Here is a 144179-nt window from a genome sequence, read left to right as displayed (position 1 = left end):
AGCTCTTCATAAGTAGTCCATTTACCGCATGCTTCTGACAGATGAGGTATATTGGTATAAAATATATTTTGCTTTAATAAAGGGAATTAAAATTGTCATATTGCACATGTAAGGAAAATTATTATAGATATTAACCGTATTTGTTGGAAAGTCAATTAGAGAATCTATTTTTCAATAAATGATTTCGAATTCAAAGATGATAATTCCACGTAGAAAACAATCTTTATTTACAATGGATGGGATAGTAAATGCAAATTATGTATAAAGATCAAAGACAGAATATCTAAATTTTCAAATTCAAATTTCGAATTTGTTTTATTCATTTTCACAAATAAAATGGTCGTAAATAATTGAAATGACATTTGCAAATGAAACTTATGCAAACAATATAAATTGAGGGAGGTATATTATGATATGTATGATCTTTTTCCATAAGTAAAACAGTTATTACATAAAAGCAATTTATCATGCACATTGTACAGATCTGAGTAAAATAATGGAGGGATCCACTAAAAAAGCACATGCTTGTAATGTGTGGACCCATCTACAGGTAAAGAGTACACTTCGCGGTTGACACTTTCTTGGGTAGCAAAAGGGTTTTCAGACAAGCCTAACACAAGTACCAATTTACTTTTGTCAATTCAACAATATCATATAATTTCCAATTCCCTATTCATAGTCTCAAAATTAAGAACACTTACAACATGTTACCGACGAAATAGTTTCCAATCGTTGAACGCTATGGCACAGCATTCCCTCGAAGGGTATTTCACATTCTTGTAAGGTCGGTGTATTGTATTGTTCTGTATCAGGTAAATATTTACCTTACTCCGACGCTATCAAACATTCGGTGGTCGAAAGGTTTGAGCTTTCTTGGAATTCTCTGTGAGTAAAATATGACGCCAGACATTATATTCGAAGCATAATACAATAGAAGTAGTATATAGGCATATAACTCTTGATGGGGGGCAGAGGTGTACGACGCATTCCATTTTTTTAGTGATTGTAATAAAAGAGACGACAAAATGGAGGAAAAGGGAGAGAAAGGATTGGATAGGAAGCGTAAAGGTGCAGACACATAATTATGATTCAAGTAGTTTCATGATAATGGTCGTAGTTTTCAAGGTCATTTCGACCCTCACTCTAAAAACAAATCAGTCAACAATGACTAGTTAATAGGGTCAGCTGGGTGCAACTGTTATTTTAGTCATATTTGACTATTTTCTAGTCATATTTTACTAGAACAGAGTTATTTCTGACTAGAATATAAGTCAGAAATGTGAATATCAGTGATTGCCATATCAGTTGCTCCCAGCTGACAACTGGTCTAGTCAATTTGACTGATTTGTTTTAAGAGTGTATATGGCGTCGCCTGTGCTTTTTGGGATTAAAAAAAGTTAAAATGGCTTAATCATGCAACAAAGCAAGGGCGCCGGAAGCGGGGGGGCAATTGCCCCCAAAATTAAAATTTTGGGGGGGGGGGGCAAAAGGAGATTTTGCCCCCCCCAATGTGCCCCCCTGAAAGTAGAAAAATGATAAATTATTTAAGGACAAAAGCAAACGAAGGCACTTTTCTGACTGAAAATTGTCATTTCCATTGTCAAAAATGAAAATTTTTTCATACATTATCATAGTAAGCCTCTCGTCTTTCGACGAACAGTACCTCTGTGAAACATACCTTTGATAAGCCCCTTTTTCATCTTATTACAGTGTGATAACGTTTAACCTTTCAATGAATAAATTTCAGACTAAAAGCGAATGGCAAATTGATAGTGGTCCACCAATGATTAGGTTTATAACTCTATGATGCTGGCTGTGTCGTCTGACAAACGCGCGGTCGCCCAGAAACGCTCAGACCGGACCCGATATCACAAACGCGCGTGAACACTACTCGAGCAACATATGGAATCTATGTCATAGCTGTCAAGCCCAGAAACCATAACATCTCGAGAAACTTGTTTCAATTATTTCATTTTCAGCTAAATATAAATTGAGTTAATACAGTGCTAACAAGTCAGTGCCCTAAAGAAAATACCAAGGTCATTTCAACTCAATATAGACATGTTATCAGAAAATTACACGCAGAATAATCATGTGTAGAGGATTATAATTTATAATTTGTGAAAATGGTGAATCCCACTCGAAAGCAACTTGAGATAATGTTTAGACATGAAAAAAATAAAATCATTTGTGAAAGTGTTTTCTTGACCGGACTCATATCATCCGAGATATGAATAAAAATGTAAATAAAGAATATAAAAGAAAAAAATAAGCGTTACAGTACTGCTCTACTATAAAAAAAAATCGTAAGATATTTTCACAGCCCCGTATTTTCCTCTATTCCTTTTCATTGGCATGATTGGAAGGCGTTTTGTCTGATACTATTTCAGCTCATATGATATAGCACTTATGTATTTTAGATTCCAAAACTTCTTCCCAATACCTGTTACTAAAGGTTCATCCCAGCTTTTATTATTCATGGACGTTTGCAAAAATAAAAAAAAAACAATCCGGGAGTAAGTGGGGCTCCAAGACCTAAATTTTCGAAGAAACTTAAGAGCGAGGGGGTTTGTGATGGGGGAGCTTGAAAATTTTTCTAGAATAAAATTGAAGGATTTCGTGCACACTTTTGGTGAATTTTGCCCTCTCGATCGGCGGCCCTCGGCTGCGTACGGTCATGTTTGTCATCTTAAAGTCTTTAAAAGGCCTATATTACACTGGTTTGAAACAATTTCGTTTGCAATAAGGCTCGTAATTTGCTGGAACTGCGACCCTGGTCATGAAGAAACACCAGGCTGGGTCAGAAGGGAGGAAACAGAAGGAGCAAAAGGAACTCCAAGACTGTTTAATTCTCAAGAAATTTATTTTTGAATGCTCTTAGAAACCCAACTTTTATACTCCATTTTTAAACAAAGTCCTTAGCGTGGGGGGGGGGGGGTTGTTACACCCACAAATGTAATAATCGCCCACAAATGTAATAACGCCCACAAATGTAATAACACTTTACCCACAAATGTAATAACGCCCACAAATGTAATAACACTTTACCCACAAATGTAATAATTTCACCCACAAATGTAATAATGCACTTTACCCACAAATGTAATAATTTTTGATCGCCCACAAATGTAATAATGACTTTACCCACAAATGTAATAAATTTGAAGGGATTTTTGGCAAATCCGTTCTGAACTAAAATCGTATAGTAATGCGTTCATATAGCACAAAAGTGCAAAGTCTCTTTTCCTGACCCGGTTAATTAACAAATTATAATATTAATCCAAAGTCTTTATTCCAGACCCGGTTGTTTCAAAAATTATAATATAAATCCAAAGTCTTTATTCCAGACCCGGTTGTTTCAAAAATAATAATATGAGCCCAAAGTCTTTATTCCAGACCCGGTTGTTTCAAAAATTATAATATAAGTACAAAGTCTTTATTCCAGACCCGGTTGTTAAAAAAAATCATATGAGCCTAAAGTCTTTATTCCAGACCCGATTGTTTCAAAAATGATAATATAAATCCAAAGTCTTTTTCCAGACCCTGTTGTTTAAAAAATTATAATATAAATCCAAAGTCTTTATTCCAGACCCGATTGTTTCAAAAATGATAATATAAGTCCAAAGTCTTTTCTCCAGACCCGGTTGTTTCAAAAATTATAATATAAATCTAAAGTCTTTTTCCAGACCCTGTTGTTTAAAAAATTATAATATAAATCAAAAGTCTTTATTCCAGACCCGGTTGTTTAAAAATAATATAAGTACAAAGTCTTTATTCCAGACCCGGTTGTTTAAAAAATAATCATATGAGCCAAAAGTCTTTATTCCAGACCCGATTGTTTCAAAAATCATAATATAGATCTAAAGTCTTTTTCCAGACCCGGTTGTTTAAAAAATAATATAAGTACAAAGTCTTTATTCCAGACCCGGTTGTTTAAAAAATAATCATATGAGCCAAAAGTCTTTATTCCAGACCCGATTGTTTCAAAAATGATAATATAAGTCCAAAGTCTTTATTCCAGACCCGGTTGTATAAAAAAATAATGATGCAAGTCCAAAGTCTTTTTCCAGACCCTGTTGTTTCAAAAATCACGATATGAATCAAAAATCTTTTTTCCAGACCCGGTTGTTTAAAAAAATCATGATATAAATCCAAAGTCTTTTTTCCAGACCCGGTTATTTCAAAAATTATAATTTTAGTCCCAAATGAGATACATTAATGATATTCCAGGGAATAAAAATGAGTATCGAGCTCAGTCTTTTCTCCAGACGCTAATGGTAAATTGAAATTCAGGCATAGTCTTTGTTCCAGACCCGGTAATTAAAAGCTGAAACTTTATAGTAATGCGTTTATATAGCACAAAAATGCGAAATCTTTTTCCAGACCCGGTTAATTAAAAAATTATAATATAAGTCCAAAGTCTTTTTTCCAGACCCATTTATTTTAAAAATTATAATAATTATAAAAAAACAAAGACCCACGATCCTATTTATGTTGAATAACATGGAAATGTAGCGTAGTCTTTCTGTCAGACCCAGTTATAAAAGTCATTAAAAACACAACAACAACAACAAAACAAAGACCCTGCAACCATTAAAGGTCAAGTCCTCTTCAGAAAAATGTTGATTTGAATCAATAGAGAAAAATCAGACAAGCACAATGCTGAAAATTTCATCAAAATCGGATGTAAAATAAGAAAGTTATGACATTTCAAAGTTTTGCTTATTTTTAACAAAATAGTTATATGAACGAGCCAGCTACATCCAAATGAGAGAGTCGATGATGTCACTCACTCACTATTTCTTTTGGTTTTCATTGTTTGAATTATATATTATTTCAATTTTTACGAATTTGACGATTAGGACCTCCTTGCCTAAAGCACAAAATGTTAAAATAATAAATTTCCACGTGTTGCAGGGAGGAATGAAACTTCATTTCACATGACAATGACGAGAAAATAAAAATATTTCATATTTCATTTAAGAAAATACAAAAGAAATAGTGAGTAAGTGATGTCATCAGTTCCTCATTTGCATACCGACCGAGATGTGCATATAACTGTTTTGTGAAATGAAGCGAAACATTAAAATGCCATAACTTTCTTATTTTACATCCGATTTTGATGAAATTTGATGCTTTTGTACTTGGTCTTAATTTGGAGGATTGTTGGTTCTTAGATTCGTCGTTGGGGGTTGGGTTTTATTGTTTTTTTTATTCTTGAAAGAATTGTGTCTGGAGGAAGTCTACAATCCATCTCCATTTTATTCCACAGTAGTTAGAATATTAGGTATTTGTTTTAGACAATTTTATTTTTAAATAATAACCAAGTCTGGAAAATGGAAGTTTTCTTTGCAAATACATAATTACAATGTTTTGTAGGGGTCTTAGTATTATTATACAAAAGAATCTGGGTGTGGGGTACAGACATATTTTTTACTGGGTGTAACTTTTGAAAACTGGTTTTAGATTTGATTTTCTTTTTTAATTCATTTCTTAGATAACCTGGTCTGGAGGAAAGAGTACGTTTTACAACTCATGTTATTCCAAGAGAATATGATAGGGTCTTATGTTAGAAGATTTTTTTTCGTAATTTTTGTAATGATTAGGTCTGGAATAAAGACAACATTCTAAACCTCTTTTAAAAACATGTTCTTAGGTTCAAGGATTGCTTGGTATTAGATTTGGAGTTATTTATATTTTTACTCTTAGCCTTATTTTGAAAAACAAATGACTGGGTCTGGCTGAAAGACTACGCTATATGTCCATGTTATCCAGCATTAATAAGATTATGGGGTCTTTATACGGTTTTTGTTGTTGTTGTATTGTTATTTACAATTTTTGAATAACAGGATTTGGAGAAAAGGCTAAGCTCGATTTTCTTTTTTTCCACTGGAATATCATTATGGTATCTTAGTTTGGACTTATATTATAATTTTTGAAATAACTGGGTCTGGAAAAAAGACTTTGGACTTACATTATAATTTTTGAAACTACTGCGTCTGGAAAAAGACTTTGGACTTTTGTGCTATATGAAGGCATTACTATAGGGTTTAAGTTTTTAGTTTTAAATAACCGGGTCTGGAGAAAAGACTATGCTTGATTCTCAATTTACTCATAGCGCGTATATTCACAATACGTTCAGTATAATTTAAAACAACAACAAAGACTTTGATTCCACCAGTTTTAATTAACTGGGTCTGGAGAGAAGACTAGGCTCGATTCTCATTTTTATTCCACCGGAACATCATTATCGTATCTTAGTTTGGACTTATATCATAATATTTGAAACAATCGGGTCTGGAATAAAGACTTTGGACTTATATTATAATTTTTGAAACAACCGGGTCTGGAATAAAGACTTTGGATTTATATTATAATTTTTGAAACAACAGGGTCTGGAAAAAGACTTTGGATTTATATTATTATTTTTTAAACAACCGGGTCTGGAATAAAGACTTTGTACTTATATTATAATTTTTTAAACAACCGGGTCTGGAATAAAGACTTTGGATTTATATTATAATTTTTGAAACAACAGGGTCTGGAAAAAGACTTTGGATTTATATTATAATTTTTTAAACAACCGGGTCTGGAGAAAAGACTTTAGGCTCATATGATTTTTTTTTAAACAACCGGGTCTGGAATAAAGACTTTGTACTTATATTATAATTTTTGAAACAACCGGGTCTGGAATAAAGACTTTGGGCTCATATTATTATTTTTGAAACAACCGGGTCTGGAATAAAGACTTTGGATTTATATTATAATTTTTGAAACAACCGGGTCTGGAATAAAGACTTTGGATTAATATTATAATTTGTTAATTAACCGGGTCAGGAAAAGAGACTTTGCACTTTTGTGCTATATGAACGCATTACTATACGATTTTAGTTCAGAACGGATTTGCCAGAAATCCCTTCAAATTTATTACATTTGTGGGTAAAGTCATTATTACATTTGTGGGCGATCAAAAATTATTACATTTGTGGGTAAAGTGCATTATTACATTTGTGGGTGAAATTATTACATTTGTGGGTAAAGTGTTATTACATTTGTGGGCGTTATTACATTTGTGGGTAAAGTGTTATTACATTTGTGGGCGTTATTACATTTGTGGGCGTTATTACATTTGTGGGTGCAACAGGGGTTCCACAGCCTCTCCCGCTCGATCGCTTCAGTATCTCACACTGTCAAAAATATTGTGCCCCCTTCGGGATTTTGCCACCCCCCCAAAAAAAAAAAAAAACTGAAAGTGTTCCGGCGCGGCTGCAACAAAGTTATAGGCTTTCTATAATACAAAAGGACTGTAAGAGTAAACATTCGTGTCTGTCGTGTAAAAGTAAAAAAGGCCAAATATTAGTTGATTATTACTCAATACTGTGAAAATATTTACCCATGACAAAACCCCATAATATTTATCCAACAGGCATGTTTCTGCTCTACCTCTCTTCGTACCCCAAAGCACCGTTTCTATAATCTATTCTACAACTTTTTATCTTAAGTTAGAACGCTAAAGATATTTGTCAAGTTAAACTAATTCTTACCTCGATTTAAATGTAGCATTTTTATTTCCTATAGTTCATCTTTTTTAAAATCATGAACAAGATGAATAGAAATGAATTGTTAGCGGAATATACGTGTATGCCAATTACTGAACTTTCTGAATGATGAGTCTTAGTGTTTTAAACATGACTTTAAATCAACCATCGTCATGGGAATCGATAAACCTATTTGGGGACTGTAACTCATCGACGGATGTATATTTTAACATGTTTGAAGCGATAAAATAGACTCCAATTGAGTTTCAGTTTCAGGCTTTTAACGTGTTTAGAGGAGGAGAAAATGACCCCGAAATGAATATTCGTTGTTTGGAAGTTCCATAAGATATTCCCTGACTTGATATAAAAAGTAGATACATCCGACAATATGTTACTGATTTGGAACATCCTTAGAACATGGAAAGAGATTTCTTTCATCGTGCATGACCTAAATATTCTAGTCTGTAGACAACAGACCCTGATTGAAACTTTGATCAACAAGTGGGTCTCCACGTAAAGACTAGCACATACAGACATTTCACTCGAGTGAAGGGTTTTCACAGCAGACTACCAATATGGTAAATATTTTGGGCAACCGGAAAATTAAAATAAACTTGTCAAAAGAGGGAGTGATCACATTATCCACTATGGGCTAACACAGTACACATTCCTGCCACTCAATATTATTAGTAATAAACATAAACTCGAAAATGCGAATTTTTTACTCAGTTGTGTGTGTATTTGAGTTTTGTCAGACGTGTATCAATCAGATATGATCATTTACGACTGGGACCGACCTTTAACGTGACCAGGGCTCGAACCTCTGCATCAATTCGTAACTTCCCCCAGCTTGGATTTACAGGCGCACGCCACAACGCCCAGTTTCTGGGAAATCTCAACGACGAAGATGGCGCTATACTGAAACGAATCAGATGACATATCAACCAAAAAATATCTTACTATTGTCAGACTGCACGCTTTAAAGTTGATATTCATAATAATTCAGTCTACCATTGTTTTACATACCTGTTCTCGATTGTGTTTGTGAGAAAAGCTTTCTGATACGTTTGAAACATCTGTCAAATTACAAAACTCAAAACAAAAAGGTGACTTTTATTTTAACGTTTAGATGGAGATCGATGCTCTTTGGTCATATTGATAAACAAGAACTATTAACAGTGGCAGATCTACGGGGGGGGGGGTAGGGGGTTTAACCCCCCTTTCTTCGGCTGCAAAGTAAAAAAAAAAGGTAATGACCTCCGTTTTGGAGCCAACCCTAAATTACCTTCATTTTTTTTTTGCTTGCTTGTCAAATTTCTCGTTAAAATCAATTCCTGAGGGAACCACCCCTCCCCGTTGAGAAGGCAATTTCCTTTTTTGTCAAACGCTTTTTAGATTAACTTGATGATCGAAATCTGACTTGCCAGCTCACAGTGTTTCCTTTCTCCACTCCCAAAGGGACAGAAATAAAACAATTTAGGCCTACCTCCGTTCTGGCTCACAAAATCATCTCTCTGAAATTACTATCAAGAAATCGGACTTTCCACAAAGCTGTACCAGCACAATGGAATTCTCTACCTCCGACATTAGGAAATATATTACCCAGCTTGAAAAATTCAAAGTACAATTAAAAACCCACCTCTTTCGGAATGTTAAACTTTATAGTCACATGTAGATTCAATCCATGTTTAGTATTTTTTATGTTATGTATGATTATGTGATGTCTAATTTTTGAATTCACAATTCTAACCACAGCTGCTTTCCTCACGCATAGAGACCTGTAGGTGTTACTGAGAACGTACGTACTGAGAAATATACTGTTATTATTATCATTACCTAAATTCTACAAGTATAGCGCTCAAATGCAAAACCTTAATAACGATGGCGTGCACTGTGGATGTTGAAGTAGAGAGACCAAATGAAGAGCAGTTTAATCCGAATAGGACTGAGGCTGCATTCATCCTGTTTTTTTTTAAAACTTAAATTAAGTTTCTTTGGACTTCCTTAAAGAGATAATTCAAATAAAAAAGGACAGTTTCCCCGAATTTATCACATGATATTGCTTACACAGCAAAAACTGTGGTGTTAACCGGTGTACATAGAGGACCACACCAGTTATTTTTACACCGGTGTTAAATTGGTGGTGTTAGTTTTACACCTATAGGTGTTATTACAACACCTTTTGTTGTTACATTTACACTCTTTCGTGTTATGTTCAATCTCTAGGGTGTTATTTTAACACATCAGGGTGTGGTCCTCTATTAACACGCATTGGTGTCAGTTTTAACACCACAGTTTTACAGTGTAGGGGCACCAATATCTTGGTCCGCCCCTTCCACCCAATCACCAACTCCCCCCCCCCTCGGTCTGAAATCCGGGATATGCGTAATATGGCTATTATATTACTTTTATTCAAATTCGGGAATTCATGATTACCGAGAGGTTATCAATAGATTGAATTTGAATTGATGTAATAATACCAGAACATGCTATCAGTAATGTATTTTTAACTTAGATTTTTGTAAAGTATTATATACATGTATATTAATTTGTTATTGTAAAGCGCATTGAAATGTTAATGTAATGCGCTATATAAATGTAACTTTTATTTATTTATTTATTTATTATCAATAATGTTCCTGAAGAATATTAAAAAACGACTAGTAAAAGTAATTACAGTTCCCGCTCATTATTCTAGTAGGGCCTACTCTGATGAGTAAAACAAAATTGTTAATTTTTTTTTTAAGAATAAGGGCATATCTATTCTATTTAATGCATGCACTAATCGAAATTTTATATCATTGTACGGACTAACTGATTAAACGAGATTGTAAATTAAAACACGCATGGGGGCTTTCGTCGCGAATGTGCGGACGACGGCCGAGATACGTTTTTCCAGTCATGATCATCATCATTATCCTCATCATGATTATTATCATCATCACACCCTCTCTCTCTCTCCTTCATAAGTAGACCCCATCTTGATTATTTGAGCTTCAACAGGTTTGACACCTAGAAATAATAAGTTGTTGCCGCCCATGAATGCCATGATATACGAATATAGTAATGTATTATATTAGTATTTTTTAGAGTAGTATTCGGATGCAAAGGTGGACTTAGGTTATACCGAGGTTAAATTTAGCCCGGGGTTAACTAATACCCGGGTATAAGGTTAGTCCACCTTTGTGAATCGCAAAAGTTAGGCCATTGGGACTAACTTTAGTCCATGGATTCAAATGACGCGTTTTATACCCCGGGTATAACTTTAGTCCACCTTTGTGAATTCGGGCCAATAATGTCAACGTCATCTAAAGCGTCGGTTTACATGGTTTAAGTGGAAGTTCATTCTATTATCAGTCTAGGCTCAAGGCAGCTGAAAATGAGAGAAAAAAAAACAAGTGGAGCGCCTCTGACAGTCTCACCTGCATGACGCGATTCAATATAGCAGCAGTGGTGACTTTGAAAAATACTATGAAATAATTATTCACAAAAAACACTATTCATATTAATATATGTTCATTGACAATAAATAAAATTTGATGTTGACGCCGCCGCCGTCGGAAAAGCGGCGTCTATAGTCTCACTCTGATATGCAGGTGAGACAAATAAAACATAAGCGATGGTTTGACAAAATCAACAATGAATATTGCTGTTAAATATTACCGAATTGATATAATGGGAGTGAATTTCATAAACCTAATTAAATTCAGACTTGAGCTTTGCATTTTTAAATCTAATTCCTTCAGCTCATGTAAAAAAAATGATTGAGAAACTGAAATGGCATTTTACAGCTAAAGCTTGAAAGTATCAAACCCTCCGTAACTCACGAACATTTTTATGAAACGGTATCTAGTATGGTTATCTCGCAGGGGCAGATCCAGCCTTTGCCAATAGTGGAGGGGGGGGGGCGGAGTTTTTTTTTCTTTCTTCGAAAGGGTAGTCCTAATAGTCACTTCTAAGCTTTATTCTTATATGTTATATATAATAATATCAAGCTTTATTTGAATAGTGCGAGCGCAAAGCGCGAGCTATTTTTTTCATTTATTTTGTCCTAAAATTTAAACACTCTGGGCAATGTTTGAGATCCTAAACGAGATGTTTATCCAACTAAATGATTGCTGCGAGCGCGAAGCGCAAGCAAAAATTCTTAATAGATCTACATGTATACGTTTTTATCTGATAAAAAGATCTTTTTTGCGGCTGCTTGCAGTTAGCCATGAAGACGTTACATATTTTAACAATCAAATAATGCGAGTGCGATTTTAACAGTTTTAAATTATACCTGATGAATGGAAATTCTATGCACTTTTTGTAATCGTGAAAAGGGTATTAAGTATACAGTGCGTCCCACAAAAAAAAACGAAACCGAGATTTATCGATTATTTATCATAACTTAATCACAAATACAGTAGACAAATGACCTACCATTTTAAAGCTTAGAATCTCCTATTTCATCTGAACATACTTAGATTATTTCTAATTCACGCATGAGTGAGCAAAAACAATTTGAAGAGGGGATACCAAAAAGTCATTTGGCGGGCTTTATCTGGGTTTCAAAAAGAAAACCATACTTTTAAAATTTTAAATATCTGCTCTTTAATTTGATACCTCAATTACGGAAAATGGTCAAGTAATAACAAAGTTCAAATTAAAGAGCAGATATTGCACTTTTAAGGCATGTAATTTTCTTTTTGAAATTCAGATACACCCCGCCAAATGAGTTTTTGGTATCTTTGGTTCTTCAAATTGTTTTTGCTCACTCATGCGTGAATAAGGAATAATCTAAGTAATATCAGATGAAAGAGGAGATTCTAAGCTTTAAATTGGCAGGCCATTTGTCTATTGTATTTGTGACTAAGTTATGATAAATCATCGCTTAATCTTGGTTTCGTTTTTTCTGGGACGCACTGCACATTTGATGCGAGCGCGAAGCGCGAGCAAAAAAAAATCGGGGATTTACACCTAAAAATGGGATACTCTATATTCATGTTTTGTAAATCATGAAAAGGATGAGTAATTGGAAATCTTCCTACATTAATAATGCGAGCGCAAAGCGTGACTAGAATATTTTTCATATTGTGATCTGAAACTGGATAATGATTCAAATAGAGAACAAGCTGCGTGTCTGAATCAAAACTGCGCGCTCTTATTTCAGACTTCGACATTTATCAATCATGGCATTCTAAATACTTTTTTGTTATTTAAATCAACAAAGGGACCGCGAATCGCGAGCTTAAAATATATGATATTTCGATCTGGAAAAGAGTCAATTTAAGCTCTGTATTCAAACACTTTGTAGGAAATTGTAACGTGGATATGGATCACAGTTAAAAAAAAGGCTGATATGTTTCATTATTATTACTTTGAGTTTTGACATAGCACCGGGACATTATAAGGACATTATGTCATCATATGAAAATGATGATTATTTTCCTATTTCTCTTCCTAAGCGCGAGATAAAACTTGTCGATATTCCATTCTGAAAAAAATAGACGATTTGGTTATTGAATCAATATCTTACTTTTTAAATATAATAAGCCTAATGATAGCGCGAAATCTGTTAATATTATGGCCTAAAAACTGGACATTTAAAGCACTTTTGTAATTATGAATAAGATGCATGAATCAACATATCAATGCGAGTACAAATTTTTGATAAACTGTATTGAAATGGGGATTTTAAGTAGTTTATCATGGTTCTATAATTATTATTGAGATATACATAACTAGTCAATCAAAATGTGGGCATGCATCGCTAGCTGATACGTTTTGACAATCTTACCTCAATAGGGATATTTCTGAAACTTTATGGAATACAGGAAAATAGTAGGTATCTGACAGATCAAAATTTCCAAGCGCGCAGCGCGAGCAGAAAATACTTATATTTAGACCATAAAACAGAGAATTTTACAGGGAACTTTTAAAAAATCGATTTGTAAATCAAACAAAATAATGAAAGTTCGATTTCCGAGCTGAAATATGTTATGTACATTGACATCAAAATTTGATATTTTAAGCTCCATATTGAGCGAAATATGTTAATCACCTACAAAGAAATGTGAGCCAGAAGCGCGAGCGAAAACTTTATAATTATAGTGACATGAAAGATTATAAACAATATATATTTTCCAAGTCTTCTCGTCATCTCATCGTCTTCTTCCTCTTATATGTTTCCCTTTCTTTTCCCTTCTTTTTCTTTTTATTCTTTTACCCCCTTTTCTTTGTTTTGCTCCGCCAATAGGGGGTGGGGGCTCGCTCCCTGGATCCGCCTATGTCTCGGTATACATTGCTGACGTCACAATGACCCTCCAAAAAGTTTGGTTTACAATGCATCTCTTCCAAATTACGTCACCCTTTCTTCTTTCCCATCCTTTTCATCCGGCACCTTCTCAAGCGTCTACCTTGAATAAACGTGTGCATTTTCATACTCCCAACACCACGAAGCCCCGAAAACGTGTTGTTTTTACAGATTTCTGATGTAATTAGTCATTTTAGTTTGGGAAGCGCGCACGAACTTTGCCTCAATCAACGCCTTTATAACCGTTGCAATCTCGGATGCGACTTCGCGAGCCCGCGCCTGCATTTGTGCGAATTATCACACCTTTCCTATAAGCTCCAATAACACACAGTGTGTCTCCTTCCAGGAGTTTCCTTTACAAAGTAATTATCTCTTGAATTAATTCATCGATCTTACGCAAATAGATCATATTTTTTTTTATTTGTGCCATGCATCTTCCCCAAGATTGTTAAGGTAAAGACTGGGCCTAATTACCCCCAGATCACGAAATTGCCATTTTCTCGCCAGTAAAGGATGCTGAAATCAACGCCTCTGCATGACTGTGTATATTCCATTGACTTCATGGTGGAAATTATATACAAGAAGTAATTTTTGCATGATGTCAGTCTGATTAAAAGAGAGATGGGGTGGGAAGGGGGGGGGTATGCATACATTTTGCCTATATATAGGCTGAAAACTTACATCACAACATTTTTTTTTAAATACGTCTGCGTTCATGACACGAAACAAATATAAATGTTTTTCAAGACTGTTCTCTTTCCCTTACTTACAAAAGGAAAAACTTAACTGTTGTCATTTCGTCAAGTCATTTAGAAATGGGATGCATGTATTGAAAATGTAAGTGGGTTTGTGATTGTTAGCAATAAAAACTAAAGCTATATAGTCCTTGCTGTCTCGCCAGGACTTGATGGAGAAAGAAAAAAAAGAACGAGAATATTGCTCGTTGTCCATGACGGCCGGGTACTGAAAGATGGGTGACGTATAAGATGATAGGCCACTTAGTACAACCCTGGCGCACCATCTTCAGGAGAACCATGTGAGCAGCTTAACTGGGTCCCTTTGCAAAAAAAAACGTTTTGTGGAAACCTTTCCTACACTGCAGATACCATATAACCTTGATTTTACTCAGGCCCGTTTCCACGGTAGTAACCATATTTGCAAAATACCATGATAGCAAGTTCCCATGCAACTTGACCCAATGTTTTATTATCTTATTATTTTAATCTACCGATCCACACACTGTCAAAGGCACTATTGATGACACTATATCGATGATGCCTCTCCAAGAGAGATGTATTCTAAGTATGTGCAAAGACACAGTGGAACGGTCAGCAGTGCAGTGCGACGATGATGCGCTCTCAATCGCCACTCGGAACACTCTGATGCCAACAACCTGACAGACACGAGCTTAAAATGTTGAGCAGGTTCTGAAGTGTTTCACGTCTTTCCAATACTTTAAAAAGGCAGCATAAGCATGTGTAAAGATTAATTTGCAAATATTGCATCAATATTGTGATATAACGGGTATATGCAAAAAAAGGAGGAATGTAATTAATACATTGGTCACATTTGCTCTACGGCGGCCGTACGGCGAGTCGAAAACAGCTGTTTTAACATTTTTTGTACCAACTACATATAGGTGGTTTGAATTAAAATTAATAAAACGGCTGTTTTCGACTCGCCGCCGCCGTAGAGCAAATATGACCAAGGTATAAGAAGCAGAAATAAAAAAGAAAGTGAAAGAATTTATTTACGGCTTTAGCTGAACATACAACAACCCCTTTCTCTTGTCTCTCTTTCCTTCTTCTTTCCTATCCTATTTTTTCCCTGTCCATTTGTATTTCTATGATTATATATGCATTGTGTATGCTTATGGATGTCATTTTTGGCCATTCAAACAAGCCTGATGAGCTTTCACTTCGTCCAAACCACTGTTTGAAAATGCATTTGTATATTGCTTTGCATATATTATTTTATTTTTGTGGAAATAAATGAAATGAAATGATAATGGTGATCATAATAGACGAAAGAAGTAGAAAGAGCAAAAGAGGGAGAGATAAAGAGAAAGAGAGATAGAGAAAAGTCTGGTCGAAACTGAAAAAAGGGACACCACATTTTTTTATCTATTCATTGTAGAACAATACGTTAGTAAATACAACAAGAGTGGAGCGTTGTGGCCCAGTGGATTAGTCTCCGGACTTTGAAACAATGGGTCGTGGGGTCGAATCCCAGCCATGGCGTAATTTCCTTCGGCAAGAAATTTAGCACATTGTGCTGCACTCGACCCAGGTGAGGTGAATGGGTACTCGGTAGGATTTTTCCTTGAACGCTTTAGCGTTATATGGCGGCTCAGCTACAACCAGGGTAATAATATGATACCAAGTATCAAAGCGCAGTTGAGTATATGCACATAGTAAATGCGCTATATAAATGGACATATTATTATTGCAATAAATACATGTTAATATTTTGGCGACACAATTTTGACAGGTGTTCTCACAATATTACACTTTTGTGTAGCACTACACTGGAAGTGTGAAAATGATCATTTGCGACAGAGAAAATACTTTACAATGAATGATTTTTAGGCGAAACCACTTGTAGATTAGGACTAAAAAAAAACGCACCATCTCTTATTTTTTTTCTTTATACGTCGATGCCTCATTACTGGTCTTTGTTTAAGGCTAAACTTTAGCGGGTTTCACTTGATGACGTAAGTGCGCAAATCATATGCGCAGAATGTCATAATCGTGATAACAGAGAATGTTGATGAAACCATACAACCTGAGTACATGTGAAAAATACTTTATCTAACGGAAAGTAGTTCGTAGTCATGCCAGTCTACAAGAACAATAAGACGGAAACACTGAACTGTATTTTTTAGGAGTTATGAATTATAAATTATTTCATACAATCACAAATATCTAGAATTTATAAGTTGAGAGAGAAATGCCATATTTAGGAGAATTGCAAGTGTTCATCCTTTGTCAAACCTTTATATTCCACGAAACGCGCAAATATTTCGCCCATCCTTTCTAAACTCGATCAAGGAATAGTATTATTTCTTTAATTTGTACTCTTTTTGGGATGTCGCTTTCAGAGCGAGCAAGAGCATTTTCCATCGACGCAATTTTGTCGTCAACGAAATCTCCAGAAAAGGTAGATAGCGACAATGTTGACGCTGACAGGCCGACATTTCATCCAGGTGTCCTCAAGGCTGACGATGTCACCCACGACACTGACTACGAACGACGAAACGAAGAGGATTATAATCCTACTGGGTTTGAATTCAATAGTGATATTCATTTCCATCCACGGATGTCATTGTGGAGAGGACGAAAGGCATCATTCTCATCGAGCACATCGACGTTGAATTCAGCCTCGTCAACGACTGATGTCAACTTCGGTAGTTCACACAGCATCCGCAGAAGCTCAGACGAAGCCGATGGCGCGTTTCCAGGCAACCCCTTCGGTAGCCGTTTGGGATCGCTGGCAGTTAGTGACGATTCCTTGAATTACGAAGACCCGATGATCGTGGGCAATATCGACGATGACGCCCATCCGATCAGTTCGACCGTTAATGGGATAACGATCACGTTGGCGCAGTCTTCCTTGTGGAGAAGATTCCATGAATGTGAGACGGAGATGATTATCAACAGGTCTGGAAGGTAAGAAGTCATAGAAGGCAAATCTATAATAATAATAATAATAATAATGAAACGTTTTTGTATAGCGCAAAATACACAAGCAAAGTTGCATGTCTCTAAGCACTTTTTACAAAAGGAGTGGAGATGAAGGGGAGAGCACCGGGTTCTTACATTAATTGTTTACAAAATGGTGAATAAATGTGTTTTCAAGCTATTTAAAAAAATTTCGTAATGTTGTATATTTCTAAGATATTCTAGCAGATTATTCCATGAAATAGCAGTTGCATGTGAAAATGATCTTTCCCCATATGACTTTGACACAGTATGTGGGACCTGAACTAATGACTTTTTACTTGAACGTAGCATTCTGTCAGGTTTATATGGTGTTAACAGTTCAATAAGATAAAATGGAGCAAACTGATGGAAACATTGGTAGGCAAATAGAAGTACTTTGTAGTGTATGCGGGATTGGATAGGTAGCCAATGTAAGTTTTTTAAGACTGGGGAAATTGGTTCATGTTTCTTTGTTCGTGATACGAGTCGCGCTGCTGAATTTTGAACGAGCTGTAATCTATGAATTTGACGAGACGAAAGACCAAAAATCAAACTATTACAAAAATCAAAATGGCACATAACAAAAGCATAAATTAGGCGCTCAGTAGTTGTCTTATTCAAAAAGATGCAAATTTTGGCTATTTTATACAGTCCATAAGATGCTGACCGACATTTTTGTGAAATAAAATGTTCGAAGGTGAATTTATCATCAAAAGTAACCCCTAAGTTTTTACATGTTTCTGTTGCGTGAACAAGAGTGCCATCGAGACCGAGATCTATAAGCATATGTCCATTGCGGACATTAAAAATAATAATTCGCATTATGTTCATGTTATACAAAATACAGTTGTGGTTAAAAGTCAGTAAACCCTACCACAAAATGCACTCCTTCATGCTGAGTGTTGAATGTAGGTAACACGTAACAATTTTCGGCGAGTCTAGAAAAACAAACTTTATTGAAATTTATCACCTGACTTCATGATTGAAATATATGAACATGCATGGCAGAACTTGAACACATTGTGTTCATTTTCTGGTGGGGCTCATTAACTTTCGACCAATATATCTTTCATCGAAATATGGTCTGCAATGTATCACAAATCAGATTAGAATGTTACACCACTTCAAGATGTCTTGTTATATTCCACTAACTATCGTGCCTGCCCGTAAAAGCGTTAATTTAAGAGCAGTTACTTGCTCTTTCAATAAAGTTTGTTTGCTTTTATTGCGATTATTCTCACAAAACCATCAGTAAATCCAATAATTACCCTAAAAACTAATTACTGCCGACAAGAGTAAAATGCTGAAGATCATTAGCTGCTAATAATGAAATGACAATTAGAATAAGCCAAGATTGTTGGTTGTTTTCAAAAAGGACTCTGCATTGTATTTTCGGAGACGCGGTATTGTTTGTGGGATATCTACAGTAGATCGCAAGTAACTATTATGTGAACTCCATTTACAGATACAAAATTTACCACAGAATAAACTACATAGTAGGAAATGAAAAGGAAAACTTGTAATTGACCACTTTATGTATATGACTCTAGGGGAGTGTTTCATGAAAGGATTTTATCCGACAAGTTCTGTTTTATCCGATAATTATAACAGTACTTCTCGCCCAATTAGAATCAAGGAAAGCTGTCAGATCTGACAACTTGTCGGACAAAAATGTTGATGAAACACTCCCCTGGGCTGTACACTGTAAAAACGCTGTTTAAAATTCTAAGCACGTTGTTTAAACCCGTCACTCTAACAACTATATTTTAAACCTTTAAAGGACAAGTCCACCCCAACAAAAACTTGATTTGAATAAAAAGAGAATACTTCAACAAGCATAACACTGAAAATTTCATCAAAATCGGATGTAAAATAAAAAAGTTATGGCATTTTAAAGTTTCGCTTATTTTCAACAAAATAGTTATATGAACGAGCCAGTTACATCCAAATGAGAGAGTTGATGACACCACTCACTCACTATTTCTTTTGTATTTTATTATATGAAATATTTTCATTTTCTCGTCATTGTCATGTGAAATGAAGTTCCATTCCTCCCTGAACACGTGGAATTCCATTATTTTAACATTTTGTGCTTCAGGCAAGGAAGTCCTAATCGTCAAATTCGTAAAAATTGAAATATTGTATAATTCAAACAATAAAAAACAAAAGAAATAATGAGTGAGTGACATCATCGATTCTCGTATTTGGATGTAACTGGCTCGTTCATATAACTATTTGGTTGAAAATAAGCGAAACTTTGAAATGTCATAACTTTCTTATTTTACATCCGATTTTGATGAAATTTTCAGCATTGTGCTTGTCTGATTTTTCTCTATATTGATTCAAATCAACATTTTTCTGAGGTGGACTTGACCTTTAAACAAATGTTTAAACGTTTTAAACACCTATGTAAACCTTTTTAAACAAGTTGTTTAAACAGTTTAAACTATTACAAATAAGTTTAAACAACTGGTTGTTAGAATGACGTGCTTAAACAACGCGCTATTTTTTTCCTGTGTATAGCTCTCCATCTGACTCGTATGCAAAGAAAGCCTAACCAACATTTCCATCTCTAAAAGACAAATCATGAACAACATCACTTCAAGTTGGTACACCCTCTGTTAAAAACCCGTCATCTATCTTTCTCTTTTCCTTCCTTCCTTCTTTCTTTCTTTTTTCTTTCTTTCTTTCTTTCTTTCTTCCTTCCTTCTTTCCTTACTTCCTTCCTTTCTTTCTTACTTTCTTTTTTTCTTTTTTTTCTTTCTTTATTCAATGTCCCTTTTTTCTTTCATTCATTCTTTCTTTCTTTTTTTTTCTTTCTTTCTTTCTTTCTTTCTTTCTTTCTTCCTTCCTTCCTTCCTTTCTATGTCTTTCTTTCTTTATTTTATTATAGGAGGATGTTTCCATGTTTTGCAGTTTCGTTGTCAGGTTTACAACCGGATGCCCTTTATCGAATTTCTGTGTCTATCACGTCAGATAACCGGTGAGTTTTAATTGAAATGTACCTTTATAGAAGGAATATCATTTGGAAAACCATTTTGTTTACTGATATTTTCCCTTATTGTCGAGCGCGTCTAATGTCCTTGCATATCTGGTTGTTTGGACCTTATTCCAATTAGTAGGGGAATATGTTATCTTCATCGGAAAGAAAAATTCAAAATGAATTTTCTAAAATATAAATGTTCATGACAAATGTTTTAGATTTGCAAGAAAAAAGTGTTTTTACTCTCTGTGTTCGCCCACTCTCGAGTGGGGGAGTTGTTTCGACTTCACGCTTCCAGGTAAAACAAAATTATTAGTTCTTTTGGTATCTGCATGGATGAGTGGCATGGGTGTCAAAAGTGTAAATAACAATTGCAATTTATACCAGTAACTGTCATTAAGGCTGCTAAGATTAAATGGAAATTAATGCTCAAAGAAACTTCAAGCAACTTTTTAACTTAAAAAAATCACATTCGCCTTGCATTCTTGATTAGCCATCATAGTAATCGTATCGAGATTTTTTTTGTTATGCCAATGCAGAATTCTTTATACTCTCTTGCGATATTGCATCGTAATTCATAATCAGAGGCAGCTAGTTAAACGGCAATTTGTCGCCATGTTTAAACTTGTATAGATTTCCCAACATGCTCCAAAATGGCTTCCATCATAATGTGTGTAAATAAAACACTCCACCATCATCATTAGGAATAGCACATCCCTGGAAAGAGGAAGCCTTTCAATCCGTGGCTTCGAAACCCTTCTATACTCTGCATGGTTAGCCGTAGTAGTCTGGTGAATAAAGACGGCACGTCTCTATCTTCATAGTATCTGTAATGTAATTAGTAATTCGGATTTATATCTTTCTGTTGAAATAACTTCTGTAGGAATTCAGCACCACAATTTTCTAGTATGGCCAATGCTAATGCCTAATTTTGAATATGCTGCGAGCCAGAAAATATGGCTACCATGTTGACGATTTTGCAGAATATCAAACTTTTGAAGAGGTAATACTTAAAAACGAATTCGGAAATCGGCAATTAAATCTGATTAATCCGTCCGGGTACGAATACTCTCCACAGGAGTCGCTATAAGTTCATAAATGGAAAATGGCTTGCTGTTGGCAAAGCCGATCCGGAGGTTCCAAACGAACCCTACGAACATCCTCTGTCGCCAAACCGTGGGCTCTTCTGGGAGAGCAACGTCGTGAGCTTTGCAAAACTCAAGATCACCAACAACAAGGACACCAAAGCGAAAAATGTAAGATTATTTGATATTTCTCCATGCAGTTCTTTAGTAAGGCTGTTTCAGTATGAGTTTGATTCAATTTTATACCCCTAGAAAATATCAATTTATGCAAGTTCGGCGAAAATAAGAATAAGAAGAAGTAGTAGAAGAAGAAGAAGAAAAAGAAGGAGAAGAAAGAAGAAGAAGATGAAAAAAGAAAATGGGAAAGAAGAATCCTTCATTTGTAATTTTTGTATTATGTTTTGTATTTCAAACTTTGCGGTGTCAGTGGTCCAGTGTCAATAGCAAATTCAATGTTCATCCCTTTTGGAAACTTACTTAAAGAAAGTTTTTGTTTTAAGTTTGCCTTTGCTTTTATTTAGTTCCATATAAGAGCGTCGTTGACATGCCCGACCGACTGACAGAGCAGTTTGGTTACCCAGGAGGGGGGTTGGGTGTGATTGTGTCATAAAAATATATCAATATCTTATTTCTCTTATGAAATATTCACGTGGAGTTAATGGAGTTCTTAAAAAACAATTTCAGCAAATCGTTCTGCACTCAATGCATACATACACTCCTCGACTGTTCATTGAACGACTATCTGACGAACCATCTCCAAGCAATTCCAAAGGAGAGAGAGTCTTGACGTCCGGACCGTCGTCATCGCCTCATTCGACCTCGACGTCATCTCCTTCTACCTGGATGCACATGCAGACATCAGACTCCTCATCCGACGACACAGCATCAACGTCGACAGGGGTCAGGCATGCAGCGGGTTCCATGTCGTCACCGATGACGAGAAGCCCATCACACGATCACCGATTGGAAGAGAAGACATGCATATCATTCCCGGAGACATCTTTCATCGCTGTGACGGCATACCAGAATGATCAAATCACTCAGTTAAAGATACAAAACAACCCGTTTGCAAAGGCATTCAGAGATGCCGAAGTCGCAGCGTAAGTTCTAATTTCTTTAAACTATACATGTTTTCACATGCGCTCGTTATTCTGAAACTCCATTATTCTGCGTCCCGAACCAGAAAGGCATTATAAGGTCTACTTTTTTTCACATGAACCTTTCCATTAACGTTCATCCACTGCGCCCTTTTTGTTTGCATTATTGTATACTCATTTTCCTTCCTAAGAAAATAAAATATGTTAACCTGTAAGACAATGTATTTCATTTTGATAATATTCAAGAAGAGAGGGCCTTTTTTTAAACTATTGAATTATCTGTATCCAGTATCTTGGTGAAGACATTTACATTATGAACATTATTAGAATAATGAGCAATCTATTTACTTTGTTTTTTTTTCATTGGAACAGAATGTTACAAGGATCCCCCATGTTCCCGGTTGAGCACCATCTACTTTCTGATTACAGAGAGCGAGAAGGTATTTAATTCTCTTCAGAATTTGATCACATAATATGAATTTTATTCTTGATCATCATCATCATCATCATCATCACCATCATCATCACAGATCATCAATTACCCGGTTGACTATCATAATGCTCATCTGATTTAATTCATAGTTTTAAATAAATTCTCACAGACTGTTTTTTGCAACTTCGTAGAGCTCGGGTTGCACCAGATTGCAAAATGAAAAAAACTATTTAAAGGCCTTATATTGGGGGGGGGGGGCTACAGGTATGCCTAACAAACGACAATGTATTTTCCGACATAGCAGCACACCTGACCGTTGCATAACCAGGGCACTGGGAACGGTTTTATATTACAGGGGGTGCTGATGTAAACTTGACAATCGCCCCCCCAAAAAAAAGGGTTTCAATAAAAAAATGAAGGTGTCATTTGGGTCCCGAGAAATTTGACAAGCAAAAAAAAAAAAAAAGAAAGATTCGATACAAAAAAAACACCGTCATTTAGGCCACAATTGTCCATTTTGTCACACCTATACAGAATGCCAGGGGGTGCTGCCTATGGAAAATAATACACGCAGCACGCCATATAGGAAAATCTTCCCAGGGCTATGTGCATAACAAATTGAAAGTGTTTTTTATATTGCTCTTTGGAACCCCCACCATCCCGTCGCGGCTGTCATAAGTTACAGCGGTCTGTATTCGAATTAATCATAGACTAAGATAGATCTCACAGGAGTGTGAAATGGGGGGGGGGTACGTTAAAACACCATTACATTTTAACCTTTTTATGATAGTTCCATTGTGTCATAAAGAGGGTGAGGGTCGTGAGTTCGAATCCATGGCAACCTAATAATCCTTCTGAGAGAACTTTGTCCGCATTATAGAATCACCTATCCACCCAATGAAATAAATGGGTACATGGTAGGATCATAGGGATAGAAGCTTACCTTCATGGTAGAATGCATTCCTTGAATGAGCCACGGAGATGATGTTTATGAATGAGCTATGCGCAAAAAGCTACAAGTGGGATAAGAAAATGTTCAGTCATCCAAATGCGAAATGCAAAATACGAAAAGCACTGTACCAGCATACTATTAGTTTTAGTTTATACTTTAAATGTTTCCCTTTTATTTGACAGCTTTTTCATCAACCCATTCACTAAATGGTCACATGATTGGCAAGAGAAGATTCGGTTTACCCGTTAATATGCAGCGCTTAATACCTCACCTCGGTGTTGTTCCGGGTCATCATCAACCACCACCCATGACCAGATCAATGGCGAATATGCGAGCAGAAACCAATGACAGTCCTAACCCAAATCTTCTTGGACATGACCTGAACTGGAAGGTATGTAGATATAACGATACAACGATCAAAGATGAAGGAAGTTTGTTGGTAGGCAGAGGCAACATGGTCAAATGAAGTTTAAGACGGCCTAAAAATGTCACGCACGGTATACCCGATCTGTTTATGTTCTACCCTTTATGCCAATTTCGAACTGATGATTCAGGACGATGGCTTGAAGGGCGGTAGCTTGGAAAACATCCTAAATCCACTCGAATACGCCCTCTTTACGTGAACGCCACTGCACTCCTTTTCCCTGTATTCCATTACATTGTACAGATAAAGAGCGGTTCTCTAAACAGTCTGATGAGCTCACACCCCTCATGGAACAAACACAATGTTGCCACAGTGAATTCACATTGTTGACTATGTGTAAATTGTGTGTTAACTATGTGGTCACAGTGTGGAACTTCAGATCACATAGTTGGCATTCCGAACGCAGAGTGGCACACGTATACCGCAGTGTGGTCTGTAATGAACTATGTGTTCATAGTGTTTGCCACAGTGTATTTACATGGTTGACTATGTGTAAATTGTGTGTTAACTATGTGGTCACAGTGCTGTCACAGTGTGGGACTCCAGATCACATAGTACATAGTTGGCATTCCGAACGCAGAGTGGCACACGTATACCACAGTGTGGTCTGTAATGAACTATGTGTTCATAGTGTTTGCCACAGTGTATTTACATGGTTGACTATGTGTAAATTGTGTGTTAACTATGTGGTCACAGTGCTGTCACAGTGTGGGACTCCAGATCACATAGTACATAGTTGGCATTCCGAACGCAGAGTGGCACACGTATACCACAGTGCGGTCTGTAATGAACTATGTGTTCATAGTGTTTGCCACAGTGTATTTACATGGTTGACTATGTGTTAATTGTGTGTTAACTATGTGGTCACAGTGCTGTCACAGTGTGGGACTTCAGATCACATAGTACATAGTTGGCATTCCGAACGCAGAGTGGCACACGTATACCACAGTGCGGTCTGTAATGAACTATGTGTTCATAGTGTTTGCCACAGTGTGTTTAAAATGGTTGACTATGTGTAAATTGTGTGTTAACTGGGTGGTCATAGTGCAGTCACAGTGTGGGACTCCTTCTGCAACGGGCCCCTGGGGCCCGTTGCAGAAGGAGTTGCGTTTAAACGCAAGTCAAGAAATCAATCACAAGTCCCAAATGCGCGCTGTTGATTGGTTGAAAATCAAGTTGCGCGTGATTTTTAGAGTTGCGATTGATTGCGACTCTTTCTGCAACGGGAGCCTGATCACATAGTTAACCACATAATAACCAACATAATTGGCATTCCGAACACAGAGTGGTACACATATACCACAGTGATGTGTGCATAGAAATATGTATAAATCATTATGTTCATAGTGTTGTCACAGTCTGAAATTTAATTTTATGTGGATTTCCACATAATTTTCACATAGTTGGTATACTGAACACACTATGGTATATTTTGAACAATGTGTACACCCTGCGTTCATAGTGTGGTAACACTGTGAGAGTTAATTCATGTACCACGTATAATCCCCAGACTTTGGCATCCTGAAACACAGTAATTCGTGTGCTTGCCACAGTGTAATGCTGAACTATGTTTAAATTTTGCATGTGTTCATAGTGTTAGCACACTGTGGGGGTTCATAACATTCATTACTTTACCACATCATTATGACATAATTATGACATCATTTAATTATCAATCAACGACGAGTAAATTTGAATCGAAACTTATGAAGTGATTATTTATCGATTAATCAACGACGAGTAAAAGTTCAGTTCTATCGGAGTGACCAGATTCTATTACATTTATTTACCGAACAATCACATTTCCAGAACGTTCCTAAAATGTTTTCTTTATGTATTTGTGCATGGCCCTAGGGATTGGGTGTGCTTCCTTTGGGAAGCCGTGTGCATTATTCTCCATAGGCAACACCCCCTGGTGCTCTTGATGATGTGTAAAAATCGAAAACAATGTACCAAAATGACCTTAATTTTTTTAGTGAAACTTATTTTTTTGCTTTTCAAATTTACATCGGCACCCCAAGGCAAAAAATCGTATTTGTGGTGACTAATATAATTATTGTTGTTTCGGTTACATCATTATCATTATTATCATATTGTATTTTTCTAATTTGTTCACTATTATCAGGTCTACCATTTTTTCAATTTATTTATTTCAACAAAACTCCTTTATATTGGAGGCACTCACGAAACATGGTGCGTTCTTACTGATTAAAAATACAAGAAACACAAGCAATAAAAACAGCATAAAACTACTTGCTAAACATGATAAAGTACTTGCATAGTAATACTCATTATCCTCAACCTTAACGTGTATTTGCCAAATCAGCGTTCAGGTGACTCCAAGGAGGAATCTGCAAATTATAAGACTAGCTCGATATGTACAGAGCTAATGTGATATGCCGATGCATGCGCGCCATAATTCGTGCACTTAAACCAAAACGGTTAAGCCTATATTGGCGGCGATTCTATACAGACTCGGTACTCAATATGATTTATTCAGTCAGAACATAGCGTAATAACAAATAGGTCAGTATTATGGGGCATTGCAAAAAACTTGCAATCAATTCCAAGTCTATTTTCAGTCCCTAAATCAATCACAAGTTTAGAAATAAATCACACATTAAATTTGCAATTGATTGTTAATTTGCTTCTTGAAACAAAGCAATGCAATCTGATATGCTACAGTTTAAACTGGTCTATTAATTGTAAACTTACAACATAATATTTGCGATTGAGTGCAAAAATTTTCTTGCAACACCCGTTTAGACTGTTGTGGCGTTATTGGTAAAACAATGCGATGTTGTGGGTTTACTGTTCTGCTGACAGAGGTTCGAACTATCCAAGATTTTTTTGGGTAAATACAGTGTTACCACACGTCCCAAAATCGTTTACCCCATAGTGATAAAACCCTGTGTGTGACAGTGTGTTACATATCGCGTTACATACTGTTACCTCACGTCCCAAAATCATTATCACATAGTGATAAAACCCTGTGTGTGACAATGTGTTACATACTGTGTTACACATTGTTACCTCACGTCCCAAAATCATTATCACATAGTGATAAAACCATGTGTGTGACAATGTGTTACATACTGTGTTACACACTGTTACCTCACGTCCCAAAATCATTATCACATAGTGATAAAACCCTGTGTGTGACAATGTGTTACATACTGTGTTACACACTGTTACCTCACGTCCCAAAATCATTATCACATAGTGATAAAACCCTGTGTGTGACAATGTGTTACATACTGTGTTACACACTGTTACCTCACGTCCCAAAATCATTATCACATAGTGATAAAACCCTGTGTGTGACAATGTGTTACATACTGTGTTACACACTGTTACCTCACGTCCCAAAATCATATTGCACACATGTGTCACACACTGTATTACACACTGTGTTGCACAGTGTGGTAACACTGCTTTTCCATAAGGGACCCGGTCATCCAAACCTTCATTTTGTAATAAGTAGAATGAATTTCAGCTCCTTTTGGAACAAATCTTGCTCCTTTTAGACCCAAAGGAACTACAATTCAATCTGGAGGGATGTGCAGTTCTCTCAAAAGGCAATGGTCGATAATTATAGTCTCCAGGAGATCAATACAATGAGGCAATGAAACAGAGTCCAGGGATAATTCAATGTGTGTTCCTAAAAAATGACAATAAAAAAATGAGAATGAAAAATAATTGATATACCTTTCTGATCACCTACTTCATCGTGCACTAAATACAAAATAAAGGGATACCTTGTCACACACTCAAAAAAAAACCCCGTGATTTTACAGATAAAAGAAAGAAGATTTTGCAAAAAGCAATAACAGAATCATTCTGTAAATTAAAAAAAAAACAGGAATTTGTCTGCAATTTAACAGAACAGTTCTGTTTAAAACGAGGAAAAGGGTGTTTTATTAAAGGAAATTTGTAACGTTCCATACACCAAATACCAATTTCCTGTAAGATTACGCAATCTGGTAAGATTATACAGGTGTTCTCGAGACTCTGCTCCAGGAACTTTTTTTTATTTTAAGGATACATTTTCTAACAATGCATGAAAGATTTTTTAAAGTAAATATTATTGCTAAGTAGGCCTACTGAGTGAGTGTATGGAAAGTCGTGCAGTTGGCTACTACCCCTACTCCTTGTTTTCAACACCATTGTCTGATATATTTTTTTTTGTTCCAGGTATCATCTGCGACTAACCTTGCTGGAAAGGTCAGTGAAGGTGTACTCCACGAGAGTTGTGGCTTCCTTCCGAGCCTAAGTTTATCTCAAAGAGCGAACAGTGATGTAGAACTGTCTGCCAAAGCCAATGCCAGTAGGAACCAGTCATCGAACTCTTCCTTCCCATTCGGGGGTCTGGGCATGGGTTCCGACGGAGAGTTTAGGAAACGCGCCCTATCGAATCTTGCAGATAACGGAAGAGAATCTGATAAGTAAGGGCGGGGTGATTGTTTTGTTGTTCTCGTAAGTAAGGGGTGTGCTTTTTTCTGAGATTGTACCCTATACGGGATACGGAGCTCCTGGTCTTCCTGTTTCACAAACAAATTAGTTAATGAAGGAGTTTGCAGTAACTGGTTCGGAGATTCATAGTCTATGGGTGATTGGGTTATTACCAAAAACAGGAGCCAGCTTCTTCACAGGTTGCTCACTAAAGAACTTTGTAACATGTAGCCTGGCCATTGATGGCTTGCATCTAAAACTACCATCAGTTATACGTGAACCATGGTTTAACTTTAACACCCATAGAGAAGTGATTTATGTTTTGCTAATTAGAAGGATGGGCCAAAAATAAAACAAGATGTATTTGAAGAGAAATATAAGTCTTTATTCAGTGCTATACGTTCTCTTAACGGATCAATGCACACAAAAAATAAGAAAGGCCTCAATTTTCTTTAACAAAAAAAAGAAGAAAGATGTGTTTGCACTTGGGCCTTGTTTCAATAGGTCTGATTTTAGAGAAAGCAGCTCAAAACTAAACGCTATTCTTTTATGCGACCCTGTCTCTGAATTACGGTATGAGCATATCTCATGACGCTTCTTGTTATATACATTCCTTTTCTAAAAGGGGGATGCTTAGGAATTCTTTGAAAGATGCAGCAAAGAAGCATCGTGGATCCCAACCAATTATATATCAATCTCAGCCTCAGTTCTCGGATAAGGAACAGACCACCAAGCTCTACAGATCGCTACCTTGGCTCTTAGATTCCCCACAGATTATTGTAAGCGATGCGGCTAAGGCGGAAGGTCAAGAAACACCATCCATGCCATCGGCAGAAGCTAAGCCAGTCCCCTCTTCTTTTGATGAAAAAATGATCAGAGAAGATCGAAATACGAAGATGAATTCGGCGGGTAAATTGGATACAGGGGACATTCCGAATGCAGAAGAATCCGGAGGTCCATCTGGGAAACTGATGGTCCCGCCAAACCAGTCCTATTTGACCCCGCATCAGCGATATCACATAGTAATGAACGGAGGGGACCTTACGAGACGCGTGACCATCCACACCACGGATTCCTTCCGACCGCGACTCAGGGATTCGTCGGTGATGAAGCCTCGGCGAAGTCTGGATTTGGCAAAGATGTCAGCAAGTTTCTACCACTTCCGGGGCTCCACCCACTCGCCAACGCTGGACAAAAGGGATAGTGTGCTTGGTACGGAGTATACTGGGTCGTGTGGAAGCCTGAACGAAGAAACACCAGAAGATCCGATGGAACCACACCCGGGACCACACCATTAAGATTGGGGTGGAATAGGCTTTTGCCACCCACACCCACACCCACACGCACATTCCCACCCCTCACACAAATATGACTCTTATTATGTGGGTTTCTATTTTACTTGTCAGTGGTATTTGTCGGTTGCCTGGGTTCGGTTGAGTTTAGTCGTTTCTATTCACTTAAATTCGACTGAAATCAATTAAGTTACGATCTATTCACCAATAATAGTCGAATTATGTTGAATTCTATTTAGGGCCTTTTCACACGTGAATCTTGAATCATCGTTGTAATGATAATTGCTATTGTAATCGTTACTGTGATTAGCGTTCGTGATTGTAATCATGTTCTAGTTTGGTTTCACGCGTGCTGAATATCCGTCATTAGGCTTATTTTCACTGGAATCATCATTCAATTTTTTTACCGTATGAAAGGGCGGTTAGTTCCGATCACTTCCGTTTAGTACAGTTCTGTCAAGTTTCTTACCCTTTAGTTCATTATTATGCATGTTTCCATTCAATTCTGCTCAGATCAGCTCAGTTGATCTGAGTTCAGTTAGTTTTATTCAGTTAAAATTAAATAGGCATGCTGTTCAATAGTTGTGTCTGCATATAAAAAATCTAATAAGTTTTATTTATTTCAGACCATCTTCTTCAGATTACCGCAGTTTAGTTCATTTCAACTCTGTTGTATTAACCCTAAGAGTAAGAAGACTGGGGGGGGGGGGGGAGGGGCTGATTCAGTTCTCCCTCGACATTTTTCGCGATAAATCCGCCTCTCGAAATTTTTTGACAGCGTCGCTAATTGAATTTTAAATTTCAAGTCTCGCGCAACTTTTGAGACCAAAATTGTGACCCCATGGTACCCGGTTCCGAAATTACGCAACATTTCGTAAGTGCATGCAGACCCAAAATTACTCAAAAACGTAAATTTGTGCACAAATGAAATGCAAATAGTGTTTTTAGCCAAAATTCATAAATATATCATTATTTTTCCTTTTACTCCTTAAAATCAATTTGTTTTATCTTGTTTATGGTCAAAATAAAGTCCCCCCAACAATTTCCATTGAAAAAAAAGTCGAAAAACAAAGAAATACATAAGAAATTTAGAAAACAATAAAATACATAAGAATTTTTTTTTTTTTTTTTAAAAATGAATTTTATCAAATGCCTGTATAGAGTATGTGAAACAAAAACTAGCATTTTAGGGGCATTATTTTATTAATTAGAGCAAACTTATGATTTTATGCATAAATTTGCATAATTAATGAGCAATGATATTTTTCGCAGAATTTGATAATATAGTTTTGTAAATAATGCCATGGGTAACGCGCATGACAATTTTCGTCGCGATCACGCGATGGACGACCGAGATCATAAGGGCGGGGGGGGGGGGTCTTCTTAGGCGTCGAAATAGTCCAGTCTATTTAGGGTTAAGTTACATTTAATTCAGTTCAGTTTTTGTTATCTTTAGTTCCGTTCAGTTCAGTCGTGATCAGTTACGTTCAATTAAATTCAAGTCATTAATTAAAGAAGCTTAACAGTGCCAACCAGATGACGAAATGAGAGATGACAAGAAGAGTTAAATAACGAAAATGACAAGTTGTTGAAAATGCAAATCGACTCGTTTGGGATGATGAGTTGTTGAAATTTTGAAAATCGACTTGTTTTCACTAGCGTACCTACGGGGGGGGGGGCAGTCTGCCCCCCCCCTGACGAGCTTGAATACCTTTTTTTTTCTTTTTTGTTTGTCAAATTTTTTTCGGGTACGATTGAAGAGCTTTTTGATTGAAGAACTTTTTTTTTATTATTTTTTTTTATTGCTTGTCAATTTTTTTTTCGGGAACGATTGAAGACCTTTTTTTTGTCAAATTGTGGAAAATCCCAGGTACGCCACTGCTTGTTTTGGACAGGAAGACGAGATCGGTTTTGTTCATTTACATTCAATTAAGTTTATCTGTTTAATTCAGTTTTGTAAATCTACATTCCATTCTGTTCAATTATTTAGTTCAGTTCAGTTTTGTTCAGTTACATTTAGTTTAGTTTAGTTCTGTTCAGTTTCATTGAGCACTGCATGTTTAGTTCAAATTAGTCATGACTATAAATACCACCATGTAAAAATTGAAAGTTCAAAGTATATGTATATATATATATGTATTGTTTGTTTCTACATTAGACACCGACGAAGAGAGAGAGAAACAATGTTGAAACTTTCATGCTTTAATCCAACAAAATTTATTGAAGTTCTTTATTTAAAACATATTTGCGTTGTGTTAACGCTTCATTTTGTAATTTACATCATGTTTACATAATTATTGTCTGAATGTTTACTTTGTGGTGCCGATTACGTGGAGGAGCGTTGCTGTTCACCACGTGGTAAGGGGGCCCGTAACGCCAAGAGAGAAAAGTTCTGGCTATTCTAAAACTATATCAATAAATGTGTGTAAATCTCATACCTGCATCTTGGCGAGTATAGATGCATCCCCTCTATATAGTCTTGTTCTTAATCATCATACATATGTATATTGTTCTCCCCTGAACACCTTTTCCCTTTGGGCTGTATAAGCCTGTAACAAATTGTATCCTTTCTCTATGTTACAAATTTAAAAATCCTAATAAATGAGAAAAAATGACTTCGTGAGTGACACTAAGAAAGTGCAAGATTTTGATCATGGTACATGTGTATTGGAGCCAATGGAGGAGTTGCCCCTACCCTACATAACAATATGACATCACCTCTTTCGCGAAAAATATTTGAACATGATTTTTGCCGTTTTCTCTAAATTTTTCCACAATTTTGCACTCACTTTATTATCTGGTATTTCTATTTTCTTTCAAAATAGGTTTCGTCATCCAATCATTCCGCTATCCGAAACAGCCTTTTGTATGGAAAATCACATGGTGAACATCAACTGCGTTATTAAAAAAAATAATTATTTTCTATCATTATTGTCACTGTTAGATACAACCATATGATGGACCTATTACGAATGTAATAGGTCCATGATACAATCAACTGCAATCCGGGATCCGTTTCATAAAGAGCTATAGCTTAAGTAACTTTGCTATTATGGCAGCTACCATGGTAAGATTTTCCATGGTATATATCGGATGAGCTCGCACGCTGAGATTTTTTTTTTTAATCTGAGTTCCCTGTTTGAATATTTCGCCTTGATTTCAAAAGTTTTTTTGAGTCCCTGACTTATTATTTTGTACATCTTTGTGATTGTAAATGATTTGATGTGGACTTTAAAGGTCGCCATGTTGTCGAATATATTCAACTTGATTTCAAACTTTTAATCATAATTCAAGCTTATCGCTTGTATCAACATTTCAAAGGGCCTTCTGATGTCATTTTTTTGTAATTGCTGCAATGTCCTGACGATTGTAAGAAAGTACTTAATTATATAATTCAAATTTCCTTCGGATATAGCAGCCTCGCTCGGAGTACCAACTGTACAAAGGACATTCTTGGGTCCATTTTTGTAATTGCTGCCATCTCTTGTGATCATAAGAAAGGCATCAATTGCGGAAGCTTAATATAAATGCCGACCAGGGGCCCGTTGCAGAAAGAGTTGCGTTTAAACGCAAGTCAAAAAATCTATCGCAAGTCAAAAATGCGCGCTGTTAATTGGTTGAAAATCAAGTTGCGCGTGATTTTTAGAGTTGCGTTTGATTGCAACTCTTTCTGCAACGGGCCCCAGATGACAAGACGAGTTAATTAAGGAAAAGATGAGGTGTTGAAACCTAGGAAGTTGACTTGCTTGGGACAAACAGACAAAATGTCGAGATGTTGAAACTTGGCAAGTCGATTTGTATGGGACAAGAATACAAGATAACGAGTTATTGAAACAAGGAGAGTAGACTTGTTTGGGACAAGAAGGCAAAGTGACGAGTTGTTGGATAAACGCAAACTCTATTATGACTGTAATCATTTACTATAGTAGCTGAAGTGACTGCTTGATGTAACATGACCAAAGATTATATATGTATCAAGATTAAGTACATTTGACTTAAAAGTCAAGTCCACCCCAGAAATAAAAAAAAATCAGAAAAATCAAACTAGCATAACACTGAAATTTTCATCAAAATCGGATGTAAAATAAGAAAGTTCTGACATTTTAAAGTTTCGCTTATTTATTTTATTTAATTTACAAAACAGTGATATGCACAACTTAGTGACTTGCAAATGAGACAGTCGATGATGTCCTCCACTATTTCTTGCGTTTTTTATTGTTTGCATAATACAATATTTAATTTTTACAGATTTGATAAAAAAGGACCAACGTGCTGCGCCATATAGTATAAACCAATGTTAATACCACATGTTCAGGGAGGAATTAATCGTTTCACTTGACAATGATGAGGAAAATTGAATAGTTCATGTGATATAATACAAAAAGTGAGTGGATGACGTCATCAGTCTCCTCATTTGCATACTGATCAGGATGTGCATATAACTGTTTTGTGAAATGAAGCGAAACTTTAAAATGTCATAACTTTTTTTATTTTACATCCGATGTTGATGAAATTTTCAGTGTTATGTTTACTTAATTTTTTTCTTTTTATTCAAATTAAATTTTTGTTGGGATGGACTTTAATTTTAGGTGGTATTTAACCCGGCCCATATTCACTCTGGGATATGTGTTTCCTAAATCTCTGATAAAGGGTTACGTTTTGTACGACAAAGACCGACCTGAAAATTGAATACAAAAAAAGAGGGGGGGGGGGAGGTCTGTTCAACTTGTTACCAGTAAGAGGGTCTTCTTCGCCTCCCCTTTCTCTTCCCTATATCTCTCTTTAAATTTGACTATTGAGAAGAGAAATCATTATTTTTTTAAAGGGCAGGTGTGGGCTAATAGCAGGCTAATTTGAAAACAAAAATCCAACTGGAATTAACACTAACATTTTTTTTTTCCAAATGGGGTGCAAAGTAAGAAACTCGGTACATTTTTTATTTTGAAGTTTAGCATTCGTTTAATGAATCAGGGACGTGCATAATCCTCTCTTCTTTTCCCAAACAAGTCTACTTTCCAAATTTCAACAACTCGTCATCTGGGTCCCGTATCACAAAGGTTAGCGATTGATCGTACGATTGATTGTAAATTGTAGTCAATGCAATCGATCGTAGAAAAATGTTTCACGATCATTGCTAAGCTTTGTGTTCCGGGCACTTAGCCTTCATTCTCCATATACAAGTCGACTAAAAAAGTTTCAACATCTCGTCATTTTTGTTCTTGTTCAAACAATTCGACTAAGATTCAACATTTCATCATCTTGTATTCTTGTCCCAATAAGTTCAAACAATTCGTCATTTTGTCTTTTTGTTATTCAAATAGTCAACTTTCCAAGTTTCAACAAATGTCTTTGGGATTTTTACCCATCTTCTCGTCTTCTCACCTCGATCGTCATCTGGTTTTGCGTTATTAGCTTCTGTAATCTACAGAGATGGCCTCGATATTTATTATTTAGAAACAAACTTTGTCTGCATTCTGCAATGTTAACAATCAGTGTCACTATTAATTCTGTATTTGCAATATACATTTGGTAAAATGTTCACAAAAATCACGGAATATTCTGTATGGTGATAGTGTTTCCACCTGATGAAATGTGTTAAAATAAATTTAACATTCATCATGTGTAGGCCTATATAAATTATGACAATACAATGCAAAATTTATTCAAGTAAAGAGATTTTTTACGTTATCACTTTATATCACTGTCTTGTGAAAAACAAGCAAAACTTTTAACTGTTGGTCATAACTGTCTGCTTTTTATGCATATTTACGGAGACTTTAAAGTGCCATCGGCTTGACGATTTAGCGAGATACTTTATCTTGCCATGGCGAGATATGAAGTGTCCGACGCCCAGCGAGAGTCCAAATATCTCGCCAAGTTGACATATAACTTTTTTTAAGTCAATTTGGCAAGATAACGTATCTCGCCATGTCGACATATAACTTTTTATAAGTCGACTTGGCTAGATAACGTATCTCGCCATGTCGACATAATACGGTTATTAAGTCGACATGGCAAGATAGAGTATCTCGCAAAGTCGATGGCACTTTAAATGCTCCTTACATATTTGATTTTCTAAAATCAACGATTTATTCGGTTTGACTTGTCCTTTTCCAACATAGTTTATTGTCAAATAAACTTGCCTACTTAGCATGTCTAGTGTTTTTGTTTGTTTTTTAATTTAAATCTTTTTAGCTTATATCACATTTCTACGCAAGCATTCATTATACAGGGGATTTTTTTTAGTATGTGTTTGTACAGAGGATCTTATTTTTGTCCCAAGTTGATCAAAATTTAAACTATGAAAGCATTCTTTCTTTCTATTATTTCTCTATTTTTCGTTTTTATTTTTATATATAAAACCCGTTTATTTATTTGTTATTTACATATTCATTCATTGTACAAAGAATCTTATTTTTTGTCCAAAATTGTTCAATATTTCAATATCACCTCCCTGAAACAGATAATTCAGATATGATACCATTTGACACAAAGCATATAAAGAATACATCGAAAAATGAATCGCTGAAAGACGCAACAAATTCGATAAACGCCAGAGAAAATGGCGCGCAACACTGGATGTGATAGAAAACAACCTACTTTGAACAAAATAGCTGAATACAGAATATCGTTATTCTGAATTTCTATTGAAGGAAACCAAAACCCAAGATAACAAGCAATCTTAGTGGAAAGAGTAAAATGAGAAGAACAATTTAAAAGAAGTTTCATCAAAATCGTTTGGGAAGTGGAAAGTTCTATATGGATCCTCAACTTGGCAAACATGCTTCAAAATGGCTGATTTTGTGGATAACTCTCCATTGTTTTGTACACAATTTTTTCAGATTTCCCCCAATTATCTTTCAAATTGCATATTGCCTCATTCTAAGCATAATATATGTCATGTGAAGATATAACTCACACCACACATATCAAGGTCAGGAGGAAATGATGTGAAATATATAAAATAAAGGGGAAAATTGTGTACAAAACAAATGTGGGGTTGTCCTCAAATTCAGCCATTTTGAAGCATGTTTGCCAATTTGAGGATCCCCATAGAAAGTACAATACTTTTTAAACGTCCATAACTTGCTTGTTTTCACAACCGAATGTATATGTTTATCTATTTAATTTATATCAAAGATTGTTATTTATTCTATTTGTACTGCATTTATAAATATGTGTATGTGTTTATGTATTTCCATGTTTATGGTGAATATAAATATTATTGGATCAATAAAACCATAAAATGTAATAAAAATAAAGTAAAAAAAAATAAGTACAGTCAAAGGGGTATCAAACCCAAATTGATTTTTTTTGAGGAATGAGAAAAATCAGACATGCAGACAGGTAAAAAATTGAAAAAAAAGTACAAATTACTATACCCTTGGAGATTTCAAATTGGCCACATTGGTGGTTTTGTAGTAATGTATTGCTTTCAAAAGCTTTACTTTAATTTCAGTTTTTCTTTCATGAGGACATAACATAACAATACGCTTTTTTATTACTTTTTATTACTGCTCCTGGGGAATATATTCTTACGAACCCCACCCCCAAATCCCTGATAGTTAAGTACACAGCTGATTGCCAATTTGTTCATTTGCAATTATGTACTTACCAATCACCAATTTGAAATATACAGTCTTGAGAGTGTTGCAACAGCATATTTGTAATTAGTTGTAAATAATCTGTTACAGTTTTCCAAATGATTGATCAATTTTAACTGTAGTCAATCAGATTACACTAATTGTTGCAAGCAACAGATCAGAAAATTCCCAGAAATAAATCACAAGTTTACAAATAATTGCAAGACATATGATCAATTAAGAGACCAATTATAGACTTTAAATCTATTGCACTGTAAAAAATATTGGGCAAAATTTTAACCAGCACGAGGGTAATTATGTATCCAACCAATTTGGGGCAGTATTTTACCCAATGCGGGAAACATATTGTCCAGTAAGGTTAAAAAATAAGCAGAAATTACTTTAGAATGAGCAAATTTTGATCACACTGGATAAATAATAATGCCCAAAAGAAGTGCCCAATGTTGGTTGGATACATAATTACCATCATGGAGCATTTTTACCCAATATTTTTAAGAGTGCATGTTTCTTACAATGCTCTGTAACTGAGCTCATTAAAGAGCCATAATTTTCCTATTACTTGCCCCTCTCTTTTCAAACTTTCAGTTGTATTCATCTTTTTTCTCTTTCTCAATCACCACTTCATGACCAAGATTGGGTTCTCTTTAAACGGGAATTTTACCTTGACGAAAAGTTTGTTGTAAAAATAGAAAGGATACTAAAAAAAGATATTGGTGAAGGTGGGAGGAAAACCATTAAATATTAAGAAAGTTATTAGAATGTTGATTTGTGGCGTCATAAACGAGCAGCTGTCCCATATATTGTTATGTAATATAAGAAATGGATAAATTTCATTTTGAATGGGTCGTGATGGCTTATTTTTTTAATTTTCTTTTGTGTGGAATGACTTGTGCATTGATATAATGAAGGTACAATAAAAATCATTTTCAATTTTCTGAGAAAATGACATTTCATTGACTTTTTTACCAGGACAACTGCTTGCATATGACATCACAATTCAAATAATGAAAATTCTTTTTACTTTTGAATTCTTTGATAGGTTTTCCTAAAACCTTCGCCAATATCTTTTTTTTTCCTGCTATTTTTTAAATAAACTTTTGGTCAGGGTGAACTTCCCCTTTAACTTGGGAAGGATTAATAAATTCATACTATGAAATTTGGGAAAACCTAAAAAAAAAGCTTTGAGTAAGATGCCTACAAGGATGTAATTAAGTAAGTAAAGAGAGAGAGAGAGAGAGAGGGTGGGGGAGAGAAGGGGGGGGGGGAGAAAGGGGTGGGATGGAGTGGTTGAGTGATACCAAGGATATATTTATTTTTACAATATAGACAACAAAGAAACTCCTTATATTTGCATTACAGTTATGCACAAATCAAACTCAAATCGGATTGAACTCACAGGACTTACATCTCTCTAGAAAAAAGGGTAAATCAATAGTCAATAATACCTCAGAATATTATTAAAATACTTTGGTTAGATGATAATAATGAGCAGTCCACATTCTGCAGTCACATTTCCACTACGGCGGTACAGCGTGATGAGTCGAAAACAGCCATGTGGCTTGAATGAAAATGAATAAAACAGCTGTTTTTGTCTCTGTACGTCCGCCATAGGGAAAATGTGACTGAAGCAAAAGGGTCTGTGTATGTGGACTGCCCATTATTATCATCATCCAATCAAAGTATTTAGGTAATACATACACTCCACTTTGATAAATCCGCTGACCAAGCTATAAGTTTGAATAGCATCATTCCTCACAATCTATATTGACACAAACTGCCCACAAATATACCAAAAAAATAAATTATGTTATAAACTGTTTTAGTTTATTAGGCTATATAGCTTTTGATTTCCTTACAAAAATTAATACTTTCACAAAAAGCGCATAATGTATATCACATAATAATCAGATCAAGGCACTCAATAATATAGCCCAAATATATAATGTAGATTTCTCTCATTCCCCTATATACATTTCCCCCTCACATAGCTTGTATAAAATGAAGTTACAGATTAACATCCAAGTCAAAATATGTGACTGCGATCATGCTGATAAATTGGCACTGATTTCTTAACACTCAAATTTGAGGTATAAGCTGTAAATATTACTCTTAAAAATACAAACGTTAGGTTCATACTGGGACATAAAAAAGAGAGAAAATAAAGATAACTGGATTTCAAGTTATACTCCTGTCTAATGAAAATAAGCTAAACACATAAATAAACATGTAATTCAGGGGAGATGCCATGGAGGGGGGAGGTGATTGCCCAGTGATTTTACAAGTAGTGAGGAAGACAGAAGAGAGAAAGTTAAAGAGGAGGTGAAAAGAAGAAAAGTGAGAGAAATGTATCAAAAAGAGAAAGGTCTAGGTTTTGCAACTCCATATAACTCAATAATCACCATCTTGCCCCCACCATCATAATACCCCAGCGTCATCACTGATGGAGTCATTGAACATATTATAATATTTTATAAACATAATACTTTACAAATAGATGTTAAACATAATAAATTACAAAACGATTATGATCCATTCAACGGAATAATCTATTAAAAAAAAAATTGATTTCGAATCCTGTGAATATAAAGATTATCAGGTTCCAGGTTAGAGGTTTGGGGATTATGACGAGGTTCAAAGAAAGAAGCAATCGTATTATAGCATCACAGAGAAAAACCTCCTTTTGCCAGAAATAATATCATGTAATAGCTTGTCAGTCTACTCCTAACATCACAGAACCCATGTTTATAACAAATTAAACATCTTTATCAATAGCCTTGTCTCAAATTTCAATTCTATTCTAGATATTGGAATACTGCACTTTCTAAGGTATCTCCAATACTTGTTTGTAATTGTATATTAAGACGCATGACAAGGTTTCACATAAATAAGCCTCCAGATGCTTGATATTTATGTTTAATTCTACAGAATTGTAAAACTTTCAATAACTTTGAAGACTTTGTGATCTATTACAATGATCCACACGCTGATCACTATTAGGAATTGACGAGCAATTGTTTTTGTGCATGATGACATTTCAAAAAACCAGTTTTGACATAACTTGCAGAGGAAGAGAAAGATACACATAGCATTGCAATTGTTTTCATACATGGCCAGCCAATTAAGGAAGGAACAGCTATTCTCGAAATAGCATGATTGCAAAGTACATGTTTTTTTGTCACTACACCAATATATTATGTATAAGAGGCAAAAGAAAGAATAATTTGCAGCAACCTAAATAAAAAAAAAACAGAATAATTGGCAGAAAATAAAATAGGCAATGAAATATAATGGATAGTTGATGCACAGAATATTTTTCAAAATATTGAGAAAAAAATTGTTGGTATTCACATGCCAGTACCTTATAAAAACCGAAACAAAATACACATCGTGGGACTTATTCTATGTGATTGACAATATCCCTAAAATTCATAAGATTGAATTCTAATACAGGAAATTGCTCATACATTTTGTTTCATAATGAAGTACTTGACAGATATACAAATATGAATAAATAAAATAACTATAGCATATGCAGTCAATAAGCAATGGTAAAGGAACATCAAAAGCAAACTAGCTGAACCATTTTACGTCAATGCAGGGGGGGGGGAGTATTTTGGATGGGGGAGAGCGTTATATTACAGAATTCTGTGTGCAAAGCACACCAAAAAAATGACAATATTGTACACTTAATAGCATATTTAACACAAGTTTAGTGGTGTTATAGTGCTTTCCAATGCCTTTTAAGCAAGCTGTATTGGAGATTAATCATGATTTGCCCCCTCCCCCTCAATTATTTTCTTGGGGGAGGGGTGATCACCCTCCACCCTGCCGGAATGACACCTTTGCTTCCATGTATAAACCAACAGACATTCCAATTGTGCAATGGAAATTCATATCCTTCATTTTGTTGGATGTTTACCAAAAAAGTGTAAAGTATTTCTATGCCAAACGATTGCGAAGTCAGATGAGAGGAAAAATGTTTAAAGTGCTGTGTGTAATTCTGGTTGTATCTTAATAGGCACCAATACTCGCCACACAAACATAACATGAAAACGCAATATATAGGATCAAAGCCATTTCATATGGTAAAATATAAAAGAACCATCCTACATTTTTTTAAAGTTTTAATTTAAGGCAGCTTTGAAACAAATTTGCATTCTAACCTTTAACTTGATCCAGAACAGAAAAGACTTGATAGAAAGAGAAAAAATTACCTAAATGAGTTCAAACTTAAAGCTTTTCCTTGTTGGTGGTGGATAATTATTGCATCTACTTCCTTGTTTTGTAAATGGGAAAAAACATCAGTTCAGACCAAAAGCAATCAGACCTTATAAGGTAGACGGAACAATATTCCACTGTGCAGAATAAACACAGTAAAGTCAAAGAAAGAGGCCATCAATCACAATTTTAAGGGCCTATGATACATTTAAGTCACATCATTCTAAAGTGTACTGGTGAAAATCATTTGCAAATATTTGCAAACTTAGTGGAAGCTTGCTAGGATTGACAAAAATGACAAAGTCTTGAATATCGTCCATTCAGTGGCTCAACAATTCTCCTGTTAATCAATTTCCAAATATATCGATTATTACTTGAACCCTTAAAACTTGAGTCCGAATACTGACAAGATGACCGGTCCGAACCCGTCAGTGGAAGGGGGTGGACGACAAGATGTTGCGGACACACTAACTGGACTGCATACAACGGTAGCCGAGGGATGGCACCACAAGACAAGAAAAAGGAATCATTAGGGCTGCACATACCCATAAAAGCTTGGAGAGGCTGAAAATCCTAACACAAGAATGGGACAAGCATTTGCATTTTATCACATAACTCATATCAGCACTTGTGAGTTGTTTGTGAGTTCTGTTCATAACAATGAAGAGTTGAAAAATTAATCCTACTTGTTGGCAGATTTCCTATGTTTAGCCACTTACTGCCCACTGTATTCTGGGCAATTAACCCGATTATTAGTTTTTATTACCCATTTGGACAGATTTTAACCAGTAGTTGTGTAGACAGTTTGTTGCCGAGGGTTGGTTAAAGTTTGGCGATTGTTTGCCCAACTATTTTAAGAGCGTGACAGTTATCCCCTTCCAATTGACATATAACGAAACATTTTTTCATTTTTTTGCCCTGAAACTGCTTACCCTAATCGTTAATTACTTTTGGATGAGATGCTTTTCCATAATTTAACAATTCAAAATCTCTGAGTTCTTTTTAAAAACATCATTATCATGATCGTTAGCATTTTAAAGAAACCCTTCAAGAAAAAAATAAGGCTAAAATGTTATTGTTTGTTTCTACTCCAACACTTCTTGTCGCAGCTTACCTCCAAACATGCATATATATATATATATATATATATATATATATATATATATATATGAAAGAAAGCACTCAGAATGATTAATTGCTGGCTTATAAACAGCTCTACTCATATGATTATGATTCTGTATCAGGTGTATATTCTCTATATTTGGTTCATTTGAATATTTATGCCATTTATATTTTCTGATGTTATGTTTTATTTATTGTAATTATTGCATTATAAATTTTGTTGGAAAAAAGAACAAATTCTATTTTAAAAACAAAACACAAATTAACCACCTTGGTGAATAATCATATTGGTTGATTTTTACCATATTTGGTGAAGTCACATCTTAAATACAATTTTGTGCCCTATACATGTATAAGCATGACTTAACTTCAGACTTAAATTTTTGTGAAATAGCTCCTATTTTTTCTGATGTCTCAGACATCATATATCAACGTGCCAACAGCAACATTTGGTGGTTTCAGACCGGCTTGAAGTTTGTCAATTCCAGGTATTTTGTCAGTGTGAAAAGAAAATTACGCGTAATCTTCCCTTAAGAAAATACCCCCTAAAAAGTAGGTACTTGTCAAAATTACGAGAAATTTTGCAGAGATTTTTTTCCAAGGTTGCAGGTATTTTGGCAGTGTGAAAGCAAATCAGATAACTTTAAGCCCAGCTTGGAGTTGGGTGTGGGCGCCATGGGTGGCTGCTGAGCTAGTGATTTTGAATCTCGCGCCTTGCTTGCTTATCAGACCATACTGTGCATGCTTATAACTTCAGGAACTTGTCCCGAAGGTATGTTTCGGGTGAAAATAATGAACAGGTATTTTTTGCATGGCCTGAAAATGTTTTCGTAATTTTAACAGGAATTCTTGTGATCGAGGCAGTTTGGCAACACCTATTTTACTGTAATCATTGGCCTACTACTCAGAGTAGTAGGCCCATACTGAGACTATCTCTAATTGATTAAGCATATGTCGAGTGCCGGAAATTTGGCAATCATGGCAGACAACACAATTATAAGTTCCTGATAAATTTGCAAGATCATACAAAACAACATTTTTCATTATGATATAGGTTTTTGATAATTCAACCTGATGGAATCTTTACATGGGCACTCGGAATCCTTACCTGGGACCCATCTCACAAAGAGTTTTGATTGATCAAATCAACTTGAACTATATGGAAATCCATTATTCATAAGTTTTTCTTTAGAAAATTTTGCACAATGTACTTTGTGAACAAAGAAAAGGCACACTGAATTGTCAAGGAAACAATGGAAACAATGAATGTATGAATATACATCATTATATATCTAGAAAAGAATTTGAATAAACATGCATTTTAGATGTTGGCATTGCTGGGCCCCGTCTTACAAAGAGTTACTATTGATCCAATCAATCGCAACTCTATGGAACTTCATCAGTGTCAATTTTTTTCTACAGTAAATTTGCAAATATCCTTTAAAAATGAAGAGAAGCATACTGAATTGTCAAGAAAACAATGAATTTATGAATATACATCATATCTAGAAAATATTTTGAACAAACATGATTTTTAGATGCTGACATTGCTCACTTTCCATAGTTGTGGTTGTTGCGATCAATCGCAACTCTCTGTAAGATGGGGCCCCGAGACCCAAAAAAGTCTTCAGAAATTATTTCTTTATAAAGGAAGTCCACTCTGATGCCTAAATGGTTTAATAACAGCATAAAGACGAGACAACCATGTTATTTTTTGTGCCGTCTGATGCAAGCAGCTCCCTATGTACTGTAATATGAATTTCATAAATTTCATGAATTCAAATTCTTTAATGGTTCATGACTGACTTTGTTTTAAAAAAATACAATCGTCTACATAATAATAATTTATGAAAATGCATCCAATGCAGGGGGCAAAATCATTTTCAATTTTTTGAATTTTTTTTTTGTGGATTTATGTGACAAAAATGATGTGAAAAAAGAGGAATCTTTAAAATTTCTTATTCTTCATGAGCTTTCATTTAAGTGTTTCCACTTTTGCCAACTGTTGTTGGAACCAATCCAAAGACGACTCCCTCTTTACAGAGTCAAGAATATTTATCAGTCTATACCAACAATTTTGTAATTTGTGTAAAAGTTATTTTCTGATACTGGCATTTTGACATTGTCATCTGAAAGTACAAGTGTGTAAGAAGAAAACAACTTTGATCTTACCATTCCATCAAAATATACAAATGATACATTTGAAACAATATAAACATTATATTTGAGAAAAAAGGCTGATTTTTGCTTAAAAATGCCTACATTACATGTAACAATTTTCATGATGCTGTAAAAATAAATTATCTCTCAGGTTGTGACACCGTTAAAAGCTACTGAAGTCCTTTCTTTTGATTGGCTGAGGGCAAACAAAGTGAAAATCAACACTGAGTAAGTAGCACATGATATTCACAAAATAATTTCCCATTGTTATTGGAGTGATACTACTAGAGGACACCATAGTTTCAAATTTCTTCTTTCAAGATCCATTCATCGTGACCTTTAGGCTTCCTATACGTCTCCTGATCTCCTTAACACTGATAATGAAGCCGGATACAGGAACAAGGAAAGAAAAATAAAACATGTGTGGGTGGAGAATGATGAAGACACCAATTAAGCTCTATATCTACTAAACAACATGATACAGAAACACATCACAAGTTTTCAATATTCAGGCACTAAAAAACCACATGTCAAAGTTGCTCTATCTAAAGGCCTGGTCACACCGCCCGAGCGTTGTTGGAACGGTCGTGGAGCGGTAGGGAGGGTTGAATTTCGCTCACAAAATTGGGGAAAAAATCGAAAACAAAACAATCGAAATCGAAAATGGTGAACGGTGGCGAGCGGTGATGATTTTCTCTCTCCGCTCCACGACCGCTCCAACAGCGCTCATGCGGTGTGACCAGGCCTTAAAAGATCAACATGCAATGGAGACAGAAAAGGGGGCACCCATCAGTCAATACATATGTTTTGAAAAGAAAAGGAATCATGCACATAGCAAGTGTCATAAAAAAGACAATTATGATAAATGAAAAGTTTCACTCCTTTAAACTGAATGTGTGTACAATGTGAATGTCTATATATATATCAACAAATCCGAAAAGTGGCACTCACTTGAAGTACCAATGATACAAAAGGAAAGGAAGAATTAGTTATTAAACGGCACCTATCTAGGGCATTTATCAAAGTAATACAATGGTAGTAAAGTGATTGTGAACATTTTTGGGGGGTGGGGGGGGCAGCATTTTTGGGGTGGGGGCAAGAAGCCCAAACACCACTTCGAGTGAGGGAAATGCAAAAAAAAATTTAAAAAAGGATAAAAAACAAAAACAAAATAAGATGAATATAACATAAAGCAAACAGGATCATAAGTTGGAAGGGAGTTAGACAATGAAAGGGGTAAAATTGTAGTTGTCCTGGTATTATATTATCTAGACACACCACTAATGGTGGTCTGTCATATACTCAACCACCTTGAACTTAAGTACGGTAAACCACTAATTAGTATATGGACAATCAACACAGTTGCCTTCTACTTCCTTATTATTTTGATCAACATTAGGGTCAATATTATTTTATCACATAATATCAATATTATGATTTTTTGCTATTTCAATTTCATTGGAGTATTGATTTGGCCAAGAGATTCAGATGTGTGTGATATGATGACTTGCTCAGTTTTTTTTAACAGTCTCAAAATGTCAGACTAAAATTCAAATAAAGTGTAAATGATGGCCACTTGCATTGGCCATAAAGGAACATTTTCTTTCAAATGTTAAAAAGGGTGTTGAATGTGTCATACTTGTTTCTCAGTACCGATTTGTAAAATTTATAAGGTACAAGTACTGATAAATTATGACAAATATATAATGCAAACATAGGTCAGGGAGGCAGTGTGTATATATATATATATATATATATATATATATATATACATAGGATGTGTTTTTCATGACTGTTTCAGAAACAGATTTGAAATTCTCTTTTTTTCTTCACATCATGGGCAATGATGAAGAGTGTGAATTTACCTTAATTTGAGAGCTATGCTCCTTTTAAAATCTACAATTTAATTTCTATGGCATTTTCTAATCAATTTGTGGCTATTTTATTTATATATATAGCAGTGCTAATTGGGAAACCATATGAAAGACAGAATAGAGCACTGGATTAATTGTAGCTTCAAATACACTCAATAGCTCAAGTGCTATTGGACAAATCATTGTGCTGTCTGTCCTCTTGAATTCATATCTCTTGAATGGAGTATCTGATCTTATTCTGATTCAGATAATATTGTTTAAATATTACAGTATCTTATCTTTTATGGATCTCTATCACTTTGTTTAAATTTGTGGTACCCTTGTACTTTGAAAGAAACCACAGGAAATATTGGCCAGCTGGCTAGCTTACACTCCACTTACCCAGCCGTTTTAATTTTTGCCCTTATGGCTGCCCATAGAAATTTACCTGACAGTTATGCGCAACTTACATTGCCTTATACGCAAGTCAACAAAGTATGACTGTGATTAAAGTCTCCCCCTCCCCTACCCATTCTCACTCTAAATGATTTAGGCAAAAAGTAGGCCTCAATTGATTTTCTCATAAGATGGAAAATAAAATATATACAGAAAATTATCATTGGTTTTCTCCTTAAACATCAAATGCAGATAGAAATAAATATTTTTTTCCAATGAAGAATGAGAAATATTAAGACAAAAGTAGGTCCACAAATTGCTATGAACAGGGACTTTGCATATTAAAGAAAGAAAGAAAATTATTATATAATTCCTTCTAAAACACAAAATGCACTTCATGTCTCCTTTTTACTGTCACATAATTAGATTGCATGCACTGAAAGAATAAGCAAACATGCACATGATAACCTTGTCATTCCTGAAGTACTATGCGGCGGATAACCATAAAAAAATCGACACATCGGTTCATTTCACTTGCCACACGAAACAATGCCAAAATCATAACATAGTTTGACTTTTGTCATATTATCCACCTCAATTCATACCAACAAAGTCTTTGATGCTATCCATATATGCACTAACAACACCACTGCAACTACAGTTTAACGCTAAACACACTGTTTCTTTGATGTTTAGTAAATCACAACAAAAATTGTCCTTGAAAAGTCATATGCTGACAATTTACATGCAATCAAGCAGGACTAGTGAAGAATCATTGTTCAATTTATGACAATAACTCCTCAATTGTCAAATCTGTAAGATACTGTTAATTTGAGATAAAAAATCATTTGATTGACACACTATTCGTTAAAAAAACTATAAGTTAAAAAGACAACCATTGCTCGGGCCATGCTTTCACATATTTCAAAAATATGCATTTGAAGTGAAAAAATACATAAAACCAACACACACAAAGTGCCTCCCCAAATAAAAAAAAATGAAAATTTTTAACCAAAAGGTTCTAAACAAAGGCAAAATTGTGATTTTCAATAATCAATTCCGATTGGTCAAACAATGCCTATAATGATTGCTAATAATAGAGATGTGCAGGCTCAAAGTGGGAAATTGTAATGAGCCAGTAATTTTGGCCCTCAGATTGTAGAACAACCCATAAATCCCCTGGATATAACAACTCATCAAGTTTTCTAATGGCATCACATACTTTCTGCAATGAAAACTCTTAAAAGTGGCTAACTTGCTGTCAATTTTTAACACAAGTCAATCTGGGGAGCGTTTCATGAAAGGACTTGTCGGACGTTTTATCCGACAAGTCCCATTTTATCCGACAGTTCCTATAGTAACAGTGCCTCTCAGCCAATCAGAATCAAGGAAAAATGTCAGATCTGACATCTTGTTAGACAAAAATGTTGATGAAACGGTCCCCAGTAGTGCTACAGTCACACTTCCCCTGCAGTGGCCGTACGGTGAGCCAAAAACGGCAGTTTTATTCATTTTCATTCAAATCACCTAAATGTCGCTGGTACAAAAAATATTAAAACGGCTGTTTTCGACTCACTGCATGGCCGCAGTAGGGGAAATGTAAGTGTGCCATTAGTGATTGTGCATTCCTATCAAAGAACTTTACTCTGAACCAGCCTTATGTTTGACTATTAACTTCAAAATGTATTTGATTTCATATGATTTATATGTGTATGTCTCCTATTTTTGTCATGTTTCACTTTGCATCATTCCCCTCTTCCATGCACCTCTGGCTTTAAGAATACTCTCCCTACATCCTCTTCAGCTCAATAATCTGTCTATTTACCCCCCGCCCCCCTTTTTTCTATTACCTGTCTATTCTTCCTTCTAAGTTTTCTTGATTTCTTTCTTTCTCCTTCCATTATTATCAATCTGTGTTCTTGTTTTGAAGATTTTATAGTTTTAATAGTATGTATTTGTTGTAATGTATTATTTGATGTCACTTCCACCCAATTCATTTTTGGACTGCCATGTGGTTTTTAATAAACATACCTATTCAAATTCAAACAAATTCAAATTATGTTTATGTTTCATATTTCATTTCCTGACAGAAGGGAGGTTGCATATAAAGCATACATCATGCTGTTGAAAAAAAAGTCTTACAAAGTCAATTTCATGCACAATTTGATCCAAACAGTTCCTCATACCATGATCCCCAGGTTAGGACGACATTCTGTGGGGGTGTCATTTAGCGAATTTTGCAAAAATATAAAGCAACCAGGAAAATTCAAGTCCCTGTTCTGGGGAATTTCCCCATGTGGAATCTAAATTGTGATTTTCTTACAAAGTCAATTTCATGCACAATTTGATCCCAAACAGTTATTCATACAATGATTTCTTCCCCCCCCCCCCCCCCCGGTTAGGACGACATTCTGTGGGGTGTCACTTAGCGAATTTTGCAAATATATAAAGCAACCAGGAAAATTCAAGTCCCTGTTCTGGGGAATTTCCCCATGTGGAATCTAAATTGTGATTTTTCTTTTTCATCTTTCACCACTTTGGAGAGTGCAACCAGATGGTCCCTGTGCGCTGTGACCAATGGACATTTTCATATTCTAAGAATGTGTTCACTTTTCAAAGATATATTACATTCAAACCGTGGTTGCATTCAATAAATTTTCACTGGTAAATAGAAATAAACATTGTTCAAAATGCAAACACAAACCAGGGTTGTTAAAAGTCAATCTGCCATGCATATTGGGTGGAGTCTGAAGAAAGGGGGATGCAGTGCAGGGGACAGATCCAATTTGTTGTTATTATTATTGATTGTCCAAAAGACCTATATGGAAAATAGTGTTTTGGGGATTGAAAGTTTAGTACTTGTTTAATGAAGTCACAATAAACAGTCTGCAAAAGTCTGAGTTCATCTTTTCAATTTTCACATTGGAGTATTTTGTAAGGATTCAATCCCCATGCCTCAATTTCTGTCATAGATTCTATGGTAAGCCAGTTTAGTGCAAGAAATTACATTTAGGGGTACAGGTGATATGTCAGACGACATAGTTAAGATACAAATTAGGTTTTTGCTTTCAATTTGGCAAGAGAGAGGGAGAGAGAGAAAGAGAGATTAACTTGAAACAGCAATTAGGATATTTTACATGGGTAAGAAATGCTATTGGTGATATATGAAAGTAAACATTGGTTCAATCAAATTAACTGATATACTTGTTTGATTTAATAGCAATGTGGGACTAATTTGATTACTAAATACACACAAAATCTATCATTGATAAGAGTACAGCGCAACAATAGTTAAGTTTTACATAAAATAAAAAGGGTTTGTTGAACAATCATTGCCCTATTTGTTAGGACTGCTATATAATAACGATAATAAAAAAGAGCTTACAGGGTCATACATAAAAGTCCAAAGGTCCCTTTTAGATTATGATGGGGATTTCCTCTTCTTTTCAAACTAGTTTAGAGTTGACAATATAATTACAAACTGGAAAAAAAAAATGCAAATCCATATTTGCATAGGGTTGTTGGTATTGCCTCTAGTTGGACACATGTATGACTTAGGCATAGCAATTCTTATACTACAAAAATAATTTTGAGGGGAAAATAATAAAGAGAGATTTTTATATTCAAATTTTGTTTCTCCCATTGTAATGATACAACAAAGCACAATTACACACTAATATTAAAATGAGGTGAAGTACACAAAATGGCTTCCATACAGAAAACATTTTTTTTCCCTGTCTGGAATCATATATTCTATGAGGAAGTGCATTCAAGCTAAATTCCTGTTTGTGACTCAGAAAAAATCAAAGTAATATTGATTGTTTCAATCTATAGGCTTAGAAATCAACCTTTAATGCTATATACTGCATTTTTACTTAGTTTCCAATATAGGGCAACATCCAAGGTAATATTTTTCAAATAATATTTTTCTGTTGTAAAACAGGAAGTACAATAGTAGGGACTGCATGCCTGTGTCATGGTCCCATGTGCGATGAACATGTTAACTGCACTAAATTATGATATCTTTCAATTGCTATTTCATGATTGAAGAGGACATGTATTTCATCAATTTAAATGTCAATTGGATGCATTTTCTAGAATTCTTCTTTATTCCCCCATACGAAAATTGTTTGTTGATATAAACAAACTCATTCAATTAATGTGCTGCTCATTTAATATTCATATGTTTTCATACCCACTTAGGAAAAAGTGACATTTTGTGGTTTGAATCTGAAACTTTGATGCCTACCTTTAAAAAAAAATCATACGAAAAAACTAATGCTAAAACATGCAAATAAAAAAATAATTAAAATGAACCAAATTGGCAATGCAAATACTGAAATACCGTCTTACCATGCAAAGTGGCAAAATGCAACTTCTAAAGCATTTTAATAATCTGTATTTTCTTTTTATAGTAAATCAACTTTAAAAGACATACTAAAAGTTGAAATACTAATGTTGCCAATTCGATAAATGAGATGCAGAGTGCTTTCAAATATGGCATGCCAACAAGCTATGGTTAGAAAGAGATCAAGTACATGTTGGAAATAAATCACTTATTGTAATAAAAATTCCTTGTTTTTTAATATTATTTTTGCATGCAAAAAAATGGTATCCAGGGTAAAAAAAAACTGCTTTGTAATTTCCAACGCTACATCCTGCCCTTATAAAATTAAGATATGCCCAATGGGAAATCAATCGACATAGTTCAAATGAAAAATTTGCTTTTTTTCACAGCATTCTTTCTATTTCTCTAAACAAGTGACAACTTACAGGAATATTAATATAAGTCCAACAAATATTTGCCTTGAAAAATAAAACTCATCACTTAATTTTCCATTAACAAGAGAGTGGTTTCCAACATATTCGATTTCCATGCACATTGTAAAAAAAAAACCCACATAAACTTGCATGGCTTATTTGACCAACCAACTATGCTTATACAACTTAATCATCTTGTCTTATATGCTATAAAACGCCAAGCTGTTGCCAATGCTTGGGTCTCAGAATCTGTGACCGTAAGTATAATTTGGCTAGGGATTGAACCCATAATCTCCTCCTCATGCAACAGGGGTACCAACCACTAAGCCAACATGCACAGTAAAACTTATGAACTGTACTTGATCTCATGACTAAACATACAGATGCTAACCTATCACGCATGTAGAAATCACTCATAGAGTGACTGCGTTGGTGGTACGTGGGAAGCAATTGAGCCAACCTAAATGAGGGGTGAAAAATGAAGAATATGATGAATGTTAGGCATGATTAGAGTACACAGGGTGAATACAACCAAAGATACAGCTACATGAATGATGTTTCTAAGATCATTAACAGAAAGGTTAGTTTTCAAGCGACCATAAACATATCAGAAGCTATTTTGGTGCAGTAAAGTATATACATAATGTTAGTTGGATTGTAACTGTGCTCTATAAATCTATAGTGAAAGTGAAATAAAAAGAAAGAAATATTAATGGTAATATGAAAGAAAAAACATTAAGAGGAATGAAGGAATATCCCTGTGAAAAACGCGAATCAGAATTCCTGAAAAAAAAAGAGAAGTCGCTTATAGAGTGATTGTGTTGGCGCTACATGAGAAACAAGTTCAACCCTGTTCAAATATAAACTCAAATCTTTTAATACACTGGTCAATGAACTTGGTGGTTAATTAGTGAAATTTCTAGGAATTACTGAACTTGGTAGTCAATTGGTTGAATTCATGCTCAGTTATATTCACATATGAACTAGACATGCCAACCTCTGGGAATGAAAAATTGTATTCTGTGATAAGAAAAACCTCTATTCCCCCCCCCCAAAAAAAAATGCATTTTATCATAAAATGCACACTGTTATGCATATAGCAGGCCTGCCAAAATTTGAAAATAAAAAAAAGGAGTCCCGATTGCGGCGCACATGCTCATCACGGCGCTCAAGCTGCATACAAGATAATTCTATGCCGTAGTACTTATGGCAAGCATCAATTGATTTTGGAGTAATAGAGACCTGTCAACCTTCAAAAATAAAAAAAGTATTCTTAGAAGGGGGGAAAAAAGAGGGTTTTTTTTTTTAAATTGTCTCAACGTAACAATCGCAAGCCTGTTCTCTGATAAAATGCGCACTGCTCTTGCAGATGAAAAAAAAGCAAAAGATTGAAACATGTGTATATCTCCCCCTGATTTTAACAAAATTATCTAGAAAAAAAAACAAGTTACCTGAAATTACATTCATCCAATTACCATATTTGTGTACGTTTTATGAAATAGAGACATATAGAGATGATTTTTCTTAATTACAATATTGTAAAAAAAAAAGAAATTACAAAATCGTATTTTTTAAAGAAAAAAAAAGTACTGTCGCAGTTTGGTTGCAAAAATGTACTGGTTGGCAGCTCTGGAACCGTAATCTCTCACCCAATGCATTACGAACCAGGTGATTTATGTGGGAATTTCATGAAAATTATAGAACCAAATACATTGGTTGAATTCATGCTCCATCCTATTCACATGAGAACCCTAATATTGGGCATTGAACCTGTAGATTGCCATAGCTTTTTAGTCAATTGATTTCAATCTCAACCCTCTTCAAATATGAACCATCATATCGCAACCCATTGGTTTGTACTACATGTACCATTAGAAGGGGAGAGAATGTTCTTGTATGAAAGCACACACCTCGGTGGGATTGGAAGATCTCGATAGCTTTCAAATGCTTTTTAATAACTACATGTATTGTTGGTCCATTTTTCTCAAATTTTCACTGATCTGATTATTTAATTTTGCAGTTCTCACACAAGCAAAAATATTCCAAAAGTTTCATTCTCTTTATTCTCATAAATAAATCAAGAAGAAAAAAAAGGAATTAAACAAAACACAAACTTTCCCTGAAATGACTTTTCTCAAGATGTCTGATATTTAATAATCAATTTGCGTTTGCAAGATTAGGATTATATATTTTTTCTTTCATTATATCTATATCAAGACTCATCCAGATTACTCAAATCAACTGGTCCTTTTGTTGATTGAAATTCCATATTACATTTTGATTCCATAGAACCATAATTCACTATATACTTAGTATAATAGGAGTTTCTGATAACATGTATGAAATATATACTTTATAATAGAATGATCCCTCTATATTATGCTTGTGTCACTGTACTGTTCCAGCAGATACATTTACACACTACTATGAAGATAATAAAGGGGCAGCGTTTTTACTGTGCACTTTTTCCCATTTTCTCTTTTACCTCAACCTAAACATGCGTTGCTTCCGAGCATATACAATATCAAGAGAAAGCCAATATTATGACAATCGTCCAGGAAACTATGAACTTTATCCTGGACATTATAAATTGACAGCAATTTGCAGTTGCGGATTCAGTTAAATGCACTTTATCTTATTATTGCATATAAATTTATAGTTATGAACAAAATTTATGAAATATAAGTAGTACTGAATTAGAAAAAAAATCTTGACTATATAGTTTCTTGCTGTGTTGTTTTTGTAGCAAGTAGAAAATTGTTAATGAAAGCACTTTTCTATATACATGTACAAATATACGGTGCAATCATGGAACTTATATATATATATATAACAGTACAAGAGTTTATAGAATGATTTTTTTCTGTGGTTGATCTTTTGATTAACCATACAAAATAATTGTGAATTTACAAAAAGTACGAAGGAAAAAATTGCAAGTTGGGCATTTGTGACCACTAAATATAATTCATAATTCATAATTATTACTGCACTGTTCACCAAAACCTATAAAGATAACAGTACACACGTGTTAAATACTGTTGTAAGATAGAGGTGTTCAATCATGTATAAATATTTCTGCAATTTCCCTACTAAATGAAAAATCAATATATCCCTTGTTTACAGTGAAGAACACGGAACCTGATGAAAACAGAGTATTGAATTACTATAAACAAGTATATATTCATAGAGTCTGAGAGTAATTTGATATTATAGCAGAATTCTGAAATGTCCTTTCATATCTTTAACATGCCAGAGTCATGGAATGGTGTCATTCGTCAGTGTTTTTTTTTAGGATTCTGGCCAGTATCTATTGATAAAAATTTAGGGAAAAATTTTTAGGGTAAAAGGCTTCATATTGCAAAACATGGTGTTTGATCGTAGACCCTGTTTCAGTTGATTGCAATGATTATCATATGTAATAACCTTTATCATCAATAGCTAAGTTTTGTGTGACAAGGGCCAGGTTTCAAGTCCCTTTTCCTCTGAGTATAAAATGATAAGTCACAGAGGAAGCCAGAAGCGAAAACAGTATTTCCTGTACAATTGAACCACAGGATAAATATACTGTACTGGGGGGGGGGGGACAACGAGAGAGAGAGAAATAGAGAGAAAGTGAAAGATGGAATTTAGTTGACAGTTGAATTATGCTACTGTTTGATAATTGAGTAGCCTTAAATTCAAGACTAAACTTTAATCCAAACCCTAATATTCTTTTTGAGAGGAAAATAGTGCAGGAAAAAAAAAGGAAAAAAATAATTTGCAGAATGAGTTTACATGTAACTGCAACTCATATCAAGCATGGGAATAAAAAATGGGAATGTACATAGTAGAAATCCCGTTCTCACAGACTGCTGCGCTGCCAAAACTAACCATCTACGGTGAGTCAGGCATAGTCTGAAAAAGCCTGCAGAACGAAAGCTCTCAAGGTAAAATCAAATTGATTGTGAAAAGATGAAAATTTGTTTTGAGTTCTACCAATCAGATGAATCTCATTACGGATAAAAATAAAGTTACAGTTGATGTTTGGGAGTTGCATTTAATTACAACTCTCTCATCAGGAGTAGAAAATCAAAGCCTGAGATTTAGTAAATAGTATTTTAAGAAGGAAATAAAATCAAAATAGCTGAAAAAGCATGCTTCTATCTAGGTGTTAGTAAAATATGTCATTGTACGATAGATGCCTGAAGATTTGAGTGCAGTTGTAGACTGCATAATCTTAAAATTGATCACCCTCAGGCAACTTCGTATAGATTTTCATCATAATTAAAATTTGCATCATTTGCCTCTGCATATTCCGACTCCTCTGGAACCGTTGAGGACGGGTATGAACTGACTAGGTAGCCACTCTCTGTTGGTGAACCGGAAGGGGCATCCAGGCTCAAAATATCATAAGCATCCTCAGGAACTGCTCCTACAGGACTGTTGCCAGGCTGAGCGCTTCCAGTTTGGCCACGATTGAGGTGGTCATACAGCATGTCATCTTCTTCTTGTGGAGACGATTTTGCTGCAGATGCAGCGGAAGCTTTAGACACGGCAGCAGGTTTGGCGTTTGGGGGAGGAAGACGTGGGGCAGCGGAAGAATTTCCAAGCTTCTGTCGCGCAAGGTGGTCGTAAATGTGGTCATGGTCACTGGCTTCTGAGTAAACCTGTGAAGCATCTGCTGCTGCTGCTCCATCCATTCCTTGGGGCGTTTCCAAGGTAGAATATAAACCTGGGTCTGCATTATCCTCTATGACCACACCTGACATTTCATTGTTCAAAGTGTCTACTTTGGAGGAAGACTTATCCCCAGAACTGTTAGAGACCCTAGATGTTGGAATAGCTTTGGTCCCATTGCTCTCGCCATTTGCAGTTTGTCTTCTCTGCACCTGAGGCCACTGCTTTGGCATAGGTTCAGAAGCCACGTCATAATGCTGCTCTGGTTCAAAGTCTATCGGAGGACCTTTCCGTGTTTTGGGAGACGGTAGCTTCTTAGCAAGATCAATTGCTTCATCAGAAACCGAGGAGTAGCACTGATCGATGGGTTCGCTCCTGCTGACATCGTCCACTGACTGCGCACCGCGATTGGAATATTTTGTTCGGTTAGCAGGCTTTGGGGCTATGTTACGGGACCCTGCAGAGTGTGTTCTGTCACGTGGTGATGGTAAAACTTTTACCCCCTGGTTCTTTACAACTTGGTTTGCTGCTGGTGCTTTGGGCTCGGTTGGAGCTGGAGTAAAGGAAGGTGGAGCTTGAGGAGCAGTTGTGGGTGTAGTTGGTGTGCTTGATGAAGAAAAATTCCTACCAGTCATTGCGGAAACAAACTCCTGAATGGCAGCAAACACTTTGTTTCCATCCTCGACATTGAACCGAATCAAACCCTCCCCTGAGGTACATCTCCTACCAACTTCCATTGAGAATGAGTTTGTTTCTCGTCCATACCGCCTAAGGTATCTGTAAGGCCATGACAAGATGTTCTTCCCAGTGGAAGCTTCTATCAAGGACAGTTTCATAGAATCTAGCTGCAGGTTGTAATTTCCTGTGAGAGTTATCGGTTCCGTGAAATTGTAGGATTTGATTGTTACTGGAAAGGTTTTATCTGTTTGGGTAAAAAGAAGAGAGAGAAGAAAATCCATTATCAGGAAAACAAAACCTGTAAAGTTTGTTTGCCAGTGATGCTTGCTTTAGTTTCACTTTCAATATTTCTGATCACGGAAAAACCATCCTTGTCGAATGTTACAAAAGAAATGCATACCGGTACATGTAGTTACATCTGAATTATTCACTTTACATGTTTACAAATCTACTTTGTAATTGGAATGTATAGTATCCTCAACAGGGTGACAAGGCTACATGTACTTGGGAAAATCAGCTTATTATCGAAAATAATTTTTTTGGAAAGCATAACACAATGTCTTTAAAAATCTCCAAGCCCTTCCAAACCCAACAAACCCACATAAAGCATGTGAATGTACAGTATGCTATATGATTACCATATTGGATGCAGTATCATGTTTATCGATTTTTCCAATCAGGAGCGGATCAAAGATTTTCCAAGGGGGGGGGAATATTATTGTTCAATTTTTTGTTTGTCCTTTTGCTCCCCCAAAGGTCTTCACTTGAGTAAACATGATGTTTTTCATTTAACATAATTTTCTAAGCCTCACAAGGGGGGGGGGGGGAGGTAAGGATGGGTCAAATGTGCCCCTACCAGGTCCACCACTGCTTCCAACAACCTCTTTCTCTTGTGGTGTGATACATGTAGCAAACAAGGGGGGGTGTTTCACAAAGGTTTAAGTATGGCTTAGGGGGTGTTGCAAAAAAATATTTGCAATCAATCGCAAATATTCTGTTGCAATTTTACAGTTGATGATCACTTTTAACTTTAGCAAGTTGGATTACACTCCTTGTTTCATGGAGCAGATTAGTAATCAATCGCAACTTTGCAATTGCACGGCATGTGCTTGATTTCACGAACGAAAATAGACATGCAATTGATCACAAGTTTCGTGCAACACCCCATTAGAGTCGCACTTAAATGCCTAATTGCCTGTGATATAAAAGGCATGACCGCATTGGTCAGATCATGCCAATAGGACGTGCACTACCGCGTATAATCAATAAGATTGCGCATTGCATCATGTACGCGTCAGCATTTAAGTGCAACTCTAAGTCATACTTAAATCTTTGTGAAACACCTCCAAGGTTTCTTTAAGTACCATCCATTAATAGACCAGTTCGCAGTTAATTCATGGACAATTTTTGTCAAATGACCTTTCATTTCTTTCATTATGATAGGCAGATTTCAAAGCAAGATATTACTTAAGCTTGCCTTACATAGCAGGATGAAGAAATTGAATAGACCAGTTGACTAGAATTGAACACACATGAACACTTTATGAAGGTATTTGTTGCATTCCTGCTTGTATATATCATAGCATATTGCAGAATGTACTTGGCAAACTTTGAAATACCAGTCGTTCATGGACGCGTTGTTGTTTTTTGTGGATGTAAATGCAAACCTTAATTCAAAAAGAATATTTAAATAATCAAGACATGATCAAAGTTGGTGCTTATCTAATTAGATATTAAACCATCATGTCACTCTCTAGAGTACAAATTACCTTCCTCTGATCATGCGTAGAATCTTTTGATCATACATGTAGCTTCCTCATAAGTATACAAACCTCATGAATATCTAAAGAGTCACAAATATCACAATGTTCCCTCCCGTAATAAAATTTGAACTATACATTAGCTGAATGAAAATGAGTTTTATACATGTAGCCGATGAGATCACTGGAACACCAATACTTCCTCACCTTTACTCTATTAAATACATGTATGTATGTAACATTCTTTTTTTTGCTTTTTATAATTGAAAATAAAAAAATGGACTCCTTGTGGAAGAGTGTAATATCACCACTAGTGACAATAACCATTATGATAAGATGGAGATACTTGTCATAACCATGTATGTGCAGACAGGTTTGTGATCAAATAAGTCATCAGGTGAATGTTGATTTTGACATGGGATGATGGGAAGAAATGAAACGTCAAAAACTTTAAAAAATGAATTATAATTTATAACACTAGTATCTTAAAGGTTGGATTAGTAATTTTTCAACAGTTACTTAGATAAGCAAGATGAAATATTTCTTTCCTAACAGGAGATAATAAATGGGGGAAAATTTTCCTAAATGTTTAAGTCACAGAAATAAATAGTATATTCAAGTTCAGTACTTACTATCATAAGAATCATACAAAAGATTGTCCTGCAGCTCCGACTCCACTTCTAATACTCCTTGGTTTTCTGATTTTCCGCCTCCACAGCCTCCTCCTCCTCCTCCTCCCCCGCCTCCTCCAAACAGGTGGTCTTTCCTCAAGCCTGCTACATCGTGCATCTTGCTGAGCCACTGGAATAAATGTTCCCCATCTTCCGCTGCCAGCAGGTGCACCTTCTCTTCCATGCATGTCACCTCGAAAGTGTGGTCTCGGTTTTTGTACTGAGCAGGCATTGTCTCAAACTTGGATGTGTTGCTCAGCTTAATTTGTACTTTCTTTTCTCTATCCGTAAGGGTCAGCGTACCATAGTTGGCTTGGGGAGTTGCCCATGACAGTTTGGCTGTGTTTTTCACCCATTTCTTCAAGCCTATTGAGACCTGCATTCAACAAAATGGCAGAATAAAAAAAAATAAATCACAATATCTGAGTCCTTTAATGATAGCTACTGTACATGTAGCTTGTACATCTGAAATTACCTTTATCATTAAAGCCTTGCGCTTCACATTAACGTTTGAATCAACCCTTTTATCAGGCGGATACCAAAAATTTGAGATCGTCTAGTTACATTTGGGCTTCATACTACCTACTTCATTGGGGAGGTTGATTGTCATCATATCGCTGATGATTTATTTCATGTAGACCCTGAATTCTATTTGATGCTGGTGAGTTGGTTAATACCATGCAACATAGACCCCGTTCTCATCATGGGGCCCTAAAACTAGTTTAGTGGAAAATAGTTTAACGCGTAATGAGACGGTAGAAGCGATCTTCCAAATCAGTTCGCAAAACCACCTCGCGATGTTTCAAGATCGCTTTGCTTTGTTAGACTGGTTTTAGCGTGAGGACACCACCGTTCTTTGGAAAGCCATCTTTGCACATTTTGAGTGCGCTACGCTACATTCTATACTGTGTGTAGAGTGTCTATGCTGCAGTTTCAAATTTCGCGAGAAACATTTAACCCTTTAAGAGTGTTCACATAGCAATAAGGCCACTTTATGTGAACTGGTTTTGAAATCCAATTTCCAGTAAACTAGATTTAGAAAGTATAATGAGTGTAATAACAGTGTCTTAGTGACTTCACTATGTGTTGAATCCTTGATCTCAAGAAGGGTCTAATGTTGCGAAGAGTGCAGCCATGATCTTCTTTTTTTTTACCAAACCAAACAGATTTGACATTTCAAGATGAATCTATCGTAGCAATTAGAATCCATACAAAACTGACAAGTTGATCACATCAGATAAAGATCTTGTCAAATCTTTCATAAAAACTAAAATAGTGTGATTTGTCTGACAATTACCATAGTAACAGTGAGACACCATGCTTCTCAGTCAGTCAAAATCAAGGAAAGTATTCAGATGACAAAGTTTCTCCACAATATGAGCATTGCTGTGGACTAGCCACAGGTACGGCTCAGTGTAAAAATGGCAGAGGTAAAAATGGCAGAGGTACAAATGGCAAAAGTAAAAATGGCAAAGGTAAAAATGGCAAAGGTAAAAATGGCAGAGGTAAAAATGGCAGAGGTAAAAATGGCAGAGGTAAAAATGGCAGAGGTGAAAATGGCAAAGGTAAAAATGGCAGAGGTAAACATGGCAAAGGTAAAAATGGCAGAGGTAAAAATGGCAAAGGTAAAAGTGGCAGAGGTAAAAGTGGCAGAGGTATGACAGAGGTATAAATGACCAGTGTTAAACCCCCTGCAAAAAAAATTCCAAAAGCCTCTCCATGTACAGTACATTTAATAAAAAATGTTTTGAGAAGAAAATTAGAATGCTAATGTTGAACTAATGGAAAGGGTAAAATTTTAAAATCATACTGTAGATCTTCTGCACCAAATCGAGTTGAGTTGGTATTTGTTTCCTCGACTTTCATGCACGGCCTTCATGTCAAATCCCTGGGGGGGGGGCACTCAGTATATAATGCATAGTGGGTATGTGCCGCGGAAAGGACCCCCATTTTTACACCCAAATTTCCGTTCCAAGGCATAGCATTTTTGTCTTATTGAGAAAAAAAAACAAAGAAAGCCGCTCCAAGGCAAAGCATTTTGTTCTTATCAAGTAAAAAAAAGAAAGAAATCCGCTCCAAAGCTTCGCATATATTTCATTACGCCATTCTGGTCGCATTGATCTGCTGCAATTTTGGTGAAAAGCGGCCGCCGGGCGATGTCCGACCATCATCTCTGCCTGAGCGCACCCGGCGGAGGCCGCGCTAGCTGCATCATGCACGCGTGCTAGTTCCATAGGGGTGCATACGCTCGTACTCACACGCTGGCGATCCGTTCCAAGGACCCCCGTTTTCACAAAATTGTAGTTCCGAGGACCCTCCTTTTTACAATAAGCCCGCTCCAAGGCCCCTGTTTTTTGTCTTGCTTGCGGCACACCCCTACCACTTTTTTGGTCGAGTGCCCCCCCCCCCCGGGTCAAATCGCTCCTCTGATATTCAAATTTGAAGCACACTTTGGATCTCAATTATTGTACTTGTCTTAATTCATTAAAGGGAAAATTCACCCTGACAAAAACTTAAATTTATTGTAAAAATAATAGAAAATAATTAAAACAATATTGGTAAGGGTTTTAGCGAATGCATGAAAGATTTAAAAAGCTATTAGAATTTTATATTTTAATGGTGGCGTCATTTGCGAGCAGTCTATCTCCACATATGGTGTAGTGAAAAATATCAATATAATGTCATTAAAAAAAATTAAGATGTTTTTTATTGTACCTTAAGTATATCAACATAAAAAATCATTTCACATCCGCCCCTGAAAGATTTTTTTAGCAATAAGGACCCACTGATTAAAAAATTGAAAAGTATACATTTTGGTGCAGATTGTATATGACGTCACAGATAAAAGAATAAGATTTATAATAACTTGCTTAATCTTCGATGGGCTTTCCTCAAACATTCACAAATATATTTTTCTCCTATTTTTTACGGTTAACCATTTGTCAGGGTGAACTTCTCCTTCAAAACAGGTTGATAGAATGATACCTCTGCCATTTTAACCTCTACCATTATTACCTGTTATTATTACCTCTGCCATTGTTACATGTACATGTACCTCTGCCATTTTTACCTCTGCCATTTTTCCTCAGCCATTTTTACCTCTGCCATTTTTACCTCTGCCATTATTACCTTTGCCATTTTTACCTGGCACCACAGGTACATGTAGTACATGTACATACTTGTCCAAAATATACAATCTAGGACACATATCCAAATAATATCTGATTTTCAGTGGTTTGCTTTTCTTTCGAGCACATGATTAATAGCAGATGAAAACCCTGGGAATCAATTCAATTCAAGAGGGAAAAAAGAGAGGAAAAAACACTTGCTACTTGCCAATATTCATCATCAAGGGGCATAATTTATGATTCAGTAATTGTAATGTAAATGAAATTTCACTTTCCAATGTGAAGTGTCGTAAAACAATAAAATGATTGTGCATCTAATATTACATGTAAGTGCCAGGCTGCCAGAGGTCGATTAAAGATAAATGAAAGTAGTTGCAGTAAACACTGTTTTCACGAGAAAGTCTGTAAAACCAGGCTTAATTGTCATTATATCATCGAGGATCTAGATCTAGTACAGTTACATAAACTGAACTTTGTGAAATTTGGAAATATACGCTGAAAAATGTTCACACTGAAGATCACAACACAAATAAGCACACATGGGACAGTGTATTATTATTGCTGATGATGTCATGGCCCCACTTTCCTTTCTCTTTTGTTATTACATGATGATGAAATTATAATCATTTAATATTATCATACAGTGACCGTGACGCATCATATTGTCTCCCTTGTAACAAAACAAGTTGCTTCTCCCCCCTCCACCGTCACCATTTTTCATTCTATCACTCAGTGTGGCGAATTTACGTGCTATTTCGCTCATTTCTACAGACATGATAAAAATGATACCAATGTCCTAACAATATATCTCTCTCCTTAACTGAGATATCGTATATTAAAGCGAATGAAAATTGAGAAGCGTAACACCACGTTTTTGTGGGGTAACTTCAAGATGCACTACCATATTAGCTTTTAAATGCATTAATACATCAGATTGGTGGACAAAATTTTAAGGTCAAGTCCACACCAGAAAACAGTTGATTTAAATAAATTGAGAAAATCAAACATGAATAACGCTGAAAACTTCATCAAAATCGGATGTAAAATAAAAAAATTATGACATTTTAAAGTTTCGCTTATTTTTCATAAAACAGTTCTATGCTCAACTCAGTGATATGCAAATGAGAGAGTCGATGATGTCACTCACTCACTATTTCTTTTGTTTTTCATTGTTTGAATTATACAATATTTCAATTTTTTTCCAAATTTGACAATTACAGACCTCCTTTCCTGAACCACAAATTGTTAAAATAATGGACTTCCACACGTTCAGGGAGGAATGAAACTTCGTTTCACATGACATGACGAGAAAATCAAAATATTTCATACTTCATATAACAAAATACAAAAGATATAGTGAGTGGGTGATGTCATCAATCCTCTCATTTGCATACCAAACAGGATGTGCATATAACTGTTTTGTGAAATTAAGCAAAACTAAAATATAATAACTTTCTTATTTTACATCTGATTTTGATGAAATTTTCAGTGATATGCTTGTTTGAATTTTCTCTTTCTATTCAAATCAGCTTTTTGTTAGGGTGGACTTGTCCTTTAATACAAAATCACAAGTGGGGGTATGACATCACATGGATCTATTATGGACATCATCAGCTTGCTCATTGCATATATCTAACTCTTGTACCACTTAAAGGGGAAGTTCACCTTGACAAAAAGTTTGTTGTTAAAATAGCAGAAAAAAATAATTTCTTCAGTGTGAACTTCCCCCTTAATATACAGTCAAATGTATTGCTGTACACACGCGTGGCCAAATTATTTCCAAACACCCCCTGAATGAGTTTTTTTCCTGTGTGCAAAATACCCCCTTAACAGGTTTTTTTTTGCGGGCTTTATTTACACATTTTGGCCCCTATAAACAAGTTTTCACCAGAGTATGGCCCCGTGGAAAAAGCCTGGAGAAAAAACACATACCCTAAATATGTTTGGCCCTGCGATTGACCATTGACCAGTCTTTCAAAAAGTATGGTACCCCTTTTTTAAAAAAGAAAATCTGTGTTTTGATACCCTAAACGAGTGCACGCACGGGCCCATGTCCAAAACTGAAAATACACCCCTTTAAAACGTGTTTTTTGGGGTCACGCGTGATACAGCAATATATTTGATTGCCTCCCCCCCCCGGACTATTAAATAGGCAGTTAGGCACATAAACAAGACAATCTTTAGAAATAGGAAGAAATAAAGAGACAATACACTGTAGGTCATGGGGTATCATATAATTGTGTACAATATCGAAATTCAAGTGAATAGAATCCCACTGCTGCCACCAGTTTGAGGGAGACACTACAAATGACATCTATAATTGAGTACAATATTGAAATTGAAGTAAATGGATCTCTGTTCGATACTGCATGGGTTAGAATCCCACTGCTGCCACCAGTTTGGGGAGACACTACAAATGACATCTATAATTGAGTACAATATTGAAATTCAAGTAAATAGACCTCTGTTCGATACTGCATGGGTTAAATCCCACTGCTGCCACCAGTTTGGGGAGACACTACAAATGTCAATGTCATTCAAACTCAAAACAGTTTGTGGTGAACTGATCTAAATGAAAAGGAGTTGCAGCAAACACAGATTTCATGAGAAAGTCTGTAAAACCCCGGGGGGGGGGGGGGGCCACTTCCATTCACGGGGGATACCATACGCGACCATGGGGTCTCGAAAAGCACCCTAAACACGTAATTTCCATATTCTGAAAATGCACCCCTTAACAAGTATTGGCGTGTGAAACCCTACCCTTAACAAGTATTGGAAACAAAACGATACTCTTGGCAAATATTCCCTGAAATGAACCCCTAAACAAGTACAGGAATGTTTTATTGTTACGGGTCCATCGGTCGTCGGCTTTACCTTATTTGGTTAAGTACGACCCCACCTTCTACACCTCGCGCAAATCGGACTCTAAACACGAAGTGTTGGGGCAAAAAGGACATCCTTTATAAAACATTTTAATTTTGTTTTATCATCCCCGCAAATTCGACCCTAAACCTGTAATTTTCCTCGCGAAATAGATACCCTTTTTCCACTATTTTTGTGTTTTTGACACCCTTATCACGTTACGTACGTAACGTGCCCTATCGTGAAAAAGACATCCTTTTTACGTGTTTTTTTGGCCGCGCATGGTATCCACTCGTCAATGTAAGTGGCCCCCCCCCCCCCCGGAGTAAAACCACATATCGGTATACATGTAGATACAATTTCCTGACCTTTGTGAAATAATGAGCTCTTCTGTAAGCTGAAAGCAATCACACTAAAGATCTCCAACACCAATAAGAACATGAGGAACACAGTCAGGCGCGGATCCAGAGGGGAGCATGAGATGTGCCCCCCCCCCTTTTAAATTGGAGACCTTTTTTTAATTAATCAATTTTTTCTTTTGCTTATCAAATTTTTTCTGGCACAAAATATCCTTAATTTGTGGTTAAAAACCTTTTTTTTTTTGGGGGGGGGTGGCTTGTCAAAATTTTCCTCCAAAAAATTTGCCCCCCCCCCTTTCGGAAAATCCTGGATCTGCCCCTGAACACAGTTTTATTATTAAAAGTATTGTTTGGAAAGAGACCCAACATATGGCTGGCATACATGTAATACGTAGTGTATCTGACCACTCATTCAATGAACAAGGTTATGATATAACCTTGTTCTCAGTTTACATGTACATCTCCATGTGTGGCAAAGTAAGGGTGGCAATGTTTGGCTTATTTTCTCTCTTTTTCTATGGGACAAATGCTTGATTTTATTACACTGTCCGTTTTCATTACAGCTATTCATCATATAACTTGGCTCTTATGTAAATTTGATTCTTTAAATTATTTTTTCTTGATTAAAAATAGAGATTGAAAAATGAAAATTTTCTTGCCATATGTACTTTCCACCAATAGAGGGCATACACAAAAATATGCCAAAAATTCAAGTTTATAAGCGCTCTGGTCAATACAAAAATTATCCTAAGTTACTAATGAAAATTGAATTGCAACTGTATGGAAATAAGTAATTTTGGTCACAAAAGTGATATTTTAATGATTTTTTAAAGTGTGTGCTCAATACAGCATTGGCATACCGTAGTCCTACCTGTAGATTATCCACAGGCCGGATGGTAGCAGTGAATAAGTGGTTATAGACTGGAATAGTGACAAATTGAATTTTTATCAAAATTTGTATACCTAAATCACAAATACTAGGACTGCGGTCAAATTGTCAATGTCAGTGACATATTCTGCACAGTACTGTCCTTTAAGGCTAAGGTTAGAGAGAGTGGCAATTAATGTTAAATGCACTTATATTACAATAATCAAGATTTCTTTTGTAGTTTTGTTCTTTCACTTTTCAATTTGATTGATTGTGAAATATGGTATATTCTTTTGTTCTGATACTACTACCAGTACTGTGTACTGTAACAATAATGTTAGTTGAAAAAAAAATGTAGATCATGAATAACAGAACCAATCTACATGTATCAGATCACCCATTCAGTCATTTGAATGAATGAATTTGTTATAATATAATGCAATAATTTTACAACTTTATAGCCAAATAGTTACATATACATAGAATAGCAAGGATAATAAGAACCAGAAAATAACATTTGAATAGTATGAATGCAGAGTGCTAGTCAAGTCTGGCCCTTGTAGTTTAACTGTTTTAGGCAGATACATTTGTAAAAAAAATGTTTGTTAAAAATGAACAATTCATTACATATTGTGTATCTACTCAATATAGTCTCTAATACATATATGACAAACAACTATATTACAAAAGTTAACAAAGACTAAAATACTTACAAATTAAAAAGACATAATATAAAAGATAACAAAATCCCATCTCTTCAGGTATTTTAACATATTTAACACTTATTGTTATAACAGATGTCCCAAAACAGTCGACAGCTTTACGAAAACTTGACCTTCATGATTTCTTTCTCATTTTGATTGTTAGTTCATTCCACTTCATGAATTCAATCAGTCTAAAACACGTATTCATTTATTAAATAATTGATACATTAATTAAGACATTGTCACGAGTATGACTGAGTTTGAAATCATAAAAATGAGATTTTGCAGAGGCAGAGCTCTCTCACAAAAGAGCTTGTCTAGTACTTTAAAGTAGAGTCCACATGCATGAACTACTGCTATAGCTATAGGCCTACTAGTGCCACTACCCCCCGCAGTAGGATGTGCAAAGTATAATCTCAATAAAACTTGTAATCACGCAATAAAACGATGATATATTCAATAATTCAAATTGTGTACAACTTCAAAATAATCATTGGCTTCACACCGTCAACAACCCGGAAATGGTATTAGTATACGTGTAAAGAGCGCATACACAACATTCAACAAGGACAATTAAAATCTGTACACAGGCATGACAGGTGGAGCAAAGATCTTAAATCGGACTTTGTTTAGAAGGAAAACAACTTGTGACAAGTGGATGAATTCATAACTCTGTTTCTCACCTTCTGATATCTCCACAAAGTGCCATCCATGATTCCAAGTGAGGCCTAGCCCTGCTAGGCTTCATACAGAATGTTCCGCCAATTTCACAGAGGAAGAGGAAATTCGTCTGCTCAGATTGTATGTACTTTGCTTTTTGAGCGATCTCTTGCTTTTCGCACAAACATACAGTACATGTGGACCATTGGACCAAGGGCCCGACTCGTTCGAACGCTCGCATTGGGGGTGGGGTCGCTCGCCAAGAGCTACCGACAACTAGTCTTTAGAAAAGCTTAATACTTTTTTAAAATATTCGCCTCTAGCAAGTTCCGTGTTTCGCATAAATTTTTGAACGTACTAAGCGGGGGGGGGGGGGGGGTGATATGAGGCAAGAGAGTTTCAGTCTAAGTCAGTTCCTTTTTGCGACTATATCGCTTGATCGAGAGAAAACGTAGGCCTAGCTGTGTGTTCTGATTCTGCCCGATCAAACTGAGTGGAACTTTCCCCAAATGCCATCATTGACAAGTCGATCCATCCATTCAAACCTTTCATGTGCTCACTAATACCTGACTCTATCAGGGGCGGTGGAATATATTTTCGCTGGGGGCATAGCTAATAAGGGCACTTATAATTCAAAGTGGGAATGTGCAAACGGATATATTCACCATGAGATTATCAGGGGATTATGTATGTGTGTTTTGTCAGTGGTAATTAATTTGAGCAAAGCCTTTTTGAAGTGATTTCTGATTGATATAATATATATTTAGGCTCCATTATTTTCTGCGAGTGAGCGTATTATAGCGAACGAGCGGTTTTGAAATATTTTAAAATCTGAAGTTGTAAAGCTATTTTTTTTGGTCAATTATGGCGCTAATTACTCATTAAAAGGGCATCCTTGCGATAATGTTGCGAGCGCGATCGAGCTCAAACTTTTGAACATTTCATGTTAAGACATGAAAATTATTCGAGCAGTTTTTGTAGTCATGAAAAAGATGCATAGGTATATAACTAAATAATTAATGTGACCGCGAATCGCGGGCTGAAATTTTTAAAATACTGACCAGAAAATAATCTTGTTAAGGACTGTATTTAGTGACTCATGAATGGTTCAACAATCGAATAAAGCGAGTGCTAAGCACGAGCTGAAAAATTATTCCAACCTAAAAACTGGGCATTCTAAGCATTTTTGTAACTATGAACAGGATGAGTACCTTACTAAACAATGGTTAATTGCGAGCGCGGAACGTGAGCCGAAAATTCTGAGATTTTCTTACCTGAAATGTATTACGTTTTACCTAAAAATTGTATTTCAGAAAAGGGGCACATTTCATTTTGAAAAAAAGGGCATTGTGCATTTTGAAAAAAAGAAACTTTTTCCTCCGAGGAATTTTTTGGGCAAAGGCTCTCTGCCCAGTGCCCCCCCCCCCGGGTTCCGACGCCTCTGCTATATTTTTTTATTAGAATTTTATCCATGAACCCTCATCTTGGTACTCTGCGTTGAAAATCCATCATCTTTTTTTAATGACTGATAATAAGTAGTAGTAGTAGTATTGGTAAGGTAAGATGCTAACAGCAGCTTCCCCATCTATCGTGTGGGGACTGAAATTTTTAATTTCTCCACAAAAGGAATTAAGATCTATTCAAAGTTTTGTGTACCTTCATTATATCAATCCACAGACAAATCTTTTCACACCCGCTTTTAGTCATTATAAACATAAAAAAAGGGGGAAAATATGCATATTATAATATGGGGCAGGTGCACGCATACCGCCATGAATTAAAAAAGAAAACTAAAATCTAATTACGATCTTAATCTCAGATGTATTTTCCTAAATCTTTTATTATTATCTAACTATTTCTGGTATTTTTACAGCAAACTTTTCGCCAGGGTCTACCTCCCTATGCATATTTTACAGCGTAATAACAGTGTATCATATTTTGCCGCATTCTTATTATATTTTTTCTATTTATTTATTTTTTGGCCTTAATGTTTAAGTGCATGGACATGTTTTTCCTTTTGTATTGGGGTTATTTTTCTTAATGGGGGTGGGGGTGAAAGCTCAATACTTTGTTGAGTATGACCTATGTTCACCCTACCGGATATCACGTTTCAAACACTTGGCTAGATACCAACTATTAATAGAGATGTGTCAGTAGTTCTAAGAACACACAAGCGATAGAGGGTAGCATGGTATATAAAGATGGGTTACTCTGGGTTGGGTGGAGGTTTGATTGCGGACCTCTTCCACAAAGTTCCCACCCCCCCCCCCAAAAAAAAAAATAGATAATAAAAATAAATGAATAAGTAAATGAATAAATAAATGAAAAAAATAAATAAAATAAAAAGAGGGAGAAAAATAAGCATAGAGAAAGAAAAAATTATGTGAAATCATGATATTGGATTTTTTTTCGAGTAAATTTAATAATAAAATTCACCATTACGCAAATAGTCAAATTCATTTGTATCACCTGCCAGGGATTCGTACGGCACAAAAATTGAAACACTTTTATATTCACTGCTCCAGAATTCCTCTGGAATAAAAGAGAGAAAGTTTAAAACGAAAAGTACAAACAGACACACTCTTACAACAAACTCCCTTGATTATTTTGATAATACAGATTCAACCTTCTACTTTTCCCTTTCCCCCACTCCATTTTCCCCCTTTTCTTATCTTTTTTGTAGTGGAGCTCCTACCCCATGCTCTTTTTTTTCAGGATAGTTTTTATCATTCATAACCATCACGGGCGTAAATTTCTGGGGGGGGGGGTTAGGGATATAATCCCCCTAGAGTGGGTGGTATGTTCAAATACCCCCCCCCCCCTCACACACACACACACTTTTCAAGACAGAAATTGTATTTTTTTTATATCATCTAATGATTAATACTACTTTTAATGATGCGCGAATTCCTCTTTTAAAAAATGCTGTCAAAGTGTTCAAGTTTTGCATTCTGGAAACGAAACCTTTCTCTAGCGCAGTCGACCCGCTCTCACACTCGATCTATTTTTACAAGAATTTGGCCATGACAAATCCTTACGTTTAGTTTTTTGCAAAGGTTATATCCACTGCATCATGAGAGTATGGTTATACATGACTTCTAAATATGGTTATAACTTTTATCATAAACCAATCAGAACATTCTTGGAATAAACTGGAGGGGTGTGTGATCTTTGTGGAAGTGGTGGATAATTTTTGATAAAGACCAAACTAAAGTACGATTAGTTACTGATGATATTGGTAAAATCGATACCTTAATCATTTTATAAGGCACCCTTATTTCCGATAATCATGAGCCCATTATTTTTTCATCTCATCTCACCTCTAACAAGAGAGAACTGAATTTTCTTTTAACAGATTGACTGTTTAACCCTTAATATTTGCTCTTTATCCTAATTCCATTTCTCCTTAAATGTTCGTTATTATAAGTTGCTCTTATTATTCTCTTTAATGTAATAATTGTGCAAATTATGTGAAACCACTGAAGCAACCTTTTTCAAAGCTCACTCACTACGGCTCGCTCACCGCATTTCCTCCTTAATTACACAATCATTGAAAGTTGTTTTTCTGTCTACCTAATGAAAATTGGCTCGCTCGCATTAGGATATTAACTGTTTATAGTACAAAACCATTGTAACGATAGCCATCAAACAAATCGTAAGGTGCCTTAAACTCTCATCATCAAAAGTGATAGATACTTTTGGTAATACTATGATCAGCATTATGCATAGACGGATCCAGGGGGCCTGCCCCCACCCCTTTTGGCGGAGCACAAAAAAGGGGGAAAGAAGTAAAAGAAGGGAAAAGAGAGGAGTCAAGTACCTATATTCTCTTCGTTTATTCCATAAATTGTATTTCTCAAAGTATTCCTTTTCAGGTCTAATTGTCAAAACCTATCAGTTAGCGCTGCACACTCGCATTTTGATTGGTGAGTTATGCCTTTTCATTAATTCCATAAAAAATACATAAAAATCCACTTTTCAATTTGGCTCGCGATTTGCGCTCGCATTGTTTGTTGATAATATTTTAACCCATCCTATTTTTAATTACAAATGTGCTTAAAATGTTCAGTTTTCAACAAATTTTGGGCTCTTATTAGGCTTATCAGATTAATAAATTAGATAATAACATTTTTATGAATTCCTAATAATTGAATAGTCCATTTTTTCAGAATGGAATATCGATAAGTTTCATCTCGCCCTTAGGAAGAGGAGTAATTATCATTTTGAAATAAAATATCAGCTCGGGCTTCGCGCTCGCATGTTAAGTGCGATCTATATCCACTTCAAAAAAATCCTACACAGCGCTTGAGTTAGTGCTTAAATTGACCGTTTTCCAGACCAAAATATCAAATATTTTCAGCTAATGCTTCGGGCTTGCATTATTGATTTTCATACTTAAAATGTATTTAGATTACCCAGATTCTACGTCTAAGTATATGGAACAAGTGAACGCATGTTTATTATTCAAAACGTGCTTTATTATCCAGTTTCAGATCAGATTGTATATCAAAATTTTCTGATCGAGCTTCGCGCTCGTATTACTGTATAAGAAGATACCAAATGACCAATCCTTTCATGATTTACAAAATAATTTTAGGTCTAAACCTCATTTTTTTTTCGCTCGCGCATGCACGCATTGTTTAGTTATTTTCCTAATATCCTGTTCATGATTATAATGTCCAGTTTAGCATGTTTAGGTCGGAATTTCAAATGTTTTTTTTTAGCTCGCGCTCCGCGCTTGCATTATTTGATTGTTGAAATATGTATCGTCTTTACAACTTAACTGCAAACAGTTGTTAAAAGGTAATTTTTTGATCATGAACGTAGTATTAATTATTTAGTTACATACTCATTTTGTTCAGGATCACAATTGCCCAGAATGTTCAATTTTCAGGACAAAATACATACAATTTCCAAAAGTTTTAGCGCCCGCTTCGCGCTTGCACTATCTAAATAGGGCTTATGACATTATTATACATATATTAATGTTCTTTAAAAAAGAATTAAGCTAGAAGAAGTGACTGTTATGACTACCCTTTCAAAGAACCAAACAAAAATCCACTTTGAGCGGCCGATGAGCAGGGAGAATATGGGTGAAAAAATCGCCCCCCCCCCCATTGGCGAAAGCTGGATCCGCCTGGTTACACAAGCCTTACTTCTAAACTGGTCTCTTTTTTCTTCCAGTTTTTTTCAAAGTCTGCATATAACTATTCATATATCTGAGAAGGTTAAATTCATCTTAGGAAATGATAATGAGTTTATTGTATTTTGTTTGTACTCCGATCCCTATACTTCTAAAAATGCTTAATCTATCTATGTCAGTGGTTTTATCGTATTTTGTTTGTGTTGTTATTGGCAACTTCCAAGTGTAAGCTCATTATTTATGTTTATATTGATTTGCATTTCTGTATATTTCCCTTTTTCATGTTAAAAATTTAAATAGAAACTGAATTGAAATTGAATTGAAATGAAAAAACCGATATATTAAAATTCACATAAAAATTCAGTTCAATTTTAATTTATAAAAGACAAAAAATACGTTTCTTTGCTACCCTCGAGACTTATGTTAGAAATTTCCATGCCATTTTGGTTAAGGGGGGAATGAAACCTTTGGAACAAGTAGGCTTGTGTCGAAACATAAAAAATAAAAGAATAAGAACAAAGAAAGTTTGAGAAAAATCGGACAGATAATGAGAAAGTTATGAGCATTTGAATATTGCAATCACTAATGCAATGGAGATCCTCCTATTGGCAAGGCTGAAAATTATGGTTTTAACAGATAAACAGACAAACAAAAATTAGGAATTTCATAAAAGTCGGGCAAGGAATAACAAAGTTATGACATTTTACGTTTTGTATTTTCCCGGTGAAATAGTTCAATGCATACATTCGTGAAATCTGTCTCGGTCATTCACTCGGCTGCTGCCCCATGCATTTTTGCTTTTGTGAAATATTAATTGTACATGTATCATGATTCAACATAATTTTCATCGAATTTCTTTAAGTTTGGCCAATATGAAGTTTTTACACCAATATTTTCACAAATGAAACATTAAATATAAATGAAAATAAAAAAGAAAATAAAGTATTAAAGGCTTACATGTAGGATCTTTGTCCCCATGCAGTCTTTGGCTAGTTCGCTTTGCTTACTTTCGATTTCCCCCTCAAAATCAAGTTGCATTAGTCAAGTGACTTTTAAATGTCTTGAATAGTGTTCTACCACTAACATCAGAGAAGGAGTTATGTTCGATAACTAAAATTAAAGCAAATAAAGTAAAAAAATGTAAACAAAGTAAAACTAATAATAAACACATTGCACATATTGAAGGAAAAATGCCGTTTACACTTGGAACCAAAACTATCTAGGCCCTATTCAATTTCGTTGCGCAATTTGCTTGATGCGAAAGTGCGACGGATTTTTCTGATGATTGATAGCAAATATTATTATTAATGACCAAGCCATGGATGGGAAACGGAATTCAGACTCATCTTCTTATTCTAATCATCACTTGGTAAGTATTCAGCATAACTCTGATGTGTTATTTTTAAATTAAAAGATCTAATTGTAGCGTTAATATTGAATCAGCTTTTTTTCTCAATGGTGTCCCGTGTGTTTCATTTCATGTAGGCCTAGGCCTAAGTTTATTTTGCACGGATCAGGGACAACTCCCACTCATTCCACTCATTCAATGAACAAGGTTATAACCTGGGGCCCGTTTCTCAACACCTGGACAAGTTAGTCATATCTTTATCCACCAACCACGAAGTTAGTTCTAATCTTACTTGCCACTAAGGCAGTGTATACAGCCACACGCGTGTGTCTTTACCAATACCATCCAGCCACACGCGTGTGTCTTTACCATCCAGCCACACGCGTGTGGTTATATCCAGAACACCTATCTGTGGATACCGCCACACGCCGCCAGTAATAACAGTAAAACACGTGTGTAGGTCTGACCGTCTATATCACGATCAAAATAACCTCATTTCTTCATTAAATTCTTACATTCTAAACCCCTTTGATATCCTTAGATCATTTCAATTTCATTCTCACCGTCTTCTCTCCTTGCTTTTCTTGTCTTGTTACAAACGGTCGTCTGTTTAACAGCAAATTCTCTTTTTCTACTTGTGTCGATTCTGGCTTCCTTCGCGGTACGGTGGCAGACCCATACAGCGTTAGCGCAGCGCAGTAGACATACACAGTTTGGGTTACGTTTACGTTTGGTACGAATAATTTTCGTACCAAGCGTTAAGCATGCACGAATCCCGAGTTTCGTACGTACACGCACATAGCCTAGAGTCAGTAGAGAATCGACACAAGTAGAAAAAGTGTGGAAATTTGCTATTTAACAGGCGGCCTTTTGTAACGACAAGAAAAGCAAGGAAAGAAGACGGTGAGAATGAAATTGAAACGATTTAAAGAAATCAGAGTGGTTTAGAATGTAAGAATTTAATGAAGAAATGAGGTTATTTTGATCGTGATATAGACGGTCAGACCTACATACGCGTTTTACTGTTATTACTGGCGGCGTGTGGCGGTATCCACAAATAGGTGTTCTGGATATAACCACACGCGTGTGGCTGGATGGTAAAGACACACGCGTGTGGCTGTATACACTGCCAAATACTAAACCCGTTTCTCGAAAGGCTTCCTAACTAAAATACATTGATATTGATATTATCGGTAAAAAGGGCAGACGAGACGTAGCCTTAGTCACAAAATAGCATAATTTTCAAAAAGAAAAATTATAACAAAATTGCAAATATTGTGATGAATTGGGAATTTCACCTTTTAAGAATAATAGCACAGGTATATTATGCACCATACATACTTAAACCATGAAGACTTGAGCATTCAATTGCTGAGAAAATGGAATTATGAATAATTGATCTCGTGACTAAAAAAATCACATGTGGACGTTGGGATGGGTACCCCCGGGATATCCAGTTTTAATAGTTTACGAAAGCAAAACCATAACGGTTTTTGTTGTAAAATGATGATAATTATACGGTATTTTACGATTCCAAACATCATCAAAATATAGTTTAACAATTCTCTTTTAAATCTTAGATACTGAAACTTACTATTTGACAAATTCTATGTATAAATTAGAGATAGAATTTATCAAAATGTTAATAGGGATCTGAAAACGACAAATACGAGTCCATTTATGGATGGCCTGATGTAGAATCTTTATCAAATAAATTGTTTTACTATTTCAAAATGAATGGTTTTGTGGAGTATTACCAACAGTTTTTGTAGATTCTTTGTATTACAATCATCATAGAATGCATTATCCAACTTGTTTTTTGATGTAATTTCAACATCTTTGATTGATTACGTAAGATTATAATTTTCACATTTCTAGGCACTTTTGCATGTCATAGTCTACCCACGTGATGCCACTACGTCATTAAGAATGAAGTTGTGACAGGTTCGGAGGTGTCATAAATATTTAGTGTGGTTGTTGTACCCGATCTTGGTAAAGAGAGCTTCGTGAAACGGTTAGCGGACAAGTAGCCCACTATCTCCGATTTAGTCAAGAAGTTAGACTTATGACGGTGTTGAGAAACGGGCCCCTTGTTCTCAGTTACATCTCCATGTGTGGCAAAATAAGGGTGGCAATTTTGGATTATTTCCTCTTTTTCTGTGGGACAAATGCTTGATTTTTTACACTGTCAGTTTCCAATACACTGCTATTCATCATATAACTTGGGTCTTATCTAAATTTGATTCTTTAAATTATTTTTTCTTAATTAGGAATAGAGATTGAAAAATGAAAATTTTCTTGCCATATTACTTTCTACCAATAGAGGGCGTATTCACTCATTCAATGAACAAGGTTATAATATGACCTTGTTCTCAGTTATATCTCCATGTGTGACAAAATAAGGGTGGCAATGTTTGGCTTATTTTCTATTTTTCTTTGGGGCAAATGCTTGATTTTTTACACTGACAGCTTCCATTGGACCTGTCAATTCATACTGCTTGGCTCTTATTTAAATTTGATTCTTTATATCATTTATTCTTAATTAAAAATAGAGATAAAAAAATGAAAATTTTCTTGCCATATTACTTTCCACCAATAGAGGGCGTACACAAAAATATGCCCAAAATTCAAGTTTTTGAGCGCTCTGGTGAATACAAAAATTATTCCCACATTACTAATGATAAATAAATTGCAACTGTATGGAAATTAGTAATTTTGGTCACAAAAGTGATATTTTAATGATTTTTTAAAGTGTGTGCTCTATACAGCATTGGCATACCATAGTCCTACCTGTAGATTCTCCACAGGCCAGATGGTAGCAGTGAACAAGTGGGCGTATTAAAAAATATGCCAAAAATTCAAGTTTTTGAGCGCTCTAGTGAATACAAAAATTATTCCCAAGTTACCAATGAAAAATAAATTGCAACTGTATGAAAATTAGTAATTTTGGTCACAAAAGTGATATTTTAATGATTTTTTAAAGTGTGTGCTATGTACAGCATTGGCATACCTTAGTCCTACCTGTAGATTCTCGACAGGCAGGATGGTAGCAGTGCCTACTAGTATGAGGTCCAAACATTAACATGTATGGACCTCATACATGTAGGCAACAATGGCTTGAAAACTGGTTGGAACCATTTTACAGGGCTGCCAAGTAGTACAGATTTTCAGTATTTAGTACTGAAAAATAAGAAGAATACTGATGGTTTCATGCAAAATACTGATTTCTAAAGTTTGCGTTTTATGTGTTGTCTTATGGTATTTCATTGAAAATACTTATGTCGTCATCAAAATACTGATTTTCAGCTTTAAAAATACTGAAATGTTCTTTTTCAGGTTGGCAGCTCTGCTTAGTGTTTCCTGCACCCAAGTATTTAATGATATTACTCACTAAATCCAAGTTGTATCCTGGTCTGTTCATGATTGATTTAAATACTGTCCATTATGTAATCCTAGTCATACTTTCAATTACATTTGATACCTTTTTCAGCTTTTCTTGGCAGTCAGTCCGGTCACCGTCGAGTGCAATCAAAGCAGTCTGAAGTTGATTTTCAGATCACGTGATCACGTAGTTGTAATCGGTTATCCTTTTTGAAAGACGTCAATTATAAATTTTATTATAAAATATATACAGAATGAAAAATTGTATGATATTTTATATATCTCTACAATTAAAAAAATATTGTGTGATATCAATTTCATACTTACGTAAAAGGCGCTATTTAACAAAATACGTATAAGAATAAGAAAAAAAAACGCCTTGAACACAGTGCAAGAAACCTGACAATTTGGCCGCGTTGTTAACAACTATCGTAAGGGGTGTTTATGAATAAAGTTGAACTTGTAGCTGTCTACCGCGACACTGTTTGTCGCAAGACTTTAGTTAGAAACGTGAGAAATGGTCATGAAATTCAATGAAAGAACTGATGAATACCAATTAAGCATTATTCATTTAACAGAATACAATTAGTACAGTTGAACAATTTCTAGATATTAATGCTTAGTTCTAAGCTAGGGCGACCCGAATACGCGTGAACTGAGTCCCAGTTTCTTAACACGGGTGAGTATAGGTGTGTCGCCCAGAGTGCTCTAGACCCCAATTGCTTAATAAGTTAATTGTTGATAAAATAATTTAGAGGTCTATTTTAGCTGCGCAAATGCCGATTTTAATTATTACTATCAATAATTTTGATATAGAAATCGGTAAATGATAATTTACTCACCAAATGGACCTCTTTTGGCTCTGACTATCAGACGTCTTCTCTCAGCTGCCCGCGACTTCATTCTGAAAACGAGCGTGCGTGCATCAACAGCACGCATTTCCAATTCAATCGGCTGATATGTCCGATGTTTGGGAGTGCCATATTTAGAAGGGTGTTGAATTTCCCACCATGGGGAACCCCTGCGGCAGCCATGGCAGATTTTTTGCGATAGATCAACTATGTGCTGTCTCGGCGGTGATATTTCTGGCGGAAGTCACTTCCCCAGACTTTTTTGAGTCATCGATCTTTTGGAGTCCATAATTAGCAAGGGTCATAAAAATCTCTGGAAGTCAGAATCATGGATTATTATTCCCCAAGATTTAAGCCATGGATTAGAGCTGCAACTTGGATCTACTGTGTGTGCACTTCAATAGCATGTATGTTCATGTGGCTTATGCACGCAAGTACTCTGCCAGTGCAAGTCCCTGTAGTTATGGGGAGGGAGTTGAAGTCATTTTCGTCCGATATTTGGAACCGTCCGATGTTTGGGGACTTTAATGGGATATAACTTCATTTCCGACATACATGTATCTACAATGTTGATTTCATTTAAACAAGAACTCATTAAGAAAACAAGAAAAATATAATGAAAAGACATGGAAAACTTGCTGCAATGTTTACGTCGCCATCTTGTTCTCTTGGTTTTCGCCAAGCTACAAGACGCATATCAAGGAAGAGTGGCAAAGGCATTGTGTATACAGGGGTGGTCACTGTTGTACAGGAAAGTTCTGAAGACATTTTGAGTTGAAATCTGAAAGATTGATCAAATGTATCTAGAGCTTAAGTATTTTTCATGTTTTCCCCTACAGAAACGTAATCATCATGATAAGAAAAGTGACTCGGATGATGACAGCTACGTCCCATATGTGCCTTTGAAAGAAAGACGCAAACAGAAGGTAATCTATTCTACATTAGTCCTAGGATCATTTCAGCTGTATTTCTCGAAGTCATAAATTTCAGGGATGTTTTAGAAAGAAACATAAACAGACCATGGGAGTAGAAATTGATAAAATAAATTTATAGAGTAGACTCCGCATTATTAGTCAACCTTGTATAAGTCAAATAATCACTTTATTGGAGAATTGTTTCTGACCAGAGTAGGCAAAATTGTTAATATTATATTTCGGCTAATTTGAGAACATTTCTTTGTCTCAACTTCCAAGAGATTCGACATCATCAGCTCGAAGCCCATTGAATATTAATTGTATGTTATGAATGAAACTTTTTCATAATGATTGCAAAGTTTTGAAATGACATATTTTCTTTTTTTCAAGGTGAGTGACTTCAATAAGATTTTCTCTTCAGTTAACATATAAAAGGACTCACAGATTAAAGAGCCTTCTCTTTTTTGTTTCGATTTTGTTTTACTTTGTACAAGTTGATTTTTTTTCTCACCATTTTTCGCCCATTATCTGTTATATTACTTCACTATAAAATTATTCGCCATTTTCTACGCTACTGACATTTGCAGTACCAATGGTAGCTTTAAACTCAAGTAATAATGTTTAATAGTGTAGAAGATATTGATGATCATAGTAGTTGAAATAGGTAATTGGAAAATTTGATGTTACACAAAGGAGCAAAAGAGAGTTGCAATGTTTCTACTGCCGATTGCTAGTCTTCCTCAGGCAAATTTTAGTTTGGACTGTTATTAGATTTAGCTCTGAATGATTTCAGAAATATTTCAAGCATCTAGGGAGTTTTTCATGAAGCACCTATTCAGTGATTTTCCCTGATATATTTGCTCCAAGCCAATCGAATACAGGGAATTCAGTAGCTTATAACAGCCATCTTTTGCATATTTCTCCTGTGAAGGTTGACAGGATCCAGAAGCTTGTGACTCGTAGGGTGGTTGAGCCGGATGATTATGGACAGAACAAATATTTAGAAGAGGAGGAACTGGACACTGGGCCGAGAGCCAATGTTAGTCTTCTTGATCAACACTCTGAACTCAAGAAAAAGGCAGAGAGTACGTTGCAAGTATTTGTTATGTTCTGTAGTGCAAATTTTGCTCCCACATGTACATTCAATAATTTCACTTCGAATTTGTTGCATTGTAAATGAATTGTTTTATTGAATGACTAATTGCGCAGTCGGTTGATTTGTACTTGTGTTAACTTATTTATTAAAAAAATAACATTTGGCTTCTATTATGTATGTATTATTGTTTTAATTTTATTTGTTCCTATTTATTTTTTAGTTTTCTCTAACTCCATTTGATTTTATTCAATTTCATCTCATTTTTTTTATTCATGAAAATTTGTTTCAACAAGATTATTGCATTTTTCTGTAGAAAGAGGGAGGATGAGACTGTTGTATTATTCTTGTTCTACGTACCATGAATGCTTGTTCAAAGATGTCAAATTTCCTGTGACATCTGATGCCTATATGATTTAAGTGTTTGTGTGTTTCGTTTGCATCAGTACACATCTTCAGACATGTTACGTTTGCATTACTGCACAAACACATACTTCTTCTTCCATTGAGTACAGTCCTTTTACAGAGTATAGTCGTACTTCCTTATTGATGCCGGTTTGTCCAGTACTTTTTTATTTTTAGTAGTTTGATTTGGATACAATCACTTTCAAAACTACTAGGTGGGAGACTTAATATTGTAACTTCTTTGCAAGAAAAAAAATCAATACATCTTGCATGCAGACCCAGGAAGTTCATTGAAAAAAAAGGAAAAAGAAATGAGAAATTCAAATAAAACCCTCTTCACAATCAATACAATGGTCAAGTTCATTGTTAGAGGTTATGAGGAATTGTACCTATTTGAAAGAAGTGCTTTTGTCAGAAATACTTTTACCAGGTGGAGGTTTACTCCCTTTTTCTCTCCACTATTAATGATATGGGCAATTTATGTCAGATTATCATGATTTTGGCATGAAATACAAACAAGTCATGCCAATTACACAAGAACATGTAAAAAGGGCCAAAGTTTTGTTGGAAAGGTACACTATAAGAAGATTTTTTAAAGATGAATTAGAGTATTATACCACATACATGTAGAAAGGTTCACTTCGAGCTGCTAGAATAATGCAACACAGGGGGTTATGGGTCAATGTTCAAAGAGTAAATGGTTTGATGGAGTACATGCAATATTTTTTTTAAATTGTTATTCATAGGTACAAAATCAACAGCATTGGACAAACAACTGGAAGAAGAACAGAAGATTCTCAACAACATCCAGGAACAAAGAGCTCTGAAAACTGCAGCAGAATTGGCCAAAGGCATCACATACTCGGAATCGCTTGTTACGGGGTAAGAATAAATATAATGTTTATTCATTTCATAGCACGTGATACATCACCTGTACTATAAGTGAGTTACAACGTATAAACTTTATTTTTACCTGGGTCATTGTTTCCTTTGCTTATATGCTTGTATGGTGTATGTAGTTTCTCCACTCCCTGGGGAGCATTCCACTTTAATACAGCTTCCAAGCTCTCATTTAAAAGCAAGTAGAGAGTGGTAAAGCGTAGATGTCATGATAGGGAATGGAAAAGAAACGAGAGGTGTTATTGATACAAATGTAATGTAATGTAATAATGTCAGGATTGAAATTGAGGTTGTGTTTTTGTCTCGCCTGCGTAGCGGAGCGAGACATAGGTATCAATATTTCCGGTGTCGGCGGCGTTGTCGTCGTCGTCAACAATTGTGTTGTACACCCAATAACTTTCTATAGCTTCGAGGTGGGATCACCAAATTCATACCAGAGGTCCATCTCCTGAAGGCACAGGTCAAGTTTGAATATGAGTCGAATTTGAATAAGGTCAAAGGTTAACAAACTTTCCATGACTTGCACAATTGTGTTGTACACCCAATAACTTTCTATAGCTTCGAGGTGGGATCACCAAATTCATTCCAGAGGTCCATCTCCTGAAGGCACAGGTCAAGTTCGAATATGAGTCGAATTTGAATAAGGTCAAAGGTCAACGAACTTTCCATGACTGGCACATTTGTGTTGTACACCCAATAACTTTCTATAGCTTCGAGGTGGGATCTCCTGAAGGCACAGGTCAAGTTCGAATATGAGTCGAATTTGAATAAGGTCAAAGGTCAACGAACTTCCCATGACGGGCACAATTGTATTGAACACCCAATAACTTTCTATAGCTTCGAGGTGGGATCACCAAATTCATACCAGAGGTCCATCTCCTGAAGGCACAGGTCAAGTTTGAATATGAGTCGAATTTGAATAAGGTCAAAGGTCAATGAACTTTCCATGACTGGCACAATTGTGTTGTACACTCAATAACTTTCTATAGCTTCGAGATGGGATCACCAAATTCATACCAGAGGTCCATCTCCTAAAGGCACAGGTCAAGTTCGAATATGAGTCGAATTTGAATAAGGTCAAAGGTCAATGAACTTTCCATAACTGGCACTGTGCTATGTTGTACATATAATAACTTTCTATATCTTCGAGGTGGGATCACCAAATTCATACCAGAGGTCCATCTCCTGAAGGCACAGGTCAAGTTTGAATATGAGTCGAATTTGAATAAGGTCAAAGGTCAATGAACTTTCCATGACTGGCACTGTGCTGTGTTGTACACCCAATAACTTTCTATAGCTTCGAGGTGAGATCGCCAAATTCATAACAGAGGTCCATCTCTTGAAGGTGCCATTCAAGTTCAAATGTGAGCCGAATTTGAATAAGGTCAAAGGTCAATGAACTTTCCATGACTGGCACTGTGCTGTGCTGTACACACAATAACTTTCTATATCTTCGAGGTAGGAGTGCCAAATTCATACCAGAGGTCCATCTCCTGTTCGAATATGAGTCGAATTTGAATAAGGTCAAAGGTCAATGAACTTTCCATGACTGGCACTGTGCTGTGTTGTACACACAATAACTTTCTATAGCTTTGAAACAGGTATTAAAGATATCTGACTGGTATTGTATGTTCGAATGCTTTTTGCATCTGTTTGTTCCACTAATGGCATGACCTTATCTGTTTGTTCCACTAATGACATGACCTATAGTTTTGACATGCAGTCTCTTCATGACTGCAATATGCAGGCGAGACAACGCTTGGCGTTTGCCTTGTTAACCACTTGTATGCCAACGAAATAGAATTTTGGCCATCGCCGCAAGAACTCAACAGGCTTAATTATTTGTCCATTTCTCATTGCATTAATTTTTTGCAAGACATTAAAGTACAATTGATACATTTGACTATGGAAAGGTTATGGGTACCTGGCAGGAATTAATTCCTTGAAATTCCTGCTAACACCACAATAATAGTACCCAAAGTCCCTAGGAAGTGCACAATAGAGACATTACATAATATTGTGATATATGATATAGGAGTGTTATCTATAAATATCTATTATCATGTGATTGAGGAAAAATGCTATGAAAATTTTAAACTTTTTTTCATCAGATGGAGACCACCAAGATGCATCACGGAGTTGGGCGAGGCCAGACACGAGAGGGTGCGCAAGAAGCTTCATATACTGGTAGAAGGGTATGACATACCCCCTCCTATCAAGCATTTCAAGGTACGTTCTGTTTCGTAGATTGAATGTAGTCTAAGTAATAATATATTTTTATTTTTTTTATTGATACGTATTGGGGGCGGGGGGGGGGGCATCCTGGTCTAGTGGTCATGACGCCCGTCTTTCAATCTGAGGGATGTGGGTCCAATTGCTTCTTTCAGCAAGAAATTTATCCACATTGTGCTGCACTCAACCCAGGAGAGATGAATGGGTACCTGGTAGGAATTTATTCCTTGAAATGCAGTGTGCGTAACAGCTGCTCTGCTAAAGCCACACTAATTATGCTGCATTACTGTAGAGCACTAAGAGACTTCTGATAAAGTAAGTGTTGAGTGTTAGATATTAAGCAAGAATAATTATTATTGTAAATAAACATTTTATCTTGCTACCTACATGAAGTGGTTTGCCAGGGTGTTTTGTGTCTTCCATATTGTATGTCCTCCACAGGAAGAAAGGCTCCAATTATTTTATGATTTCTTTATGGGCATTGGAATCGTTTTATCTCTTTTGTGTGTAAATATTTCAAACTTTTCATAATCATAGGCCTGTAGGCCATATATGGCAAATCAATGAAGATTCGAACTGTTTTTTTTTCTGTATATATCAGTCATTAAAGTAGCTGTTTTACTTCAGTAGGGGAAGGCAGGGTAATTTGAGCATAGGGGCAAGTTGAGCCACCACCCCAGGCCAATAATGAAAGAGTCAGACATTGTGGTGGTGTCATGTATTGATGACCCATTACATAACCCTTAACCCCACCACATTGTTTTCAACTTTGAAATAAAAAGTACATTTTTAGAGGGAAAAATACAAATTTCAGCCAAAAAATTAAAAATTGGTGTGAAATAGATCATTGCTTTTTACACACACACACGTCTTCAAATAAAATAAAGAAATCAGAACAATATTGTTAGTCCAGGTATAGATTCTCATTCTTGTCATGATCCTTTACAAGATGGATGCATAAAAAATGTGTGGATGTGAAAATATTGCATGAAGTTCAGAACGGGGTAAGTTGAGGCAACCAACTTGGGGCTAGTTGAGCCATGGTAATTCTTATGGTAATGTATAATAAGAAAAACAAACAACTTTTGAAAAGCCTTTGATATGCAGGCAGAAAGGAGCAAATTCACATGACAGTTCTTTTACTTGTAGAGGATGTTAGTATTTACAGCGAATTAGCAAGTGAAAAGACTTTGAATAAAAAAATGACATGCTGGTTCTTCCAGCATAGATTTTGTTGTACATAATTTATGTGGCTCAATTTACTCCAGAGGGGGGCACAACTTACCCCATATATATATATGGGGCAAGTTAAGCCATTTGACATCGTTTTTTTCAAAGGTCACATTGACTTTAAGTGTGGGGGTAGAAAGTTATATAACAAAATATTTCCCAAGAATCAAATTTAAAGGCAAGGAACTTATTTCTACAATATTATTGGTCATATCAATTCTAACATGCAAAATGCAAAAAGTGATACAACTTACCCAGCCTTCCCTATACGTATTCCCAATTTTCTACTTTTAGAAATATGACAGTCATCTGAATCTCATGAAATGAAATAAGTCACTAAATTTCTGCAACTTAATATTCATTTCAGGAGATGAAGTTTCCTAAGAGCATCATATATGGGCTGAAGAAGAAGGGAATCACTCGGCCTACACCGATTCAAATACAGGGTCTACCTGTAATGTAAGTGCACTCCATGTAATGAAACTCAAATTTACATTCTTTTTGAAAGAAGAATTGAATTAATAGAATTCTAGAGCAGTCTCACAGATGATTTATTTTTTTTGTCTCTAGCAATGGCAATGTCGTAAAATAATTGTAAGGTTTCATGAAGCAAGTTTTGCAGACCATTTCACAAAGACTTACAATTATGGTAACTGTGCCATTATGGCTATTAGTGGAAACCTTGACATTTTGAATGGCTGCTGAGTTCTGTTGTCATGGTACCTAACATAATGGCAAAACTACCATAATCATAATTGAATCATTTCAATTCAAATTCAAGTTTATTTTTCTCTCTGCATAAAATGAACATAATTGTGATAAAATAGATGGGAACAAAGTTTACATCAAATACATAAAGTTTACAAAAAAAGCATGGAGAGGGAAGCAGCCAAAAAGGAAAAAAAAATCCTTATAAAACGGCTGACCCAACTTACTGTAAAAAGAATAACAATTATTGACAATATAAAAAGCACAGCTCTATCATACATACTTGTGTCTTTTGCACATTATCAGTTGTTCCCTTCTCTTTCCCTTTTTTCCCCACTCTTATGCACAAGCTTATTATGCCTTTCTTTGTTACCTGTTTGACCCACCTCTCACTAATTCTCTTGTTCTTCATATCTTCCTCATACCCTCTATCACTGTTTTGTTCCAGATCCTGTTTGATGTTGCCTGCCTCACCATCTTAATCCCTCTTGGCTTGAGGTCTTTCTTTGGCCTTACTCCACTAACTTCCCTTTGTGTCTGCCTACTCCTTTTCTTTCATCCCCTTCATTAACCTGATTGGTCATCTCTTCTCACTAATGCCCCTTTTGTCTCCTTGTTCCAGTGTTGCTGTTGTATGTTTGTGGTCTATATTATGGTTGTTCCACCTTATATGTTTGTCATTTTGCCTCCGAAGAAGATTCTGCTAGGATCGAAAGCTTAGGCCCCTATTGACTCTCTACAATATAAAAAGTTACAAAATATAAAAAAGCAATTAGAAAACATTACAAAGGCATAGAGACACAAATTGTAAGATGTAGATTATAAAAAAAAATTATGAACAGGTTTAATTATCAATTATGAAATTCCTGAAGTTACGTGTGAAAATATTAAATGAACAAGATGTTTTCAAAGTACTGGGCCACGAAGAAAATAGATTTCTGAGAAAGGCAAGTTCTTATTTTAGGAAAGTGGAAGTTTGCAGCATCATGAAACAAATCCTAGTAATAAAGTGGAATGATCTGTTATCCTTTGCACTTAGTGATAATATTTTTTTCCTTGAGATGAAAAAAAATTCTTGATTGATCTCGTGGATGTCAAATCTTCTGTTTGATAATACATTCACGTAACTAGTTCCTTTAATGTGAAGTCAATTATACATACGCATTAATCCTCAGAGATTGGTCGACCACGGTATACTCAACACCATGTATTAATTTACATGTTTTTCTTTCAAAATGATCAAAACCTCATAAACACTGATGGTTTACCGGAATCTATCTCACTTGCAGTTCTACTAATAAATAGGATTCAGTTCATTGATTAATGGGTGTCACTTGGTACGCATAATACAGAATAAGGATAACAAACACGTGCCATTTGCGATCTCCACATATCAAATTTAATCATAATTAAATACCAAGTGTCCAAATTCACCACTTAAACAACAGTGATACAGTCCTTTAGTATCCGTTAAACTACTAGTCTTGTGCGCACATTTACAAAATTCTCAGAAGTCAACGATACCAGTATCAGTGTGGGATTCAGGGTATAAACAATCCCCTCAGATTAAGTTGACCACATGAGGAGTTACTGATTGTAATTCCTCACTACACTCCAATTTCGAGGTGATAATTCTCTTTTCGAATACAATCATCTATCATAAAATATGAGTAGTGGACCTGTACTGTCCACATATCTCACTTCCATTGACCATCCTCTCCAAACTCTCAATCTTAATACTACCATCAATGGCACATTCTCCCCACCTCTCTATCTCTCTATCATTCTTTCTATCTCTATTTATTTCTCTCTCTTATAACTTTTTATGCTTCAAACTGCACACCTCATTTTAGGGTGTTTTTTTTTCATATACGATTTAAATCAATAATGATGAATTACTTGCATTTTTCAATCGTGACAATGGGAATCCTTTTGTTAAATATTTTTGAAATTCCTACCGTCTGCCCATGCTATCTGGGATGTAAGTAATGGGAAAAAATGATTGACCCACAAGTCTGTCAATGTGATAATGAACTTTGATGGTGCATATATTAGGAAATGCACAAATAATAGATTTATATGGTTTTGTATGTATTATAATCATTTTTAGTGACTTTTGGTTTAAAACTGCAAGGATAAGACTAATCATGATCAGGATTTAAGAGACTCTTCAAACAATCTTATCCCCTTTCCTTGGCACTGCAGGGTTAACCCTAAATAGACTGGGCTATTTCGACGCCTAAGAAGACTGGGGGGGGGCTGATTCAGCCCCCCCTTATGATCTCGGCCGTCGATCGCGCGATCGCGATGAAAATTGGCACACGCGTTACCCATGGCATTATCTACAAAACTATAGCATCAAATTCTGCAAAAAATCTCATATCTCATTAATTATGCTAATTTATGCGTAAAATCATAAGTTTGCTCTAATTAAATAAATAATGCCCCTGAAATGCTAATTTTTGTTTCACATACTCTAGATAGGCATCTGATCAAATTGATTTAAAAAAAATTCAAAATCACATATATTTTCTTATGTATTTTATTGTTTTCTAAATTTCTTATGTATTTCTTTGTTTTTCGACTTTTTGTTTTTTATTGTTTTTTCAATGGAAATTGTCGGGGACTTTATTTTGACCATAAATAAGATAAAATTAATTGATTTTAAGCAGTAAAAGGAAATATAATGATACATTTATGAATTTTGGCTAAGAACACTATTTGCATTGGATTTGTACACAAATTCACGTTTTGAGTAATTTTGGGTCTGCATGCACTTACGAAATGTTGCGTAATTTTGGAACCGCGTACCCGGGGTCACAATTTTGGTCTCAAAAGTTGCGCGAGACTTGAAATTAAAAAGTCAGCGAGCGACGCGGTCAAAAAATTTCGCGGGGCGGATTTATCGCAAAAAATGTCGAGGGGGGGGCTGAATCAGCCCCCCCAGTCTTTTTAGGGTTAAACATGTCTATCTTGAACTCGTCAATACTTTGATTTGTGTTTTTTATGTCTTCATTATTTGACAGACTTGAAGGTCGTGACATGATCGGTATAGCTTTCACCGGTTCCGGGAAGACGCTTGTCTTCTCTCTACCTATCGTCATGTTTGCTTTGGAACAGGAGAAGAGAATGCCGTTCATCAAAAATGAAGGTCCTTATGGTCTTATTATCTGTCCATCTGTAAGTAGTCAGTTGATCATTTACTCCATTCATTGTACAAACTTTTGCTGTGGTTCTACTTATTTTTCGTAACCCTTTGAACCCTGAATTATTAGGAGCGGCAGTGACAAATACTTAGAATTATTTGCACATATTGACCACATTCACAAACTCCCATGATTCATGACCCAATGGCATCTTCCCCCTGCTAGTACCCGGACCGAGCCGGCTAAAGTTGTTTAGCTTCTCGTAGACCTAGTCTACAAACAAAAATATCAACTTTAGTGTCTGTTTTGGGCTCAAAATCACTGTTTTCACCAAAGTCAGATATACCAATTGCTTCCCCATAGTAAGCACGTGACTCGCCGCGTATTACACCATGTATTACCTCACATACGACACGAGCAACCAAAAAAAGTGGCATATTTTGGCCATTTTTATGCTAAGTCCTTCCGAAATCATTGCCAACCTTGCCTTAAATTATCAACTAAATATTCGTACACGTACTAGAAAGATCACGTCATTTTAAAAAGATCACCTGACATTTAGAATCAATGCTTTTGAAGTCACATGGCTGTAGGCCTATCGGGTATATGCGCGTTTACTGGTAGGCTGGTATTCCAGCCTATCGGGTTCAAAGGTTAATTAAAAGGGAAAGTCAAGTTCAGGGAAGGTGAAAATAGTTGGTTTAAATCATGTGGTCTGCAAGCAGTTGGTCAGTTTGCCAAACATGTCACTTCCAAACAGAGCTGAACCGAACTGATACCAAAGGCTTGTTTCGGTGGTACGGTGTAAAGTATCAAGCTCATTGATTTAGCAAATGGTGAAGATCGATTAACCGAGTGACATTTCCAAAAATTGTTTTTGCAGGAGACACTATAAATGTAAGTTTGAATTAACATCTTTATTATTTAGTGATTGTACCAAAAACAAATTCCAAACAAAATACTTTTCAGTCCATGATGAAATCATTATCTTTAAATCAGAAATTTAGAATATTTATATGATTACTTGATTTATTTTGATCTTAAAATGGGAGGACATTTGAAGATGGTGTCATGCACATCATCAAGAAGCAGACAATCAACCTTCCTTTGAAAATAACAAAGACAAAATTACCTCCATCTACATCTACTTGTGGAGTCCCAAATTAGATGTTTAATTATGATTGATTTTATGTTTGTTGACAGCGTGAGTTGGCACGCCAGACCTATGATGGTATCATGCACTTCATCAAGTGTTTGGAAGCAGACAATCAACCTTCCCTGAGGAGTATGCTATGCATCGGTGGTGTGTCTGTCAAGGAACAGATGGATACAGTGAGAAAGTAAGTCTGACAGGGCGTGGTCACCTTGATGATATTGGTGGGTTTTTTTTGTAAAAGCAGAAGAATTAGAAAAAAAAATATTGGTGAAGGTTTGACAAACACCCATCAAAGAATAAAAGTTATGAACATCAGAGGAGTTGAATTTGTTGCGCATTGCTAGCAGCTATCCATAGGGCATGTTATATTAACTCTATTTTTTTAATTGTTTATGATAACTGAAAATGTATTCTTATACAAGCATGTATGAAATGATATGTCTGATGATATATCAAATGCACATGGCAAATTATTTATAATTTTTCAATAATTTTATGGAGTTTATCTCACATGGCACATGGGGAGCTGCTCATATGTGACTTTACAAAATAAGTAAAAATTAGAAATCCACAACTTTGTTGATATCTGATGCATTTTCTCTTAGTCATATTTCCTCAAAATTGTAATTTATGTATTTCTCCCCGCCTGCTTTTATTAAAACCAACTTACATGTATCACAAAGCAGAAGGAAGACTGAGGCTGTTCATCTGACGTTGTGATATCGGGTTATGATCTTGGGGTGCAATTAAAGATTGGGCTTCTATAAATTCAATTTTTTATTTGTCAGTTGTTACAGATCAGACTTCTCTCTATGTTTTCAAGAAAGATTGAATCAATCCCCTATTAGTGTCTCTGGGTTTAGTGCGGTGAGGCTATTTTTGATGTCCATAAACATGAACTCCATAATATTCTGGATTCTAATAAATCCTGAAGAAGCCATATAAATCTTCTTTTTTTTTCAAATGTACTGCTTGTTAGCTACAAATCCTGTTTTTGTGGGAGTGTTTTGATATTGTGGTTCTAACTGTTGACTTTCAATCGGAAACTTGTGTATTTGAATCCATTATAAGAGATTCATCCAAATTGCGCTGCACTTGACCCAGGTGTAGTAAAAAGGTACCTGGCAGGAATATTCATTCTTTGAAATGCTTGTTGGTCGGGATAATGATGGTGAAACTTGCGATATTTTTTTGACTGCGTTACAGCAAAAAGTCTATATTGATAACTATGTCATTCAATGGTAACTACCACGGTAACAATGCCCAACAGCCAATCAGAATCAAGTGTGGCAGAGTTACCATTATATTGATAACTTTTATGTGACAGGGTTCTGATGCTAGTCAGTCAATATCGCAACCAAAGGTGTACCTAAAAAAAAAACGGGGGACAGGAGAGGCAAACATTTTTTATTTCTCATAGGAAATGTTTTTTCAAAGGTCACCAGCCTTTCGGACAGTTTTTTCCAATCAAAAATTGTTATCACATATTTTGAAACCAACTGTGAAACAAATCTGAATTCCTCCCCCCCCCCATCAAAATTCTGTCAGGGGCACTCTGCCCCCCCTCCCTGTATGCTAGTGAACACAACAGTAAGAGATATGTGGACAACAGAGGGAACACGGGAGTTGCACCAAACATGGAATAGGGTGACACTGGCTACTGTAAGGGTTCATTTTACCTCGATTTGGATACTTTTATAGTTAGAGTTATCAGTTTCATAACTACATGTAGTTAGTGATTAGCCGAGTCTTACATGTTTTTTTCAAAAATGCATAATAAATTGACAATTTTTTGTATAGTGTATGACTGCCCTTGTCTATGTTTCATCATTACATAAAAAGCATGACTGGAGCATAATTATGAAGGCCTGTTGTTTGGACATCCACTCTAACATTTTTATTCAAACATTGGGATACAAGGTGACCATGAAGTCTTTATTTTTGTGACTGTAAAAAAGCAGTTGACTCCATAATTCACAAAAAAAGTTAGCACAAACTATAATTTTATTGATTTAAATACACAATTGTGCAAATCATCTACCCTGAGTAATGTAGTCAAATCATATAATTATTCTATTTTCTCCTCTGCAGAGGTGTTCACATAGTTGTTGCTACACCAGGACGGCTGATTGACATGCTGAACAAGAAATGCTTCTCATTATCTGTATGTCGGTATCTCTGTCTGGATGAAGCCGACAGAATGATTGACCTGGGATTCGAAGAAGATATCCGAACTATTCTCACATACTTCAAGGTGAGCTAAAATGTGTATTACATGATAAAGAGGAAAAAAAAGGCTTGTATAATGTTCATTGAGGCGGGTTGATGCGAATTTTAAGTGATAAACTTTAGAGCGATGAAAATGTGTGCTTCAGCTCTGCCCATATACTGCTCACTAAGAACTGGAAACAGCTTAAGCAAAAATCATCTTGCAACAAAACATCTGATATGTCCCTCATGTCAAATAAGATAATGGCAAACAATTTTTCCCCCATCATCTGTTTTTGTTGTTGATGTATGGGAGGACATTTCATCTTCTTCACTTAAGTGTAAGTTATGTTTTACTTCCTGGATAAAATCATAAAGCTACTGTAAAAAAATTGTTTTTACTCTCTAACATTACATATAGACCAAATAGATTTGGAAGAAGTGATAATATGTTTATGATGAATGTTCTATTTGCTAGTACAGACTGTTATATGAAGTCCTTCTATCCTGAAACAATTAATGAATGGAATCATCTTTCACAAGTCAATCTCTTAATACCTTTAACTCCGCTTTGTTGAAAAATCTCCAAAAGACATTTGAAATATCATTATGCAATCTTGAAGAAATAATTTTTATATCCCCCTGACGTACATAGTATTCATTTTGAAATTTAACCTAGATATTATCTGCCTTGATATTTTGTCCTATTTGTATTTCTTGTTTAATGTCATCAATTACATCTTTCGTTTTATATCTGGGATGCCTACTTGAATGGGTTTTCCTACACCTTTTTCGACAAATCCAGACATATACATGTAGATATTTTATTTCATTTGTCTGAATGGGTTCAAATCAAATCAGACAATTGCACATCTATAATTTTGATTAAAAATTCAATATTTGATATTGTGCCAAAAACGTGTCACATTTATATCAGTACTCACCGTAGAAAGTTACTTTTCATAATTCCCATTTTAACAGAGTCAGAGGCAGACACTCCTCTTCAGTGCTACCATGCCCAAAAAGATCCAGAACTTTGCAAAGAGCGCCCTCGTCAGGCCCGTCACTGTCAACGTAGGTCGAGCTGGAGCAGCCAGTCTTGACGTCATTCAGGAAGTAGAGTATGTGAAGCAAGAAGCAAAGATGGTTTATCTCTTAGAGTGTCTTCAGAAAGCACCGCCCCCAGTAAGCCATCCACAGACCTTTCCTCATTTCATTTACTTACCATTTACTTTGTATTCATTCAGTTACAAGGAAACATGATGTAATAAAGTAATGCTTACAACATTGAAATGTAAAAGATTTTACAAATGTAATCCTCCAGAAACAATAAGAAGGGGGAAAGTATTCCAGAATTATTCCAAATGAAGCATTATTAATGTTTATCACATTTTAGAATTGATAGCATCTCATTCCTCTATAATAATGTAAGTTTTTGGCATTACCCATATCAGATTTACATTAATTTAATATTTGTTTTCACAAATATGTATAGATTTAAAGGAAAACAATATTACCATCGTTATTATTCACACATTATTTCAAAAAAGAAAGAATATAGTTCTAAAAGTAAGCCCCCAAGAATAATTTTTTGAAATTCGAATTGTATTCTTTTTCTAGATGAACCTTAATAGGGTCATAAATAATGCCCTTTAAGAGATTATGAAATTCACAATCAAGCAGAAAGTCACCTTGTAATTGTAAAGTACAAGTAATGAATTTGAAACTTCCGAAATCAACATGACATTTACAATATCACTCTTCCACCTGTCACTGAGAGAGTGAATTTCACATTCTGACAGGATGTAATTAACAAGTAATTGCTCCATGCAGGATGTGAAATGTACACTGAATCTGTAAACAAGGAGGATTCCAGGGGCGGTATTCTGAAGATTGTCTTTTTTTCCATATTTTGTCTTTTCTCAGAGATATGACCAGAATCCATATTATGGTGGATGTCATAACTTTTGTCATAAACATTGTCATACATTTTGTCTCTTCTCTGTTTATAAGCGCGCACCAAAAATATGCAGCTTTAAATGCACATAATCACAATATACAAGCAAATGATATAACAAAATTTATGCCAGGGTCTAGGAGTAATTTTGTCATATCTTTAATAGTACCAAATATCCCGACACCCTGCGGACTTGATGTCAAGCATACAATGATATTATTTAGATTAGATCATGGTATAAGTTTCACTCATCATCCCTGACTATTTTCAATATTTTTTCATTCTAGAATTAGTTAGGCCCTTCATGTTAATTCCTCCTTTTTTCTTTGTTATTCCTTTTTTCTATCTTTCTTAAAAATATCCTTCACAGCTCCCTGTCTCTCTTTGTAATTAACGCATCAATATACATGTACGCACAGTGCCAGCTAATGTTTTGAGGATACGCCCACATGCCACCGGGCCTTCCTATTAGTTAGAAGGGCTCCCACTGGGAACTGATGGTGATTTTGATTGGTTTGCCTCCATAAAGATGGGCGAGAGCTTAGAGAGAGATGACAGAGAAAAGACAATGTTCGGAATACCGATTTGTGACCATCATAGCGGTGTCACATCTCTGAGAAAATAGTCAAAATTCATGACAAAAGTTATGACAGTGTCCCAGAATACCATCCCAGGTCACAGTGTGGCCCATGCGAGTTTTTTTCCCAATATCAATTTTTTACTACTGTAAGAGTGAATGCTTGTGTTCTGTAATGTAAACAGAGTAACACAGTGAATCATTTGTTTACTATGTCGTCCATCTATGAGGATCCCAAAAGAGACAAAATACCAAAACATATGGTGAGTGCTCACTTGCACATGCCTCTTCTGTCTTATGGAATGCACTTCCTAATTATATGAGAAATATGCATGATTTAGATAAGTTTAAGACTTCCCTGAAAAATTATCTGTTTAACTTGTAATGAATTCAGTGCCCAACACTCTTTACTTGCTTTCTAATTTCTCTCCTTAGTTTCATTGAAGTGCATTGGGACATGTGTTGTTATGCGTTATGCGCTATAAAAGAACTGAATATTATTATTATTAAATATTTTTTATTAGGTTAATCACATCTATTAAAAAGTGTCTGGGAATGATACATACGTGTAGTATGTTCAGTATATCCACTGTTCCAGAAATGCACTGATTATTTACCTTTTTTCTAGGAAAGGTCCTTGAAATTGAATAACACTGTAGATAATTCAAGAAAATTCTACAAAATCAAAATGAATAGCCGTGATGCAAAACACAATGCACAAAATAATTATTTGAGTGTGAAATGTATTATATAAGATATTCATTGAATTTCTCTTTGATAATAAGTGCATTGTAGAGCAACGGCACAATACTTGATTGATAATACTTATTTGAGAATAATGGTTAATGGTTATCTATTGAATTCTAAAGAAAAATATTCTAAGCATTGCTGAATTCTATTGAAACCAATTTATAGTATAATTACGAATCAAATGGCAGTCTTTGTGATATTGAAGTTGATTCTTGTGGGGTATTGCAAAAAGGCAGAAGATGCAAATTCTGATATCAAGTGCAACTCCTTTGATACACCACAAATTTGTTGTTGGTTTGCATTTCATTGCAACTCAACTTGATTTTTGGGACTTATGCTTGATTTGCTTTTGATTTTAAAGGTCAAGTCCACCTCAGACAAATGTTGATTTGAATCAATAGAGAAAAATCAGACAAGCACAGTGCTGAAAATTTCATCAAAATCGGATGTAAAATAAGAAAGTTATGACATTTCAAAGTTTCGCTTATTTTCAACAAAATAGTTATATGAACGAGCCAGTTACATCCAAATGAGAGAGTCGATGATGTCACTCACTCACTATTTCTTTTGGTTTTTATTGTTTGAATTATACAATATTTCAATTTTTACGAATTTGACGTTTAGGACCTCCTTGCCTGAAGCACAAAATGTTAAAATAAAGGAATTCCACGTGTTCAGGGAGGAATGAAACTTCATTTCACATGACAATGACGAGAAAATAACAATATTTCATATTTCATATAATAAAATACAAAAGAAATAGTGAGTGAGTGATGTCATCAACTCTCTCATTTGGATGTAACTGGCTCGTTCATATAACTATTTTGTTGAAAATAAGCGAAACTTTAAAATGCCATAACTTTCTTATTTAACATCCAAATTTGATGAAATTTTCAGTGTTATGCTTGTTGAATTTTTCTCTTTTTATTCAAATCAAGTTTTTGTTGGGGTGGACTTGTCCTTTAAGGTACTTGCAATACCCCATTAGTAGCCCTCATATGATGCATTTCTGTAGCTGTAATTCTGACATGACCTTTCACCTTTTTTGGTCAAAGGAAGAAAGGAAAACATATCAAACTTTAAATGTGCTGTATTTTTCTTCCATTTGTAGGTTCTTATTTTTGCTGAGAAGAAAGCAGATGTAGATGACATCCATGAGTATCTTCTCCTGAAAGGAGTTGAAGCTGTTGCTATACATGGAGGAAAAGGTAGAATATATATCTTCGCTTTGATATGACTAATCTTCTTTGCTTATTTTTTTTTTTTGGGGGGGAGGGAGGGGGTTGTTCATTTCTGCAGGGGAATCCAACAGTTGGTCTTGTCATAATGTCATTGGAGACTTTTATTTCAGCGTTTATAGGTTGTGCTGCAGTGTTAGGTTTGTGATTGTGTATTGAGGATTGACGTCAATGCTCTTCTTACTTTTCCTCTTCTTCTTGCTCCTCATTTCCTCCCTCTTCTCATTTTCTCATCATTTTCAATTTTCTTTCTCCTTAACTTCTCCTTTCTTTTGTCTTCTTTTTCTTTGATCTTTTGTTCTTCCTCCACCTTCTTCTCCTCTTTCTCTTCCTCTGTCTTCTTTTCTTCTCCCTCTCTTACTTGTGATCATTGTCATCACCACCAATACCACCACCATCATCATCATCATCATCGCTATCATCATCCTCACCACCATCATCATCATCATCTTGCCACCACCATCATCATCATCTTCTTGCCACCATCATCATCATCATCATCTTACCATTATCACCATCATCATCATCACCACCATTATAAAAATCATGATGAGAACAACAATAGCATTATATTTTGAAATGAAAGAAAAAAGTTCCTTAGTCTGAGGCCTGTGATTGCTTATTTAAATGCAATCTGATTTTATTATGTAATTCATATGAATATTCAAACTGGTCATGACTGTATGAAGAGCAGCGTAAAAGCTTAGAAACTAACTACAACTTTCTGGTGTCTTATGATTGTGGATTTCATTCTTTTTTCTTGTAGTTCTTCAACACTGTTGACTCTCCTTGAAAGTTGATTTAATTGTATATAAATTCATTTGCGTCACTAAATTCTCTTTATTATAATGAGAATATCAACAGCAATAATACTCTATAAGGAAAAGCCATTAACCAGAAACTCATCAGGAGATTAATAAGTTTCAACATCAACCTCAACATCATGACATTTGATCACTCTTATATGGTTTTATCAATTCTTATTGTCCTATATCCCATTTATGGTAGATGCAGTATTATATATTTATAATTTTAAATTTACGATTGCTTTAATGTTTGATGCTTATCATCCTAATGCTTGTAGATACATAATGATGTGATTGAGGAGGTATTGTGGGGGTTGACTTGAGGTGACAAAGTCACATGAATGACCATTGTATTTTGCCGATTCTAAATATCTTCATTTTATTTTTATTTTCACCATTAGTGTTCTGACCTGGATGGGGTTGGGAGGTTTGGGGAGGAAGACCTGTGGGTTATGGCTATTAAGTTAGCCTTTTCCATACCCAGGCAGCCTCTACAACTCTCATCCAGATCTTATTTTCTCTATCATGTACAAGTTTGATTGATCTTGTCTTTGATCTGTTTGTATTCTTCGTTTTTTGAATGCCAAATAAAATAATAATAAAAAGTTTAATTAATCAGTGGAAGGTCTTTGAATCCTTAATTGATAAAAACAAGAAAACAAGAACAGTAAAAACAAATAACTAGGTTATGAAAGTGGGTGGTTTTTCTTGTAGGTTTTCAACCCACTGATCATCCTTGAAGTTTGATTGATACAGTTATTATGCCTCTGCAACCATAGATAGAGCATTGTGGGCTAGTGAATCTGTCTTATTTTAAAAGAGAGGGTCGTGGGTTTGAATCCCAGCTGTAGTGTAATTTCCTTTCTAATCAATCCATATTGTGCTGCAATCAACCCAGATGAGGTAAATGGTTACCGGCAGGAAGTAATCTTTAATCGGTAGACTTGCTTTGCCGGGGTAATATAGGAGCGACTTGAGCACCTAAATTGCCCAATACTATAATTATTAGGTGGTGGTGCCTGAGGCATTATGTTTCTGGGTTGTCCGTCTGTCTGATTGTCTGTCCTGTTTTTGTTTTTGCGATAACTGTTCGATGGGTTGACTTCATATTTCCCCCTCCTTTTCCTCTTCTTTTCTTCCACTTTGTCCAGTCTCCCTCTTCCTCCTCTTTTCCTACATGTACCTCCTCTCCCCTTCTCCCTCTCCTCCGCCTCCTTCTCTTCCCCTTCTCCTCCCTTTCCTTATTCTTCTCAAGGCAATTCATGAAGTCCTTTATATCTCTATAAGTGTGTCCATCAAAGCAGCAGACAAAGAATCCTTTCAGTCCCAAAGGGCTGAAAGCAAATTAAAACCCTTTTATAGACATCCACAGGTATGTTCATCACATCAGTGAAACAAGAATCCCTTCAATCTTCAGAGCAATGTAAAATCTAATTCCAATTCAAATTCAAACTTAAACTTTATTGCAAAAAAACATGATTGGCAGTCAGAAATAGAATCAAATCACAACAGGATTTCAAGTGTCGCTAAAGTCAAAGTATTTAGAGCCGCATCATATGATGTATAATTTGATCCTAAAATTATCCTACATGCTCTTTTCTGTACACTCTCTATAACCTTGATCTGTTTCAGATGTAAATAGCAGAGAAAATACGTACACAATAGTCTTGCACTGGTCTTATACCCTATATACACTGTTTACAAATCACATTCTGGTAGATTTCAAACTTCTTAGCATATATAATCTTGTATTGCTCTGTTTTTCATTACATCAATCACATGAGCATTCCACTTTGAATATTAAACTGTATGATTCCTTTGATTTCCAAAGGTATTTACACAATGCATGAAGAAAATATGAGGGAAGAAAGTAAGGTACATAGAACATTTATACATTGTTAGTAGCACGGAAATAGAAAAGAATATAAGCGTATGCATCTTATATATAAAGTATCCAAATCCCAGATAACCCCACTTCCATCCGCTTTCATCCTCTAGGCTTCCGATAAACATCCATGTAATATCCCTGCTACGTACTACTCACGTCAGTTTTTGTCTCACCTGCGAAGCAGAGTGAGACTATAGGCGCCGCTTTTCCGACGGGGGCGGCGGCGTCAACATCAAATCTTAACCTGAGGTTAAGTTTTTGAAATGACGTCATAACTTAAAAAGTATATGGACCTAGTTAATAAAACTTGGCCATAAGGTTAATCAAGTATTACTGAACATCCTATTAGAGTTTCATGTCACATGCCCAATGTCAAAGGTCATTTAGGTTAATGAACTTAGACCATGTTGGAGGAATCAACATCGAAATCTTAACCTGAGGTTAAGTTTTTGAAATGTCATCATAAATTAGAAAATATATGAACCTAGCTCATGAAACTTGGAAATAAGGTTAATCAAGTATCACTAAACATCTTGCATGAGTTTCACGTCACATGACAAAGGTCAAAGGTCATTTAGGGTCAATGAACTTTGGCCGAATTGGGGATATCTGTTGAATTCCCATCATAACTTTGAAAGTTTATGGATCTGATTCATGAAACTTGGACATGATAGTAATCAAGCATCACTGAACATTTTGTGCAAGTTTCAGGTCTCATGATTAAGGTCAAAGGTCATTTAGGGTCAATGAATTTTGGCCGAATCGGGGGTATCTGTTGAATTACCATAATAACTTTGAAAGTTTATTGGTCTAGTTCATTAAACTTGGACATTAGAGTAATCAAGTATCACTGAACATCCAGTGCGCGTTTCAGGTCACATGACCAAGGTCAAAGGTCAATGAACTTTTGCCGAATTGGGTGTATCTGTTGAATTACCATCATAACTTTGAAAGTTTATGGATCTGATTCATGAATCTGGGACATAAGAGTAATCAAGTATCACTGAACATCCTGTGCTAGTTCAAGTCACATGATCAAGGTTAAAGGTCATGTAATGTCAATGAACTTTGGCCATGTTGGGTTTTTTTGTTGAATAACCATCATATCTTTGTAAGTGTATTGGTCTAGTTCATAAAAAGTATAACCATGTATCACTGAACATCTTGTGCAATTAGAGTAGTATTCAAAGTCAGCACTGCTGCTATATTGAACCGCGTGATGCAGGTGAGACGGCCAGAGGCATTCCACTTGTTCCTGTTCTGTTTTCAAAAATTTTGCCACTTTGTCTATTTGGGGCCCGTCTTACAAAGAGTTGTGATAGATCCGATCAATTGCAACTACGGAAAGCCAGTAAAGTCAACATATAAAAATGCATCTTTGTTCAAAATTTTTTTAGTTATGAATGTATATCCATAAATTCATTGATTTCTTGACAATTTGGTGTGTTCTCCTTTGTTTACAAAGGACATTTTGCAAATTTCCTGTATAAAAATTATGACACTGATGGATTTCCATAGAGTTACGATTGATTGGATCAATTGTAACTCTTTTTAAGATGGGGCCCAGACAGGAGCATATGTAAACAGATGGAGCCACCCCCAAAATTTTGCTAGTCTGCTGTATCCTTTATACATACATTTTTGTGTGCATTGGCCAGTGGGACCAGGCCTTTATAAGACCAGTAGTCAAGCTCAACTCTTACCAAAAGATTAATACTGCCATCACAAGGTTGGAAACATTAATTTGCTCTTCATGAAGTTCATTCAGTTTTATCTTCATTCAGATTATGTGTAACAACTTTTCCTGGCATAGCAATTTAGGCCCAATGAGAGCCAAACAAAGAAATCACAAAAACTTAGTGAAGAATTATAGGTTTCTATCCAATTCAATTGTCAGAACAATTTTCCTGTGCAAATTTTAAAAATGGATTTATAATCTGGAAATTAAAAAATGTCTATTCTTCATATAAACCTGGGCTATGGAATCACAACCCTCATTACACAGTATGAAGTCACGTAATTCAGGATGTTGATGAGAATAATGATGATGATGATGATAATAATGATAATAATAATGATGAACAACATTTATATATAATATAATACAATGTTTCTAAAAGCGCTGCATATTATTACCCCAGCTTTAGCACTGCTACTCTTATCACCTGGGTGGAGAGTGGCAAATGCAGATGAATGCCTTACTAAAGGTCGTGAGTGCCATGGTGGGATTTGAACCCCGGACCTTGGTTTTCAAAGTTTTAGGAGGCGCGATTGCTCAGTCGGTAGAGCAGGGGATTCCTATTACGGTGACGCGGGTTTGATTCCCACTTGGTGCGCTAGTGCCCTTTGGTAAGGCATTAATCCTCAGTACCAGGTCCTTCGGAGAGGACATTAAGCCGTCGGTCCTCTAGTTGCTTGCTTACAAGCATTCATGCTTTCTTAGCAATCAGGTAAAAAATCACCCCCACAGTTTTTTTTTTATCCACGGAGCCAAACCATCTCTCTAAGAGGCTCAATAAAGCCTATTCTCGAAACCCATTAATTTGAGTATCTCTTTCTGCAAAATAATGCATGAATATGCATGGAACTTAAATTGTTGGATTATGTGCAGATTATGCTGCTGTTACAATTGCACAGTTTGGGGCCCGAATGGTTTACGACTAGCTCATGAATCAAATCGTGCCACATCGTGAAGTGTGTGGGCCAGTGCGGAACAGTGCTTGAAGTGTTGTGCCAAAATTTTAATGTAAATTTCTAAAATCCTGGCACAACAAATTTTGAGTGCCATTTGTGCCATGGCGTGAAAAAATGTTCACGCCATATCATATCATGGCATGAATGGCACGCATTCCATGACTAGTTCACGACTAGTTCATGACTAGGTCATGAGTAGCTCACCTAAAAGGCATACGCATGCGCGGTTTGGCTATAATGAACAGCAATTCGTGGAGCTCGATTGTATGCTCAAATGAATGATGATGAATTGAATGACGTGACAGTGCATGAATTATTCATAAATATTGCATGAACATGTCATGCCTATGCATAAACCTGCCATGAATATGGCTTGAACTAGTCGGGACTATTTCAATTCAATTCAATTTTTGTCTCACCTGCGAAGCAAAGTGAGACTATAGGCGCCGCTTTTCCGACGGCGACGGCGGCGGCGGCGTCAACATCAAATCTTAACCTGAGGTTAAGTTTTTGAAATGACGTCATAACTTAGAAAGTATATGGACCTAGTTAATAAAACTCGGCCATAAGGTTAATCAAGTATTACTGAACATCCTATTAGAGTTTCATGTCACATGACCAAGGTCAAAGGTCATTTAGGGTCAATGAACTTAGACCATGTTGGAGGATTCAACATCGAAATCTTAACCTGAGGTTAAGTTTTTGAAATGTCATCATAACTTAGAAAATATATGGACCTAGTTCATGAAACTTGGACATAAGGTTAATCAAGTATCACTGAACATCCTGCCTGAGTTTCACGTCACATGACCAAGGTCAAAGGTCATTTAGGGTCAATGAACTTTGGCCGAATTGGGGATATCTGTTGAATTCCCATCATAACTTTGAAAGTTTATGGATCTGATTCATGAAACTTAGACATAATAGTAATCAAGCATCACTGAAAATTTTGTGCAAGTCTCAGGTCTCATGATTAAGGTCAAAGGTCATTTAGGGTCAATGAACTTTGGCCGAATCGGGGGTATCTGTTGAATTACCATCATAACTTTGAAAGTTTATTGGTCTAGTTCGTTAAACTTGGACATTAGAGTAATCAAGTATCACTGAACATCCTGTGCGCGTTTCAGGTCACATGACTAAGGTCAAAGGTCAATGAACTTTGGCCGAATTGGGTGTATCTGTTGAATTACCATCATAACTTTGAAAGTTTATGGATCTGATTCATGAAACTTGTACATAAGAGTAATCAAGTATCACTGAACATCCTGTTTGAGTTTCAGGTCTCATGATCAAGGTCAAATCTCATTTAGGGTCAATGAACTTTGGCCGAATCGGGGTATCTGTTGAATTACCATCATAACTTTGAAAGTTTATTGGTCTAGTTCGTTAAACTTGGACATTAGAGTAATCAAGTATCACTGAACATCCTGTGCGCGTTTCAGGTCACATGACCAAGGTCAAAGGTCAATGAACTTTGGCCGAATTGGGTGTATCTGTTGAATAACCATCATATCTCTGTAAGTTCATTGGTCTAGTTCATAAAAAGTGGACATAAGAGTAACCATGTATCACTGAACATCTTGTGCAAGTTAGAGTAGTATTCAAAGTCAGCACTGCTGCTATATTGAACTGCGTGATGCAGGTGAGACGGCCAGAGGCATTCCACTTGTTTTTCAATTCAATTTTATTTATTTCACTTCAATCAAACAGAAACAAATTGTATACCATATATATATAAACATAAGTATTTGTATCCATTGCAAAGAAACAAAACTAATAATACATATGTTGTGAAAAACACTTACACCATTTGGGCAACACATTGGAGGTTTTAAATAAGTATACTATTCTTCAATAGAAATTAAATTAAGATGGAAATGGAGGGACCCACTAAAAAGCAATGCTTGTACAATGTGGGCCCCTCAAAAAATAGATAACAAAACCAATAACAAAGTACAGATACAGACATATGTAATCAATTGAGAAAAAAAATAAATGAGAGAGAAATAATACTCACAAAATAAATACGAAGTTATCAAAAAATATAGTTTGTATAGGACAAAACAACCCGCCCTAAAATATATCCACCCTTCCCCACCCCCCCCCCGAAAAAGAAAATAGAAAGGGGAGAATGCCCTGAGAAGATAGATAGATAGATAAATGGTTTATTTGATAAAACTCATACATCATGGCGGCCAAGCCGAATTGTGATGCATTTACATATAAATTAAAAAATAAATCAATACATCAAAAATTGAATACATATCATTGAAATGAATAATAATGAACGCAAGTATTGTTGAATATAAATACCTAATAGTATGATTAAAATGCAAATTCATTAAAATACAAATTCATTAATCGCAAATGTAACTGTAATCCTTGATGCATCAATAATTGGAATTGGATAATTGTGAACTAGAAGAAATTGAATTGAAACTGATTTAAACAGGAGATTAATTGATAAATATAATATAAACATTGATTTTGAAAAGTAGTTAATTGAATGTATAGAACAAAATGTGAAATGGCGACAATAATTAAATAATATTAACTAGGAATGATTTGAATGAGAAGTTGAGAAACTATTGCAAATTTGTCAATAACTGCGGCTAGTTACTAAATAATGCATCGATCAGTTTGTGAATTGAGCTGTTTAAGATTGAGATAATTATTAAGTTGATATAGTACAAGAATGAGATTGCAATTAATATAATCTTAATTGTTAAGGCATTCGATTGATTGAAGTTACTTTATCATAATGGAAATTCATTTTTAATTTCAAAACTTATATTAGAGCCAAATTACAAAATACAAATTAATTGAATGTTTATGTACAATATATATACAGATAATTAATACATTGGTAGATATATAATACAATATAAATGAGATTGCATTTTTTTTAAATTTCAATTGTTAAGACATTCGATTTATTTATTGATGTTATATGATCATAATTTAAATTCATTTTTAATTCCATAACTTGACCAAATCACAGAGTGCAAATCAAATGACTGTCATATGTATATTATTTTACAGGTACTTAAATATACAATATACAATATATACATCAAATATACAATATATACATCAAAATAGGCAATGTCTTATTAGTGATCACGATTCATTAATCAGCTTGATCAAGTAGGGTACCGGGCTATCCCGAAGTCTATTTGTCCTAAATCTTATCTCTGGTACCTTCACCCTCCTTCGGAGCCTCATAGCTGATCCTCTTTCGGGGGCAGTTGGAAAGAGGTGGCTGAATCGGGATTTATAGTCCAGTTTAGTTGCAAAGTCTTTGCACAATTTATAACGTCGATCAGCCAGGGTAGCCATACCATAGTTTAGAAGAGCGCTCTCATAGGTTGAATAATGAGAGCCCATTATGATCTTCAAGGCTCTTTTCTGGATGCTCTCAATCCTTCTAACCTGATACTTTGTAAGACCAGCGTTCCACACTGGTACCGCATACTCCAGTGTCGGTCTTACAAAGCTATTGAAGACTGTCAGAAGATCTCTCGCTGGTACGCCGTGGTGTTTCAAAACCCTAAGCATGTAGAGCTTACCATTTGCTCTTCTCAGCATCTCACAAACCTGTTTATCCCACTTTAGATCAGCTTGGATGTGAATGCCGAGTAATTTAACACATTCTTGCTGAGTGATTGATTCATCCGCTATTTGTACCAGTGGCCACTATCGAATTAAGTCGTTAAAAAAAACCACTGAAAATAGTAAAAATCAGGTAAAATAAGATCAATTTGTCTCCACTAAAAAACATTTGGTCGCAGCTTGACAGCGCCCTCATACTTAAGATGGATGGGTGCTGCTAAACGTAGGTAGAACACATGCCATCGTGGACTCAAGCAAACTGGATTCAATGATGTGTATAAAAGGAGAAAAAAATATATACAAAATGACCTGGAAAGAATATAATGCGCAAAAAATGTGATTGATGCTGTAAATAAATAAGCGGTAGGAAGGCGGAACAGCGGACAGGAGAGAAAGAGAAAATAGATGAGAGGATAGACACAAATAATGTTTGAGGTTCAAAACCGAGCACAACTGAGAAGGACTTGTGTCAGATTTTTTTTCAATTAAAAAAAAAGATGATATACGTTTTAATTATAGTCTTAATTGTAAAAATGATGACTTGACAGAGATGATGAATTAGATTTAATTTGAGGATACATTATAATTGAAGAATTATCACGAACTGGCACGATAAAATTGTGGCAACGCAGGAACCCCAAACATGAAAATGTAATAGCATTAGACATGTTTATTTTCCATTTGTCAATTTCACTTTCAGCTCTGGTATTTTGTATTATGATGTATTTATATTTGATAAAGAAATAAATGTGAATGTAATGGAAGGAGTTCAAACAGAATAGTAAAATTGCCATTCAAGTGTTTGTATGCATTGAAAAATATGTAGCTTCATTAATTCACAATGATAGGTTTATAATAATCTACTTGATCTAGATATACAGCATTATAATATTTTACCTTGTTTTTAAAGACTTTCTTGTGAAATCACTGCTTGCTTTAAGGCTGCAACTACTTGGGTGGTATTCTTGAAGCCATGGTTTAATTGAATCAGGGTTAACTTAGACCACACTTGTATAAAGTGTCAGTTGTCAACTCATTCACCAATTAAATCTGATTCTTATCCTGCTGCAAAATGTTGTCAAAAATTAATAGACTCCTGAAATGGGAAGACTACAAAAAAAATGATAGATTTTGAATTTAATGATGCATTATAATTGCCATGAATATGCAAGAGAACATTATCAATCCCAGCAATTTGATAGAAGTGTGGTTTGAAATTCTTGTTCAGACTAGGGTTAAACCGAGGTTTAATTATCATGATACCATCCCTTGGGTTTAGCTCTAACTGCATGTGTCCTTTTTTTGTCTTGCAGATCAAGAGGAAAGAACCAGATCAGTTGAGCAGTTCCGAGCACGAGAGAAGGATGTCTTGGTTGCTACAGACGTTGCCTCTAAAGGTTTGGACTTTCCAGACATTCAACACGTTATCAACTATGACATGCCAGAAGACATTGAAAACTATGGTGAGTTTGGAAATTTTGTAGAGTGAATATTCAATATTGTTATCATTAGGTCATATTTTCCAGTTAAGATCAATCAGTTTAATTCTCAAGCCATTTGCTAGATATTATAAACAATCACAGGATGTCTGTTATTTTGTTAAATTAAGGTATTTCTGAAATTATTATGTAATCAAAATGCAATGCAAATATTAAAAGACAAACAGCTGAATAGGTCAAATAAAAAATCCTTATTAATGCCTTAGTTACCCCCCCCCCTCGCCTATTTCCCAGTAAAAAAAAACAACATAGTATGACATAAAGTAAAAACTGTCTTTTGTCACGAAAGAGTTCTCTACAGGAGTTACATGACCTCTTTTTCAGACAATATGAGATTACCACCATTGCCTTAAATTCTAAAATTCAGTTTTTTTTCTGATAAACAGAATATATGATTGATATATGTGTCAATATTAGATAGCCAAGACAGATAGCCATGCGCGATTGGTCGATAACGTGTCACGTGATATGATCGAAATCATTGTATTTTCCCAGCCGGTCCACCTTCGATGAATATATTGACCAACCGGTCCATGAATATATTTTTCTACGTGTATGGCGCCCTCTTGTGGATAATACTATGCATTATCAGCCTGCCTTGGGTCCTGGACCTGGACTGGGCTCGAACTTAGATTTAGATCTAGAGCTAAGCCTAAACAAAGTTGATTTGAATAGAAAAGGTTCATTCACTGCGTTAGACTAACGTTACTTAGATATCAATAGATCAAGATCTAACGTTAGATCTATACCAGTTCAATCAATCACTGTGAATATCATAAACATGCTGCATGCATCGTTAGGCCTATAACTTTATCTTCATCATTAGAGGCTATCTAATATAACAGATATTGACTGATGGGATGTGTAAAAAAAAAATTCTTTGGACCACCTAAAGGATTAATATTTTCCCTTGTGATCATATTTTCCCTCAGCGCTGCGCGCTTCGGGAAAATATAACCCCTCGGGAAAATACAAATCCGGCGGTCCAATGAATGTTTATATTACACACCCCATTAGTCAATATCTGTATAATATAGAACATTTCATGATGATAACTATGGTTGTGTAGAAGAATTGAACTTTGTTTGAATTTTTAATTTCGTAAGAACTTTGTTCTTTTATTTGTTCAATATCAGGGTTTCTATCAGTTTTCCTTTTATCTTTTTTTTGTTTCTTCTCTTTTATTTGTATTGCTTTTTTAAAGTGGTACAAATTTTAGTGTAACAGTGTTTCAACCAATCAATCTTTTACATGTTTCAACACCTCTGTATGTTCACTACCTGTGTTTAAAACTTTTACATATTATCTGTGTAATCCTATATTGTACTCATGTTGTGACATTGTGAACGTGAATGAATAATAAAATAATGATGATGATGATGAATGATGTCGTTTACGATGACCATGATGATGATTATGATGATGACAATGATGGTGATAAATGGTGTTGACAATGACCATGATGATGATGGTGATGATGATGATGATGATAATGATGATGGTGATTGATGGTATTGACCGAGACGATGGCCATTAGGATGATGATGATAATGATTGGAAGTGTTGACAAATGACAATGATGATGACAATGATGATGGTTGTGGTGATGATGGTGTCATAATAACCCATAATAACAACGGATGTGGACCCAACACCATTAATATGAAACAAATGTGAAATGCTTGATGGTGTATACTTACATGTTCTTGTGTAATTTGCATCACTGTTTTGGCAGTGAAATTTTACAAATAAGTAACCTTCCTCAATCATTTTTAGATCTTACCAAATTCAGTTTTGTGCTTAACCCTGTATTAATTGTACTGTAAACTCAAACTGTAGGTTGTAGGTGGAGGGGGTGAAAAACAACAATATTATTCCATGATAATCAAATGAATAGGATCTGGGGGTACATGTATATTTATAGCTGCAATTTTTACCATCTAAAGACAGATGTATGTCATCATAAAGAAAATTGAAAATTCTTTACATGATTTATGTGGCTAATAACATTTTGCCTGCTGCATAAGTTTTTTGGCAAATGTGATTACTGACAATTCTTTCTTTCTTTCTTTCTTTCTTTCTTTCATGTGATTGATCAAAATTAAGTAGTTGAAAGCGCAAAATAAGACAAATTTTATGATGATGATGAAAGTAATTTTATTATGTATTTTTTATCATTATGTATTAAAGGGGGAATTGAAATTCAAGAATTTCTATAGACAGTGAATTTCCTGCCATAGACACCGTTCTTACTATTAAAGTTCAAGACATATAGATTTTCTTGCTGTAGGATATCCTTGATACATATACCCTTCATCAACTATGATATATTATTATAATGAAATTCAAATTATTCAAATCAAATTATAGTCATTTCATTTGATCTACAGTGCATATTGAGAGTGAAAACAGAGAAATACTTGGAAGCATTTATGATATTTGATTTATTGGCAAATATTGTGGTATGAATTTTTTAATAAAATAGAAACAGAAAATGATGATATTGTTTTACAATTCTTGGCTCAGTCTTTTTCAATATTCAAAAATTCTTTCCATGGATGCAGGTTTTACAGCTTGAGGTATTTAGATTTTTTTTTACTATAATTTCCATGTATATACCATCTTAAAGTAACAACTAAAGCTTTTTATTCCAATCTTAAAATGGAAATACTGCCAAAAACAAGAGTAAGATATTGTTTTACAATTTTCATTATTAAAGGTACTTCCTATGGATATTGCGTTTTAGTCTGACAGGTTTTGTACAGTTGGGTCAACTGATGTTTATTCCATTTTTCAGAAATCAGAAAATAAGCTTTTAAAAATTCTGTCCAAAAATATTAAGTAATCACTTGATTGACTTGAAGAAAAAAATTGCTGGGATCATCATCATCAATACAAAAATGTTGATTTATTCTCAATTATAAATCCATTATGAATTGGCAGGGTCCATTAAACTCTGCATGGAGAATGCAGGTATAATGCATCATCTGAAATCAGGGAAATTCTGACAATCGTTGATCTATGAATTACCGGTGTTCATTACATTTTAAAAATAGCTGCTCATTTTGAGTGAGCTGTTCATTCGAATCGCCTTGAGGGCTGAGTACCCTAACATGCGACCCCACATGGAATGGAGTAAAATTGACTCCTATTCATTGCATTCAATTCATATTTAAGTTTGAGACCCCCTGGAGAGTTGACAATATTCACATTTTGACAAGCAAATTGTATGTACATGAATATATAGTTATGCTTAACCGAGCCAACTTTATGCCTTGATTTTTTTTATGCGAATGAACATAAAACGCACCTGTTGAAGTGAATGTAATTGTGTGTAATTGTAAGAGTATATATTTATTTCTTTTAGTTCTGTTAATTTGTGTATAGTCCGTAGAATTTTATGATTGATACTACAAATTGATTTAATTAATGGAGCCTGCAATAACAACATTCTATTAAAACACTTTGAATTGACCTTTGGTATCTGGTGACCCAAATATCATTTGTTTGATTGAAGATTAAGAATAATAAAAAAAATGTGGTTTCAAACCAACTTAAACAAGATGGGATAAATGCGAATTACAAGTTTTGTTTAATGATATTGATGATGAGGATATTATTGTAATTATCATCATTATCATAATACACTATTACCACTTATGAAAATATGATGACGACAATAACAACTACTACAAGTACTACTACTACTACTACTACTACTACTACTACTACTACTACTACTACTACTACTACTACTACTACTACTACTACTACTACTACTACTACTACTACTACTACTACTACTACTTCTACGACTACTACTACTACTTCTGCTGCTGCTGCTACTACTACTGTTGCTACTACTACTACTACTACTACTACTACTACATGTACCACTACTACCACTACCACTACTACTACTACTACTACTACTACTACTTCTACTACTACTACTACTACTACTACTACTACTACTACTACTACCACTACCACCACCACCACCACCACTACCACTACTACTACTATTACTTCAGTACTACTACTACTACTATTACTTCTTCTACTACTACTACTTCTACTACCAATACTACCACTACTACTATTACTGCTACTACAATTTTTACACATTTTAATTTTGCTATTTTTGTTATCACCATTACAATAGTTCACAGGATTGGACGTACTGGCCGATGTGGAAAGACTGGTATAGCTACAACATTCATTAACAAAGCTTGTGGTAAGTGAAGTCATTTAGTGATATGCTAGATGTATTTTTTTACCCAATAAGACTCAATTTACATGATGTTTTGACAAATTGTTAAAATTGACTGGGTTGAATTTTATAGCTTTTAAGGTTAATTCTCCCTTAATATTGGAGTAAATTGATAGATAATGGTGAAAAATTGTTTACCTATTAATGCATACCAAGTGCATTCAAATCCAGATGTTGATACATCATTTTAAAGTATCTTTGCTCATTGATAAAACACTTAATTGTATAACCCCTATATATTTGAATTGTTTAATTATTTGTATCAGCGCATGAAAAATTCTTTTCAACTGATTTAATACATATTATGCTCAAAGAGGAATTAATTCTTGGGAATTGTGCTTCTCCAAGATTTGGAATTACTTTCCATGGGAAATATTAAAAAGTCTTCTCTTCCCATCTTCATTATTTTGTTGAAGAGAAATGTACATATTTTAATATAATACTTTACATGCTGCAGACAATATAACATACAATGACAGCATAGTAAATTATGAGTGTGTTTCAATACCGAGTACAATTGTGCTTTCAATTTAACCATTTTAGAAATTGTTTTAGTCACAATTTTCCTCGTAATTGCTCAAAAGGGCCCTGGAAACTGAAAAAAGGATCCCTGGAAATCCCAATTCATCTCAATGTTACAGCTTATCCCATGTTGTTGATTTAGACACTAAGTTTTGAAGAGTAGCCTTCAACAAAAAAATCTTGGTAGAACATTACATGCTATTTTCCTATTATCATTGCAGCCTTTCCTTTCCAAGAGATGTGCAAATATCGTCTAATAAGATGTATTTCTTAAATTTTTGTTGATTAAGAAGACCATCAGTGAAAAATAAATAGATTTCATGAAATAGATAAAAGGACATTACATGCGAGTTGCACTGTTTTCCTTTTTTTATCTTCCTCACAACATACTGCATTAAGGAGTGTTAACGAACTCTCCCTCTTCGGAGAGTTCGATGAACATGTGAAAGTGTGACGTCTGTCCCTGATTGGTCGGTTGATGTGATACCCCCTAAGGGTATCATCTGTGTGCCTTGCCACCACCCCTATAGGACACTGTGGGAGGGAGACGCTTATAGTGACAAAAATGTGTCCCACTCAATTGAGTTTATTGAACAGGTGTAATGGATATGGGACCCAAGATGTCATGTCAATTTATGTCCCTTACCGTAAAAAGGTATCCTAGTTAGGTATCATATTCTGTTTTAATGAGTTACTTTAAAACCTTGAGATTATGTAGCATCATTTTGTGCGTGCATGGACAAAGCAATATTTACAATTTTTGAAGAGTTAATAAAACTTGCTTCAGATGTGGAATTTTTGTAATTCCTTAATGTTATACTATTAATACGATTAGCAAGATTGTTCACATTCATTTCAATCAAATCACTATAGATTATGTTTATAATATTTAATTTTGCTTCAACATACTGTAATCATTATTGAAGTAATACAAATAAATTTGAGACTGTACAGTTTTGGCACCCCTTTGCTTGTTCCAGTAGCCTCTTGTTGCCATGTGAACTTCACTTTCAAAGTGAACATGAGTTGACCATGGTGTTCAACTGACTGTATTGAGGGTATACCCCTTTGCACTATACACCATTAGAAACATTTAATTTTTAACAATGAAAGTGCTAAGAAGTAAAATTGCATAATGCTTGTAATGCTAAAATACTTTACTGCAAGCTTTATGGCTGGAGTAAAGTCTAAATTGGCTTCAAGTCACATCCGAAGATGATGTCCTTACGTTTTGAAATTTATTTTGCTTTTATTCCTACAGGAAGTCTTGCAATGGACTGAAATTTCAATTTCAGTATTCATCAGTTAATTGGAACTTTGATTGTTATGATTTTATAGATTGAAATATTCATATTGCATGCTTTTACATTATCTTTGAATATTGCATTGCAACAAATTGTGTAGTGTGTGCAGGCTTAAGATGTATCCTTTAATATCTACAATGTTAATATCCACAAGCCAGTTCATTTAATACCCATAATGCATTGAGTTTGAGAGCAGGAGTATTGAACGTTCTCTGATAGATAAATTTGTGCTGTATACCTACATGTATTTCTATGCCACACTCATATGCATCTTCTTAAGATTACAAACTCTTCTTTTTTTTGCAAACATATATATTTTCTTTACTATATATAATGCTATTTATAGAAAGAACCCCTGAAAAATTACACCCTTGGTTTCATATCAGATGACTGGGTGACGCCACTCTCGCATCAATTAAGTGGATTGTTGTGTCTGACTGTATTGATTTGCGCTGTGCTCTGGGGGAATGAGATATGATCTTTAACATGAAAGTTCATGTTCCTTGCCTGGAGGGAATCAATTGTACACATTCATGCGATAATAGGCTGTACTAGTAATGATGATATTAATGTTGTGTCTTTATAATCTGGATGAGATGCACCTGGCGTTGTGGATTCTCTTGTTGGTTTATTTTTGAGGGGTGTCTGCCCTATTAAATGTTAACCCCAAGGGAAGGGGGGGGGATGGTGTTTTTTATGGCCAGGTGATGTACTGTGTGCCCATACCACACAGTAAAAGGGTATTACACTTCAATTGTTGAATGAGACAAAAATTGGTGTTTACTTTTCTAACAGCCTGATAAAAAAAAGGAAAATATGTAAAGCATCATATAGGATGGGGAAAGCATAACAATGTACATGTATCTCTTTAAGATATTTTGAGATGAAAGGATGAGTACTTGTATAGGGTCCGTTTTGAAAGTCATGTACGAGCATGGATGTCCACCATGAATGATAGTGCTAACAAATTATCCATGTTCCATGTATTCAACAGTTACCATAACATCTCATTACTCCACCTGCGTTTGTCAAGCTTCTCAAGTTGAATGTTTTCCCATGGCGGACGGACGGACGGGGTGGAATTCATGGGGACAGAAAGTCCCTGATTCATGTTATTTCATGTGACACTTACAATGAGATGTGCACCAATTACGTGATATGTGAGATGTATTTCAGGCCCGGTTTGAAGTCTGATAGTGGAATCTAAGATATTGGGCTAGTAATGGGTGTCATCTTTCCCCCGGTGTGGAGCTATTTTGTGCGTTTTCTGCAACTTTGCTCCGTTCGCCCATCTTCGTCGTCGGAGGGAAGAATCTTATTTCTCTTTGTTCGGAAAGAACATTTAAAGTACCTTTGACCTTTCAAATTCAATTATGTAGCATTGAACCAAAGAGTTGGGGAGAAACTTTGTTGAGAGGAAAGGAATTTGGCAAAAAAGTTATTTAACTCTTCGCCAAAGGGGAAGGCCAAGGGCGATTCCAAGCAAAAGAGGACATTTTCAAAAAATTTGAGTTGGCTCTGTTTCAAATTTGGATAAAATTTTCTTTAATTAAAACTCATATGGAAGTTCATAGATACAAAGGGTTATCATAATTAGCTTCAAAATTTTTGTTTTACGCTTCTCCTTATAGAAAAATCCAAACCATTCAAAAATACATACATGGGACTACATATTACATGTGGAGCGTTGTGGCCCAGTGGATAAGTCTTCTGACTTTGAAATAGAGGGTCGTGGGTTCGAATCCCAGCCATGGCGTAATTTCCTTCAGCAAGAAATTTATCCACATTGTGCTGCACTCGAGCCAGGTGAGGTGAATGGGTACCCGGCAGGATTAATTCCTTGAACGCATGAGCGCTGAAAGGCAGCTCAAGCTAAAGCCGGGGTAATAATGATAATAACAACGCGCCTCGGAATAGAATATTTCTAGATAGATGGCGCTATATAAATGCCTATTATTATCATTATTACATATATATTTATACTTAACAGAAAACTATTGCTTGTTTTGTAAATTTTTCAGTTGGATAATCTGAAGGTCATAATTTTACATCACATTAAAAGAAAATTTTCCAAATATAAGTTGCGGGGGGTTAAAAATGTCAATTTGTGGTGCCAGACAGAGTGTAATAAGACTGTCACAAGAATTTGTGTATCCACCAAAGAAACTCGAGGTTGCTTCCTAAATTCAAATGTTTTATTTGAGACTTCTCTATGTAAATAATGTTTTGCAGGTATTAAAATTGTTTAAAGTGTTTTACATGTCCTTTTTGTGTAATGCGACTGACCGATTTTTGGGATGTCATGGTGTCCACAATATACAGCATACAACCTTTCTCTATGTATTGTTTTAAAGCCCTGGTGTTCAAGATAAATTGACAGTATGAACTTGACAGAAAGTCAGTTTTATGCTTATCCTGGTCGGTATGTAAATGAGGAGACTGATGACATAATCCACTCACTATTTCTTTGGTATTTTATTGTGAGAAATATGAAATATTCTAATTTTTTCTTCATTGTCAAGTAAAACAATGATTAATTCCTCCATAAACATGGAATTAGCATTGTTACATTAAGGTTCTGTCAAGTTGGTCCTTATAGTCAAATCTGTAAAAAAATGAAATATTGTGTAATTCAAACAATAAAAAAAACAAAAGAAAAAGTGAGTGAGGGACATCATTGACTGTCTCATTTGCATGTCACTAAGTTTTGCATCAATGTTTTGTGAAAAATAAGCGAAACTTTAAAATATAACTTTCTTATTTTACATCCAATGTTGATGACATTTTCAGTGTTATGCTAGTTTCCATTTTTCTCTATTTATTTAAATTAAATTTTTTCTTGGTGGACTTGACCTTTAAAGGTTAATGGGTCATGTTTTCCATAAATCAGTGGTTATTTGATAATTTTCCCTGTGAACTAGAACATTGCATGTGGCATATTGGCTTAATTACAGCATGGAGCTATAAAACAATAGCTCCAAACAATAGCTCCATGGTTACAGGGCCTCTTGAAGTATTAGTCATGGGTTAAATCCCTGATTGAGTCATCTTTGAAAGAGTGATGTTCCCCTTCTGCCTTGACACTTTGGCAATGTGACCAAAGTGTCAGCCCAAAGCTTTTGCAGATGTTGTAACAAAGTATATTTCAATTAAAAAAAAATATTATGACAAATTGGATAATATTCCATCTGCATGTTTTAAATACTTGAGAAATGTGACTGCTTTTCTATACTCCAGCCTTTTGTAAAGCCATCATACCACATGAACAACGAGCGGCCTCACATAGCATCCTTCCCCCTGCTGCTTAACCAACAACCTGTCTCCAAAGACCACCTCTCTATAAAGGCCACAATTTATCCTCAATACAACTTTGAATTAGATCTTGTAAGTAAAACCTGTGGCCACCTGCTCAGACCCCTCTTCATGTTTCTCCAAGGTTTTTGTTTTTTTTTGTTTTTTTTTACCATTTCAATATTATGCTTTATTTGATTTGTTTGTTCAGATGAGTCTGTGCTGCGTGATTTGAAGCATCTGTTGATTGAAGCCAAGCAGAAACTCCCCCCAGTACTAGAAGCTATCGAGGATGAGAATGAGGAATATATCAATATCGGAGGTAAGAGCTACGAAAAAAAAATCATGATTAGCAAGATGAGAAAATAGATAATGAAATCTTAAGCTTCTAGAAAAATTAAATACCATGGTTCTTGGGGAACCATAATTACCATGGCATATGAATTAGGAGGATTGTTATCAAGACAACAATCTGATTTGAAGGAATGGTGAGATGAGGTTGAAGGAAATGCCTGTTTTTAAAGAAATAAAAACCTGATTTTTGTCAGAATGACTGTTGAATATAAGGTAACACGGTTGCTTACCTTAGGAAAGACATTCTTCAAAGTCTTGAATTTAAGGGGGAGCGAACTGTTTGATGTCTCTCATTAAATGTCTGTTATAAATGACTAGTCTTGAAATATACCTATTGAGATAACTATTAGTAATGCAGATGAAAAAATAGCCTATGATTTTATTTGTCTAGATAAACTTAAATATTTTTGAGAGGAATGGTACCTGTTTAGATTCTTGATGACATAATATTGTGATATGAATGTATTGAGTAGGGAATTAGTGTTTTCATTCAAGTGGGTCTGTATGATAAAACTACACTGCTGAGAATGTTGCACTATGGGTAATGAACCCTGCCATGTCTGAGTAGTTGAGGGCTTGAGGTGGGGCTATTAATGCTGCTGTATAATTTAACCTTTAAAGGATTAATATTGCAAAACTCTTTTATGATTGCTTAAAATTAACACTTCAGTATAACGTTCTGAAAATCCATTCATATTGGTGAAAATGGGTCTATACGGGAGACACATCATCTTGGGGTAAGATATACCAGTTTTCTGGAATAAACATAAATATTATAGAACCGATTAAAGGTTTTATAAGAAAAGATGAATAAAAGAAAGATTAGATTTTGAACCACTAGGGGGGAATGAAATGTAGAAGAGAGATAGAAGAATGGATGAATGGATAGTCTGATAAAGATGAATGGAAAGGAACATTGGGTGCTAAAGAGAGAGATATAAATAGAGAAAAAAACATGGCAATGTCATGAATTTATCTGATGTACATAACTCATCGGCCCGGTTACCTGTCTATGTGACATTCATGAGCACAAATTGATTCAAAAGAAATTCCAAAATCGATGAACATTGTTTGGATTTCACGATGAGACCAATCTTTCAGCGTTAACAGAATTTCACCTCAGGGCACAGACCTGCCAAACCTAGAAGTACTCGCATTCAGACTGTTCTCCAGGGGAAGGAGAATTCCCCTTAACTTTGATAATCCCAGATCCCTCAAAGCTTTTAATATTTGAACATCAAGGAGATTTGACAGGGGCTATGCTGCAACTTACAGGGTTATCTTGGACATTCCTCGGGCTATTTTTTTTTTTTTTTAGAAACGGCGACTGCAGACTGCAGTACAGAACCATGCTGAATTCTGTGAATAGTGTCCCTGTAGAGTCAACATTAATCTTCCTTTCTTCATTTTTTTTTAATTTTAATTTCATTTGTCTTTTATTCTACTTATTGTTTATTTATTTATATTATTACTATTTTTTATATATTTATTTTTCAGGGGGGAGGGGGTGGCAGGAGTTTTATGGCTCATAGCACAATTTTCAATATTGTATTACAATTAACATTGGAGCCTGTGGGAATTCCAAGGGCTTTTTTCGGTTTCAAGGATTTTAGATTCATTTTGAGGATGCATTCGTCCTAGCCCCTATTTCCCCAAGCATTTTTTTTCCTGTGATGTGGACGGTTGGTCTTAAGAATCTTCTCCCCTCGTAGAACAGTCTGAACATGTACTTTGCCATAGTGTGGGATTGGATTAGCAACACACAGTGCATGCATTTATCATTTGTGACATAAAAGGGCTTTGTATTCTATAACTGCATTTAAGCTGTCATTTTCATGTCTCTATTCTGGAGAGCATGGTGAATACTACACACTATGCAAGCAACGTATGAATTAAGTCTAACCTAAATTGGACAAGTAACAGAATTAAACAGAATTAATTTGTTTTGCCTATATTCTACCTAATTTCTACCCAATGTTTCCTCAGTCACACTGATGTTTTATAGAATTACCCAGATGAATACTGAGAGAAGGAATTCCTATACGCATAGAGGGCATATAATCAATATTTCTTGATGGAATAGCTACACATAAAATAATGTAGATTACAACAAAGAAGGTTTTGTACTTGAATTGTCAAGATATTTGATAATAATAATGTGATCCTGTCTATTATCAAGAGTGAATGGAAAATTATGATGTTTTTAAGAGCATATTTTTAGCATGTAATCCAATATGAGAGATTGGTATTTTATTTCAAAAAGATATTTTGATAAATACATGTCTCTAAATTTGATTCTAGCAAATAGAAATTTCAGCTAAAGAGATACATGTACCAAATGATCTGAATGGTTTATGAAGGACTGTGGTGTTGAATGCCTGTGATTAAAAATTATCACATTGATGATCCTTGAATATCAGACATTTTCCATTCTTTTTAGATATTGCAATATCAATTGTGTATCAAGCAATTTTTTGCAAAAGTCCTAATATTATTGTGAATTGGCATTGCACTTATGATTGCATTTTTGTTTCATTTTTTTTCCTCTTGCAGATGAGCGTGGTTGTTCATACTGTGGTGGTCTTGGTCACAGGATTACAGAGTGTCCCAAGTTGGAAGCCATGCAGAACAAGGCAGCCAGCAGTATTGGCAGGAGAGACTACCTAGCTCATGGAGCTGCAGACTGGTGAACTGGAGACGTCCAAACTGTCATCCAATGGAAATGGTTTCCTCAAGACTTCTATGGAAATATCTGTGCTATAATGATGTACCATGAATGAGTGTACCATTCCAAAATGCTGAATTGATTAACTTTGAGGATTTAAGGAGCTGTAATCCTGCAATGTTATGCTTCTAGTATTCTCATGTTGGAAGAGACCATCTGATGGATGCAAGAGGGGAGTCTCAGCTCTGAATCCTTCAAAGAGCAGGCATAGATATCTTCCAGGAGCACTTCTTTCCTATGGTGAAACCTACCGTGACATGTTCTTTTTTCTGGTGTCAGTAAAAAGTGAACCCTTTATTGATCAGTCAAAGATGTCATCAAGAGGCAGTTCTGTCCTATGGTACAGCCATCTGGGGAGTTCACATGTGCTGTGTTTTTGTTTCAGAAAATTTGAATGCTTATGTAGACTGTTACATGGATGCAAGAGGGAATTTACAGCTCTGAACTGTTCACAGGGCAATCAGAAATATCATTCAGAGGCAATTATGTCCTGTAGTGCAGCTGACTGGGCCCTGTCTTACAAAGAGTTACGATTGAGCTAACCAATCTCAACTCTATGGAAATCCATCCATGTCATAATTTTTTCTACAGGAAATTTGCACACTTTCCTTAATGACCAAAGAGAATCACACTGAGTCTTCAAGAGAACGATGAATGTATGAATATACAGTGCGTCCCAGAAAAAACGAAACCGAGATATATTGATGATACGTCTTAACTTAATCATAAATAAAATAGATGAATGACCTACCATTGTAAAGCTTAGAATGTCTTTCATCTGGTATTACTAAGATTATTCCTCTTTCACGCATGAGTGAGCAAAAACTATTCGAAGAACGGATGCCAAAAACTCATTTGGCGGGGGGAATCTGAATTTCAAAAAGAAAATCACATGACTAAAAAATTCAATATGTGCTCTTTCCTTTGGTACCTTGATCACAGAAAATGGTAAAGAAGTAAGAAAGTTATGATCCCTCGAAACAATGCTTGTATTTCCATAATTTCATTAAATAAATCTGTTTTCACCGGTTTCCCACAGAAGCTATCGCACGGTAACAAAAGACTTAATGCATGGCTGATCGTCAACAAAATGGAGTGTCGAGTGAGTTTGAACGCTAGCCTGTAAAACCTCTTCATTTTATGAAATTATTGAAATTCAAGCCTTATTTCAATCAACCAGAACTTTGTTATTTATTGACCATTTTCTGTAATTGAGGTATCAAATTAAAGAGCAGTTGTTGAACTTTTTAGAAATGTGGTTATCTTTTTAAACCCCAGATACGGCCCGCCAAGTGACTTTTTGGTATCCCCTTTTCAAATTGTGTTGCTCAGTCATGCGTGAATGAGAAATAATCTAAGCGATTTCAGATGAAAGAGGAGATTCTAAGCTTTAAAATGGTAGGTCATTTGTCTATTTTATTTGTGATTAAGTTATGATAAATCATCAATAAATCTTGGTTTCGTTTTTGTTGAGACTCACTGTACATCAGATCTATGAAATATTTTGTACAAATTTTGCATGTTGGATGTTGATGTTGTTGGCCGTCCATAGTTGTGATTGATTAGATCAATCACAACTCTTTGTAAGACAGGCCCCAGGTAACTAAACAGACATTCACATGTGCAGTGTTCTGGTTTGCAGCAAATTTGAATGCTTGTGTAGCTTTCTCTGAATGCTTACCTAAACCGACAATGAATCGGTTTGACTATTTACTGGTTGGGATGCGTTTGGATATAAGCTGTAGTTGGAATGTGATAGTGAGAAGCCATCATGAAACTAAACTCAATATTGACATGTAGATATCAATACATGGTTGCATCATGCAACTTTCCGAAAGTTCTTAAGTGTAGAAAGAATTGTACGGTAGTGCTCTGGAAGGTCTGCCTCACACTGTGCACTGTTATGAAGGATACACCTATTCTTAACTCATGGAAGTTGAAATTATTCATGCAACAAAATTTGAATTCTGTTTTACATAGTGTATGTCAGCACATTCTTTCGCTTATTGCTATTGAGCCAACCATAACAACATCAGTTTATTTTTGTCTCAATGAAAGCTATCCCAATGAAACTATCATTTTTCAGATCCTTCGATTTGTAGTAATCATTAATAATATTTTCAACATTTGCAACCGCCATATGATTAGTTTCAGGCTTTTAAAAAAAGGCGCTAGCTATTTTTTTTCCTTTAATCAATATATATTTCAGGTTTTACATATGTGTACAGATGCCTTCATGAAAAAGATAATATCCCCTCACTTTCCTGTCATTATCGACTACACGTTTAAATACTTATTTCTGACATCCATTGCTCCTCAACTGCCTGGTATTTTTTATCAATATCATGAAAGATTATATTTGATGAGCAGTAATAAATACATAAATAGAATCAGTAGATATTGCACTTTATGATTTATTTGAATGCTTTAATTTACAATGAGAAAGATTGAAAGGAAGGGAGTGATTAAGGTAGGAAATGAAAGAGAGGATCAGAGTAGAAGGAATAGATTGAAAAGAAAAGCAGATTGAGAGAGAAAGTGGAAGAAGACAGAGAGAGAGAGAGAGATATTGGTAATGAGAACAGGGGAGCTTTTCATCGACATTTTTGTATGACGAGTCGTCAGATCTGGCAACTTTCCTTGATTCTGATTGGCTGAGATGTACTGTTACTATGGTAATCGTCGGATAAAACAGGATTTGTCCGACAACTTCCTTTCATGAAACGCTCCACAGATTAGATGAGGAGAGGGAGAGAGTCTTGGAATAACAGATAAGATGAATAGAGGGAAGGAGAGAGGGGGGGGGTGGAGGATGAAGAAATTTCTTACATGTATTGCTCGTAATATATAATTTTTTATGCAAGTGCCACATAGAATTTTTACCCAAATGCATGCTGCAATACTTTTTTTCCCAGTCATATTCATATACAACTGTCTCTATCAGATTAAATTTATAATTGCTTTGCCTCCGCCGACCTTACGTGGTTACCTGAAGCAAAATCAACTATGATATAAGACTATGCCACCAGTCTGGGATTTCATTTAAAATGTGGTTCTGAATTCATTAAATACATGTATACATTTATCTCGCATTTAAAATTATTGAGAAAGAGGTACTGAAAACCTTGCAAAACATTCAGGCATGCTGCATCAGAGCATGTTTTTATAAAAATATACTCTAAAGAGAGAGTGGGTGGTTTTCTGGCATCAAGCTGGTTTGAATAATACCCCCCCCCCCCGAAAATTGAAAGAAACGTTGAAAAAAGGTTAAGTGAAAAGCGATCGAAGAATAACAAGAGTTGTGGAGTTTGTAAAGCTTTAATTTTGTAACGCGCTTCTATCATGTCAGTTACCAAATTAAAACAGAAAATGACTGATTCTTGTTTTTGATGGATTTTTGTCAAACCTTTTTTTTTCTTTCTATTTTTTGCTTTAAATGAAACTAATATGTTGCCAGGGTAACTTTCCCTTTCATTCGATTAAAACTACTTTGAACGAGTGATTTTCTTGCATTCCTGATTGCAGTCACTCCTGTGTGAAATTTGCTTACCAGTGCCCCAGCATATACCATTGTATAGTAAAAGGTCGTTGTACTGAGTGTTTGATGTTCAAACATAAAGCTCTAAATATAACACTATAAAACTTTAGTCTACAAAATAAATCCTCTGAATTTTTTTTGAAAGCTTGATGTAATACGTAATTTCCCAGGTTGCATATTCCCAAGTTAGGTTTCGCTCCTCCAAAATAGACTAAGTCCACATTTGAGGCAATGTTCAGTGAAAGCCTGATCAAAGATTGACACTTCATTTTGTCAGCTCTGGGGTCCGTTGCAGAAAGAGTTGCATTTAAACGCAAGTCAGAAAATCAATCGCAAGTCCCAAATGCGCGCTGTTGATTGGTTAAAAATCAAGTTACGCATGATTTTTAGAATTGCGATTGATTGCAATTCTTTCTGCAACGAGCTCCTGCTCTTTCAGTGTAGATGTACATAAATGTATCAAAGTAGGAGGGGGGAGGGGCGGATCCGGATTGTAGATTTTTTCCGGGGGGGGGGGGCGACAAATCATAGGTGTTTTTCCCAACTTCTTATTGTACCAACATGTAATAATAATAATGGTGGCTACTTATATAGCGCACAGGTCCACCTTTCGGTGCTCATGGCGCTTCAAGGAAAATAAACAGAAAACACAACAGTAATAAAAAACAAACAAGAATAGAATTTCAATTTTCCTGAAAAAAAAACACAATATTAAACTGTTAATGGGAGATTAAATAAGTTTTTAGCTGGGACTTGAATGTTTCTGTAGATGAAATTTGACGTAATTGGATAGGCAGTTGATTCCATAGCTTTGGTCCTATAACAGAGAATGCATGGTCCCCCCATTTGTGTTTTGTTCTGGGTGTCTGGAGCAATAGGGCATCAGATGATGAGCGAAGACTACGTGAAGGCTGATATTTTTAGATAGAGCTGCTGAGATATGTGGGGAAGAGAGAATAAATTGAATGATGTATTAGTAAAATAATTTTGAAGGTGATTCTTTTACCAACAGGCAGGGACTGGAGGATTCGTGAGATGGAGTCATACTTTTTAGTGTAAGTTAGGAGACGGGCAGCAGAGTTTTGTAGACGTTGAAGTTTTGTCAAGCCTTTTTGTGGGAGGTTAGAGAACAGTGAGTTTGAAAAATCTAAACGGGAGGAAATTAAAGCATGGATAAGTATCTCGGCTGCAGGTTTAGACAGTGACTTTCTGGTGAAACTCAAATTACGTAGTTGATATCTGACATTTTGTTGGACTTGAGTGATATGGTTGCGAAAAGTCATTTCCTGATCAAATATAACCCCAAGATTACGGGCTGTTTTAGACGGAGTGATACAAGAGCTACCAAGATGGACATGACATGACTGAAAGTCAATTTTTCTAAGCATAAACTTCGATCCAAGTATTAAGAATTCTGATTTATCATCATTCAGTTTCAGGCAGTTAGATACAAGCCATGTCTTAAGGTCTTGTAGACATGCTTCAAGTTTTGCGATAGCAGAGTTCAATGCAGACATTGAAGGTTGAAAAGACAAGTAGAGTTGTATGTCGTCGGCATAACAATGGTATTTTATGCCATGTTTACGAAATATCTTGCTGATTGGTTGCATATAGAGGGAATAGAGCAGTGGACCTCCTACAGAGCCCTGGGGTACCCAAACTTCAGAGTAGTTAAACCTGAGATAGAACTACCGATTCTAACATATTGAGATCGTTCTGATAGATAGGATATGAACCAAGCAAGGGCAGTCCCCTTGATACCTAATGAGTTCAGCCTTTCAATTAGGATAGTGTGATCTACTGTGTCAAATGCTGAACTCATATCAAGCATAATGAGTGCCGTAATGTTGCCATTATCCATTTCTCTATAAATAGCAGTGTTGTAGTCAAGGCTCAAACCTCCAAGGCTAAGGCCAAGGCCAAGGCTTTAATACCCAAGGCCAAGGCTTCAATAACCAAGGCTGAGGCCAAGGCATGGAAACCCAAGGCCAAGGCCAAGGCCTGAAAACCTCAAGGCCAAGGCCAAGGCATTTCAATTGTACAATATATGGGAAAAAAAGACAACAATGCTTAGGCGGCATACATGACACACAGGACCAAATGTATAAAAGGTGTGAGCGAGCAAAAATTTTTACCCTTGTACATTTAAAACGAAAATAATTTTATGATAGATCATGTAGATTTAGACATCAAATTAAAATAAACATATATAGTTACATTTGTACAATTCATTATTGTTCTAGGCGATTCACATTGCAATAATTATTATTACCAAGGTGATCTGATCATGGCATGCCCATTCTCAACATGTCTTTCTCCTCTACCTGGGACAGGGGAGGCAGAATGTATTTTTTTGGGGGGGAGGTCAAAGCCAAAAATGCACTTACAGTATAAGTCAAAATGAGAATTTTGGTGCAGTTCAGCAAAGCTTTTTTAAGTGATTTCTAATTGATAAGACAGATGTTTTGATTTAGGCTTTAATTTCCCGCTATAGAAAGCATAGCGAGCAAGTGGTTTTGAAAAAAAAATCAATTTTGAAGTTGTAAAACTCGATTTTGGGTCAATTTAATGGTGCCAATCACTGTTAAAAGGGCATCCTTGCGAGATGTTGTAATAAGAAATGAAATTTAAATATTTTGAGCTGTTTTTGTAATCATGAAAAAGGTGTGCATCTTACTAAACAAATTAACGCGAGCACAAAACACAAGCAGAAATTTTTAGTGACCAGAAAAGGAAGCTGTTCTGGACTGCATTTAGTGACTCATAAATAGGATACATAACTCACCAATCAAAAAAATGCGAGCGCAAAGCGCGAGCCTCAAAAATTTGTATTATTCCGATCTAAAAACTAGACATTCTAAGCATTTTTTTGTGTAAATTGAATGCGAACCTTACTTAACAATAATTTATGCAAGCACAATCCAAAATTTGTTGATTTTGAAACCTAAAATTTTGCTCTGTATGCCATGCTTGGCCCCTCAAAATTTTTGGCTCATCATGCCATTGATACCATAGCCCATTTGGAAATGACGAAATTGAAGTTTGTGTTCAAGTTTACCGAATCTTTTCAGAATATCATTAAGACTTAAAACATTCTTGTTGGTCAAAGAAAATAATAGAAGGAAAACCTAATGGAATAGAAATCAACCTTGTTATCATTCTTTAGAGAAAGCTATTTTTAGAGTATGAAAATTGTCAAAATTGTAGTCAGATCTGTCAGAATTATTCCTGTCATAAAATCACTATAATCAGTGGCGTACCGTGGGTCACGGCATTGGGGGGCACCAGCAAAAACTTGGAATTGCCTAGTGAGCGCGCAAAGGGCTCCCAGTTGCCAGGTATTCTGAACTAATAGAGATATTTTTATAAGGACAGTGCCAATAAACGGACATGTATCTCACTAGTCAAATAATGCGAGCGCGAAGCGCGAGCTTAAAATTTTTGATATTCAAACCTAAAAAGGGACATTACAATCAATCTTTTGTAATCATGATATGTACCTGTCTCGTTAAATAATGCGAGCGCGAAGCGCGAACTGAAATTTTTGTAGATATTGACCCCAAACAGGAAGATTTTAAGGACTATATTTTAGGAATCTTTTATCTATTAAGATTATACACATCTCACCATAGTCATCTAATGGGAGTGCCAATAAGCGCTTGCTGATTTTGTTAGAATTACATCTAAACATGCACATAAAGCACTTGTAATCATGATTAACAATTAACATACCCATCTCACTAATCAAATTTTGCGAGCGTGAAGCGCGAGCTGAAAATTTAGGAAATTCAGACCTGAAGAGGGGCATTTTAAGGCTTGTTTGTAGGAATTCAAGAAGGACTTACATAGTTCACTAACCAAATGATGCGAGCGCGAAGCGCGAGCTGAAAATTTTTGATATTCAGATCAGAAAACAGAAAAAGGAACAATTTAAGGACTCATTCTAGGAATTGATGGAGAGCAGACATCTTTCACCAATCCACTACTTCGAACGTAAGCACGGACAGGAAATGTTTTATATTAAGACCTTAAAATGGGACAATCACTTACAGTATTCGTGAAAAAGAAGCATACTTTTGTACATGTAAAAGAATAACTCGAAGTGCGAGGAAATATATTTGGTAGTTTGGTGTATATTGACTTGAAAACGGGAGGTTTTAGTATAACAGGATTATATATCTCGGTAAACAGACAATGGGAGCACCAGGAACAATGAAGACATATGCCCTGAGCAAATTATGTTTCATTTATATGAAAAAAAATGTTTCTTATGTAATGTAACATAACATAATTATAACATTATAATGAACATTGTCTTCTTTCCCACTACGTTTCTCTTCCTTTCTCCCTCTTTTCCTCCTTTTTTAGTCAGCCGATGGGGGGGGGGGGCACGTGCCCCCATGCCCCCCTGTAGTTACGCCACTGACTATAATCCTAATCGTAATTATTATCATTATTATTGATATTGTCATTATCCTTATTAGTCATGATTACGTCATATTACCAATAAATAATATTAATTTTCATCACTTCTCTTTGTTACATAATTATGTGATGATAATTGCAATTGATGGCACTGCTAAGTACACATACTGCTTCTGCTGCTGCTGACTGGTAGTATTTAGTGTCATTAGATGTACAGAACAATTGAAACATTTATAATTACTTGTATAAAACAAATGAAAAGTACAAAATACAAAATGCCTTGAAAAAGCCTTGAAAATGCCTTGAAAATGCCTTGAAATTTCAAGGCTCAAAATCCTCAAGGCCAAGGCCAAGGCCCTCTCAAGGCCAAGGCCTGAATGTTCAAGGCCAAGGCTTTGAAAAAATAGGCCTTAAGGCGCCTTAAGGCCAAGGCCGAGCATCAAGGCACTACAACACTGATAAATAGTATCTGTTAAGTTAACTAGTAGTGTTTCTACACTATGACCAGGCTTGTACGCAGATTGATGTGGGTCAAGTAACTCATTATCTTGTAAATATGATGTTAGTTGTGAGAAAACAACTCTTTCCAGTAGTTTACCTAAAAAAGACAAGTTTGATATCGGGCGGTAATTTTTCAAACACTCTTGATCTAAGCCTGTTTTTTTCAGCGTCGGATGGATGACAGCTTTTTTACAGACCTGTGGTACAACTCCCGAACTAAGACTTGTATTTACAATTCTAGTAATTACAGGCAACAGAACTGTGGAACACTTCTTAACCAAATCTGTTGGGATTGGGTCGAGTTCACATGATTTGTTTGGAGAATTTTTTATAAATACACCCATCTCACTGATAGTGACAGGTCGAAAATCCCTCAATTCTGACTTAATTTCACTGACAGTGTCATTATTTGAGTGTAAGGCAGGAGTTAAAAGGCACTGCCGGATTGTTAGAATCTTATCTACAAAATACTGATCGAAGCAATTTGCAAGCTCAGCCTGATCACCATGAGTGTGATGTTCTGGTAAAGGAGATTTTTGTTTCCTGTTAAGCAAATCATTGGCAACTTTGTACAATTTTTTTGTGTCTTTCACACAATCCTCAATCTTTTTCGAATGGTATTGTAACTTAGCATTCTTTATCAAAGTATTGACACGTTGCTTTTGTTCACGATATATCTGCTTGTGAATCTCCAACCTTGTGGACCTAAATCGTCTTTCAAATTGTCTTCGAATCAATTTTTCTTGAGTAATTTCTGGGGTGTACCAATCAGTATTGGGGTGAATTGTAACCTTCAGCTGCTTTTCAGGTGCCAACTTATCAAGAGCAGAGCTGAGTGAGGTATTATACATATCCACTTCTTCATCGACACCATTAACATGTAAACAACCTGATATAAGAGACTTAACATGGGTGTCATCTGCAAAGTCTTTCGGGTCAACAGATTTTAAATTTCGTGTTGTTACTATTTTCATCTTGTTGGCTTTTTTTGGAAGGCTTAATTCACACATCAGTGCTGAATGGTCAGATATACCTTCTACAACACAAATATTACAAAGGTTAACAGCATTCTCATTATGGGTCATAAGCAAATCTAAAACATGGCCACGGTTATGGGTTGGCTCATTAACATGTTGAACCATGTTGTAGGCTGTTAACAACTCAGAAAATGATTTAGAAGTAGGAGTTGACAAGTCCATTGGTATGTTGAAATCCCCTGCAATCAGCAAGTCAGAAGAACACAGGAGCTGTCCATCAAGGACATTGGAGAATTCCTCCAAGAAACTTTGAAACTGTGTTGGAGTAGGTGGACGATACACATTTATCAGATGTAACACTTTCTGTTTGTGATTGAGCGACATTTGGATCATTTCAAATGATGTTATGTTCGGAGAGTATAGGATTCTGAGATCTAGTTGACTCTTGAACAGCACAGCTACACCTCCTCCTCGCTTACCATGCTTACCGGCTCTGGGAATGTGTTTGAAGGTTTTTTTGTTAACATAGATAATCTTTTTTGTCATAATTATGTCACGCGTCTGTAAGATCGTCTGTATATGCCGGGCAGTGCTGGATAAAACAACGTTATTATGCTAACTGATATTCAATTATAAATGAACTTGATTAAAAACTTGAAAAAAATTGTCTTACATAATTGTATTCCTAATTTACGGCGTATCGAATGCATTATGCTTAAAAAATCATAAAAAGGAGTTGTTGTCAATAAGTTATCTTCCTTGACATCTGGAGAAAAGCATTTCTATGCTGATTATTAAAAGGACATTAAAATCTCGTCATCGGGTCATTTATACTTTGCTCCGCTTCGTGATCGGGGGGAAGGGAAGGTTCGACAACCACAGACGTCTACGTCATCATTCACTAATGGATGCTTAAACATACTTTCTCTTAACATCTCTATTTATGTTTCAAGATCAGGACAAACATTTGGACTACTTGGCCTCCCTACATACTCACCATTAAACTGCACAAAATGCAGTCTAAACATACACCCAGACGAGTCACGTTCGGTAACTGAGTTTGAATCGCTAAGACAAATACAAAAACTGTGCAGGCACAGTGCTTTCGATTTTACTTAAATTCGATTTTAAGTGAAGTTATTTTCAAAATCGATAGTATATGACGTGGTTCAATGCCGGAGTACTCCCTCAGAATAAAATCTTTGGGAGTTTTGTTTCTGCCAGTCGCTTCTCGTTTCCTTATGCTTTTGCAGAATGGTAACTGTCAAATTCGAAAAATTGAAAATTCGAAAACAATACTTGAGGGGAAAGGGTAAAGCATTCTTCTAGTGCAGAGAAATACATTTATAAACAAAGCAACAACAAAAAGCAGTACACTTTTAAGATGCATTATTTGAAGACACTTCTGGTTAATCATATTCATTTATTCAAAATCAAATCATAAACGATATAGTTTGTTTAGTGAAGGGTTATTCTCGATAGCCATATTCCATCATACCAATGTTTTTTTTAAGACTCTTACTTAATTATTTTATTATCATTTTGGGTAGAATTATTTTCTCTGATATCAGACTTTAATCATTCATTGAAAAGGGAGAATATGCATACAAATAAAAGAATGCAAACAAAAACTAGACAAAGGAAAGATGATTAAAGAAAGAACGAAATAATTCAGAGAGAAAGGTCAATAAAGAATGGAAAGGAGAATAAAGAATTTTATATACAATGAAAAACAATGAATAACATGAAAAAATCAAATAATAGCTCCCAACAAAAAAGTACAAAATAATAGGGAAAAGAAACATAAAAAAAAGAACGCAAACTTAGTAAGAAATGTAAAGAGCACAGAAGTATCTGATTTGTGGTTTCCCTGTTGGTGGTTTTACACTCTCCTAATGCAATTATACCTTAGCAGATGTCAGGATTATCATAACACTTTCCTTCTGAAGTTAACTTGCCAAAAGAATCAAAAGCTCATCAATTTCGGGGATTTCTTACACATCAAGTGTGATTACTTAATACATTATGAGTACCTACGGCTTTATACATGATTCTTCTGACCAGCCAATGTACGCTCTTCTGGGGCCCGTTGCAGAAAGAGTTGCAATCAATCGCAACTCTAAAAATCATGCGCAACTTGATTTTCAACCAATCAACAATGCGCATTTGGGAATTGCGATTGATTTTTTTGGTTTGCGTTTAAACGCAACTCTTTCTGCAACGGGCCCCAGGTTTGAATAATTTACGAGCAAAAGTTATTCTAAGAAAATGTCATTCTCTGGTTTTTCTCCCCAAATCCTTGCTAGCTCACTTTTCTAGATAACCATGTTAACATGGGAACAATCCACAGATAACGGTTAGAATGAAACAGACTGCCACCTCTAATTCTGACGGTTTTCTTTTATTCCCCTTCTCTTACCACCAAGCAAACAGCTTTCGTTAAAGATGGAGTAGGTCTAGAATAGTAAGAAAATTGTTTGATTTAGACAATTGTCTTCTGCTTTAGATATTTTTGTCGGATGAAATGAAAATGATAATGATAGCTACAATTCATTTCGGGTTGGTCATCTACAGTGGCGTAATGAACCCAATATTTTGAGGAGGTCAAATATGGCGTAATGGGCAAATTTTTCTTTTAAGTTGCGAGCGAGCAAAAGTCTCGTCATTTTTATTACAAAAAGACCAAAGTTTGGGATATATTTTAGAATAATATAATTTTCACCCTTCTCTCTTTCCTTTTCTTTACTTTTTTTTCTCTCTCGGATTTTTTTTATTGGAAGATGCCCCAAGCCCCCCACCTGTACGCCACTGAATATCTAGTTGCCTCTTCAATGTCGCCCTATTATGACACCGGCTATACATCGTCTCCAGCTGCTAAAGGCACTTGATGCATTCAACGGAATCAACCATGCCAGCTACTAATTACCTCACATGGGTAGAGTGCAGCAAAATATGGATCGAATTCTTGCTGAGAGAAATTATGCCATGGATGGGACTCCAACCCACCAAATAATGGATACTGATCGGGAGTGTGGTTATAGTTTTCAGCTCATGCTCAGAAATGGTGAACAGATTTTTTTTCAATACATGAATGTAAATTTTCGTATTTTTTGCGAGGTTATACCATAATACTGTTCGAAAATGCACTGGAGTAAACAGAAACCAATTTGTACAAGCTGTGCACGACTTTGCGAGGAGCTGCCGACATGACTGCCCGGATAAATTCCGTAAACACTTACGAATGTTACAATCAAGATCACTTTAACATTTTAATAGATAATATGTCACCCGAAAACATTAAGTGGATATCGTTGATCTCTCTCGTGGGTCTTTTCGTGGAAGAAAAAAATAAATATTTCATGACAATTATCATGGTTATAATTTTGCTATTTTCTCTAAGTGAACCTTACCCTTAAGAGGAGATTATTACTCCACTGTCAGTCATTCTTTATTAAGACGGCACACTCGAAACATTTCCAAACACCTCTCCATCAACCACCAAGAGTGGTTTAACGATGTGATCTCGGATAAAAACGTCGATTAAACTCCGTGTTCAGTAGATCGTTAAGTTGAATGTTTATCGCAAAGCAGGGGGTGTATTATCGAGCATGTTCATGATACATAAGATAGTTGTGTTGTTGTTGTTTGTTTTATTTCCTAAATCAGATTAAAAAAATATACAATATACAAGAGAGATACATACAATAACGGAGGATCACCCAATTCAGCTGTATTTACAAAATACTGCTGTTCTTCCTTGGGGTCATAGTGATGTAAACCATCTGGGGGGGGGGAACTGGGGATCAAGGCCCCAATTTTTTATTAATTAATTTAAAAATTTGGGAATAAGAATTTGACATAAGAGCTGGTCAAATCAGCCAGGTAATGGAACTATATGGGCAGGTGCTGAAAAGAGAATTCAATGATTTAACAGAGTATTTCATACATGACATGAATGTTGTGGAGGGGGAGGGGGGCTCCCGAAACTTCACACCAGTATATGCCTAGCGCCTTTTCACATACGAGAAATCAAGAAAACATGAGAAAGCAGAATATGGCATGAAGGAGGAAATCAAATTGGAGTTTTTCATTTTATTTATACGTAGATATTCATATATCCCAGCTGGTCATGTTTCGTTCTGTGCGCGGATCAAGGGAAGGATGAGAGGGGTACATCTCTACTTTCTCTAACCTGCCTGGGAAATTTCTACTGACAGGTTATTTACATGAGCTGCATTTTTTTAGAAGGAGGGGGGGGGGTAAAACTATTTACCCCTTCTTGCTTTGCATGCCATTTTTTCCCCTTATGAAGCAACTGCGAACTTTTCGAGAGCTAATAAGTTTCCTGTTTACTTTTCAGAAAGCTCTAAAGAAATGCTGAATTCTGAAGAAATGTCTTTCAGGAAATCCTGGAAAATCCACTGTCTTGTAACAAGCTGAGTGAATGAACTCGCACTTCTCGCCACCAGACACAGATTAGAGCAAAACATCGTAATAAGATAATCGGAATACACCTTTGGCAAAGTAGGATGAAAACATCACGCCCCCTGTGTATCCGCTTGGGCAACTAATTGTTCTGTAATGAAGTTTAGATAGATAGATAGATAAATAGATAGATACATACATAGGTAGATAGATAGAAAGAAAGAAAGATAGATAAATAGATAGATAGCGTGGGTTGCCACGCAGTCAAGCTTAGCTTATAGTGGCAACCCCTGCAACATTCTAATAATCGATGTTTTAATAGAAAATGCATTTTTTTTGGTATGTTTTGCTTGTCAGTTATATGTATTTTATTATTGTATTTTCTTTATTAATATGTTCATGAAAAAGTGTTGCAGAAACCAATAAATGAAAAAAAAAATAGATAGATAGATAGACAGGTAGATAGACTCTAAAAACACAAAAGGCAATAGGATAGCAAAGGTTAGAAAAGTGTCAAGGGGTGACAACGTTTCACACCCTTATCAAATTAAAACGCTCTCATTTCTCGGCCATTTTAAAGGGTGATTTACCCCTTTCAACCTTTTCATTTTTACAGTGTAGAGAGAGAGAGGGGAAGAGGGAGCGAGCGTGGGAGTGTTGGATTAAGAACAAAAGAGATGGATTAGAAAAGAGAGAGAGGAAGAGTGGGTGACAGAAAGGAAAATGAAGGGCATTAATGGGAGTGGGACAAACAACGCACACCACATACACAGTGGGAGAAGGGAAGGGGGGAGTGAAAGAGAGAGATAAGAAGAAAAAGGGAGAGATGGAGAGAAGAAGGAGATAAAGGGGGAGGTAGGGGGCGATCAATGTCTGAATTTGTAGGGTTACCTCGTGCCTGGTAAACTATGTGTTAACATCTACGCTAGATCATTGTAAAGTATTCGTGTGGTGAGAGTTTACGGGTGAAACGGAAAGGTAAAAAGGACAGTATTTTGTTAAATTATTTCCACCTCACACTCTAATGTATTCCAGAGAAGAATTTAGCATGAAACGATTAATTTTGTAACCCATTTCTGATAATTATTTTGTAAATATTGTTTTTTCTTACTTGGTAACATTAGTATATTTATAGTATTTCTACAATTTTCGTTTAAAACTGATGCATAGGAACAAAATAAAGCAGAGTACTAGACAATATTTCAAGAAGTTAAGCAATCATGAGTACGCGTGTGAAAGATAGAGATTTTTTTTATTTTATGCAACTAGATTTTATTGATTACTGTAATTCTTAATGTTTTGCCACTAAACTTCTTTCCTTTTTTTCGATGAGTTTTGTGCGAATTTTAAGGCCCTGTATCTTGAGTTATCAAACCAAAGCACAAAACTGTCACTTTGTTCTGGAAAAGTTATAAAGAAGGTGTGCGTATATGAATAGGCTGCAAGTAGCATGAATATTAGACATGTCAAACTTTTGGAGAAGAATAAAACATAGCCCTGGGATGCGGGGTGCTGGGGTGCTGAATCACCCCCAAAATATTTTTTAAGGTTTTAAATATGGAAAAATGTATGCAAAATGACCGATATTTTGTAGTGAAACCCGCCCTTTTTTGCTTGTAAAATTCATCAGGACCCAAGTAATCTTTGTTTTGCAGCGAACCCTTTTTTTCTTATCAAATTCTCAGAACCAAAGTAAACTTCATTTTCTAGTGAAACTTTTTGTTTTGCTTGTCAAGATTACATCAGCGCACCCCCAGTAAAAAATCGTTCCCAGGACCCTGGAGTAAAACACAATTGTCGTCAGCAAAATTTCATATCATCCATTTTATATCACTGTCTCTGATACAACTGTAGGCCTACACAGGGAGCGACCCGAAATAACGATCGAATTTAGGTTATGAAAACATTTGGCGAATATTTAGGATTTGCAAAGTCATAGTGGATTAAGGCTGACCCGACCTTTCAAATAAGAGGGAGAGTTTGCCCAGCATGTCACTGCATGTGCACAACAAATGTGTACGATGAGAATTTTCAAGAGTTAAGCCAAGTCATCAAAGGGGAAATCTTTCCAAAGTCAAGATTATATCACTGTAAAAACTGTGGTGTTTAAACTGACACCAATTGGTGTTAATAGAGGACCACACCCTGTGGTGTTAAGATTACACCCTAAAGATTGAACATAACACCAAAGAGTGTAAATGTAACAACCAAAAGTGTTGTAATAACACCTATAAGTGTAAAACTAACACCACCAATTTAACACCGGTGTAAAATAACTGGTGTGGTCCTCTATGTACACCGGTTAACACCACAGTACACTGATTTTAATCAGAAGAGATGTACAAGGTTATGTAAATATTGAGTGAGAACTGGTGTAATGGGATGAAGTGGAGCACATGATTTATAATTTTCCCATCCTTTCCGGCTGCTATATAATCAGTCATCATGATCATTTTAAGCAGTAAAATAAAGATAAATTCTATGAGTCATATCAACATGATCCTTTAAATGTTCTCCCTTCCCCATTTCCCCTTCATTTTGTATAGCTTCCACCTCCTCAATTAAGTACGTTGCCCTACACATAACATACACAATTATTCCATATTATAGCGCAACCATGGTAAATATAAGTCTATAAACAAATCTTGAAAGAAAAGTTAAAATCAATTGTAATTAATAAGCATACCTTACACCCTTGGTACAATTCGCACTCTTCCACTCTTCGTTTTCCAGACACCCCTCTTCCACGTATAGCTTCTCTATATAACTATGCTATACTTCAAATATTTTACTCCTTATATACAAAATAACCCCCTCCATGCCCCCCTCCCTCTATGTCTGTGTGACTGTCTGTCCCTCCTCTCATCCATCCTCCCATATTTCCTTGTCACCTCTTATTTCTTCATGATCTACCCCGTAAAGTGTTTCTAGAATATTAACAACAACATCAATTCACTCCTCTATCTACTATTCCTTTATATTATTGAATCTATGGATTTTAGCAAACTTAACCCGAGTCGACAATGTCAGAAATATAGACAATGACATCTTTTACTCTCCCCTTCCAAACGTCGTACAAATTGAAGTAAATCCTCTTGGCCTATTTACGTCAATTCCTGAAGAAGTTGGTAATTTTTAGAAACGGGTTACGCTTAATTGATTTAGAGATGTATTTTTTTTATCTGTCTACTCTGGTCTCGCATAGTTGACATGTATCTGCTTGGCGCCTCCGTTATGGATCGCTATTAATTGACCAAACTTATTTTCATGTACGGTATCCCCAAATGGACATGTTTCCGAATAAATTCTAATCTACGTAAACGAATAATGAAAACAAAATTGATAAAAGCTCGGATAATTAGATTAGTCGCCTTTATTACACTGTTATACACTAAGGTATTGAGGTGCAAGAAAGGTGCAACTTCGCAGGAAAAGATGCAGAGCGAGTATTCGGGCATATAGTTGCGCCTTTCTCTCGCCACTGCACCTGCGCAAACCTGAACCGCGCGTACAGTCTGGTTCCTGTCATACCTCATTAAAATTCTCGCAAGGTTGAACCTGCTTGGAAATGAGACTTGTTTGTGTATGTAAGAGTGTGCGTCTTGTATACGTATAATGACACTAAAACTATATTATTACTTGCGAAATTGCTCCTAAATAATGTTAGGGTCTGGGAACAATCTACGTCGAAATCGTACGTGTGCCAATTAATTATTATGGAATTAAAAGGCAGAGTTAGAAATCACTGACTCACTGATTATGTGCATCGCAGAAGAATTCCGTAACCACCTGAAAATTTGGCCAAACATGTGAAGTGGACGGTCAGGCACGGTACAAAATTAATTGTGCTTCTCTTGAATGTTGAAGGTGCAAATAAGACAATTTGGGGTGCAATTCTGCTCTTATATGTGCAACTTTACACCTTTCAGGGAGGTGCAACGTTGCAACTTTCCAAAAAAAGGTGCAAAGTTGAACCTATTTTTCTTAGTCTGTACCTCATTGTACATCTAAACGAATCGTTATGTCGATCAACGAAAAGTCTTTTTTTTGTTACATAAACACTGTATTGATAAACATGATATAGTAAGTTTTGATATCCATTCGTTACGCACTATTATGTGCAGCTATTTTGTATTTTAGTTCACCATCATGATCGCAGCATCAGTTGATTTGAACCAATTGATAAATGAAACAAGCACACTAATAGTAAAGTATTTCACCAAAGTCAGATGTAAATAAGAATAATTTCACTCAACTTCACAAAACATTAATTAACACAAGATGGCAGTCATATGCAATGAGATAGGTTAAAACTTTTTTTGAAACATAATTTATTACAAGGAGAAATTTTAAAGTTGTACAATTTAGGGTGAATGCATATGTAAGTGAAATCATTCAAATTTAAAAATGACAAGGCCTTTCTTATTTTACATCTAAATTATACCAGTGTTGTGATTAGTATCTATTTATTCAAATCAGTTTGTTGGATTGGATTTGTCCATTTGAATGACGTCGGAACCATTGATGATGCAGCTTCACCCATTTTCACTCTTTCCAATGTCAAAGCATGGGGTGACGGGGTAGTCCCGCAAGGATACATTTTATCACAAAATCAGATGAAATGTTTAATTTTCCGCCAGAGGGGATAAACCATAAACAGTTTCGCCACCTTCCACGTCTCCTCTACTTTCGCCAGTTGCATGTGCTTATTATTATGGTAAGCAGCCAGGTTTCAAGCAAGCTCATTAAAAAAAAAACCCAGCATATAATTTTATACGGGTCGGTGAAAATGATATGGCAGTCCAATCGCAGGAACAATAATGCGAGCTTTTTTCTATGTTAAACAATGTCAAAGCCTTCACGCTTTGTGTGAATACCCCTGTTAGTAAAATATAGTCTGCAAGCACAGACATTGATTGAAACTTTGATCAACAAGTGTGTCTCCACACAAAGACCAGCACACACACAATGAGCGAGAGGGCCTACAGTACATAAGGCATGGGTAGACTGCACATTCAGACTCTTAACTCGAGTGGAGGGTTTGCCGCAGACTATATAGTTATTAACCCCCTCCCCCACTTAAATAAAAATCTTGATCTGCAGGCGCTTTTCTGCGCTCCAGCCCCGCCAAAGACCTTGTCGAATGTTTGCCTCGTGCAAACAAGCAACACTTAGCAGCTTTGAGCAGACGACACACTGATACAGAAGCAGAACGAACTCCTAGGATTATGGAAGGCCTTCCATACAGGATACGTGCATGGCGTGTTCGAAATAAGGTTACAGGTGTCTAACCCATTTATCTTCTGTCTTTGAGGCGTGACTTCTCCTTACTGTAACTTTACTACATGAACGGGGTACCGCCACTAATACCATTAATATCATGTAACATACTAGTGTTTTATTATAATCATGATGTAGTACCAACACCAAGATTTTTTTTGCCACGTTAGTTTGATTATGGCCTCCGTGAGTCAACCGTCTCTCGTCAGTGTATAACCTGTTTCAGCGAGATTAATGTCCTATGTTCTGGCTATAAATAGGCACATCTAAGTAGGTTAGCCGTAACTAGAGACAGCTTTCATCAAGCAGAAATTTGTCTCGAGAATTAGAATCTCGGTCACAAATCAAAATTAACCGTTATGAGTGTTTTTAGGGCTTGTCTTTGATAATTATGAATGACGGTTACTTTAAAAGAAATCTTTGTAGCCATGCGTAGTAGCAATGATAGCAACGCTGCTGTCAAATTTTGCATATTTCTTTGGTATTGGTATTTGTAATGATCTTTTTTTACCTGATTGCTATTACTAAGAAAGCATGAATGTTTGTAGGCAAACAACCAAAAGCTTAATAGGTCCTCTCCGAAGGACCTGATATGAGGATAAATGCCTTGCATACCAAGTGGGATTCGAATCCGGGGAAGGGTTTCATGAAATGACTTGACGGACGATTTATCCGACAAGTTATTTTCTATCCGACGGTTTCCATAGTAACATCGCTCTTCAGCCAATCAAAAAAGAGGAAAGTTTTCAGATCTGAAAACTTGTCGGACAAAAAAGTTGATGAAAAGCTCCCCGGAACTGGAATACGAAACCCCCGCTCAGGACGCTCTACACCAATTGAAACATCACGGGTTTTTTTTGCATTTGTTTTCGAAGTTGGTTTTCCGGTCCTAGGGAACGTTTCATCAATATTTTCGTCCGACAAGTTGTCAGATCTGACATCTTTCCTTGATTTTGATTGGCTGATAAGCAATGTTCCTATGGTAACTGTCGGATAAAATGGGACTTGTCGGATAAAACGTCTGACAAGTCTTTTAATGAAACGCCCCCAGATGTTTCTAAGCGATTGCTAAAACAATATATTTCAATCAAGCATACCAACAACAGACATTGCGTCATGTTTAATTGGTCCAAAATTGTCCATTAATGGCCATGTGCCGATGGATAATTAAAATCGTAATTAGATCACGCGGGCGTTGCTAAGGTGGCGCAAGGTTGACCGCCCCTGCTTTTAAAAAGTGAAGAAAAAAAGAAATAGGAGAAAAAATATAGGAAGAACAAAGGAAGAAGGAAGGCAAGGAGGAGTACAGCCACTAGCGTACCTAACGGGGGGGGGGGAGACCTCCCCCCTGACGAGTCACAACTGATCCAGGACGTGCCCCCCCCCTTTGAGAAGGGGGGGGGGGCACGATATGGATATTTCCATATCCATTTATGCTCTATATTATACTGTGTTTTTTTTTACGAAGTAAGAATGCCCTTCTGTAAAATTGTATTTGATTTATATTGTTTTATATTACTTTGTATTATGTTTTGAATGGAAATGAAATAAAAGAATTGAATTGAATTGAATTGAATTGAGAAGCCAAATTAATAATAAAATTGCAATGAAAACAGACGTGTCCCCCCCTCTTTTGAACCTGAAGACTTTTTTTTTGCTTGTCATTTTTTTCTGATAAGAAATCCTTTATTTTTTTATTGAAGATCGTTTTTCTTTTGCTTGTCAAATTTGTTTGCGGACGAAATGAAATCCTTCTTGGAAAATCCTAGGTACGCCAGTGAGTACAGCAATAAGAAATCTCGATAGTATAACTCTGTATTACTAATGTTATTAGTAAAAATCGTAATTAGATTAGGCAGTCTTATATAAAGAGGGTGGGCCAGGGGTCTCGCCCTGTCTTTTTTCTTTAGTATTGAAAGAGAAAGAGAAAAGGAAAGAGAGGTTTTTAAAGTAGGAGGTAAAAGGGAATAAAGACCGTCACGAAAATGATTTTTAAAAAATGAGAGCTCTCGATCGTGTATCTTTATCATCACTGGTCACTGTTATTCAATGACTTAACTTATGATTTCATCTTTAGATTCTATGTTTCCACTTTTATTCCTTAAAATCATAATTAGAACAGGCGGTGCTGCATGTGGGGGTTGGTTGGTTAACAACCCTTGTGATTGTTCAAGTAGCGAAAGAATGAAAAATGAGGAGAAAAAAAATTAAGAAAACTAAATCGAAGTAAGGAGGAAGAGCAAACAAATTAGTGAGAGCTCTCTAAATGCAAAAGTACTAAATGCTACTAAATGTAATGAGAAAAAAATATGAAGTCAGCTTTAAATCGTCTTCTTCCCCCTTCGAATAATCTATTATATTTTTTATGGAACTTTCTTCGTTTTTACCATCTTTTTGATTTTATCAAAAGCAAGTCATTTGGTCTTTAATTTTGATGTCTATTTTTACATTATTATGTTAATTCATAAAAAACCCTGACATACACTGTCGTCCAATGGTATCGTCTGCCCCCGTCTTGTTTTTATTGAGTTCAGGCAGCCGCAGATTCAAGTTAATTCGATTTATTATTTTTTGGAACATATCCAGAATTTAAAACATCTCGCATCTTCTGAAAGATCTAGATACATAATCATATTTGAACCTGTTGAAGAACCAATTCAACTGTGCGGTTTAAACAAGTCAAGTTATACTCAGACGCTATTAGAAGGTGGGTGTGACAGGTCTTAACAAGCATGACAAGGATGTTAACTCATGAAATGTTAGTGATATATTCGGTTTATAATCTTGTTTATGAAAACTTGTGATGTTTGTTATTTGGCATGTTTGCTGTGTTCTGGAGAGTTAATTTTCATTCATATAATGATACCTTCGTTTCCTGATCACGAACCACGAAGGCGGAAGAAGGTTACAAATATGTTGAATGTTGTGCAAGATAAGGGATTAGCAATCGTCGTTGTAGGGGAAAAGGAAGAGAAGTTGTAAATGTAATGCAAACTTGACGAGAAAGAATAATAGAAAACATGGTAAAATCTTCCTCGCCTCCGGGAAGGACAGATTGGGTATACAAACCTATATTTCATTCCTTCCTGAAATGCAAATTAGTATATCATAAGCCCGCCATAAGCAGCCCAATGACCGACACTTTAGATAAAGAGATTGACGTGGTTAATTATGTTAAAAGGGGATGGGGCGACACTGGAATACTGCATGGCAAAAGACGGGGGCTAGAGCCCACCCCCCTGTAATTAAGACAAACTATATAACTATATCTTTTGTGTCATATTTTTTTTAACTTGCCAATGGAATGTAAAAATTGTAATTTCTTTGCTCGCTCAATTGACCAATAAAGTAGATTTGAGAAATAGTTCACGGTATCCAAATTTTCACCCTATTTATATTCTTAAGGCTCATGGCACTGTTGAGGTTAAGAAAGTGGGAGGTAGACGACAACACTTGGATTTAAAGGTATTGTTTAACTTTGTGAGCAGCCGATTTAAAAAAATTCTCAAACCAAGATGGAACATGTGTACTAGTGCATGTATTAGAACTAATAAACCCTAAAAACAACCATTATTGAGATTGAAAAGCTAAAACTACAAGGCAAACCCCGATTTTGGAAATAGGTATCTTATTATAGACGCCTAAATAGTACACATAAGTGTATGGGATGAAATTAAGATGGTGTTTCCGGTCACTTTATATGTCAATTTTTGAAGCACTAAATAATTATTTTCGAACGCAATGGTTTCTGGGCTTGATTTTTGTAACATATCATGGATACAGGTGACAAGTGTGACCTTCTAGCTCAGATTGTTAAAGTCAATCCAATGTTAACCAATCACTTTAAGTGGAATTCATTTGGAGATGATATAGGAGAAGGGAATGGTGAAGATCCCCCGAATATCAAGAAATGTTCGACAATCACGAGACTTTTACAATAATCCCATAAACCTTTAGGCGAAGTAAGCCTACATTAAATCAACTCAGATCAGATGATTTGAGCTTGATCCAGCTGAAATGAACTTTTTAACTTCAATATCATATTTTTCACACCACAAACATTACAAATTCAGTCGGTCGAAATATGCCTGCTTGAAATTATGACTGATTTAT

General features: G+C 35.6%; 3 protein-coding genes across 3 annotated transcripts; 2 read left to right on the top strand and 1 right to left on the bottom strand.

The window, feature by feature from the left end:
• The first annotated feature begins 16664 nt into the window (after nucleotides 1-16664).
• LOC121425689 lies at nucleotides 16665-30978 on the top strand. Its single transcript, XM_041621851.1, has 8 exons — nucleotides 16665-17504; nucleotides 20431-20520; nucleotides 21599-21776; nucleotides 22290-22705; nucleotides 23075-23142; nucleotides 24270-24478; nucleotides 28706-28956; nucleotides 29589-30978. The coding sequence occupies exons 1-8, from the start codon at nucleotides 16924-16926 to the stop codon at nucleotides 30259-30261; spliced, it is 2466 nt and encodes an 821-aa protein (XP_041477785.1). The 5' UTR covers nucleotides 16665-16923; the 3' UTR covers nucleotides 30262-30978.
• Nucleotides 30979-55342: 24364 nt separating this feature from the next.
• LOC121424777 (docking protein 3-like) lies at nucleotides 55343-68914 on the bottom strand. Its single transcript, XM_041620551.1, has 3 exons — nucleotides 68739-68914; nucleotides 60096-60510; nucleotides 55343-57947 (listed from the first exon to the last, which is right to left on the bottom strand). The coding sequence occupies exons 1-3, from the start codon at nucleotides 68766-68768 to the stop codon at nucleotides 56602-56604; spliced, it is 1791 nt and encodes a 596-aa protein (XP_041476485.1). The 5' UTR covers nucleotides 68769-68914; the 3' UTR covers nucleotides 55343-56601.
• Nucleotides 68915-75092: 6178 nt separating this feature from the next.
• LOC121425091 (probable ATP-dependent RNA helicase DDX41) lies at nucleotides 75093-121503 on the top strand. The gene is made up of 15 exons (XM_041621064.1): nucleotides 75093-75227; nucleotides 80278-80364; nucleotides 81284-81437; nucleotides 82597-82732; nucleotides 84862-84979; nucleotides 86580-86671; nucleotides 89947-90100; nucleotides 91270-91406; nucleotides 93314-93476; nucleotides 94412-94615; nucleotides 97826-97922; nucleotides 108266-108415; nucleotides 112617-112688; nucleotides 118053-118163; nucleotides 120749-121503. The coding sequence occupies exons 1-15, from the start codon at nucleotides 75177-75179 to the stop codon at nucleotides 120883-120885; spliced, it is 1863 nt and encodes a 620-aa protein (XP_041476998.1). The 5' UTR covers nucleotides 75093-75176; the 3' UTR covers nucleotides 120886-121503.
• Nucleotides 121504-144179: the final 22676 nt, after the last annotated feature.

The sequence above is a fragment of the Lytechinus variegatus genome, chromosome 12 (assembly GCF_018143015.1).
Source record: "Lytechinus variegatus isolate NC3 chromosome 12, Lvar_3.0, whole genome shotgun sequence".
Taxonomy (NCBI): domain Eukaryota; kingdom Metazoa; phylum Echinodermata; class Echinoidea; order Temnopleuroida; family Toxopneustidae; genus Lytechinus; species Lytechinus variegatus.
The sequence above is the reverse complement of the archived record's forward strand: the minus strand, read 5'-3'. Positions and strand labels throughout refer to the sequence as shown.

What these genes read in the sequence shown, in the direction of transcription:
- LOC121425689 (XM_041621851.1), top strand. Translation starts at nt 16,924, where the DNA reads ATGTCGCTTTCAGAGCGAGCAAGAGCATTTTCCATCGACGCAATTTTG. An exon ending in TCTATCACGTCAGATAACCG is followed by an intron (nt 20,521 to 21,598) that starts GTGAGTTTTAAT and finishes TACTCTCCACAG; the next exon opens with GAGTCGCTATAAGTTCATAA. An exon ending in AACGGAAGAGAATCTGATAA is followed by an intron (nt 28,957 to 29,588) that starts GTAAGGGCGGGG and finishes CTTTTCTAAAAG; the next exon opens with GGGGATGCTTAGGAATTCTT.
- LOC121424777 (XM_041620551.1), bottom strand. Translation starts at nt 68,768, where the DNA reads ATGGATGGCACTTTGTGGAGATATCAGAAG. An exon ending in CTTTGTGGAGATATCAGAAG is followed by an intron (nt 60,511 to 68,738) that starts GTGAGAAACAGA and finishes TGTTGAATGCAG; the next exon opens with GTCTCAATAGGCTTGAAGAA. An exon ending in TTTGTATGATTCTTATGATA is followed by an intron (nt 57,948 to 60,095) that starts GTAAGTACTGAA and finishes TTACCCAAACAG; the next exon opens with ATAAAACCTTTCCAGTAACA.
- LOC121425091 (XM_041621064.1), top strand. Translation starts at nt 75,177, where the DNA reads ATGGATGGGAAACGGAATTCAGACTCATCTTCTTATTCTAATCATCAC. An exon ending in ATACAGGGTCTACCTGTAAT is followed by an intron (nt 86,672 to 89,946) that starts GTAAGTGCACTC and finishes ATTATTTGACAG; the next exon opens with ACTTGAAGGTCGTGACATGA. An exon ending in TTCAGAAAGCACCGCCCCCA is followed by an intron (nt 94,616 to 97,825) that starts GTAAGCCATCCA and finishes TTCCATTTGTAG; the next exon opens with GTTCTTATTTTTGCTGAGAA.